We start from the raw sequence: 144,179 nt of genomic DNA on the forward strand, positions 1-144,179 counted from the left end.
GATGTCATCCGTCAGTCCCACCCGATGCGGATCCCACACCGCACCGCAATACTCAAGAATATGTCGGACAAGCGTAGTGTAAGCAGTCTCTTTGGTAGACCTGTTACACCTGCTAAGTGTTCTGCCAATGAATCGCAGTCTTCGGTTTGCTCTACCCACATTATTATCTATGTGATCGTTCCAGTTTAGGTTATTTGTAATTGTAATCCGTAAGTATTTAGTTGAATTTACAGCCCTCAGATTTGTGTGACTTATCGCGTAATCGAAATTTAGCTGATTTCTTTTAGTACTTATGTGAATAACTTCACAATTTTCTTTATTCAGGGTGAATTGCCACTTTCAGCACCATTCAGATATCTTATCTAAACCATTTTGCAAGTCGCTTTGATCATCTGATGACTTTACAAGACGGTAATTGACAGCATCATCTGCAAACAATCAAAGACGGCTACTCAGATTGTCTCCTATGTCGTTCATATAGATCAGGAACAATAGAGGGCCTATAACACTTCCCTGAGGAACGCCGGATATTACTTCTGTTTTACTCGATGACTTTCCGTCTATTACTATGAACTGTGACCTTTCTGAGAGGAAATCACGAATCCAGTCGCACAACTGAGGCGATACTCCGTGGGCACGCAGTTTGGTTAATGTGTGTGTGTGAAATCTTATGGGACTTAACTGCTAAGATCATCAGCCACTAAGCTTACACATTACTTAACCTAAATTATCCTAAGGACAAACACACACACACACATGCCCGAGGGAGGACTCGAACCTCCGCCGGGACCAGTCGAACAGTCCATGACTGCACAGTTTGGTTAGAAGACGCTTGTGAGGAACGGTGTCGAAAGCCTTCTGGAAATCTAAGAATATGGAGTCATCCCCTGTCGATAGCACTTATTACTTCATAAGTAGAAAGAGCTAGTTGTGTTTCACAAGAACGATATTTTCTGAATCCGTGCTGACTATATGTCAATAAATCGTTTTCTTCGAGGTACTTCATAATGTTCGAATACAGTATATGTTCTAAAACCTTACTGCAAATCGACGTTAGTGATATAGGCCTGTAATTCAGCTGATTACTCCTACTTCCCTTTTTGGGTAAAGGTGTGACTTGAGCAATTTTCCAATCTTTAGGTACGGATCTTTCTGTGAGCGAGTGGGTGTCTATAATTCCTAAATATGGAGCTATTTTATCACCATGCTCTGAGAGGAACCTGACTGGTATACAATCTGGACCGGAGGCCTTGCCTTTATTAAGTGATTTAAGCTACTTTGTTACACTAAGGGTATCTACTTCTGTGTTTCTCATCTTGGCAGTTGTTCTTGATTGGAATTCAGGAGTATTTACTTCATCTTCTTTGGTGAAGGTGTTTCGGAAAACTGTGTTTAATAACTCTGCTTTAGTGGCACTGTCATCAGAGACTTCACCGTTGTTATCACGCAGTGAAGGTATTGATTGCGTCTTGCCACTGGTATGCTTTATGTATGACCAGAATCTCTTTGGGTTTTCTGAATTAATTTATGATACAAATAATTAAATGTGAATTAACTAAATGTTACCCATATCTTAAATCAGCATTTAGAGTTACTCTGAAATATCATCGTTAAATAACCAGAGTCAAAATTACGCACACTTCGATGCATGATGTACTCGTAAACTTTGACTTGAGAGTTATACGATGCGATTTATACGTCGAAACGTCGTGGTGCCTTCACATGTATACGTGCTTATAGGACGATACGTAGTAAGATAATGTTTTCGACGATCGTTTTACCGACAAACGATACTTTCAATCCAAATTACTATTCTAAAAGGCAAACGGCTCACTGTGGTCTCACCGGTAGTAATGTTAAACTGATTCCTGTGCACTCCTTTGAAACTCCGCTGGAACTGATCCACAACATTGTTGGATTAACAGCCCACAAAACTGGAGGAACGAAATGCTTGAAGCGACCACAACTTCACAATTGATTCGCTATGTAATTACGAAAGATCGAGCTTGGGCATCTTATTAAGCAGGCAATGCTCTTCCAACAGAGCAAGCACAGCATATTTACTTTAAAGAATCCACTCATAGTACTGAAGAATGTCATCACTGCTCCTGTTGGCACAGGTAATAAACAAGACAGAAAAAAAAATAGCGTAACCTATTGTTAATGTGGTCTGAAGGTGACGATGCTATGAATTGCAATCTCTACATCGCATATATCGCTAGTTCTATTGTGAGCCATATAAACTGAGGCGTCAAAATTCATGGGGTAGCGATATACACATATGCAGATGGCGGTACACTAGGTATAAGGGGTACAACGTTTTCGGAGCTGTCATTTGTACTTGAGTGATTCATACGAAAAAGTGTCCGACGTGATTATGGCCTCATGGCGGGAATTAACAAACTCTGAACACGAAATAGTAGTTGTAACTGGACGCATGGGACATTCCATTTCGGAAATCGTTAGGGAAGCACAAATTCCGAGATCCACAGTGTAAGAAGTGTGCCGCGAATACCAAATGTAAAGCATTAACTTTCACCACAGACAACGCAGTGGCCGCCGGCCTCCACATAACTACCGAAAGCGGCGGTGTTTGCGTATAGTTGGCAGTGTCAACAGTCAAGCAGTACTGTAATAAATAGCCACAGAATTGAAGTAGGACACAAGACGAACATATCTGTTAGGTCAATGCGGCGAAATTTGACGTTAATGGGCTGTGGTAATAGACGACCTACGCTAGTGCCTTTGTTAACAGCACGGTTTCGTTTGCAGCGCCTCTCCTGGGCTCGTGACCATATCGGTTGGACCCTAGACGACTGGAAAGCCGTGGCCTGATCGGATGTCCCGATTTCAGTTGGAAAGAGCTGACAATAGGGTTCGAGTATTGCGCAGACCGCAGGAAGCCATGGATCCAAGTTGTCAACAAAGCACTGTGCAATCTGATGGCTCCATAATAGTGTTGAATATATTTACACGGAATCGACTGGTCCTATGGTATGTTCGGCTACTTGATCAGTTGCAGTCGTTCATGGACTTCATGTTCCAAAACAAAGATGGAGTTATTCGTGGATAACAATGCTCAGTGTCACTGGGCCACAGTTGTTCACGATTGGTTTGAAGAACATTCTGCAGATAGTCGTGGACCGGGAGTACTACAGCAGTTAACGGACGGCAATAAATGCAGCACAGCTCAATATTTCAGCAGAGTACCTCCACCGACTTGTTGAGCCTATGTCACTTAGAGTGACTGCAGTACGCTAGGAAAAATGAGGTCCGACGCGGTTTTGGGAGGCATCCTATGACTTTTGTCACCTGAGTTGATTTAAATCAAAACTGGCTCTAAACTGACACTGTGTGTAACAAAACTGCAAATAGGCCACACAAGAGTAGGTATAAATGTCATATTTTTATGGGGTATCATGTAAGGTGGTTGGTTCAAAAGCTGAAATGAGTATCCGTTATTGACATTTATGATTTGTAGCAGATTTTTCTTTTGCGGCGTCAAATATTGATGGCATCCATGCTTGCACTAACACTAAAATAGCATTCAGTGGGTGTCATGCACCCACTGTCAACTAATTGGAGCCCCCCGCCAACTGGGCCAAGTGTGATTTCATGTTATGAAATTTCTAAAATCTTCTACAAAAGTTTGGACATGCTCGTCGAACACAGATGATGCATTTTTAAGACGGCTGTGATACGCTGTATGTCTTCAAAAGTTTTGTATATTTCCCAATTTCTTTATTTACCCTTAGTCTGTATGTTTCTTCTGCAGTGTAATTCAGACCTTACATTTTCTTGATTCCTTAATATTCTATCTTTTTGATCTCTTCAATGTCCATTTTCTGTTTAAAATCAGTGTTTTAGCCCTAGAAAGACATTGTGGTATGATATCTCTGCTGCAGTTGTAGATATTTTTATTGAGTCATCTGTCTTCTGAGTTGTCTGATGAGGCCCGCCACGAATTCCTCTTCTGTGTCAACCTTTTCGTCTCATTGTGGCACTCTACATGCTCAATTATTTGATGGATATATTTCAATCTCTGTCTTCCTCTAAACTTTTTGCCCTCTACAGTTCTCACTAGTACCATGGAAGCCATCCTTGACGTTTTAACAGACGTCCTATCATCCTGCCCCTTCACTTTGTCAGTGTTTTCCACATATTCCTTTCCTTTCCTATTCTGTGCAGAACCTCCTCATTCCTTACATTATCAGTTCACCTAATTTTCAACACTCGTATGTCGCGCCACACCGATATGTTTCGATTTTCTTCTGTGCCGGTTTCCCCACATTCTATTTGTGTTTGTGCTGCTTGGGAGTCCAGCCAGATAAACATCAGATCGCCTGCCAAACTGTGCAGTCTATAACTTTGCAGTCTATCATAATATTGGTTCTACCTAACTTGATTCTTTCGTCAATTTTAGTTTATGTCAATCTTGTTTCACATTTACAGAGACACAGTTGGAACTAATGGAGAGAGTTCATCATATTGTCTCATTCCCGTTTTGATTTTCAAATGTTCTGAAATATCTTTCCTGAATTGTACCTTATTTATTGTATCATTTAGTTTTTCAGTAATAATTCCTGTATTTGGATGTACAGAACCTGTTCTTGTAGAATTTGGAAGCTCTTATAAAGTACGTAAAGGTACAAAATAATTCTTTATTATAAATGTTTTGGAGTCTGAGAACTAGTTTCAAGGCAAAAATTCGTTTTGGGCAAGATCTATTTGCTACGAAACCTTCTTTACATTGACAAATTTTGCGTTTAAGTTGTTGCTCTGCTCGGTCCTGAAGAGAGCGACAATGAGTCAGAATTTTGTTTTGCACAACAGGAAGAATAATCCTTCTATAATTTTGTGTTTCTTCAGTGGTTGCATCAATTCAGTTTTCTGCTGACCTGAAATTTCCTCGGTCTAGCAAGTCTTTTGCATGGTCAACGTGATTTCTTTTAAGGTTTTTGAGCCGGCTGATTTCGAGAGTTTTATGACGATGTTCTGTCATTAGGCGTTTAAATTTTCCAGCATTTCCTATTCATTGGGCGCATTTGAATCCGGATTGATTTTACGGGAATTTCTGGTGTGAATATTTCTGTGGAATTTGGTCAGTGCAGAAACTTTCTGAAATATTTGCAAAGTTTTTTGCAGTTTCCTTGGTTGTTAAGTATCAATTGTCCATTTTCCTTCTTGAAGCAACGACTTTAGGATTCGTTCTAATTTAGTTCCGCTTTAACTATTCTGTTAAAGGTCATAGTGTTGTTTTTATTGGGAGTGTATTCCTGTTTCACAGTTGATTGTTCTCATTTTGTCTCTCTCGGGAAATGACAGTAATATGGGCAGAAAAGGAAATTCTAAAACAAAACCCTGAAAATGCTCTACTTAATTTTTTATAAACTTGAGTGTATATAATACAAGTCCTAATTTTTTTATCCTTGAGAGGGTGAACACAGTATGAAACCGATATTTAAATAGCTTTTCTGCAATGAGTACATTTTTCTTAAGTGAGAAATATGTTGGTTTGTTTGTTTTTAAAACTAGCAATAATAAGAAGAGCAAACGTTGCTCAAGTTAGCCATTTGATTTCAGTAACATGCTTGTTACAGCAATCACGTGTTTCCTCGAATTCAACTTTTCATCAGCATGCACTAGCAAATATATTGAGCATTCTAGCCCATTCACAGACTCCATGTGCTGCCCTAACTCTTGGAGTTATTCCGTTTCCTGAACAGATCTGAATCTATATTTTTTCGAAATTAATGGAGAATCTATTTCGGAAAAGCAGTTACTAACTCTTTGGAAAACGTAAGAAACAGTTACTATATGTGTACAGAATGACCTACAGAGCATTCAAAATCTTTTCAGATTAATACTTATGTGTGTGTTCATCAGTAAAATACGTAAAAGTACAGGGTGTAAGGTACAAAGAGACACAGAAGGATAGTGATCACACACAAGCAAGAAACACATAAAGCCAATGGTCACACACACAGGTAAGGTGAACACAAATATATAATTAGGAAAATATGGATTAATGAGTAACCAACGTTCCCATCAAAGAATACATTATGCAATCAGTCAAACGACAGTCTGTATCATACCTAACATGGTCAGTAATTAGCATGCTACCTTGATCCTTTAGTTTGTTCACCTCTTAATCAGTTTACTCATAATTCCATCAAACTGCCAACAAATACAACTGTTTCCCTTATCTCTTTGCTTCTTTCTGTCATATATTTCATACATTCTTATAGTTTCATATTACTTAGCTCTACTGTCCTACCTAACCATTTGAAACCTTTCCCCTATCTAATCATTACTCATATTCGCCCTACCTAGCCAGAATCTTATCATATGCCATGACAAAAAGAATAAAACTGAGAAGTAGAAAAAAATCATTATTAGTATTGGAAATATTTCCTGTATCTCATTTCTCTTATTGCCTTTTTTCTTTTGTTCTAAATACATGTCTATCCGTGTTATAGCTCCCGAGTCATGACTTTCATTTTCACTTCGAAAATTTCGCAGACACAAGGCTGATGGACAATATTGTTGTGATATCGCTTCATATATATCTAATGTTTATGTGTTAGTTAAAGGAAAGGCAGATTAGTTCTACAGAATTCAGTAGCAGTTAAATTTTGAGTGGATGTAGCTATATACAGTACAGAAAAAATATCATCCATCGATATAAACAACTAAACAGACTATACCACAAACACAAGTGGCAAAAAGTTCACTGAGGTAACATATGCTAAAAGAGTGTGTCACAGTACAGAGTAGCAATCAGTGCTAAGCCAAATCTATGGAAAACATTTTCCTGCACAGATGGAGACGAAAACGTACACTTCTCGAACTACTGTAAAATTTGTGTAACTATTACATGTTGCGGTGTTGCGGTGAAAATAAGAAAAAAAATGATGCTGTATGTTTAGTGAAGAGAGATATAAGATCGACATCGCCGCCCTCAGTGAAACACATTAGTGACTGCGGAGAGCTGTGTGAACAGCTCGGAGTTTACACCTACTACTGAAGTGGAAACCATCTGCCGAAAGGGCGGAAAGTGGCGTAGGCTTTGTCATACGCAATGAACTGGCGTGTTCATTGACGGAATTTACAAAAGGCATCAGCGACAGAATCATAACGCTTAGACTTCAACTAACAATCTAAGAAATACATTCACCTGATGAGTGTCTCCGTACCTACACTGCCATCTCCCGATGAAGAGAAGTAAAAGTTCTACCAACATCTCCGATACGTACTTCAGGGCATTGCTTCTGCGGATAAAGTCCTGTTGCTCGGAGATTTCAATGCTCGGGTTGGCAGTGATTTCATTGTAATGGAGTCATTGATCGCCATGGAATTGGAAAATGCAGTTCAAATGGTCTTGCTCTTTTCACCTTATGTGTTGAATTTGAACTCTGTTTGAAAAATACATATTTTCGGATACCCAATAAATATAAATCGACGTGGATGCACCCAAGATCTAAACACCTTCTAGATGTGATCGTACTGAAAAAAGATCTTGGTGAGGTACTGATCACACGTGCTATGAGAGACACTAAGTGTTGGACAGGCCATCGACTTGTGAGGTCCAAATTAAACATAACTTTGAAAGCACCACGCCGAGCGCCACACAAAATACGAGTACTATCAAAATTATCTTGCAAAATCTTGGTCCACGATCAGACTATGAGGGGGAAACTGGACGATACACTCGGTTGTGATGGGCTTTTGATATCCGAGTCTGCCTCTGTAGATGAGCACTGGATTGTATAGCTACCAAACTGCGCAGATGTGCCAAAGAAGTCTTGGGAAAACTTCAGAAAAAGAACCAAGATTTGTTTGACGATTCAGATGCGGAGATCAAATAGCTTGTTAATGACTTCAGAGCAGTCCTGATCTTGACAAGCGTAAAGTAGCACATTACAACCTGAAAGTGAAGGTGCGCACCCTCGAAGACAAATGGTGGCTGAATAAAGCCAATGAAATGGAATCATATGCTCACACAAACCAAACAGGCAGATTCTTCGAGTGCCTGAGAACTATCTTTGGTCCAAAGTCAAGAAAGATAGCATCTGTTTATGAGAAAGATGAAACCTGTCGGTTGACGCAACAGAGTGATATACTTGCTCGGTGGGCAGAACATTTTGATGACTTTCTTAATCCCAAACTATCAGACGATTGATATTCCATACATGGAATCACTTGAAGGCCTGCCAGTCGACGAACAAGTTGCTGATTCCCCTTCGTTCAGTGAATTCATTTAGCATTGGCTACGCTGAAGAATAAAAAACCAGCAGGATTAGACAACTTACCATCACAACTTTATAAATATGGTGAACCAAACATTACGAACCCACTGTTTGTTCTAATTTCAAAGATTTGGTAGTGTGAAATAATTCCACAACATTGGAAAGATGCCTGCATTTGCAAGATTTACAAAGGGAAAGGTGACATTTCTGACTGCACTTCTCACATGGGAATCTCTCTTCCCTCAGCAGCAGGGAAAGTCCTGGCTCACATACTCAACAACCGGCTAACGCACCTTGCAGAAAAAGTGCTACCAGACACCCAGTGTGGCTTCCGCCCCAACAGAGGCACAGTGGACGCCATATTTGTTGTCAAATGCAAGAGAAAAGCTTAGAGCAACATCAGCCTCTGTTCACGTGCTTTGAAGACCTGGAAAAAGCATTCGACCGAGTCCCACGGGAAGCTCTTTGGATTATACTAAAGAAAACCGGCTGCCCTGACAAAATTATTAACTTGATTAGATAGTTCCATGACAACATGATGACAAAAATCCGCCATGAAAACGAGCTTTCAGACCAGTTTCCCGTGTGCGGTGTAAAACAAGGCTGTGTACTGCCTCCCACACCCTTCACACTTTATTTCGCAGCTGTTATGAGAGACACGACCAAAGCCTGCAGTGGTCAAATGTGTCTTGACTCGAGTCTTCAACATCTCTCGCATCAGAACAAAAAGTCAAGGAAATAAAATATCTATCTTAGAAATTCTGTACGCAGATGACGCATGTATGATGGCTAATTCTCCTGAATCCCTCCAAACATACATTAACCTGCTAAATGACTCCTGCAGAAGATTTGGTTTAGTCATAAGCATCACCAAGACGCAAGTCCTTCAACAACCACTTAGGGGTTCCAATACAGACAACTGCAGTATTAAGCTGGACAACAAACATTTAGGAAACGTGTCATACTTTAAATATCTAGGTAGCCAAATTAGAAGCGACAACAGCCTGACAACAGAAATTGCAGCTCGTATAGCCAATGAATCACCGAGTATGGAAATCACATGATCTCAGACTACAAACTACAATTGTGGTCTACAAAGCAATAATATTACCAACTTTACGCCTCTGAAACCTCGTGCTGTTATAAGGTTGACATTAGGAGGCTAGACACCTTTCATCTTCGCTGTCTGAGATCAATTCTCCGCATGAAATGGGAAGACCATGTTCCAAACACGGATGTTTTGCGTCGCGTTAAACTGCCTGGCATTGAAGTTCTCTTAATGAAACACCAACTGACATATAGTGGCCGTATCATATGCATGGGCGACTGTAGACTTCCCAAAGCGGTGTTCTACTCAGAGCTCTCGTGTGGAAAGCGGCGGAAAGGTGGCCAACACATGCGTCGTAAAGACACCATCAAACGCCACCTCACAGCCTGTGGCATTCCGAGCAAACGTTGGGAGGAGCTTGCATTGCACCGATGAGAGTGACGCTCAACTGTACACAAGTGTGTGGAACAATTCGAGCATATCCGCCAATAGAACCTGGACGATAAACGAAAGCTATACGTATAACTCCACTGGGCAAATATATTGCACTTCGATCTTCAAAGCAAAGATCGGTTTTGCAAGCCACATCCGAGCCCGCCACAATACGGACAAAACCAATGTTGCCGGACACGGCGAGGAAACATCATCAAAGAGGTTGAATAATTTCCATCAGATAGTCAGCAATTCCACATCAAAGAAATAACTGCGTTGCCTCATGCCACGTTACCTTCATTCACTATTATCACCTAGCCACATCTTTTCAAAAACTCACCTTTCAGGCTTATAAACACGAAATGCATCGGCATGGCATAAAATTAACTGTTAAAAGAAACAGTCTGTGTCCTAACCATTACTCACTTACACTTCCTCTACATTGATCAGCATAATCATTGCCTCATTCTATTACAGTATGCATCATAAATCTCATAATTATCATCTTGTGTACCTAACCAACATAAACCTCATTGTCGTATGACAACATTAACCATATTTGCTGTCTGCGCCTCAATATACACTTCAAATAACAATTCTCTGTTTTCGTCCACTTACTTCCACATAAATCTTACAGCTACGTTCGTACATATCTCACTTCAATAAACACAACTTCACTACCTCACAATAAATCCTGAAAAACGTGTATTCCAAATACACTGCTGGCCACCGTAAATGCAACACCAAGAAAGACAACAGGTAGCACAACAAAATTTATTTTGTAGATAACATGTTGACCAAGTATCAAATGATTACGTTTACAGACGTCTGTGACATGTGGTTCCTGCCAGAATCAGTAGCCAGAGTAGCCGCCATTGTTGGAGATCACCGCTGCCACACGTCTCGGCATTGAGTCAAAGAGACGTTGGATGTGTTCCTGGGGTACAGCAGCCCAAGCAGCTTCCACACGTTGCCAAAGATCATCTGGTATGGCAGCTGGGGATGTAATCTGGGTCACTCGTTGAGCAACCATGGACCACATGTTTTCTATCGGCGAAAGATCCGGAGAGCGAGCCGGCCAGGGAAGCAATTCAATCTGTTTATTGACGAAGAACCTTTGGACAATGCGTGCCACGTGTGGTCGCGCATTATCCTGTTGAAATATGGCTGTGGCCGAGCCCTGAAGGTAAGGAAGGACAACTGGCTCCAGCACCTCGGATATGTAGCGCCGGCTATTTAAAGTACCGGCAATGCGTACTAGAGGCGTGCGAGAGTAATATCCAATACCGCCCCATACCATAATACCCGGTGCAAGACCAGTGTGGCGGTGCATAATGCAGCTGTCCAGCATCCTCTCTCCACGGTGTCTCCACACTCGAATCCGACCATCGTGGTGCTGCAGACAGAAGCGTGCCTCGTCAGTAAAGACAACGTCATTCCATTCTGCCGTCCACATCCGTCTGTCATCACACCATTGGCGACGGAGACGTCTGTGCTTCTGCGTCAATGGTAGACGAAGCAATGGACGTCTTGCGGACAGACCACTCTGCTGTAAACGGCGTCGAATGGTACGCGCAGACACTGGATGATGCGTTACAGACGCAATGTGCTGTGCTATGGTTCGGGATGTCACTGAGCGATCCGTCACTGCCATGCGCACAATTTGCCTATCAGTACGTGCAGTGGTGCACCGAAGTGAATGCGATCGACCACGTCGGTCCGTCGTACCCTCCTGCATCCAACGGTCACATATCCGCATTACAATTGTTTGGTTTCGTCCAACACGACCAGCGATTTCTCTGTATGATAATCCACAATCTCGGTAAGCCACTATCCTTCCTCTGTCGAACTCGGATACTTGATCAAACGATGTTCGCTGTTGTCTACGAGGCATAACTGATCGTCTTGTGAAACAACCACAAGGTAAACACACGTGCCGAACGTACACTCGTCGAAATCGCCAAGCCTTAAATGGCGCTATGAGGTGGCGCCACAGGCGCGCGTGATGTGCGTCTGCGCTGAAATTCTAATCAGTTGCATATCTCATCGCTGCAAACCCATGATGTAAATTTCACTTGATTCGGATGCTTCCTTCAGGGTGTTGCATTTACGGTGGCCAGCAGTGTAACTATTACCCGTCTTTCGAGACAACAAAATTACTATCCTAACAGCATGTATATCTCATCAAAAGTGGTAAAAAATGTTTTATATCTCAGCATTGTCGCACTGTGTAGAGTCAAAATATTTCTCAAGTCAACAACACATTTCTGATAACTTGTTTATCCTCTTAGAACTGGTTTAAAAATACTGTCAATGTTCATTTTGTTAGAAATTATTTGTTTTTATTCGGATCCTAGGTGGAATTTCGAAGTTCGTAGAAGTTTATATAGCGTAAGCGTGGTGGCAGCAAATCGCTAGATTTGATGTGTGATAAACGAAATTTGTTGCGCGACGAAAGTAGTCCGATTCTTGTCAAAAGTTGCCTGCCGCAAGGCGTGAGTCGCTCTGGCATGCGGTGAAACAGCATTGTTTATCGCTAACCGTTGCTGTGCGCTGTGATACAAGAAATATTTTCGTAATAGGTTCAAATGGCTCTGAGCACTATGCGGCTTAATTTCTGAGGTCATCAGTCGCCTAGAACTTAGAACTAATTAAACCTAACTAACAGAAGGACATCACACACATCCATGCCCGAGGCAGGATTCGAACCTGCGACCGTAGCGGTCGCTTGGCTCCAGACTGTAGCGCCCAGAACCTCACGGCCACTCCGGCCGGTCAAAAGAAATATTTTCTTTATGGCTTGATATGTGAAGTGCAATGAAGTCTCTTGCTCTTGTGTGTCATAGCAGCTTCAATTGCGTCCTGTATTGCTTCATCGTCATTGATTATCTCTAGGATTTGGTGGTCTGACTTAAATTATTTCTATCCGTCACGCTGGGGTTGCCCTTCCAGAATTTTGCCACTGTGGATTATAACGTGGATTACTGTGGCCGTGTTGGTTGATATTTGGCTGTGCCATATAACTTCTGGATTTGATCTACCTGATTGTGCCTATGAGAATTTGCATGATTACTATCTGATTTACAGTGCTGTCTGTGATTATTTTGATTGTTATGATGTTACGGTTACACCCGTTGCCATTTCGCAACTTTAGTGATATGCGATTGTAAGAGGGTACTAAGTGCTCCAGAAATTACTTGTATCAGAAAAATCGTTACTCAACTGCGAGAATTGTACATCGTACAGACGATGTCCCTTAGCCAATTGTGAATGTTTTTATGGTTGTGTTTGTTATGCGACTTCCCACAGGTTTTCTTTTCACGCGGTACCAAAGCATCTTGCGTGTCATAGTGTCTGCTGCGACTGTTTTTGTGTTTTTCCGTTAAACTATTGTCACTCTCCGATTCCAATTCCTGAAGTAATGTTTGAAATGCTTCCCTGTCATCTTTACATCTTCCGGCCAAAATTACTTGTCTCAAATATGTAGATAACTTTGTTAAACAAATGCGAATTAGCTCTGACAGACTGTATGGGTTTGATAAGTACTGTTTCTGCGTTCCACGTCTCCAAGATATTTTGCTGGACTAGAGAAGTCGGGTTGTTCAAAGTTCCATAACATTATAATGCTATGTTTTATCCGATATTGTGTGGCCCGCGGCCAGCTGGCAAAAATGCTTGGTAGAAATCATTTACGTTTTGCCAATCTTTCACTATTGAGTGTATTCTTGCTGCAGGTTCATTTTATAAGTAACCGCAGAGAAATTCTGATTTATGCACAAGTGGACAATTTGGTGAATATAAGAATATAAGAACGATCAATTCATGCTTGGGGTTGAATTTAGTTATTGTAATTCCTGAAAACTTAGAATGTACGTACTGCGAAAACGTGTTTCTAATTGTGAACCAGATTGTTCTCTATTGCACCTCGTCGGCGATTCATTGTCGTATCAGGATGTATGGTATCGTTCTCGTGTAAAATCACGTAAAGGCCATAAATTTGTATGGTCACCAAAGTTTTCTTAGTGTGAATGCAAACGGTCAAATTCGTCCTTTTCCTCCTCGTTTCTTTAAATACGCCAGACCTTTTCATTCATAGTGTTCCTATAACACTTATTTTCCCGATTAATTTTCTCCTGGTTGTCTCTAAAATTTATTAATGACTGGTATTCTGGTGTGTCTGAAAACTGTACTGGCAGCATGCCCTGTCTGCAGTGGCAGACAAATTGCCATTTTCATTGTCAGGTCGTCAACTTTTTCTTTAACTGTGCTTAACTGTTCTTTTTGTTCTTTTTTAATGTCAAAGTTTCCTCTTGTTCGCAAATTTCTTTTGACCTTGTGTTAAGATGTTCGTTACGATTTTTTGGCAGTATAACAATCGCATTCGGAACTACAGAGCTAATTTTAGCTAACAGTTCGTCCTTCTCATTACGCTGGTTTGTTTTCAAATTTTCGTGTTCTCTTTCAAGATTACGTATTCTAGTTGCAAAACTTCCCGACAGATTAAGAATTTCTCATTGTGCAAGACGATTATTGTTTGAAGGTCATTTTCAATTTCTTCCCTAATCTCAACTGATAAATTTTGTGTTTTAAATTTCATTTCTTCTTGTGATTTTCTATTCTCTCCCTGTGATTTGTCGATTTTCTTAGTCATTTCATCTTGAGTTTCGTCTATTTTCTTACTAATTTCATCTTTTGTTTCTTTAAGTATCTGACGACTTGGTTCTAGAAAAATCATGCAGTGTGGTACTATAAAATTGTTCACTGGAGGCGATGTGGGTTGTGTTCGTTTAAAAGACATTGACGCAGAACCTGATTCTGATGTGTCTGTTATCAGTTGTAAAATTTCACACAATTTTTGTAAGCTTTCACTAGACTGTGGCGACTTATTGCCGACCGACCATCGTTTGCTCTGTTTCATTGTTTTTCTCTAAATTGGCTAATAATTATGGATCCGCAGCAACTTTCTGTAGCCGGCAGCGGTGGCCGAGCGGTTCTAAGCGCTTCAGTCCGGAACCGCGTGACTGCTACGGTCGCAGGTTCGAATCCTGCCTCGGGCATGGATGTGTGTGATGTCCTAGGGTTAGTTAGGTTTAAGTAGGTCTAAGTTCTAAGGGACTGATGACCTCAGAGGTTAAATCCCATAGTGCTCAGAGCCATTTGAACTTTCTGGAGTCTCATGTAAACTACTGATAGTAGAATTGCTGAACGTGGTCTATCTCACCCTGTACCGGCTAGTTATTTTGTAACACTCTCTGTTGAGCTTGTGCTACGACGGACTTCCATACTACTCTCTGTTGAGCAAACACGATGAAACACAATTTCTTGGAAAAACAGAATTGCTTCAATGACTAAACAAACAAAAACAAAAACAGTACTATCCTGCACGCAATTGCTAGCAATGAATGAAAGCGACACAGAATCTGTACTACTATGCCAACTGTTTAAGTGATAAAGTAAAACAATTATCTAGCCCTAATCAAAATTTTCACTTACTGTACCTCGCGTCTCGACAACGGTGTTGCAGAATTCTTGAAAGCACAACAGCAAACTGTAAGCAGTCAGCGGGTAATCTATATTTCTGTTTTTAAATAAAATTTCCAAACAGTATTCAAGCTGTTGCATACTGTATGGCGCACTGTGGTAATGTGTAATGATAAACCTTCTTTAAAGAGTGGGATGAGGAGAGTAACTATTCCTATGAAATGATAATCCAATACAACGGTTTTAGAATGAAGTATGTATTTCAAAGACAGAGTAAAATTTCGCGTGATCTTCGCACATAACATTGGTATGAACAATACTATGCTTAACAAAGTGAACAATGATTTTAAAAGGATACAGTGTTTACAACGAATTTATATAAAACCCAAACAGCTTAATTACTTGATATTTAAATGCATGGCTCAGGGTAGTGGGGTAATTTTTCTTTCAGCTCTTAGAAATTTAAGAAGCTGACAGTAATCAATCCGACAAACTAGATGTCTAGTTCTGCAGTCTTACCTCGAACTTCTTCCTTCAAAAATAATAATATTAAACAAAATTTATTCTTCTCCCGTTCCAAAATACAGACCATATCCAGCCTTGCTGTCCTTTACAACCGGACTTAGTGGCCGCGTGGTTTGAGGCGCCATGTCGCGGATTGCGCATCCCCTCCTGCAGGAGATTCGAGTCCTCCCTCGGGCATGAGTGTGTGTGTTGCTCTTAACATAAGTTATTTTAAGTAGTGTGCAAGTCCAGGGAACGATAAACTCAGGAGTATGAGCCCTTAGAAATTCACACACATTTGAACATTTGTCCTTTACAATAAACCTTTCTTCACCTAACAGGTACAACCACAAGCCACCACAGCAGTACTGAATACGTCCATCACCTAACACATTTCAACTAAGAGTGCATAAGACTGCTCAGAGGCGAAGATTGTGCCACAACAAGACCGAAGATTGTTTAAGAGTAACGTAACCTATTTCCTTGACGTGCACGTCGATAACTTACAAAAGTCACATAGATAACCCATAAAAATAAAAATTACATGCCTCTGCTACAAATGATTTCCTAAAACGACCTATTGTCTTCTGTTATGTATATACTTATTACAGAAACGGCAACATCAAATGAAGCTCGTCGGAAAAAAAATCTTGTAAGCCACTTTTCTATTGGAAATAAGTTTTAACTTCCATATGATTCTCTGTCGAAAGTACTACCTCTTAGATGTATGAAACAGAAATAGAAACGCCTTCGTCATGAGTCCCTTTGGAATAAAAGGTTTCGCATACGGAAAAAAAGCAGGTAAGTTAACTATTCTGACAAAGAAAACAAGTAAGTCGACTGCACTATAACAGATGGCAGTGCAGTAACCAGAAAAAAACAAAAACAAAAATCAAACCGTCATCTTTCACTGTGGAGAGAGTCTATTAGGAATTTTGTCTGTGATTGTAAAGAGTTTCCAAAACACAAATATGTACCGAAATGTCGATTTAAGGCCAAGCAGGTGAAGGAAATTGGGGTCTCACAAATTCGCTTTCGTCCACTGAACAGGATAGGCACTTAAATGTCGCCATGGCAACCAGCGTCATAAGAGAGACTCACATAGATGCTTCAATATGCTGGCCGTTGTGGCCGAGCGGTTCTACGTGCTTCAGTCCGGAACCGCGCGACTGCTACTGTCGCAGGTTCGAATCCTGCCTCGGGCATGGATGTGTGTGATGTCCTTAGGTTAGTTAGTTTTAAGTAGTTCTAAGTTCTAGGGGACTGATGACCTCAGATGTTAAGTCCCATAGTGCTTAGAGCCATTTGAACCACTCGAACCTTCAACATAGGATACAGGAGATTGGTTGGTTGGTTGGTTTGGGGAAGGAGACCAGACAGCGAGGTCATCGGTCTCATCGGATTAGGGAAGGAAGTCGGCCGTGCCCTTTGAAAGGAACCATCCCGGCATTTGCCTGGAGCGATTTAGGGAAATCACGGAAAACCTAAATCAGGATGGCCGGACGCGGGATTGAACCGTCGTCCTTCCGAATGCGAGTCCAGTGTCTAACCACTGCGCCACCTCGCTCGGTCGATACAGGAGAAGCTGAAATTTCTTCGCCCTGTTCAGTTAATTTTAAGCCGTTCTCTTCGAAATTTTCTCTTAAATTTGTTATGTCCAAAAATGTCACAAATCTATGTTGTCTTCAGCTCTACATATTTACAGAGCTAATCATCAGTAATTATGAGTCTCATGAAGTATTGCGATTAGTCAGCAGTAACGTTTCTCCATGCATTAGTAAATGACTGAAAGAGTAGCTTATGAGCCTGGTTCTCTTTCTCATTAAAGAGACTTACAAATTTTTTTCCTGGAAAAAGTTAGTGCTTGAGTAAAGTTTCTAGCTCTGCTTCATATTGTTCACATTACGCATATAAAGAACCTTTTCATTAGGTTGAGTACGTATAAACTTAAGTATTTCACGTTGTTGAAAAGAATTGCTCTTTGTGTGAAGCATATATTGTGCTACTGAAGTTAAAAAATTCTTTTTCAGTGCTTAATGACAAAAGTGACTTCCTGGTTTTTCCCTGGGCTCTTCGAATTTAAATAAACTGTAATAAATTTTACTGGTAATCGAGTACTTATCAGAGATCAGTTCAAACGCGCGTCACTATCCGAAAACAAATAAGTAGTTCTGGAGAAATCACACTGTTTACAAGATAGTATTTGTCTGTTGTTGACGTCAAACCAATTGATAAGGATAAAGAGAGAAAATGGAGTTGCACTGATATAAGTATAAAAGGCACAAAGGAAATATAGCTTTTTATTCTATCTGTGAATGTCAAACGATAGTTACTTCGGGAAAAAAAAACAAGAGAGATCAAGAGTTCGACTTGTTTACGGACAAAGTAGAGGGAGCGCCAAGATAGCAGCTGAGCTGTACGTACAAACATATCCTGAGAATGGAGACCTACAAACGACAATACAGCGAATATGCAACAAAACGTTCTGGTAGGGCAGCGGAATGTAACACGGAAGATGAAGAGCAGGCCTAGAAAGACGGCACCCACCTAATTAGATCTTCTTGCAGCCTTTGGTTATAATACTGTAGGACATATGTAAAGTTTATCTGTGATACATATTCTACTATCGATCGGAATTTCTTTTCTCTATTGTCTTAAAAAGATATGAAGACGATGACAACTTCTTCTTTTCTCTCTCTCTCTCTTCTTCGAGCTTCCACAGGAAGTGTTGCTGTGTATTTTCGTAGCGTAATTTTATGATAAAATAGTAATTAGATATTTAAAGTGCATTTTGTGTTAATTAATAGACTCCTACTCCACTATTATAAACTCTAATATAAACTATTTTACAGTCTGTTAAGTTGGTTGGACGTGGTCGGTTTGCTGATCCAACGATGGCTCCCATTAACACGCCATTGTATACGAATTCGTTGGAACCTGCAGCCCATATTTTTGAATTAAGTCCGATTATCATTGCTGTTTTCAGCTAAAGCTGACACTTTGCATTAATGGTAACAATTACACTGTTAGGCGTCACGAGGATTATTGTTTTCCAACCACGACTTTTGGCTATAAGAAATCACAAGATTTCTAAGAGAAACGATATTTTATGACACTAAAACATTTACATTTACATGAATACGGTGCATTTCACAATTAAGTGCCCGGCAGAGAGTTCATCGGACCACCTACAAGCTACTTCTCTACTGTTCCACTCTCGAACAGCGCATGGTAAAAACGAACACTTAAATCTTTCCGTGCCAGATCTTATTTTCTTATGATAATCATTTCTTCTTATATAGACAGGCGCCAACCAAATATTTTCACGCTCTAAGGAGGAAGAAGTAGCTATGTTTCGCAAGAACGATGTTTTTTGGATTCGTGTTGACTGTTTGTCAACAAACCGTTTTCTTCGAGATGATTCCAAACTCCTAGTGCAGATCGGCGTTAGAGATACAGGTCTGTAATTCAGCGGATTACTCCTACTTCATTTCTTGAGTACTGGTGTGACTTGTGCAACTTTCCAGTGTTCGGATACGGATCATTCTATGAGCGAGCGGTTGTACATGATTGCTAAGTATGGACTTACTGTAGCAGCGTACTCTGGAAGCAACCTGACTTGTATACAATCTGGCTTTGCCTGTTGTAAGTGTTTTATGCTGCTTCGCCACAGCGAGTATATCTACCTCTAAGTTACTCATGTAGGCAGCTGGTCTTGATTGGAATCTGGAGTATTTACTTCGTCTTCTTTTGTGAAGGAATTTTGGAAAACTGTACTTAGTCAGTCAGCTTTAGTGGCACTGTCATCAATAACATTACCATTGTTATTGTGCAGCGAAGGTGCTGACTGCTTCTTGCCGCTGGTGTACTTCACGTACTACCATAATCTTGTGCAACATCAATGGATTTATTGTTCTATTTTGTCGGCTATGTAACACGTTGTATATCAGAATAAGATTTTCACTCTGCAGCGGAGTGTGCGCTGATATGAAACTTCCTGGCAGATTAAAACTTTGTGCCGGACCGAGACTTGAACTCGGGACCTTTGCCTTTCGCGGGCAAGTGCTCTACCAACTGAGCTACCCAAGCACGACTCACGCCTCGTCCTCACAGCTTTACTTCTGCCAGTATCTCGTCTCCTACCTTCCAAACTCTACAGAAGCTCTCCTGCGACCCTTGCAGAACTAGCACTCCTAAAGGAAAGGATATTGCGGAGACATGGCTTAGCCACAGCCTGGGGGATGTTTCCAGAATGAGATTTTCACTCTGCAGCGGAGTGTGCGCTGATATGAAACTTCCTGGCAGATTAAAACTGTGTTCCGGACCGAGACTCGAACTCGGGACGGGGCGTGAGTCGTGCTTGGGTAGCTCAGTTGGTAGAGCACTTGCCCGCATAAGGCAAAGGTGCCGAGTTCGAGTCTCGGTCCGGCAGACAGTTTCAATCTGCCAGGAAGTTTCATATCAGTGCACACTCGGCTGCAGGGTGAAAATCTCATTCTGGAAACATCCCCCAGGTTGTTGCTAAGCCATGTCTCCGCAATATCCTTTCTTTCAGGAGTGACAGTTCAGCAAGGTTCGCAGGAGAGCTTCTGTAAAGTTTGGAAGGTAGGAGACGAGGTACTGGCAGAAGTAAAGCTGTAAGCACGGGGCGTGAGTCGTGCTTGGGTAGCTCAGATGCCGGCTCGGTAGCTCAGCGTGTTCGGTCAGAGGTTTAGCTGCCCTCTGTAATAAAAAAACTGAGTAAAAGAATCAACGATCAACTTGAACGTATGTCTTGTGACGTCCGCGCAGACCAAACGCAACGATCAATATCGAAAAAAAAAAAAAAAAGATGGTGTAGCACTTGCCCGCGAAGGTAAAAGTCCCGAGTTCGAGTCTCGGTCCGGCAGACAGTTTTAATCTGCCAGGAAGATTCACGTTGTACAGGATGTTACAAAAAGGTACGGCCAAACTCTAAGGAAACATTCCTCACACACAAAGAAAGAAAATATTTTATGTGGACATGTGTCCGGAAAGTTCTCGCTTCCCACGCCCGGGTTCCCGGGTTCGATTCCCGGCGGGGTCGGGGATTTTCTCTGCCTCGTGATGGCTGGGTGTTTTGTGCTGTCCTTAGGTTAGTTAGGTTTAAGTAGTTCTAAGTTCTAGGGGATTTATGACCACAGTAGTTGAGTCCCATAGTGCTCAGAGCCATTTTTGTGTCCGGAAACGCTTACTTTCCATGTTAGAGATCATTTTATTACTTCTCTTCAAATCACATTAATCAGGTGGGAATTTAAGGAGATGGGACCTGGATAAACTGAAAGAACCAGAGGTTGTACAGAGTTTCAAGGAGAGCATAAGGGAACAATTGACAGGAATGGGGGAACGAAATAAATGGTTCAAATGGCTCTGAGCACTATGGGACTTAACATCTGTGGTCATCAGTCTCCTAGAACTTAGAACTACTTAAACCTAACTAACCTAAGGACATCACATACATCGATGCCCGAGGCAGGATTCGAACCTGCGACCGTAGCAGTCGCGCGGTTCCGGTCTGAGCGCCTAGAACCGCGAGACCACCCCGGCCGGCGGGGGGAACGAAATACAGTAGAAGAAGAATGGGTAGCTTTGAGGGATGAAGTAGTGAAGGCAGCAGAGGATAAAGTAGGTAAAAAGACGAGGGCTGCTAGAAATCCTTGGGTAACAGAAGATATATTGAACTTAATTGATGAAAGGAGAAAATATAAAAATGCAGTAAATGAAGCAGGCAAAAAGGAATACAAACGTCTCAAAAATGTGATCGACAGGAAGTGCAAAATGGCTAAGCAGGGATGGCTAGAGGGCAAATGTAAGAATGTAGAGGCTTATCTCACTAGCGGTAAGATAGATACTGCCTACAGGAAAATTAAAGAGAACCACTTGTATGAATATCAAGAGCTCAGATGCAAACCCATTTCTAAGCAAAGAAGAGAAAGCAGAGAGGTGGAAGGAGAATATAGAGGGTCTATACAAGGGCGATGTACTTGAGGACAATATTATGGAAATGGAAGAGGATGTAGATGAAGATGAAATGGGAAATATGATACTGCGTGAAGAGTTTGACAGAGCACTGAAAGACCTGAGTCGAAACAAGGCCCCGGGAGTAGACAACATTCCATTAGAACTACTGACAGCCTTGGGAGAGCCAGTCCTGACAAAACCCTACCATCTGGTGAGCAAGATGTACGAGACAGGCGAAATACCCTCAGACTTCAAGAAGAATATTATAATTCCAATACCAAAGAAAACAGGTGTTGACAGATGTGAAAATTACCGAACTATCAGTTTAATAAGTCACGGCTGCAAAATACTAACGCGAATTCTTTACAGACGAATGGAAAAACTATTAGAAGCCGACCTTGGGGAAGATCAGTTTGGATTCCGTAGAAATATTGGAACACGTAAGGCAATACTGACCCTACGACTTATCTTAGAAGCTAGATTAAGGAAAAGCAAACCTACGTTTCTAGCATTTGTAGACTTAGAGACTGCTTTTGACAATGTTGACTGGAATACTCTCTTTCAAATTCTGAAGGTGGCAGGGGTAAAATACAGGGAGCGAAAGGCTATTTACAATTTGTACAGTAACCAGATGGCAGTTATAAGAGTCGAGGGACACGAAAGGAATGCAGTGGTTGGGAAGGGAGTGAGACAGGGTTGCAGCCTCTCCCCAATGTTATTCAATCTGTATATTGAGCAAGCAGTGGAGGAAACAAAAGAAAAATTCGGAGTAGGTATTAAAATCCATGGAGAAGAAATAAAAACTTTGAGGTTTGCCGATGACATTGAATTCTGTCATAGACAGCAAAGGACTTGGAAGAGCAGTTCAACGGAATGGATAGTGTCTTGAAAGGAGGATATAAGATGAACATCAACAAACGGAAAACGAGGATAATGGAGTGTAGTATAATTAAGTCGGGTGATGCTGAGGGAATTATATTAGGAAATGAGACACTTAAAGTAGTAAAGGAGTTTTGCTATTTGGGGAGCAAAATAACTGATGATGGTCGAAGTAGAGAGGATATAAAATGTAGACCGGCAATGGCAAGGAAAGCGTTGCTGAAGAAGAGAAATTTGTTAACATCGAGTATAGATTTAAGTGTCAGGAAGTCGTTTCTGAAAGTATTTGTATGGAGTGTAGCCATGTATGGAAGTGAAACATGGACGACGAATAGTTTGGACAAGAAGATAATAGAAGCTTTTGAAATGTGGTGCTACAGAAGAATGCTGAAGATTAGATGGGTAGATCACATAACTAATGAGGAAGTATTGAATAGGATTGGGGAGAAGAGAAATTTGTGGCACAACTTGACTAGAAGAAGGGATCGGTTGGTAGGACATGTTCTGAGGCATCAAGGGATCACCAATTTAGTATCGGAGGGCAGCGTGGAGGGTAAAAATCAGAGAGGGAGACCAAGAGATGAATACACTAAGCAGATTCAGAAGGATGTAGGTTGCAATAGTTACTGGGAGTTGAAGAAGTTTGCACACGATAGAGTAGCATGGAGAGCTGCATCAAACCAGTCTCAGGACTGAAGACCACAAGAAGAAGAATGGAATGGAAACACACTGCAACAGAACGTACCAGTGTGACTTCAAACACTTTGTTACAGGAAATGTTCAAAATGTCCTCCGTTAGCGAGGATACATGCATCCACCCTCCGTCGCATGGAATCCCTGATGCGCTGATGCAGCCCTGGAGAATGGCGTATTGTATCAAAGCCGTCCACAACACGAGCACGAAGTGTCGGTATATTTGAGACCGTGGTTGCGTGGACAAGAGCTTTCAAATGCCCCCATAAATGAAAGTCAAGAGGATTGAGGTCAGGAGAGCGTGGAGGCCATGGAATTGTTCCGCCTCTACCAATCCATCGGTCACCGAATCTGTTGTTGAGAAGCGTACGAACACTTCGACTGAAATGTGCAGGAGCTTCATCGTGCATAAACCACATGTTGTGTTGTTATTGTAAAGGCACATGTTCTAGCAGCACAGGTAGAGTATCCCGTATGAAATCATGATAACGTGCTCCATTGAGCGTAGGTGGAAGAACACGGGGCCCAATCAAGACATCACCGACAATGCCTGCCCAAACGTTCACAGAAAATCTGTGTTGATGACGTGATTGCACAATTGCGTGCGGATTCTCGTCAGCGCACACATGTTGATTGTGAAAATTTACAATTTGATCACGTTGGAATGAAGCCTCATCCGTAAAGAGAACATTTGCACTGAAATGAGGATTGACACATTGTTGGATGAACCATTCGCAGAAGTGTACCCGTGGAGGCCAATCAGCTGCTGATAGTGCCTGCACACGCTGTACATGGTACGGAAACAACTGGTTCTCCCGTAGCACTCTCCATACAGTGACGTGGTCAACGTTACCTTGTACAGTAGCAACTTCTCTGACGCTGACATTAGGGTTATCGTCAACTGCACGAAGAATTGCCTCGTCCATTGCAGGTGTCCTCGTCGTTCTAGGTCTTCCCCTGTAGCGAGTCATAGGATGGAATGTTCCGTGCTCCATAAGACGCCGATCTATTGCTTCGAACGTCTTCCTGTCGGGACACCTTCGTTCTGGAAATCTGTCTCGATACAAGCGTACCGCGCCACGGCTATTGCCCCGTGCTAATCCATACATCAAATGGGCATCTGCCAACTCCGCATTTGTAAACATTGCACTGACTGCATAACCACGTTCGTGATGAACACTAACCTGTTGATGCTACGTACTGATGTGCGTGATGCTAGTACTGTAGAGCAATGAGTCGCATGTCAACACAAGCACCGAAGTCAACATTACCTTCCTCTAATTGGGCCAACTGGCGGTGAATCGAGGAAGTACAGTACATACTGACGAAACTAAAATGAGCTCTAACATGGAAATTAAGCGTTTCCGGACACATAACCACATAACATCTTTTCTTTATTCGTGTGTGAGGAATGTTTCCTGAAAGTTTGGCCGTACCTTTTTGTAACACCCTATGTATCGTTACAATACACATGCTAGCTTCAGAGATATCATGAGAGACTCTGGAATACGTTAGTCCATTGCTGTTTCCCTTCTGCGGGCAAACAGCATCCAAACGTACTATCTGTCGCTACATGTTCCACCCTATCACTGTCCAATGTTCAGTTAATCCAGCTCCCTGATGACGTGCAAATTATGCAATCATTACACGGTTCCTTATTATAAACTCAACGTTTACACTTGTATTTGTGATAACATGACACATGTCATTAGTAGGCGCATAATCATCAACTATACTCGTGACTTGCATCGAGTACACATATTCATCTCCAGTTTCACAGGGATAAAGAGTGTTACACACTGCTCCGGCTGTTCACATTGGATACATAAGTAGAAGGGAGCATTAACAAAATCTTTTCTATTTTATAGCAATATTTATTGCTCCAACTCCACTTTTCATACAAACAGATCCGCAGTGCAGCTAAACAATTTTAGTATGTCTGTCTAAGGAATGTGAACAAGAAATAAGAACATTGTCCTGCAAAAATATAGTCAGGTCCTGCAGAAAGTGTCATCACTTCTGTCTCTATGCTGTTAATTTTTGGAACACACCCTACGATCAGCTTAGAGACGAAAGTGATGACACTTTCTGCAGGACCTGACCATCATTTTGCACGACAATGCCTATACAGTGCAAGCTATTACTGATTTGTTTGACTGATGGGGCTGCTATGTGCTATACCACCTACTGCACTCCCCTGACTTAAGCCCTCGTGAGTTCAACTCGATTTCTAAACTGAAGGAAACACTTCAGAGCATTCGCTTCACAATGGCCACAAATTCGTCTGGCAATAGACTGCGCCGCTCGAACCGTCAACACAACTGGCACTGCTAAGAGTATCCTACGACTTTCACATCGCTGGCAACGGGCTATACACAATGCTGGTGACTACTTTGAAGGCCAGTAAAACTTTGATACAAGCATCACTTTGTACGAGGTGCAAATAAATAGTTGCCACTATTAAAGTTCCAACTCTCGTAACTGATGACTAGTTCCGGTAAACTACTGAAAATTCTTCCAAGTTGAGTCATGTGTGTCCAAATTTAGAGATCCACACTAGCTAAGGAGTAAACACCGCAAGTCCAAAACGCGAAAATGTTTCAGAGTTAGATATTTTCCAATTCACATGAACTACAACAAGTCTGCAGTCTTGCTAAATCGCTGAGACCTTCCTAAGAGCACACGGCTCTATATCCGTACATTTTCTAAGTGGCTGGCTCTGAGCACCATGGGACTTAACATCTGAAGTCAGTCCCCTAGAACTTAGAACTACTTAAACCTAACTAACCTAAGGACATCACACACATCCATGCCGAGGCAAGTTTCGAACCTGCGACCGTAGCAGTCGCGCGCTCCCAGGCTGAAGCGCTTGGAACCGCTCGGCTGCCGCGGCCGGCATTTTCTAAGTATTCGCCACGTGAGTATCATGACTAGTACAAAATTTCTAAACATACAGAAATGCAACATAATTCCCACTTCTACGTATGTTCTCACTACTCTAGCTTAGACAAACGAATGACCCTAGAGAAGATGATGACCGCCCTTTTAAGTACATCTTCAAAGAGACACTACAAAAAATTGCTTACGTAAAAGTGTTTTCCATAGACACTTTAAACTATTAATCTTACTCTAAACATATGAGTGATGAATCGAATAAAATGAATATTTCCTCAGCTTTTCGTTGCTACCGTTAATTTTATGCTCAGTTCACTAGTTTGCTCAATAACCGAAGTTTTGTAAATATAAATGCTACTTTAGGTTTCTTGCTGTTAACAAATCAGAAACGAAGTACATTTATACTCCTACATAAATAACTAATTCTAAATTGATATGTTACTACTGCTTTCAGTACATTATTAATTTTCGTAAAATTGGCGTTTTCCCGCTCGGAGTGCATATTCTGGCATGTGCTTTCAAATATATAATATTTATAAAATTCTACTAGTATGTTCTGACAGAGCTCCACGAGCTCTGACCATGGACACATAGTTTACAGCAATCGCACAAGGTAACTGAGAAATATTAATTTTAAAGTTCATTTTAGCTGTAAAATATTTGATACCGAATAACTAAAAGAACGACTTGCTTCATCGGCAGTTCCTTTTGACGTACGTACTTGTCTCGTTTTTCTCTTTCTAGAGGAGTTACTCCTTATTTTGGTATGTGTGTATGACGAGATTTTATTCATTTTATGTCTATTTGATCGTCAGGATAGTTGCTCATTTCGTCCATGGTGGGGCATCCCTTCCCTACACCTGGCCAACGGCTAAGGGCATCGGGTTTTTCCAGCCAGTGAAGTGGCACGAGTTTACCTGCTGCTCTCTTTCAGACGTGGAATTTTTCATGATGTTAGTAACCGCTGATCACTGTCCAAATACTACAGTCGTCTGCCGAGCCTCGCCGGCACCTCTTGACGAACGTCACAGCCCTGGCATGTCTCGCAACTGGGTGCAGCTCAGTGTAGCCGACACGATCACTCTGCTGTCAAATTCACGCGCGCTGTCGCCTCTCTCTCTCCTACCACAGCAAGACGCTCTGGCACAGCCGCATCTGCTGTTTGAAGTTTTGGCATTCATTCTAATAGGGCTGTAACCTAATAGTGGGCGTGTTTCAGTTACGGAATGGCGAAGCTCAGGACGAAATGGAAAGGCATAGGACTTCAATATTATAAACGTAGGCTTCCGAGGCTGTTGTCAAAGTCAGTAAAGTTTTTCTGGGTTTGTGATCACAATGTCAATATATAAAGCTACCGACTTTCGGTCGCTGTTGCAAGTGACATTCTTCAGCGGCGACCCACCAGCACACGGATATCTTAACACGAAAGATATGTCCGACTATGACAACATACCAAGTCAGCGTGGCAGAACACCAGGATTAGTGCGGCAAACAGATAGATTTTTGGTGAAGCTCGCGTACTGGCGAAACGGCGTCTTACTTTCAGAAGGAAGATTAAAGAAGCAATAGAAGTAGCCAAGCGATCCGCCAACATGAACAGAGAAGACAGGTACCAATTTCCGACGTCTTGCCTGCCATCAATAGCAGCGTTACGGGACGACAGCAATAGACACAGACGTGCGGGAGACCTCAGCGGCAGCAGGTACATAGGGTACCTGAAGCCTCAGCTGGAGCTAGAAGGCAGGAAAACAACGCCACGTCACAACTGCCGCCTGGTTTTCCATTCGCCAGTTTCCACCAGCCAGAAGCAGTAATGCAAACACTAATCAAAACATCGGGTGTCCACCAATGAAAAGAAATAATACAAACACCAATAAAGAACTTCTAATATCTCTCCTCTTCATCCTTAACAGTCTATCAGAATTAGATAAAAGCCACGTCTGCAGGTATATAAGAAATAAAGTTTTCTCATTCATCAGTAAACGAAAACATCCTGAAGAAGGTCACTTGCAACAGTGACCGAAACGTCGGTAGTTTTACATATTGGCAATTCGGTCACAAAACCAGAAAAAAATTATTGACAACTTTAGTATTGTCCAACACCTCTACTTCTGAGTATTAATCTTGCCATAAGGCCAGGCTCAAGTTCAGTGCGAGGACCAATATTCTGACGAAGCTCACAGCCACCAACAGAAGCGCTAGTCCTCACATCCTGAGATCGTCTTGGTTTGTGTGTTTCAGCTGCATAGTACACCTCACCTGTTTGAAGTCTATTTACTCACACTAAGCAGGTTGGCACTGCTGTCAGACTGTCCGAATCTTGTCTGAATGTATGAAAGCAGCTCCTGGCGAGAAACTTTACACGGCAGTTGGAATAGCTCCGTCCACTATGAGAAGAATCGTTGTTCCCAATGCGACGAAGGCGAAGTAGATCAGTGATCCACGTCATCATCTACATGTTGAAATGAAGTGATAGTATGGCATTATGATAAGCGTCGTTGCGTCACAACCAGTGGTGGGAACTCCTAACTGTGTCACAAAATGCCATTGGACATTCTTGCAATGGAAGATCTATCCCCGGATACAATCTGCCCTACCCTATTTGGATGGGCGTTCCCCGTTGCAAGATCAATATGCAAAAACTGGGCAGCCTTCCAGCTGAGCGAGATGTGTCCTGCAGGTGCAGAACAACTCAATATGAGGTCAAATTACTCTAATGGAACAACCTTGCTCAATATAGGATTTGATCGAGGCAAATAACTAGGTAATTGGAGTTGCTGCGTTTTGGAGATACTAATTAGACACGTAGTTGAACGGTAGCTGCACATCATAATTACGTAGTACATAAAATTAAAACTACTTCCTTTCGAGAATAAATCTCTTCTTGTAGTGAATGTGTATTTATGTCATAAAATGCTACTAAAAGTTCTGAAAGACGTTCGATTCTTCACGTTACTAATAGGCTGGTTGATATGTTCGTACCGTTTTGGTTTTGGATGTTGGTACTCCGGATTCTCTGGATTTATATATCGATTGTCATTTTTATGCGTTGTTGAGTTTACATATTGTCATTTTGTCATTTGGAGATAGTGAGTGGGGCTGTGGATGCTATAAAATCGGAAGATTTCGCACATATAATTCTTCTGTTTAAGCTCAGTAAAAGGGTGACAGCAGCGGAGGTAGTTAGAAACATTTGCGTCATGTGGCTAGATAATGCATTGCTCAGACCAGGGCAAGGAAATGGTTTTCTCGTTTTAAGAAGCATTGGTTTGACATTAGTGACTTCCCACGTTGAGGAACGGCTTCGGGGTTTAGTGAAGATAATTTAAACACATTGCACCACCATGATTCACCTCAATGTACTCGATAACTGGCAAATGTGAAGAACTACGATCAATCCACCATCGTACGACATTTGCATGCAATGGGGAAGGTTCAAAAGTCGTGTGTGTGGGTACCGCATGCTCTGAGCCAAAATCACAAGAATCGGTGGATGGTCATATGTGTATCTCTGCTTGCTCTTCATAAATTGCCTAGTGAACAAGACCGACCATTCCTACCCTATATCGATACTGGTGACGGAAAATGGTGTCTTTGTGCTGATATAAGGAAAGGAAAGTAATGGCTGAGCCCAAACAAAGCAGCATCTGCCCGTACAAAGACCTGCGCGCATCCACAAAAGATAATGTTACGCATCTGGTGGAACAGCAACGGCATGCTGTACTAAGAATTGCTGCCCCGGGGTGCAGCCATCACTGCTGACAATTCTGGTCGACTGCTGAGACTCATTGCAGACGCAGTCCATGAACAACGTCCAGGAAGACTGCGTGAAGTGGTGCAGCTCCACACAACTTCCACCGCATTGAGCTACACTGATGAGAAACACTAGCCATGAGTTGGGTTGAGAAGTTATTCTATACTCACCTTATTCATCTGATCTTACAACCTTAGATTTTCACGTTTTCCTCTTCCTCTAGAACAATCTTCAAAGAACTTCATTTCCGGATGAAAATGCGCTCCGAGCATGGCTCGACGAGTTATTCGCCTCAAAACCACGTGATTTTTACAACCGCGGAATCAAAAAGTTACTCAGCGTTGGCAGACTGTTATAAATAGTGAAGGATCACTCAAGTCTCCGTTATGTGTATCTGTTGTGTAAACTTACGGAAAATCGCTACGAACGTATGCACGAAGCCAATATTTCAGCTATAAAGCGCCCTACTGAGATAGAAGATACTAAGCAACAAATTGTTTCCCCTATAATAAACTTCAAGAAATTTTTATCATAAGAGAAATAAGATGGTGAAGAGTCTACATGTGTCAATTAGCTTTCCGAAATTGAAGAATCAATATGACGTTTCTGTTTCTCCTGGGCTGCTTAACATGAGAGACTTCAGTTAGACGTGTTTAGCATTACTTGAAACTGGAGATACGATCAGAGCTAGCATTCTAGTGTACGAACCGCGACTGTGTGCATTCAGAGAGATTTAAGAGAAATCACATTACCAGAATCAGAAGTGGCCACAGCTAGTTTGAGTGCCATAACACTAACGTGCGAATATGGGAAGAGGAGGGTTAAATGTCCCGTCGACGACAAGTTTGTTAGAGACGCACAGAAGGAAATCGACCGTCTCCTTCTGAAACAAACTATCCTGGCGTTTGAAAACCAGAATCTGAGTAATCAGACGTGGGTCTAAACAGCTGTCCTCCCTAATGCGAAACCATGGCTGCATTACCTCGCTCACTAGTAGCTTACGTTAATGGCGCGGAGATCGTGAATTAGACATTGTACTTACTTACCTGTTGCTGAAGATGGTGAAAGTGTCGTTTCCAATATTTTCTTGCATGAAATAGATATTATACGAGTAGAGCTGTGATTAGTATAAAAACGAATTTCTGGAGTACTTCCTTTATAAATCTCGGATGCTAATTAACATTACACCATTTTTTTCATTTTAGTTGTGGATTCACCAATGCCTTTGCGGCTTACGTATTGTTTTATGAAGTGAAGTAGGATCACGAACATAGCTATCTCCCTCACGAAGTTAAACAATTTGCTTGGAGGGCGCTCGTCGGGGAAAGCACAAGCTTTAGAAAATGAAATACAGTTGGTTTCTTTTTTTTTTTTTACAGAACTTAGATACTTGTTTTGGGAAAAACCATCAGTCCCTGTTTTCTGCTTCCTCGCACCGCTATAGAACTGGTATTCCGTCTACCAAGTCCAAAATAGGCATTAACATCCACCAGGGTGTCATGAGCTGCCGATTTCGGTACATAAAGAGATATGTTAAATGCAGAAAGAATTTCTAGATATGGTCTCCGAAGACAGAGGTATCAATGGTTTTTACTTGGTTCTTTGCAGCGGATATGTGAGAGTTGTGTCGTACGTGTGTTTGCGGTGTGTAGCTGGGTGTAATAGATGCGTGTGTAGTGTAGTCGTGCTTGTGTCGTGCGACGGTGAAGCTTGAAGAGCGAGGGAGAAAGCATGTGCCAGCACTTAGCCTACTCGTCTCGAATAGCACCAACGGGCCGCCAAGCTTAACGTCCCCATCCGACGGACACATCACCATCAAATATTACATGCCCTCACTTAATTAGATACTGCGGGAAGGTTTGGAATTTAATGCAGCACATTTGCACAGAGACTGGCGATCAGGATCTCTACGCTGCCACTTCTCCTCCTCTTGCAGAAAAAATTCATTCACTACCAGGATTCCAACCAGGTACTTCCGAGTCTAGCGCCACAGCCTAGGGCTACAGAGGCGGGTATTCTGCGATAATGTAAGGGTTAGACGAATTTAGATTTCTCTTTCGCATTTTGTAATCTTCATCCGCTTTCACAACTTTTTCTCCTCTCCTACTTTTTTCAGTTTCGGTATGTACCCATCGACAATTTTCCGTGAAGCTCCCAGAGGCCTGTATCTGGGGATTTTTGTGCATGGTGAATATCTAACAATAGGAGGCATGATACTGACACTGCAGTGTTTACTGATTCATTTGATAACCTTCAGAAGCTGTAGACAGAATAACAGAGTTTAGCGAATCTTATGGTTAATAAACAAATACAAGGAAAACGACATCTGTCACGATATTGATTGGAGACTGCTTCTCAACAGAGTTCTGAGTTCACAAAATGACGTCTCTGAGGACGACAATGAATTGAAAAAGACAACGATCAATCAAAAGTCTGTACTAGTACGTGCAGTATCTGTAAAATTCTGTTTTGGGCTAAAAGAAAAGAATAAATCAACAAAATAATGCAACACAAACAATCAGAACAGCTTCTTTAATACTGTGTTTTTACAACTCTACTCCTTTTGGTAATAAGTCTGAAAAGGAGTGCCAAATGCCACGAAGAAACAGAAATTTGAGTATCTTCATAGTGAGATGAATATTTTTGAAGGTACAGTCATCTACAGTTAACAGTTCATTCTAAAATAGTTTTCAGATATAAACGAGGAAAAAGAATATTTTCGTCGTTCACGAAAGGAAGAACCTTATATCAGGCTTTATTGAAATACCTTTTACTCACAACTATGGGGAAAGTGAAAAATGAAAAATGGATCGCAAAAAATCCGTAAACGGATCGACCCTTCATGAAGAAGAAGTGGAATTTTTTCCAGTGCTAATTTAGCTGTTTCTGTTTGTCACTACTATTTCATCTAACAGATGTACATAGCTTTCTTTCGTCGTCTATTTGTTCCAGTATCTCTTTATCGTTTTGTATCGCTACCAGTTCTTTTTCTCTGATTTGACATCATAAAATCTGTTTGCTCCGGGAGTAGCATCTTTCTGATTTTTATGATATAATTTGGTATCACTAAACCTTTTCTGATGCTGACCGAGATTTTCTTCGCTAACACCAGTTTTCTGCCGATATCGCCCCTTGCATCAGTCATCTTCTGGACCATACATCTTAACTATTTTGGATTCTTCCACTTCTTGTACATATACTTTCCTGACTCTTATAAGTAAATCGTTAGCGCTCTCCATCGCTCTGTCACTTTCATCTTTTACTCTCTTCTTCCCTAGTGCAGATCATCAATTATGCCCATTACACTTAATTGTTATTTTATACCTAATCCGATCTTGTGTGTGAAACTTAAGCACTGATACGTACGAGTATTTCCCGCGTAGTTCTTATTCCTTGTCACGACTTGCCGTCACAGCTTCATTTTGGGCTGTCTGATGAAATAAAGGCAACAGGTTGCAGAGATCTATACGCGCAAAAGTAACTTCAATTTCGATGGCGGCTGTATTAGTGGTGCCAGAAATTCCTTAAAGCCTTTGTTGATGGTTCTGTCAACATTTGCAGTATTTATTAGGTGATTAGTTTCAATACCTTACCGGTTCATGTTCAATCCTGGCCTACTGAGGCTGCACCGACAGTGCCTGATGTTAATAATAAACATTCAGTGGCAAGACATGCTCTATAAATGTTTGCAGGATGAATGCAACAATGTACTCATGCCTGCTGAGTTATGGCATTCATCTTGCAGACATTTATTTAACATATGTCGCCACTGAATATTTATCATTAAGATGATACACTGTCAGTGCAGTTTCAGTAGGCCAGGTTTGAAAAATAATTTACAAAGGTTCGAAACTAGTCGCCTAATAAATATTGCAACTGTTGACAGAACCATCAATAACCGCTTTAAGGAATTTAAATAAAGTTGCTATTCCATATCAACGAAATGTTGAAACTTAAGAATGGTGCCTGGACGTTGGCTCTAGACGTTGTGAGACTAGAGAAATACGCATGCGGTTTACATTCCCAGAGTAAGTTGGGGTCACCATCGTCCTTCGACAGTAGAAGTCGTCACAATCGCCGCAAGCATCATCACTTCGCTGTAATATAAATCTGCCAAACATAGACCAGTTATTCATTATGAAAGACCACCTCAGCAGCCGTTACCCCAGAAGCAGGTGTGTACTTTGACATTCAAGTACCGAAGCTAATCATCTGCCAAACATAGACCAGTTATTCATTATGAAAGACCACCTCAGCAGCCGTTACCCCAGAAGCAGGTGTGTACTTTGACATTCAAGTACCGAAGCTAATCAGATTCGAATGGACGATGAAAATCTCCCGGTCCGCATAATAGGTCTATGGTAGCTCCATACCACTTCCCAAATCCCAGCAACACCACTGCTGTGCTCGGCCCAGTCTTCACGTTCGTCTCGCTAGTGTGAAGTTTGTAACAATCATGCAGAAATCCAACTATTGCTGATTCTTCTTTGCCACACTAGATATCACCGAAGGCGCTACGTTAGTCATTGTTTTACCGGCGTTCCCGAGCGGTTCTAGGCGTTCCAGTCCGGAACCGCACTGCTGCTACGGCCGCAGGTTCGAATCCTGCCTCTGACATGGATGTGTGTGATGTCCTTAGGATTGTTAGGTTTATGTAGTTCTAAGTCCAGGGGACTGATGACCTCAGATGTTAAGTCCCACAGTGCTCAGATCCATTTGAACCATTTCAACCGTCTGGAAGCGGATTCCTCCACCATGTGCGAGCTGACTGGGCTATTTTTGGGACAATCAAACCATCTATGTGGCAGATGAGGTCCTATAAACAGCAATATGCAGTGATTGGACAAACACACAACCTACAATACTTTTGGCTCTATCATATCGAAGGGTCGGCTGTGTACTGAATGAAGTCTTTTGGTCCAAATACTGTATGTTTATAAATTAGTTATATAAAGTAACTTTTAATTGTGAAAAGGATAAATAATTTACAGAAACGTTTGATACATTACTGAATGTAGTATATATTTTATGTTTTATTCTAGCCTAACACTGTTAGTTCCCCACGTTTCCACTAAATGGTATGCGCAAATGAGTTATTACAACATCGTATAATGGTGCAGAGCGTTCACAATGTTTTTTTGTGGTTTCATGAACCCAAATCCGCTGCTATAGTTCAGAGACGATTTGGGATGAATATCGCAATCCAAGACAACCCCAAAGACAAACTTTGATAAATTATATGTAGATTGAAAGGGGATCACTGCTATCAGCTGCAGTGGGACATTAAAGGGAATCAGTGGTGACGAACGAAAATGTGTGCCGGGCAGAGATTCGAACCCGGGATCTCCTGCGTACCAGGCAGTTGCGATAACGCTGCATCACGGATAGCAGAGTGGTTATGGCACGTGCCTCGTAAGTAGGCCCAGCCCGGTGCACATTTTCGTTCGTCGCCACTGACTCCGTTTAATGTCCCACTGCTGCTGAGAGCAGTGATTCTCCTTCAATTTCCATATAGGGTTGCACAGCTGCTGGATCTGCGTGGTGTCTGCTCTTTCGAAGGAACAGACACTATGCATTCAAATAATTTTATTAATTGCTAGAATCATTTCACCGAAACTGGCTGTGTATAATAGGACGCCGGGTCAGAGTCGGCCAGTGTCTGATGCGCCAATTGAACGAGTTCGGCAGTATTACAATCGTAGTCCGAGATGTGCCAGCTTGGAACTGAATATGCCTCGTTGAATTGCCGGACATCTCCCCTATTCCCGCAAGAGTTCAAGCTCCGCACTGACGGGATCATCGCCGTAATTATATGTATGTGCTGTCTGTTCATTCTGGCAAGGTCGTTTTTTTTTTTTTTTTACAGGGAGCGGCGAGGTGACGCGAGTAATGAGGCTAATGAGCAGGGGCACTGCATCAGTAGTGTGTGGTCACGTTGCGGTATTATGTGATCCGATTTACGTCTCTTAATTCGCACGACCGTAACAAATGCTGTTTATATAAATAATTACATCATAGTCGCTACAGCATTGTCAACATTTAGAAGGTAAGTCATAGTATGCATGTGCCGAATTCTTTCTTTTTATCACTGCTGAATTAAATATTATAAATAGTTTGCTTAGTTTCGTACAGAAGGCAAAGCCAACCTTGCCAATCATGTAGCTGCAGTCATGACCCTTTCGTTTATGTGTCCATATATTAATAACATTCCAACAAATGATAAATTTGAAAAATTTGTAAACCAGAAATGATGACAATTTTATTGAGTTCTGCGGCTTCTGCTGATACCAAATATATCTACACTCTGTAGTTCAACCGTAGCCATTTTTGACTTTGTGGATATTCATTGCTTTTAATTTAAGGCTGTTAGTTGCCAAGCCCCACCACCTTCTCCTGCCTCACACAGAAACAAGGCGGCCCTCTGCTGCTGACCTCTGCACAGCACTAAGCACACCGGCTGAGACACTTGTTTTGTCACCCATGCAACCCGCCATAGCCTATTAAAACATCAAGGCGAGGATAACACTTTCAGTGTCGCTACCCACGAGACGAGACCGGTACTGACGGCCATAACCATCGTCTCCTAGACACCTCTTACTACTTCATCGATAACATGAGCAGCTATAAAACTTCAGTCGTATGTCAGAGCAATAAAAGTTTATTACTACAGCCCACTTCTTTCACACGCTATTTCCTTTGTATATGTCTTACGATTTGCAGTTTATTACAGTTATTACAGAATACTTTCTAAACAATTTGCAAATATTTTGAACAATTTGATATAATGATGTATATAAAAAAGTAATTTAAGAAATGATGCACAAGATTTTATAAGATGCTGCTGGAAATTCTAGTACCATTTAATCCACTAATACACGTTTGATGCAGACCAAATGTTTTCCTGTTTTGAGTTATATGTTGGCTCAGATGCTGGACTTATCTACTTCTACACATTAGATGTATTAACGAGAATCAAATTATTACATCTTTAATTTTAATTTTTAGAATATTTTTCCTAGCCAAAATTTTTATTTATCTATAATTCAGCTGATTACCTGATAAAGTTTAGGTACTAGATACGTAGAGACGACTGCAGTCAACAGACAAAATATTTGTGCAATTCTTTATAACTAAACTGTGAAACGTACAACCTTCTGAAAATTGCGAATTACGATTTGACTCATATTAAAATTTGTCTCAGAATATTACTGAAACATAATCTTCGTCCAACTGCATTTATTCATATTCAGGCTTCCTTTTGGCATCCCTCTTCAGTATTTATTGGTTCACTGGTGAATGTAAAGTACATTATTTTATATTTACATATGGTCGAAAAGTAAATATTAAATTCTCTTTGTTGTTGAGTTTACTAGAGAAATATATACATTTTCCATAAATGAAAATACAGTTGCTGAAAAGAAATTGTATCTGCCTAGTAATAGAATTCTTTATTTATTGTATCATTGTGTGTAAAATTCTGGGGCTACTATGATATAATTTCATATCAGTTATTAATAATGGAAGCACCTTGTTTGATAAAGGACGCGGCGAAATATAAACAATGTGACAGATTAGTTGAAAGTAACTGAATAACAAACTAAGCGGAAGGGTTTGGGATCCACAACAAACAGCGTAACTGTAAACATAAAAATTTGAATAATTACTAATTAACTTATACTTAGGTTCTTTGCAATAATATGGACTGCTCTGTAAACTAGTTACCCTTAAATTTTCTTTTATAGAATTTCTTAATGCGTGTCACTGTTAGTATTTATTACACTCTAATGAACTTCTAGACTCACAAATATCTGTAGCACATAGGCATCAAACTTACCGGTATCCTGCTTCATGTTACGGGTAACCTGAATGAATGGCCCAAGTCACGGTGCAAGAAACACTAGCACAGAATCATCTCGGCCTCGACTACGGCCTCCACAAATGCATTCTCGTTTCTGAATGAAACCATATTTCAGACCTTTCGGGGTCAACTGACACGGACAGTTGTTGCTGGACTGTAGTCCCAGTGAAAAAAAAAGTAAATTGCTATTTATAAGAGGCCATCAAAAAGTTTCCATTGGAAGGCCATAGAGTTCAGAATCCGAATGCCAGTCAGGTAAAATCACCGTGAACATTGAGGCAATCATCCCACCGTCACACCAGGTTCAAGGTACTCATGTCTGATAAAACAGCGCGCCCTGATGTGTGAAGAAGTCCGTAACTACCTGCTGCACACCCTCATCAGACAGCAGTCGTCGACACATCAAGGCCTTTTTAAGGTACCGGAGGCGTGATAATCGCATGAGTGCTCTTTCCGGTCATGGAGACAGCAGGTTCCTTGAAATCAATAAGCAATTGGCCACGGTAATCAAAGAACACGGTGAGCACCACTTTTCAAGCAGATTCTTGCAACGAAGGGACGATAACTGACAAGACTGCCCCATACACATTCCTCATTCTCCGATGGATGACTACCGGTGTTTGTCCTTCGGCAGGCAAGAAAAGAATGAGCACTTTGATCCTGCTTGAATGCATTTGGTAATAACGTTGCCATAGTTCACGTTTTCTCATTTACGACACGCACGTCGGAAAGACACGATCGCCACAATAATCCCTTGCCTACATGTAGGTGCTTACATACCCGAGTCGGATTTGCGCGACTTTGGATATACGCTACAGCACGGCCCTCAAACTGGAACTATTTGATCGATCCTTTTAATTTCAGGTGGATACTTACTTTATGAAACGTCAGTTATTGTGATGAACTTGATTTTACAAGCGTTGTAGACTGCCTTCGCTCCAACGAAATGTTCCTGTTATTTGTAGTATCGTAGTATTATATTTACAAATTGATTGATCATAATACAGAGCAGAGTTCTCTACTGCTCTCTTGAGGTAACCATTTAAGTCACCGAAAAGTGATTAGATGACCTGGAAGAAAGTTATGTTATGTCGGCTGCAGGCAAATAAATCACATCGGTCGCACACTATACGATGACCCCTTTCCGATCGGTGAAAATCGACTAATTTTGGGCCACTATGGAATGTTTACGATCGTTGGCAAACTCAGCTACGTAACAGTGTTGTTCGGCATTGCAATAATTAGTGACTGTGAAAATTGTGTGCGATGTTGTGCGTGGTGATTATTATTATTATTATTATTACTGAGAAAAGTGGCCGAAGACACTGTACCTTGTGCTCTACCAGTTCGCTATCAACTGTGGTGTCATTTCTGCGACGCATCAATTAGTTATTTGTCTGTTTCTTTTGTACGCTGTAAGCTGGCTGCCCCGGAAGAAGTAGGCGTCAGGTCTTGTATCAGCAACCAGTATCTTCCATTATTCCGTTGCAAGCCTTCCTGAGAGTCTGTCCTATCTCCCCTCCTATATTCCCTACGTTCCTAAACCACATCCCCTTGCCCACCTCCTCCAGTAAACCTACTGTACCACGTCTCTAACATCTACTCCACCCTCCATAAATTCCAAAAATCCCCAGAAGTCCGTTTAGGCAATTTACCTCGTCGTACAACCAGGTAAACTGAAGATCAACTATTCCATGAACCAAGCAACAATTTTAGCACGAACCATTCCAACAATTCTACGGAACCTACAGCCGCTCTGTCAATTTGATGAACAAACTGAAATACCTCACACTAACCCTCACCGTAAACTAACGTGGAAACCGCACTTAATAACCGTGCAAGAAAATATTCCGCAATGGATTAAACTACTATTAACTGGCCGTTATGTGGTTTGCAACTTTTCTCTACACTCCACACCTATAGTGCCATAATTCGACCTATCCTTTAGCATATCACTGTCGACATTATTTACACTGTTGCAAAATTCTGTCACTCCTTCCACAAATTGAAACTCCACGCACTCCTCCTTGCCTTCAATGTCAGTTTACTCTCCCCCCCCCCCCCCTCTCCTCTCCTGTTCTACACTGAACATCTTCGGATTATCTATACTTTCTCCAAATTGACACCAACCACCAGTCCTTAATAATGAAACCTCAGAATGTACTGCGCTCATATCAATATGCACTTTCTCCATGCCCCTTCCCAACCTCAGCACATTATCGCGACACCTGACATCCACCAAATACACTCTGAGATCTGTCCGTTCTTTCCAAAGTTTGGTTGAAGGTCCTTCTTCGTGTTTTCAGTTCCACATCATTCTCAAAACAGTCTGCCAATATAATGCTCTCCACCTACTCTTCTTTTCCTACAACTTATTGCAATGAAGTTGTTATAAGGACAGATAGAAATTTTTGCATTTGCAATAAAAATAGGGCTTGAAAGTCTTCAATGTGCAACTTTCTATATTAATTATTTGAAGATTTGCCTGCAGGATGGTTATAATTAAACTTACACTACTTGAGCCAGAGTGGACGGAAAATTATTTACCGTATAGGTAACAAACTATTTTGGAATGATGTTCAGAATGTGCGCTGCAGGTCTTACGTTGTTAGAAGTGTTAGTTCCATGTATTGCTCTTAGGTGCAGGTGCTGGTACAGCGACTTACTATTGAAACAAAAGCATCAGCATGCATTACATCTGGGACAGTCAACACAAGAGTGGATGAGGGGAGCACAGATTCTTTCGTAAAGCTGTTTTATCAGAACTTCTGAAATAGTGCTGTTGCTCTTCGCCAGTATCGACTCTGCGGCTGAAGAACGAGTTTAGAATTCTTGAGATTTGGCAATTTCTCAAAAAAATGTTGAATAAATTAGTTTCCACGACTGAGAATGTGTCAACTTGATGCAGTGCATAAACTACGCCATAACAGTTGAACATTCCGTCGTCAAACTGTGCTGCAAACAACTGTGAAATGGTCTCTCTAGTGCTGTTCCGGGATGTCGTGGATGCAGATGGTCGTCACATCGAGCGACGTTTTGGGAAGTGGTCCGGAGCCAGAGGGGGCAGGGGGAGCCACGCAAGGCCAGACAAACAATCTTAAGTTCCAAAATAACTTCTTTACGGCTTCTTGCAGTGGTTCACCACAGAGCAAACCTTTCATCGAGTGTAACTGTGGACTACGAACAGCACTCCGGATGACGCCGCGACCGTCACACGACTGTAGTTGTAGAGCTGCGATACTAATACAAGTGATTTTAGTACAAAACAGCTAAGTATTTATACGCTTTCGGGCTGCGCGTACTTGGGGTTTTCTGTGCCTTGCGACACGTATCCTGAACACTTCCGCGGCGGCTGATGTGGAACGGCTTCGGCCCTCTTTCGCTTAGGTAATGGCTGTGTCAGCTGTTTTCACACCTCACATTGCCGGCTCGCCTCGTAACGTTACTGTGTTGTATTTAGTAAGGGGTAACATCCGCGCTTGTCTCCTGTGTTTTTGAGACTTTTGTTGTTTGCGTATGTGAATGTTTTCTGTAAACATACATCCAGCCACCCAACAGTGCGTAAATATGCCAGTTTCACACACATGCTCCACAGGATAAACAGAACACATCTTAAGCCAGAAAACTACACACGGGAACTAAGTATAATCAAAGAAATTGCTGTTGGAAACAACTACAAAACAGACATCTTAAACAAACTCAACAACAAGATAAAAATGAAAAATAAAAATAGCGGCAGCCATTCAAGAGCACAACTAAAGGATCGGAAAATCCAGAGGCAATACACAGAGACAACACAGTAGACCACACCACAGACAGAGACAGATGGTACACACTATCATACAATAACAAAATATCACATAGAATTGGAAACATCTTAAAAAAGCAACGGATCCCAATAACATTCAGAACAAACAACATAGTTCGGAGAAGGCTAAGACCAGTCAGAAAAACCTCAGACAAATTCAGCAACGCTGGAATATATCAACTCACTTGCAACTCCTGTCAGGCCCAATACATAGGACAACCAAGCAGAAACTTCCGAACGAGGTACACACAGCACATGAGAGCTCTAAAGAGTGACAGCACACATTCAAGTTTTGCAGGATATCAAATGAACAAAAATCAAAAGCCCACTAATATCGAAAACGATTTACACATTCTGAAAAACAGCAAGTCTATACCGACAGATAACAACAGAAGAAAATTACTACATACAAAAGGCCATAGTGAAAGGGAACAATCTAATAAAACAAAAACACAACACTTTGCATCAACACACTCTTTACCGGTCTGAGAGTACTGACCAAGGACACAGAACAGAAAGCAGACACAAGCAAAGGAACCACTTCCCCATCGCACACACCGAGCGAGGTGGCGCAGTGGCTATCTCACTGGACTCGCATTCGGGAGGATGACGGTTCAATCCCGCGTCCGGCCATCCTCATTTAGGTTTTCCGTTGTTTCCCCAAATCTCTCCAGGCAGATGCTGGGATGGTTCCTTTGAAAGGTCACGGCTGACTTCCTTCCCAGTCTTTCCCCAATCCGATGAGACCGAGGACCTCGCTGTCTGGTCACTTCTCCAAACAACCCAACCCCATCACACACAGAGACATAAATAAGGAACAGAGGTCGTCGTAATTCCCGCTACAGCTTTCATAGCCTTCTCGCAACAAGAGATGCTCCTCTCGCGACACACGCGAACAGCAACTTGGCGTAATGTTTCTTGATTATAAACAAAGTGCGAAAGTTTGGTTTTCTGTGTACAGCTACATGCCATCCAAAGAATGTGAGTACACGAATAACTAATTAATAGCCCAGTACACACCGAAACTGGATTCCACAACACTACCCCAACTCAAGTGTATAATGACGAAATACTAAGTCCTTATTTTGGTATTTGTTTACTAATAGCCGCTCACCCAGTTGCAGATGACATGATGTACGCTGAGAAAAAACGGCAACAGAAAGAAGCACAAAAAACATGCGGCAAACAGCGAGAATAATTCGTAAAATCATGACATAACTTACAATAAATAAGATAATATGAAAGTATCCATAGAAAACTATATTTCAAAAAACGAACAGTAAAAATGTAATAATGTGTTACTGTGTTTGTATAGCTATGCTATGATGATAGTGATATTTGTCGCCGAAACTAGTTTGGGAAAATAAATAACTAGGTGTTTTGCATCAAGGCGGACTCAGTTTCAGATATTGTTGTTCTAACAATGATGAGTATCAATGATCAAAGTTCAAGAGCAACGTACAATATGCTTTTGACAGATATATGCCGAGCTAAGTTATGAGGTATGGAAACCGTCGTTCGAAAGTAGTGTCAGAAAGCTACTTTGAGTGCAAAGAGAACTTCAAAACTAATTTGAACGAAGCCAAAGCCTCATAGACAAACAAATAGTAAAGGCAGCCAAAATTAGCGTAAAGATGGTCATGTGTGGCGCTTTCAACGAATTCTAACTTAAAACTCGGTCCCCCGATGACAGAAAAAATTGAGAAGTTAAATCAGTGAAAGGATGAAAGCCATCTGTCCAGACACTCTGTGATCATAATGGCATTGAAACAACGGATGACAAAAACCAATCCGGAAATATGAAAAGTCTTTTCCCAAAACCGTTTCACAGCGAAAAATCGCACTAAGTATCTCTTTGATGTAGGCACCAACGGCTTAACGCTGGTCATCGGGCCTCAGTTCGAAGCGGGAATCATCACTCAAGACAATTCTACTAATACTACTAATGAGAGTCCAGATCTAAGACGTGTCTGGAGACGCCCTGAACAATTGTGCGGTACCAACGTCACCGTGGCGCGCCACAGGTTCAAAATGGTTCAAATGGCTCTGAGCGCTATGGGACTTAACTTCTGAGGTCATCAGTCCCCTAGAACTTAGAACTACTTAAACCTAACTAACCTAAGGACATCATACAAATCCATGCCCGAGGCAGGATTCGAGCCTGCGACCGTAGCAGTCGCGCGGTTCCAGACTGTAGTGCCTAGAACCGCTCGGCCACCCAGGCCGGCCGCGCCACAGGGCCCGGAAAGCAACAGTGATGGTCTGGAGTGCCATTTCTTTTCACAACAAGACCCATTGGTTATATCGACGGCACCCTAGCAACACAGCGGTACGTCGACGACATTTTAGGTCGCACCTTGTTACCGTTCAAAAGTGGTTCAAATGGCTCGGAGCGCTATTGGACCTAACATCTGTGGTCATAAGTCCCCTAGAACTTAGAACTGCTTAAACCTAACTAACCTAAGGACATCACACACATCCACGCCCGAGGCAGGATTCGCACCTGCGACCGTATAGGTCACGCGGTTCCAGACTGAAGCGCCTAGAACCGCACGGCCACAACGGTCGGCTGTTACCGTTCATCTCAAGTCATCCTCCGCTAACTTTTGAGGGACGTAATGCTCACCTACAGACGACGACAGTTTCTATTGCTTGTTTTCGTGCTTGTCATACCCTACTTTGGTCAACGATGGCGCCACATCTCTCCCCAGTGGAGAAGGTTTGGAGGAGTTTGGGCAGGAGCCTCAAACCAGCTCGAAATTATGACGATCTGAAGCACCTGTTGCTCAGAATTTAGCACTGTATCCCAAGGGACGATATCCAACAACTGTGTCAACCAATTCCATGCAGAATAATTCCATGCGCAAAGGCCAGAGTTGGACCATCACGTTACTGAGTTACCCAATTTGTGAAGGTCTTTCCCTTGAATTAATCATCTAACTTTTCTTAAATTTTAATCATTTGTTTGTCTGCACACGTACATCACATTTACCGATTTCTGCCCCAATCTAATAATTCCTTCGTCGTATGTCTATTTATTGTCTTAGAGTGTATTACCGTGAAGCCAAATGCCATAAATTCTTTCGACCCGTTACAAGCTCATACATCAGTCGATGTGAAACCTGTTTCCAATCATGCTGCACGTTGAATTGGTGTCTCCCACGCCGCTGCTTGAGGCTACAGTTATTCAGAAATCACTAACACCTCGCATTAAAATGATCACTTGAATGCTTGACGTCTCGAATAGTTGGTGGTTTCAGACGAACCCTGTTCTGTCAGATCTACTACAACGGGCTCATACATGTCATAAGTCACTATATTAATCGCAGTCCGACAGCAGAATAGCGTACAAATTCTGCGGTGGTATGGAGTACCATTTGGTTGCTATGTAGTGAGGAAATCATAACAGAATGGAGATTTCAGCGTCCAGGTTCCTCCTTAAAAAAAGCGTCAAATGGCATATTTCAGTAGGATGGAGCTTCATCAATGTGCAGCAGTATTTCCCATGAGCATATCCTTCATGATCTCGTGTCTGCCACAACGATTGAGGGTCGTGGTTACAGCACGTGGCGACTTCACAACACAGTGAGAGGTCAACCTTAGAGATCGTATACAGGGCGTCAAAAACCTAGAAGATCGAAATTATACAGACGGTAAATCAGCTTAAGCCGACGCTACTTTAAGACATTATCAGTATCTTGAATAAGCCATACTTGTTTGGAAATTGGAAAGCTGCGGAACACATAACGTAATTGACATCTGCAAAGTACTACACAAAGAGGGACACATGGAAAGGTTGAGCATAAGATTCAGAGATTTGTGGTGGAATGTTCGTGCATCTTCATTAGCGATGGATTCGCTGAATAACACTTTGACAGCGTTCGTACTGAACCTTCTACGTCGCGTGTTATAGAAAATTCTCCCCCCTCTTGTAATAAATATGGGATAGTAGTTTTACAATAATCTGCATAGTTCTGGCGCAGTTAATGCTATTAAATATTGATTGTATTATTTCCGAGTTCAGTATAACCACAGACGTTCTAATGATAGTATAAAATATGTGGAATTATTCCGGGTTCATAATACTACTACTATGTATGACTTCCAAACAAAAAACAAAATCGAGTTGAATGTGCACTGTGAAGGTAGTATTGGTTCATATTTAGCTCCTTAATTGTATATTCTGAACTGTAATGTTAAAGCCCATATATTTAGAATTATGAATGAATAATTCTTGCGAAGTAGTGAATACTGACCGTCCTGTAGACAATAATTAATTCAAATAAATCACCACTACTCATAAATGCTCTTTTCAGTAACGCGCGCACGCGATCAGGCGACATTTTACTATATATTAAACTGAGGAAAAATGACAAATTCCAACGCTACTTTAGTTCTCTCTCAGATCTCTGAAAGTGACACTCAAGATATTCTTCCAACATACATTTTATGAGGCGGAATAAGCCCTTTCAACGGCTGGTGGTATTTAATCATCTGTTTTGATAACAACAGATTAGATAAATTTGTTATCATTCGAACTTAGCAGAAATGTATGCATTATTTTGGGTATTTACACGGGACATTGTCGCAAAAGAAGGCCCCGTTCCTAGCATTCACTATGATTTTTGTGTTTGGGTCCGTGTTATTGCTGCTTTCAGCCAATCTGTGTTACAGTATGTACTGTGCAGTGTGCCAACTCTTATTACATAACACACTAGCGTAACAGCTATTAGACAATGGCGTGTATTTTTAAAATACTTGAGCTTATCTGTCCATAGCAACTGCCTGACTAATGTTTCAACAGTGAAATGCTCAAATCATTGGCTGCAAAGCAATACATTTGTGCATACAAGCTATTTAACAAATATCTAAAGTTTTCAGCTTTCCATATTTATTAATGCTGATAGTGCGTCTGTAACATTCATAATTTCTTTTATGTTTCTGTGATCCAGTATAATCCCTTAAGCACACAACATATTTAGAATTCACATTCTAATTAACCAGTTTTTATTATGATTCTCACTTCTACTACTCATGTTTCGCTATCACGTGACGTTCATGGGCTCAAACTGCTTCTACAATTACTGTTTGATCCTAGGTTCTGAAGACTGAATATTTCCACTATTGATGCTGCTTTAAGTAGTTTCTTTTATGAAAAAGGAGATACTATTTCCTCTGCAGTTCCCACATTGCTGGCGTAAACTGAATGGAAGATGTCGTCTGTAGACTACCATGTATTCTTGCTGTCAAGCAATCTTATTTGGATGAAAGTTTCAAACACCAGGACTTTAATCATAGTTGAATCTGAGTATTTAGGAAATATTAGTTTAATAGATGTAAGTCAAAGAATCAGTGACAGATGCTAACAGGCAGTATGCCAACAAGTATCCACAAAAGTCTCAAATGTTTTGTAAATATTAGTATGCCGCCACGGGTTCCACATTAGGGTAATCCAGGATTTGTTTACAACTGGCGAGTAAAATTACATGGCAAAGAACTTGCGGTGATAAAACCTTTTTAACATGGCAGATGGTGTTTATTTGGTGACTCTTTGTATTTTGTTAAATTCAAGCCATAGTACTCATGTACAGAGAATTATTTATGCATATGTAACATGTTATAGAGATATTGTTGTTGTTGTGGTCTTCAGTCCTGAGACTGGTTTGATGCAGCTCTCCATGCTACTCTATCCTGTGCAAGCTTTTTCATCTCCCAGTACCTACTGCAACCTACATCCTTCTGAATCTGCTTAGTGTATTCATCTCTTGGTCTCCCTCTACGATTTTTACCCTCCACGCTGCCCTCCAATACTAAATTGGTGATCCCTTGATGCCTCAGAACATGTCCTACCAACCGATGGCTTTACGAGATATATCTGCTTAAAACCGAGTTCCTTTGACATTGTGAAGGCTAGAAATTTGAGGAAAGTCCATAATTTCATAAGCCAAACACCTGTTGGAAGCTTTTAACCAGAATAACATTTTCAGTCTTTCATTTGTGTGGCCATAGTGTCCGTAGTTGCCCTACAATTCTTGAGGGTATTTTTGTTCTGTTATTGCAACTACAAAAATGCGTCATTTTTTTCACCAGACGCGTTTCACTTTATTGAGGTAAGGCATCAACAGTGGTCTGTAATTGAATTATTTACATTTTGATTTGCTTTTAGATTGAAAAACAGTTCGTTAAGAATATCTTGATTTGTACTTTTTGTACTTACGGTGATTTTCACTTGATTTCTTGCTTACATCGGGAAATGTACTAGCAGAAGTCATTTCCCGATATAAGCGAGAAATCAAGCGAAAATCGCCGTAAATACAAATCAACATATTCTTAACGACAGTCTTATTCGACGAAAAATGGTTCAAATGACTCTGAGCACTATGGGACTCAACTTCTGTGGTCATTAGTCCCCTAGAACTTAGAACTAGTTAAACCTAACTAACCTAAGGACATCACATACATCCATGCCCGAGGCAGGATTCGAACCTGCGACCGTAGCAGTCGCGCGGTTCCGGACTGAGCGCCTAGAACCGCTAGACCACCGCGGCCGGCTCTTGATCGACAAAGCGTTATACTTCTGTGCGGATCATAAATGCAAATGTACATGTTGTTGTGTTTGTAAATCGATGTGAAACACGTGTCATCACTGATATCGTTGTTTGTGCTGCCTCTACAAACGTGCCAAACGTAATAGAGATTACCACGAATTTTTACCTCACTGCGACAACAATAACTTTATAATAAAACTAACGTGCCCTATGCTAATAAAGATTGACGGTTTCAGATGGGCAGATACTGTAACACATTAAAAGGTGCAAATAACTATTTTACGAAACTTATCGCCTGTACAACAGGTGTTGTTCTTCTTTTAATAATGAAATACAAGAAATCTAGTTTCGGCACACACTCACAAACACACACACACACACACACACACACACACACACAGACACACACAACCACGTATGTGTGTGTGTGTGTGTGTGTGTGTGTGTGTGTGTGTGTGTGTGAAGGTATGAGCGATGGAGATGGCTTTAGCAGTTAATTTTATCGACATATTTTATCAGATGAGCCACAGTAGCGTCAGAGGTAGCAATTTAATGAGTAGGAGCTTTCGTGTGCATCTGGTGCCAAGAATGAAATTGTTGACGCTGTCACTACAAGTTTGTGCGCGAAAAGTAATTTTACTGAAGGGCAAGGCACTTGCAACAAAACATCATTCAGATACTTCACTACGAAGAAGAAGATCAAATATACACCTTCACTGTATTGTACTAAGCCCTGAAGTCTACATTTTGTTTCCTACCTTTACGTTAAGTGACCAGCAATAAAAGAAAAGGTACAAAATCCACAAAGGAATTTCCTTTTTCTTACATATAAATGTCGCTGATACTGTGATTGATCCGTCCAAAAATGTTCTTAAACGCATAATTTTTTTTATCTAAACGTACAATGGGAGCATCAGGATAGAACAAACTAATGCACTCACTGTTCCATGAGCATCCAAGCGAGACTTAGATTTCATTCTTTTGTAAGAAACTGTCAAAAATAGATTTTATAGCTTTCACAATCACTTACATTATGCGTGTTCGCACTGCTTCTTTATGTTGAAACGAGAACGGGTCGTATCAGTTTGAGCGAGTTGTTCAGGATGCTGCAGTCACCACTTTGACACAACGTACAGAAAGCTCTTCTTTACTGTTTGTAGGGCTGTTGCCACAGTGCATGCTCTTAAAGCGGCAGGGTGTTTCAGAGACCCACTGAGCACAGCTATGTTGAGATGAACATACGAGTAGTTCATCTACGGTAGCTCTATTATGAACCTTTGTAGAAAGGATAGAGAGATGTATTAACGCTGATCAGCAGACCTGTGTTACGGCGCTACCCCTAAGTGGTAATGCAAAGAAGGTTCTACCTAACATAAATCATTGGCTTCATAGATGATAAATAACACCTAATTAATGTTGACAAGTTACATTAAAACTTATATGGAAAATGTGTTTATTATTGGCTAGTCAATGAAATGGGTACTAGACGACTGTATTGCAAATTCGGTGTTTTCTTGTTCTGCATTCCAAGTATGACACTGTATTCTCTAATTTCCCACTTATATCCGTCTTTAACATTCTTATTTCCTATTGGATGGTACAGCATGGCATGTTTATGTAATCTGACGGCTTCCCTTTCTTCCAAACAGCTTCTCCATGTTTGTCGACCTTGTTGCATCCTTTTCACTGAAATAATATGTGCACAGCACTTTTTACATTTATTAATTTCACTGTTAAGTAGAATACATTTTACCTCCACATGGTTTCATTTCAAGCGCCCAACCTCTAGATGAGATTTTTTCCTTGAGAATGGGTATCTAGTTTTCACTTTAATACAATCTTGTAGACACTGCCACTGGCTTAAAGAATTCCAGTATTGTGTCATGTTTGACGTTATTGGTTCAAATGGCTCTGAGCACTATGGGACATAACTTCTGAGGTCATCAGTCCCCTAGTACTTAGAACTACTTAAGCCTAAGGACATCACACACAGCCATGCCCGAGGCAGGATTCGAACCTGCGAGCGTAACGGTCGCGCGGTTCCAGACTGTAGCGCCTATGACCGCTCGGCCACTCCGGCCAGCTTTGACGTTATTCTTCAGTGTCTGATTTACAGTACTCCACATATTGCGAAACTAGCATACTTTAATTTTTGATGTACGAGTGTTATTTTGTCCAAGGTCCAATTGGTTGCGAAATTAAAACCACGGACGAAATCCGATAAAGCTTTGCGCAGATACTTTGCGCAGTGTCTCGAGTTTGCTCGTCGATTGCGTCAGTAGCACTTTTCAGATCAGAGCAGATCAGAGCGAACACTGAGCACGTAAAGATGCCCAGAATAATAGTCTTCCACCAAGTGCGAAGTGCGTGCTGTCATTAGATTTCTTGATGTTGACGGTTCCACGTGATTTAATGGAGACCAAATAACGGAACTGTCACGCGTGTCAGTAAAGTTCGCTGGAAGCTGGATGTACAGGAATTCACGATGTATGTAGTCATGTAAGGAAGCAAATGCCAACCAGTGATCTTGTTCTGCGGGTCAATCAGGCGCTTCGAGAAAATAGTCTACTTCTCTATATAGTCGCTGCTCCGACATTTGTCGTAGCTTTGTACCAATTTTCCAATACTCTCGTTCACCTGCTTTCTGCCAGTTTTCTACGCTGATCTGCTGCTCGTATTCTCTGTAAAATTGCTGTCTTCATAGCCAGCGGTTTTGAATGTGTACATAGTCACGTTCAAGCCGGAGGGGAGTGTGTGATGTCTTTTGTTTTTTTGGGAGGGGGTTCTTCTCATGAATTAGGCCAGCTCACTGACGTAACATTAACCAGCATGTTTTTTTAAGCGTTCTGAATGAGCAGGTATTGTGTTGGAGTCAACATCTGCAATTGATAACCTACTTTTCAAGACAACAACAGCAGAGTTCATTGGTCTGGAAGAATATGTGACTGGTTTTCAGAAAAACTCGCCCATCATATTACATATCTACTGGTCTGCAATATCACGTAACTTGAACGCCACAGAAAATCTGTGGGACTCGCCGGAAAAGCGGATGAAACTCCGACTTCAGCATCCCCACAATTTGGTGGAACTGCGATATCAAAACCTCAGGAAATGGCTTAACCTGAATGCGACTTAACCGCTTAACTTTGAAGACTGACTTCCTAACCGAATCCAGGACGTCATCAAGGGCCCTGGACGAAATTACACGTATTAATTGATACTTGTAATGATTTCTCTGGGGGTGACTAATTTTTTATCCAGTAAGCTTACAGCTACACGCGAGCAGACACTCGCACAGTATATTCTAATTTTTATCTGGAACCAACAACTTGCCAGAATCAATTTAAGAATTGGGTCTATACCCGTCTCTGTGGCCGAGTTACATCTGGCTTACGCAGACATGCAGTGCGGACTTCCTGTTGTTTCCGCCTGTGGAGCGCTCGTTCGCGTTGTTTACTTTCAGCGGCCGTCACTTACATCTACTTGGGCCATGGCCAGCCGTTTTCGAAAATACACTTTGTGATTCACCTTCTGTAATGAGTACATCCGTCCAGCATCCTTGGAAGCGGAACGCCTCCTAAGTGACGTAGCTAAGATCACAGCTTCCGATATTTTCGTCATCCCTTTGTCCATCTTAAGCAAACGGTGTAGGTCAAAGTCATCTTTGACACGGTGCGTGTGTGACATCAAACATGGCCTACGGTTTTGCCACGCCGAAGGCAATGTCGGCGCTGTCACTGTAGGTCACACAAGTTTGAGCAAGCGCACCAACGAGTTTTCGAACTACCATTCGAGCTCTCTGTGGAAGACGTTATAGCGACTTTCCGCCCCTGTGGCGCTGTACATGGTCACACTGCTAAACGCCGGGCGCAATTCCAAGCGTACCCCTTTCTTAACTGTGTACAACAGATCACCATCGATCTCCGTTGCCGCGTGCCATATTACGGCACGGTGTCGGAACGACACAACTCAGCATCGACGACGCCTCGGAGAACCTGCACGACAACAAGAATGACAACAATGCGACGCCGGCTCGACTGTGCCTGTACCTACTCTGCTGACTCGTCTAGGTGCACCTGAACCAATGGACTCCACCGTTATGACTGTCACCGAGACGCCCTTCGCTTCTACGGACGACGTGGGGAACATGTTAACGCCACAACGACAGCGCCCTTGATGGCGTGGAGTGACGACATCGACGATTGCTGGAACCACATCCTGGAGACAGAATTATCCCAGACACAGTCCTAGTTAAGCCGATGATAAGGCCGTCAGATGGTGTGGGACACGGCTCGCCACTGGCTCGTTCCTCTTCAGCTCCCATTGATGGAGTTCCCCTCAATGGCGGGCCTCGACTTCAAACGTACCGAATAGCAACGATCAAAGTTAGCAACATTAGCTCACAATCGAAAATTCAACTGCTGCGCGAAATGATGTGGGCATCAGACGTCGAAATCGAAGTACTACAGGAAGCACACTTGGCCATACTTTTGGAAGTCGTCAGGTACAACACTTATCTCTCTCCTGGTGACCACCAGGGGTATGGCGTATCGATCTGCGCACGCGAGGGCATTACGGTAGCTGGTATCAAGTACCTTCCGTCCGCCAGAGGCATGGCAATGGTCGTCATGGGGACACGCATTGCCAACCTTTACGCTCCGTCAGGCTCCACCCGAGAAGTGACAGAGCACACTTCTGTTCAGAAGAAATCGCCCCTTTATATCTTGGGCGCTGTGACCATTAATTGCTTGGGGAAGATTTCAGCTGTGTCCTGCACCCTACGGATCAAATGCCCCTACGACACCTTTCAAGAACTGTTTGTTGTCGTCGATGATCTGTTGGGAAGTTCGGCACGGTGATGCACCTGGACATAGGTTCCAGACGGGTCACTCGGCGAGCCACCTTGATAGAATTTTGGTATTTCGGAACTCACACCTGCATTCGATGCAGAACTTTGGCCATTGGCCTTTTCGGGCCACTGCTCCTACATCCGCAATATTCTCCTCCTGCTAGAAGGGTCTGGAGCAGCCATGCACCGTGAAAGCCAAACACCTCCCACCCCTATGATCCTAACTGTCTCCAACGCGTTTCTGAGACACAGGCCACCTGTGAACGTCGCTTACCTAAGTATTGCACAAACTTGACTTAGTGGCTGGAAAGACCCAAACCTGCCATTCGACGTACCTTGTTTCAGTATGGCAAGGAAGTAGCTGCGTGGCGCCAGCATACTACCGACTATTTCTAAGCTGTTTTCCGCGACCTGGACGCCAATCCACCCACCCCTGAAACCAAGAGGTAACGTTGCAGGAGTAAGGCACACGTCGTAACGCTGACACGCCGTAGACTGCAGGGGACGATGGCGGGAATCCGACGTCAAGATTCGGCGAAACAGGAACACCTCAACATACATCATATAGCCTCCGATATCAAACACCGACGACAACGACTCATGACCGAGATCTACACCTGTCGCGCCCGGCAAATCACTTGGCACGCCGAAATTGTCAATGCCTTTGTAGACCACTACCGCACCATATACCAGGAGGAAATTACCAACACCCATGCTGAGGAGTTTGTGTTACCAGACGTCAGTTGGTCGATCGCTGTGGCCGAACGGTTCTAGGTGCTTCACAGGTTCTAATCCTGCCTCGGGCATGGCTATGTGTGATGTCCTTACTTTAGATAGGTTTAAGTAGTTCTAAGTTCTATGGGACTGATGACTTCAGATGTTAAGTCCCATAGTGCTCAGAACCATTTTTTTGACTTTTATCCATCCTGAGGATACTTATTTCTCCACCATCGAAAATCATGCGATTGTGTGGGTCAAGGGATGGACAATCACTTACCTGTATAATGATGGTGATAAATCACGCCTTGACTTCTGGCAGTACTTACAAACCGTCCACAGTGAAATCTAGCAAGGGATGGACAATCACTTACCTGTATAATGATGGTGATAAATCACGCCTTGACTTCTGGCAGTACTTACAAACCGTCCACAGTGAAATCTAGCACCGACTGCGCTACCGCACCTTCTTAGCCAATTACATTCGCGCGATTTTTACGTAGCTCGCGCTTAGCTGGATGGCGCAAAACGCGTATGACATTCCCCTTTCCCCTCCCCACCCCACTCTTCTGACATCTGAGAATCGGGGCATTACACTTCTATATCGTACCTCAGAGCGCGGTAGATACATGGTCACGCGTCCCTTTTTCTTATGCACTATACCAGAGCGTGCAATATTTTCCTCCCTCCACGGCCCCTGCCTTCCTTACGAGTGCTTCTTCCCGGCTGTGGTGCCGAAGACACCGTGGTCAGCCCTCTCATGTTGAATGCGGCCCACTCTGCAAGCACGCACAATCTGTCGAGCAGGTGCAAGCATGCAAGTTCTACCGTGCCTCCGCCCCATCTTTCCTCTTTGTCTACGGCCTCACACCTCTTAGTTTTGTTTCAGTTTTATTATTATTATTTTTCCCCAGACCTTGTTAATAAACTTCTGCACGCCTTGTTCATGTATAATGTCTCAGGATGGTTCCACCGAAAGGATGGCATTTATGTTGTATTTATGCTTGTACAAGTAAAAATGTTTTGTTTTCTTAACCCGTTCCCTATCAAAAAGAACTGGAGGGGAGCGGTTCAGAGACGATAATGGGGAGGCATCATGGCCACGCCTTGGATTTCGACCCCTGCGCACTCTGTGTCGACCATTCGAAGCTGACTACTATACTTACTGAAAAAAAAAAAGAGCAAGTAACTGGAAAAACGTCGCTAACTCACGCGTATGGGGGGGGGGGGGGGGTGTCGGTCGACCTGGGGGTAAGCCGGTTCTAATCCTGGTGGTGGAAAAGTTTTCACTGCCAGTGTTTGAGCGGAAAGAGGAGTGATATTACTTAAGTACAGGGTGACCAAAAAGTCTTGCCCTGATTATAACAATTTATTCCAGAATAACCGTTTGACATAATAATTTGCATTTGATGCCGTTACATAGGTTAGTGATACTAATTTTTTAAGAACGTTTACTTTTGTAAACCTCAACGTGTGCTCCCTTGGTAGCTCGGAGAATGTCGAGGCGGTATTCGAGTTCCCGCCCGGTTTTTCGTAACATGTGCTCTGTCACAGTACCCACAGCAGCTTGTATCCTAGCCTTCAGTCCGTCGACATCAGCAACTGGTGAGACGAAGACTCTGTCGTTGATATAGCCTCAGAAAAAAAAGTCAAGGGACGTAATGTCTGGAGAGGGGAGTGATGTCCGGATCGGTGGATTGGAAGAAATGGTCCAACATCAAGACCACCCCGCTCTCCAGACATTAGGCAGCTTGACTTTTTTTTCTGAGGCTATATCAAGGACAGAGTCTTCGTCTCACCAGTTGCTGACGTCGACGATCTGAAGGCTAGGATACAAGCTGCTGTGGGTACTGTGACAGAACACATGTTATGAAACACCTGGCAGGAACTGGAATACCTCCTCGCCATTCTTAGAGCTACCAAGGGAGCACACGTTGAGGTTTACCCAAATGGTTCAAATGGCTCTGAACACTACGGGACTTAACATCTGTCATCAGTCCCCTAGACTTAGAACTACTTAAACCCAACTAACCTAAGGACATCACACACATCCATACTCAAGGCAGGATGCGAACCTGCGACCGTAGCAGTCGCGCGGTTCCGGACTGTAGCCCCTAGAACCGCTTGTCCACCGCGGCCGGCTTGAGGTTTATTAAAGTAAGTGGGCTTATAAAGAAACTAGTAACACTAATCTATGTAACGGTATCAAATGTAACTTATTATGTCAAACGGTTATTCTGTTACAAATTTTTATAATCAGGACAAGACTTTGTGCTCAACCTGTACTATTAAGAGACAGCCGTTTAGGATGCCAATAGAAAATAGTAATTCCATTACAGTCTCTTGTTTTCTTCCTGGTACCGAACAGGATCCGGCAGGGTCACTCAGACTTCTTTTTATCCCGGAGCAGCCAACACGCAGGGTCCGTGCCTGTCACAGAGGGTCACGTGGAGAATCGCCGGTCGCTGGCGGTTAGGTAACAGGTCATCATGTAAGGCTGTCGCTTCTCACTGCTACCGTTTCTCCCTCTTGGTCGTCTCAAACTTAAAGGGACTTCACTGAACACAACTTTATAACCTTTATATTAATGTTGGTTGATAACGTGTGATTTTTACTCTGAAAGCTAGTGCACATTTTCATTCTGATTTCTGTGCTTAACATTCTTTTCTGTAGCCTTGTAAATCCTGATTGCAGAACACATTACAATTAAGGAGTCGAATTAGGAACCTTCCCATAGTTATATCTGTTATACTGCCCTTTATGTTCACCGACATCCCCGTGATTAATGCCTGATCAGAGTGACTGCTGGAACCATACCTGCAAGTAGGATAGGGTCAGATGCACACAGCATGATCTCACCTTCGTTGCGTGTCATCTGTCATCAGAAACGGTGGGCAGACGAGGTGTGACACCACCATCCAAAATGCCTGACAACTGTACGATGCGCCACTAATGACACTTCATTTTCAATTGAACACATTCAATAGGTATAAAAGGGTATAGGAACAGTCGACGCAGAGAGCAATGTTGACTTCAGACAACTGTCTTAGAATCAGATGAAAACAAAAAACGGCAAACGGCTCTGAGCACTATGGGACTTAACATCTGAGGTCATCAGTCCCCTAGAACTTAGAACTACTTAAACCTAACTAACCTAAGGACAACACATACATCTATGCCCGAGGCAGGATTCGAACCTGCAACCGTAGCGGTCGCGCGGTTCCCGACTGAAGCACCTAGAACAGCTCGGATACACCGGCCGGCTCAGATGAAAACAGATGAAAGGAATAAACCCATTAAATCACTCAATTCATGTCAATCGTTACGTACTTCATTCAAACACACGATCACTTATACCTTGCAAACGGTAAAGTGATGCATAATATGCAAAAAGTACAGCGGATTACTTTTATTCTTGTAATCTCGCATACACACTGTTTCAAAAAATTGTAAGCAAACTAGAACTGGAGATGCTGTGAGCCACGTTTCAGTTATGGCGAGACTCAGCAAGGCAATGAGTTTCTTGCACTACCACTAAATACCGTTAAGTACCGTGAAAATAATTTGAAGCTCATCACCCCAGTGCAATTCAGCCTACAGTAAATGAACAGTATGTGAATAGTAACTGGATTTAAATACTAGAAGTTATAATTATCAAGATACAAGTAATTGTTTTATGCTGCCATGTGGCGACAACGACGCGGAACAATTAGGGTCAGTTTCATGAAAAGGTTTATGGTTTTCCAGCACACGTTTAGATGATTTAGTTACGAAGACATTATATTGTAAAACTACCACTTCCTTTTGCAGAACAGTCAGGCTTTTAGGCTTGCGGAACATAGGGTGATGAACTGGAGCATGGTCACCTCGGGGCTGCTTGATGGATTGTGCAGGCCCGTCGCTCAGTTTACTGTTCAGCGGTGGAGCTCAAGCAAAATAACTTAGCCCCTGCGAACAAACGCCTTCTCAATATTAGCGCTAGTCGACCCTTTTCTCCGTAGGAGCAGCTACCTTACATTACAGTCTTTTGCTAAGGTGAGAACTTCCTCAGTTACATGCGGCTGTCTCAGCTGATTATGCACTGATTTTCTTTTTGGTACCCTAGACAGAGATCACTGCCTTATCGAAGCGCTGACTGTCCTGACACAATCTACTGATATAATTTCTTGCAAACCCACCAGCTGCAGCTGAAAGTTCTACTTCTGAGTAGGACTGAGATATCGATTGTGCTTTCCCCTCTGCGCGGTGGGCGTGCGCAGTGGAATCCCCACTGATAAGCCTGATCCCTCTAGCACGTCCCTCCCTCCTTCACATCCATTTCATGAGTACATTGGTTGGCAGTGCACTGTAAGTGCCTTGCGCAGATCCGCTCTCGATGTGCTTAACGGTTGCTGAGTCGAGACAGTGGTAGAAAAATACTGCATAGTTCTCTCTTTTCATGTCACTGAGATACAATATCACCTAGCACATTTTTCAATACCAAAAATGAGCCACATTAGTAGCTACACATTGATCATCAGAAGAAGTTTACAGCGAATACATCTGATCTCTTGCAAGAAGCTCGTAAACTATCACTTATACCTTACAGACGGTAAAGCGATGCAAAATATGGAAAAAAGTACAACGGATTACTTTTATTCTTAGAATCTCGCATACACACTGTTTCAAAAAATTCCAGCACTTTAAATAAAAGTCAACTATTAAGCACTGATTATAACTGTAGTTACAGTAATGTAACCTTGTGACAGGCTGAAGTTGTGGGGAATAGTGAAGCCAGCTTGCAGCCAGCTCTTCTTGTGCCTACAAAACAGGAAACAGAACGAGCACATGGCGCTCGGGAATGAATTATGATTTCCTGGAGTTTGCTATGTGCCGATAGACTCACTCAAAATCAGTCGCAGGGTAGTTTGAAAAGAAAAAGAAAGTCCTCTTTGTGAGGAACACCTCTGGATTCAGTTTTCTCAAACATGGTGGCGCTGGTTCACACAAAATAACGTGACTAGATGCAACAAGAACTTGTCACGTAAGACAATTCAGGCAGCACTTACTGCAAGTGAAGTCTGTCTTGTCAGACGGACTTTCAGATACCATTTTATAATATGTGAGTGTGCATGGAACATAATATGCTTAAGTGCAACAATTATGAAACATGTGGGACATTCAATACACGTTTCTTTTTATTTTGCAGGTGCACCTCCAGGCCAGAGTGACTCAAGAGTTGTAAACGGCACAGAAGCGGGAGATAACGAGTTTCCTTTCATGGTAAAATGCCAGCGTTAATTGGCCATTTATTGTTTTCATTAGAAATTCAGATTCAAATCCGAAGCAGAAATGCTTCGTGGAGCTAATGATAAGTCATCCTGGAAATATTAGCATTCTGGGTAATTTAAACATGAAACATAATGGTAGAGTAATACTGTCTCCAGGACAGGGACTCAAACTTGGGACCTTTCCTATGGTCTTAGGTTCGAATACGGGTCCGGCAAACAGTTTTAATCTGCCAAGAAGCACACTCCAGTGCAAAATTTTTTTCTCCAAATAATTTAAACCTTACTGTCTGGTCACATGACATTCGTGTTGAGACTCACAGCGCAAAGTCAGAAGGCCATCAGTCAACAGAGAGGCTATCAACCTCTCAACTCCGCAAACGAAGACGCTGTAGGAGATACCGCAGTTACGTTGCCCAGGAACTGGTACGAATATGGGGAAGACATGCTGTTCGTGCAATAATGATACAAACATCAAAGTTGATCCAAGAGAGGAACATGCTACAATGAGTCATTACCGTGATCCTGTGATCCTTATAGCTATATTTTCTCTTTCTATGTACCACTAATGAACTGTTCACTCTTTACAAGGATGTTCTGTTGATCACACATGATGACCCTGTTCCCGTAACAATTTTAGAAAGTGTTTCCCTAATTTCCTAACTTTTTTTACCAACATCGAAGTCTAGTATTATTAGACAATAAATTAAAATTGAGTATCCACTACACCGATCTGATACCGATGCAGTTACTTCCTGAGTCCAGTAATCATCCATTATAAAGTAACATTCGCTATGGTCGACCACACAGATACGCCTACATGTAAGGTATTTCAAATAACGATAAATAGCTTTATGTTTCTAGTGCATAACTAAGAAATCAGCGGGGTAACAAGATCTGCTGATGTGGTTGAAGCGTATGGCGTGTAATCAGCGAATGCAACACAGGTAAATTGAAAACGTAGACCAATTTTATTTGTTACAGGCTCAATACGTTCGCTACGGTGTACCAGAATGCAGTGCTACGATCATCAACGAATACTGGGTCATGACCGCTGGCCACTGTGTGGATGGGTAAGGAAAACCAGAATACCTCACCGTGACGACAAAAACATACACGTCTGACCATATTTCTTTAGCTATCTATAGATGAGATCGCTGTATTTCAGTGTGCTAAAAACCAGAAACTAAATTGTAATTTTGTTTGCAGATTTTATGTCCAACTGGTAAATTATGGTGTTACGAATAAATTTCAGTGTATTTACGCCTATAGCTTCACATTCAATGGGGCTCTGAATTACTGCTACCTTTCAATTACATGAGCTCACTTACGACACGAAGAAAAGTAGAAGTTTACAGTTTAACCTCTTATCCACAGTGAGGTCATTCCATCTGGAATAATAGTTCAGGAGACCAACCATTGGTGTAGGAGATTGGGGATGGTGGGCTAAACGGCCGTTGTCTATTGCAGGAATCTTCTCAGTATAACTAAAGGATGGCACGACGTTCCTGAATCTCACTCCCTCAAAACATGAATTTGAGCTCCGTTTACGACGAGGCCATTAGAATTCGAGCTCTGATGACCCAGGAATGAGGCAGAAATCCGACAATGGCTTTCTCAAACGAACCATCCGAAAATTTACCATAATCCATTTGAAGAAACGACAGGAAACTCACGAGTACATCCCGATGGCAAGATGGGGTTTTATGCTCTGCTTTTTTCCAAATATGATTCTAATGGCGAAACCAGTGTGCCACGTAGCTTTGACCCAGAAGACACATGTGTCACTGATCTGAGTGCAGCCTGTTGTCCACGTGAAGGTTTTTGTACCTCTGCAGATTCACCGAGACATTGTGCTTAACGATTGACAGAAGAAAACACAGCGAATCTCGCATTTTAGAAGAAAGTGTGAACGACAAGTTCGTCTTGAGCTGTTGTAAACAGTCCAGTAACATATAATGCGGAATCTAAGTACACAAGGAGCGTGGATATCTGCAGACATTTATGGCGTGAACAACGAGACTTCATAAATGGCAGCGAGCTGTTCCAACCGTTTTGGTGTTTGGGTGCTGACTGGGACTGGATCTAACCATTTCATATGCCTTTTGCGCGTCCTAGCATGTCGAACGAGCGCCACGTGCACGAGTCGATACATTTGAAATATTTACGCAGGCTACAGTACGCATGCCGATGGTGGTTTTCGACTGGGGTATAAGAAAAATGTCTCTTGAAATTGCGAAATTCAGTAAACTGCAAGCAGACAAAGGGTTCATTCCCTTGACTAAGGGGAGTAGCCTGTGGGTAACGACATTCTGATCACAAGCTAATGAGTTCGTACTCAACAAATGCTAAGGGTAAATGCACTCAAAAATTCAGTATTGCTCTTAATCACACAAATACTCTTATGCATCCTCCTGCGTACACTTGTGTCGTAGACAAATGAGTTGAGTTTGTCCTGGCTGCTGTCGCATTCAGGTAAATATATATCCTTATCAATAGTGAAGGATGAACCACGTTCGACTGCACACAGTTCATTGCACCCTGTAGTATATTATGTTTACAAAAGTTCACTGCGATGTAAACTTTGGCAACACCTACCTACAGGTACTGACGGGATTAACTCAGTGTTTTACGTACACCTGTCCTATCTTCCCTTTTTCACTATCAGTTAGGCAAATGAAATTTTTCCTTACGTTTCTCCTACATGGCAGTTTACAATGCATATAGATACATATGTGTTTTAATGGGGTACGCCTTTAGCAAAACACAGTTTTGTTTTTTGTCACAAACATGTTTCACCGCTGTTGTAGCATCATCAGTGGGTGTTTTATTTTATCGCTCCTTATCACATGGTGTGGTTTTCCTGCTGTATTACGTTTTTACAGTGCCTGTTTTTCTTTACAGTTTGTCATGTTTTCTTTTTTCCCCATCGTCTTCACTGTCAATTTCTGTATATTGAGCTGTCACTGTCTCTGTTTACCAGCTGTAAAAACAAGTTCACTTTCCACACAAATATCATTCGAATATGCAGTACAAAAAGGGGTGTAACTGACCGTAAGCGTTGACTCACTGAAGAATGCAAATATCTGGCGTGAAATAGATTATCACATATGTGAAGTAAACAGCAGTACGCCTTCAGCCGTAAATTTTGAAGTATATTAAGTTACCAGTTTCCATGTTGCATTACATCGTCATCAGGTCCCTTGACAGAAATAAATCAGCTAGAATCGAGTTGCATGTAGTCATTCTAGGAGCCACAATAAGATATCCAGTCTCCGCAGATCTCTGATACAAAGGACGTGATCACTTTGTGCTGAATAGTGAACACGTCTCTCTTTGTTTTTGTTGGCCGGCTTAAACTTTCCAACAATGGCTCAAGTACGTATTTATTTCAATTTTCTATTAGTCCATCCCCTCCTGCTAACATGAGTAATGTAGAAGTGAATATCCTCGGAGTAGTGAAGCAACTTAAATCACTTAATAAAAGCAAATCTTCTGGTCCAGACTGTACACGAATTACGTTCCTTACGGAGTATGCTGATGCATTAGCTCCATACTTAACAATCATATACTACCGTTCGTTCGACGAAAGATACGTACCCAAAGACTGGAAAGTTGCACAGGTCACACCAACATTCAGGAAAGGTAGTAGGAGTAATCCACTAAATTACAGGCCCATATGGTTGACGTCGATATGCAGCAGGATTTTAGAACATATATTGTGTTCGAACATTATGAATTACCTCGAAGAAAACGGTCAACATGGGTTTAGAAAACATCGTTTCTGTGAAACACAACTGGCTCTTTATTCACATGAAGTATTGAGTGCTATTGACAAGGGATTTCAGATCGATTCCGTATTTCTGGATTACCGGAAGGCTTTTGACACTGTACCACACAAGCGGTTCGTAGTGAAATTGAGTGCTTATGGAATGTCGTCTCAGTTATGTGACTGGATTTGTGATTTCCTGTCAGAATGGTCACAGATCGTAGTAATAGACGGAAAGTCATCGAGTAAAACAGAAGTGATTTCTGGCGTTCCCAAAGGTAGTGTTATAGGCTCTTTGCTGTTCCTTATCTATATAAACGATTTGGGAGACAATCTGAACAGCCGTCTTCGGGTGACGCTGTTGTTTATCGACTAATAAAGTCATCAGAAGAGCAAAACAAACTGCAAAACGATTTAGAAAAGATGTCTGAATGGTGCGAAAAGTGGCAGTTGACCCTAAATAACGACGTGTGAGGTCATCCACATGAGTGCTAAAAGGAACTCGTTAAACTTTGTTTACACGATAAATCAGTCTAATCTAAAAGCCGTAAATTCAACTAAATATCTAGGTATTACAATTACGAACAACTTAAATTGGAAGGAACACATAGAAAATGTCGTGGAGAAGGCTAACCAAAGACTGCGTTTTATTGGCAGGATGTAACAGACCTACTAAGGAGAGTGCCTACACTACCCTTGTCCGTCCTCTTTTAGAATACTGCTGCGCGGTGTGGGATTCTTACCAGATAGGACTGACGGAGTACATCGATAAACTTCAAAGAAAGACAGCACGGTCGTATTATCGCGAAATATGGGAGGGAGTGTCACAGAAATGATACAGGATTTGGGCTGGACATCATTAAAAGAAAGGCGTTTTTCGTTGCGACGGAATCTTCTCACGAAATTCCAATCACCAGCTTTCTCCTCCGAATGCGAAAATATTTTGTTGACACCGACCTACACGATCACCGCGATAAAATAAGAGAAATCAGAGCTCGTACGGAGAGATATAGGTGTTCATTCTTTCCGCGCGCTATACGAGATAGGAATATTAGAGAATGGTGAAGGTGGTTCGATAAACCCTCTGCCAGGCACTTAAATGTGATTTGCAGAGTATCCATGCAGCTCTAGATGTAGATGTGTAAGTCCTTTCCATGTTTGGAATGTCTCATTCATCTTTCTCCCTACTTTCACGGCTGTGTTCGGTTATTGGTATATTCTTTGAATTATTTGTTGTGCTTTTACACCTATATACTCCATCGCCTCTAGTGCGTTAACGAGTACAGATTCATACGCTTTTTCTAAATCCCCAAATTTTAGGTATACTTCCTGATCCTTAGAATACATCTTATCACTTATTTGTCTTCGGGTAAAAATATTATCCCTACAAGATCATCCAAGCTTAAAACATGCCTGTTCCTCTCGCATCTTTCCCTCAGTCTTATTCCCCAGCCTGTCTTCCAGTATAATGCTAAAATGTCTCGTGATACATGCCATAACACTAATTAACCCTATAGTTATTTGGTTGTTTCTTGTTTTCTTTTTTTCTAGATAGTAGATATGTATGATACACACCATTCTCTTCGTATTTCGTTTCCCTCTACAATCAGATCGAGCAATTTATATTATAAGTCTCATCGTCTGAAGGGGGCACATATTTACTCGTACACAGTTCAGTAACAACTCCCCCCAGTAAACTTGCCTTCCCATTTCTTGCGTTTTTCAGAATCTGTTTCACTTCTTGCTCTAGTATAAGTTCTGAACTATGTAGTGTATTGCTTTTGTTGTAGACTTGTGTCACGTGATCTCTTCTTTTTTGTACCAGAAGTTCTTCAAACTGCTTTTTCCACTTTCCAGTAGATGTAGATTGTATTATGGATGCGGAATTGCTAGTTATTTTTATCTTTCTTATCATCCTCTATGCCTGCTGTGCTGGGGGGTTTCCAGGTACGTCTTCGACTTGGAATCTCATTGAATGGAGAAGAATTATCTTAAGTGATGAGTCCCGCTACGACTGAGCCCCTATGACCAACGTAAATGTGTGTGGACACGCCCCATCCAGCTGTGGGATACCAGTCTGTGTGTCGACCTACAAGTGGCTCGACAGCCAGGAATGATGATCTGGAGTACCATTTCATTTCATTGCAGGCCCCCTTTTGTTATCACATGCGGCTCACTTGCAGCACAACGATATCTCGATGATATTGTAGGCCACTTTTTGTTTCCTTTCATGGCAAGCCATCCTGGGCTTATATTCAACAAGATAATGCTTCACCTACAGGCAGAGAGAGTTCCTACTAGTGTGTTCGTGCTTGTCAAACTTTACCTTGGCCAGCTAACTCGCCGGATCTCTCTGCATTTGAGAATATTTGTAGCATTGTAGCATTCTGGGCAGGGCCCTAAAACCAAATACTGATTTTGATGATCTAATGCGGCAAGTTTGACAGAATTTGGCCCAAAGTCACTCAGGAGGACATCCAAAAAGTCTAAGAAGCAAAGGAAGCCGAATAATTGCTTGCATAAGACCGTAGTTCACTTTATCAATTGGTGGAGCTCGTCCTCTTGAATAAATCACCAAATGTTTCTGTAATTGAAAATTCGTTTGTTCGTCTGTACATATACATCACATCTACCGATATCTGTCCAATTCAGATAACTCCTTCGTGGTGCGTTGTTCCTCTTTTTTGTCTTAGATCGCTACACTGTACTACGAACGTACAGAAGACAACTGAACGATGCAGGAAACGAAACGAACAAAAATGACACTTTCGGTCACAGACAATAGTTACATTTTAGTACTGCGATTTACGATGGTTCCCTGGACAATAAAAAAGGTGATCCAACATCCTTAATAGAATGTGTGATCACCACACAGTGCATGGTATGCAACGTGCTCCCATTTTGCCACCAGCTTGTTAAGGGCGCTCCATTCCTCCACCAAGGTTTTTGACGACGGAAGGATGTTCGTTGGTGCATGTGGATGTGCTGTGATAGTCGCCACTAACATATCCCACACGTGGACACTATGATTTAAGACAGTGGAAGGGGAAGGCCAGTCCATTAGCCGAATATCCGCTCGTTCGAAGAGAGCTCTTCCACCAGCGCAGTTCCAAGTTGCCACGTAGTGTCTTCACATCGATAACTTTTAAGTGAGCCAGAGCAGCAGCAGAGCACCACTTAGCTGAATGGGTGTCGAAGTCTCTACAAGTACATTTTTAACGTGCTCAACAAAGGTGCGAGCTGTTGTTGATAATTCTTCCGGGTTATATGGCCGTGGTCCATGGAATTATCAACAACAGTACCATCCGGTCGTGAAAGCCTTCATTGTATGATTAAAGGTGCGAGCGTAGCACAACGGGTGTTGCTGAACTGTGGGTGGGGTATGTCAATGCGCTCGTGATCACGCCAAGGAGGGAGCAAAACAGGAGGGCCGAAAGAGGATTAACACCCTTTGCTGCCTCGCACCACCTTTAGAAGGTTTTGAATCGCCCCTAGTAGTCCTGTCCTTGATACTCGAGCAAATATTGTGGGCGCGCTACACTGCAAAAGGGTCAGATCACGTTCAATGGGATGGCAGACCGACGGTGTCCTTAGAGTAGGACTTAATCACCAGAGGGTGTCATCAGTGTCGAACCTGGTCAAGAACGTCGTCCCGTTGCTCATCACACTGTGACCTGTCGTTTTCGGTAGCGAAATGTGTGGCAATCAACGCCCCGAGGTCAATGGTGGTTTCATGGAGCACCTTTACGCCATCTCCTGAGGGCTTTTCGTATCGGTTCTCAGCGAGCGGCTGTTTGACTGAAACGCTTTCCTCGACCACCCGTAAAAAACCGCGTGATATTAATGCTGTGTGTCGTGGCTCTGACCTCGACCGCAGAACCGTTAAAAGAAGGGGGTGAAATGTAGGTAATAGAAGATGTGACAACTTTCCTGTCACGTGATACGTCCACGATAGCGTTGAACACAATTATAGTGAAATTTGGTGTCAATGTGAAACAATTACAACTCATATAAGCAGCTGAGATGAGACCACTTTTTCGCATGCGTCGACACCTTGCTGTTTGACGTGTCGCTGAGTCATAGGGTGAGGTCGCAGGGCGCCAAGCTTTCTCACTGTTGCAGGGGAAGATTGTAGTCAACTTTGAGCCAAATCGCAAAGGCAAGCGTCACAATGGAAGGCAGTTATGGCGTTTCGAAGAAGTGGTAGACATTCTGGGCTCATATGTAATTTCCTCATGTTTTTCGTCGATCCTCTCTCAAGACGATATTCACGATAACCTGAAATATTTAGTCTGTTGCAGGCGATGGCCATCTACTTCTTGGATTGTCCTCAGTGCTCGTCCAATCTTCATGGAAAGGAGTAGACCGCCGTGACACTGGGCTTTTACCATACACCTCTCTCAAAGCGTTGTAAATTACCGCTGGGTTCTTTCCACGTAGGGAATCGATTTTGCTATAGGGACGCTGGTCACTAAGTGTAATCTGGCATGACTCGGTTTCAGCTTCCATTTTAAAAAACGGAATACTCACGACACAGCAAATACGTATACGACCATCAAGCCTAAAGTCTCGCTCAGAACTGACTAGCAAAGATGGCGACCAGTGAACACAAAGCTTTTTTTGTTTTACAGTTTGCAAGGACTGAATCCGTTGTTACATGCAACGAGCCTTCCGTTTTAAGTTCCATTGTGATCTTCAAAAATGGTTGAAATGGCTCTGACCACTACGGGACTTAACATCTGAGGTCATCAGTCCCGTAGAACGTAGAACTACTTAAACCTAAGTAACCTAACGACATCACACACATCCATGCCCGAGGCAGGATTCGAACCTGCGACCGTAGCGGTCGCGCCGTTCCAGACTGAAGCGCCTAGTACCGCTCGGTCACACCGGTCAGCTGTGATCTTCCAAATGATAACAACCGTAGTTGGTTTCATAAGTTTGAGGACACCGGCTGTCTTTGCAAAGCTGGTCCATCAAGAGTGACTGGAGAACGTGTTGAACGAGTGAGAGAGTCTTTCACGCTCAGCCTCAAGAAATTAGTTCGGAAGGCTAGTCGTGAATTAGTAATTGCAGTGACGTCTGCATTCAGGCTTTTATGGAGACCCTTACAACTACACTCTTATCGTTTGCAGTTGTTACAAACTCTACAAGCTTACAGACTATGTTTTAGGTGCCAGCTTTACAAAAGAATGTTTCTGCATGGCGATGACGTTTTTCTGTATCGCGACGTCTTCAGTGATGGATAGACATTTCACCTAAGTGGATATGTGAACACACATAATGTGCGCATCTTGTATAGGCAAACCCTTTCAAGAAAGTACGACTCCCCTAAACTGAATGTTTTTTAAAAACAATCCTGTCGGAGGAACACCCACAACTGAGCATTATACCAGAGGTTGAAAATACCGCTACAGTTGTAAGGTTCTTTCATTTAACGCACGACTGGTTTGGGGCTCTTATACGCCCATCTTTAGGTGTCGTAACTTGGTGCTGTGACCCCGAGCGCCGTGGTGGACGTGTACAAGACGCGGTGTGCTACCAACGAGCGCAGAGCATGGAGTTAGGACACCTGAAGTTAGGCGTATAAGAGCCCGAAACCGATGAAAGAACCTTACAACTGTATTTTAAAGCTGTGGTGAATATTTTTGTATCATATCCCGGCGGGTAGTTTGTGAGCCTTTCTTTTTCGCTGAAGCAAATGTAACTAGTGTTTCTTATCTTGGTGCGCTAGAACTACAGCCCTTTCCTCAATTGGAAGAAGCTGAACCTAAGAACTTTATTTGGCAGCAAGATGGTGCGCCACATCACATGGACACAACTCAGTACGCGATTGGTTAAATCAAGTTGTACCCGATCGCTGGAATGGCCTCAACGGCCAGATGATAGAGCTTGTTTCGCATGCCCTTCATCCGATCTGATTTCATGCGACCTTCAATTTTGGGGGTTTATAAGGGGCCATGTGTATGTGCCTCCGCTACCAGCTGATCTACCAGCCTTAAGGACCAGGACTGAAGCAGTTGTTGCAACATTACCTCCAGACACACTGATCAAGATTTGGGAAAGACTAGCCTGTCTACTCGTTGTGTGCCGCTTGAAGAATGCTACTGCCACTGAACACGCGAAGAAAAAACCTGTTTGAGTTGCTCTTTGATGTACTGTGTGGTGAATGCAATAAATGCTACAAGCTTTAAACCCCGATATTCATTTTGAAACACCGGGCACACATGAGACATAACATTTATATAAACTTAAGAGAGGCAATTACTATTAAATATATTCTAGCAGCAGTGTTGTGTAACTAAATATACAGCGTAACTCAAAATCAAGCGAGCTCTTACTTAAATCAAATTGTGGCACAGATTTTTCCTAGGTTCACCCATCCAATCTTCAGCATCCTCCTGTAGCACCGTATTTCAAAATCTTCTATTTTCTACTTTGCTGACCAGAGTCCACACTCTTAAAGAAAGATTAATTTTTAAATTTTCATCGAATGGAAAAAAAACTCTTTTTCAGAGATGCTTTTCTTGTTGTTGAAACTTTATTTTTTGTACCCTCCTTACTTCGGCCATCAAGAGTTATTTTGCTAACCGAATAACAAAATTCATCTGGCCCTTTTAGTATCTCGTTTCATATTTCATTCCCTCAGCATCACATATCTTAATTCCACTACACACAATTACTGCTGTTTTACTTCTTCTGAAAATCTTATACCTTCTATTCATGACACAATAAAATACTTTCAGCTGATCTTCCGAATATTTTGCAGCGTCTGAGAGAGTTGCAATATCATCTGGAAACGTCAATGTTTCAATTTCATCTCCCTTTAATGTTCATTCTAAATTTTTCCTTGGTTTCCTTCACAGTTTGCTTAAACTATGGACTGGGGTAGAAAGTCAATTTGGTTTTTCCTGATAACAATATCCTCCTTGATTGTTCTCGCCCAGACATCTGAATGGGGGACTGTTTTATCTGCAGATTATTTTATCCGAGAGAATGGTATCACCATTAAGCCACACAGGTATACTGCTCATCTTGAATTCATGCATTCACAGTAACAACGTAGCATGGCCATATTGTATAATATTAATATTATATATCTTAATATTAATAATACATATCCTAACTGTTACTCCCGTACCCAGTGAAAAGGCTGCTATCTGTCTTCTGATATCATACACTATGTATCCGGACACCTGGCTGAAAATGACTTACAAGTTCGTGGCACTCTCCAGCGGCTTCCACTCTCGCAGGCATACGTTCAATCAGGTACTGGAACGTTTCTTGGGGAATGGCAGTCCATTCTTCACGGAGTGCTGCAGTGAGAAGAGGTATCGATGTCGGTCGGTGAGGCCTGGCACGAAATTGGCGTTCCAAAACATCGCAATGGTGTTCTATAGGATTCAAGTCAGGACTCTGTGTAGGCCAGGGATGTTATTGTTGTATAACCACTCCGCCACAGACCGTGCGTTATGAACAGATGCTCGATCGTGTTGAAAGACGCATTCGCCATTCCGGAATTGCTTTTCAACAGTGGGAAGCAAGAAAGTGCTGAAAACATCAATGTAGGCCTGTGCTGTGATAGTACAACGCAAAACAGCAAGGGGTACGAGCCCCTTCCATGAAAAACACTAGCACACCTTAACACCGCCGCCTCCGAATTATACTGTTGGCACTACACACGCTGTCAGATGAAGTTCACCACGCATTCGCCATACCCACACCCTGCCATCGGATCGCCACCTTGTGTACTGTGATTCGTAACTCCACACAACACTTTTCCACTGTTCAATGGTCCAATGTTTACGCTCCTTACACCAAGCGAGGCGTCGTTTGGTATTTACAGGCGTGATGTGTGGCTTATGGTCCTGATGCAGTTTGGAATTCCTGTATGATGCTATGTATAGATGTCTGCCTATTACACATCACGACCCTCTTCAACAGTCGACGGCCTCTGTCAGTCAACAGGCGAGGTCGGCCTGTAAGCTTTTGTGTTGTACGTGTTCCCTCACTTTTGATTCAAATGGCTCTGAGCACTATGGGACTTAACATCTGAGGTTATCAGTCCCCTAGAACTTAGAACTACTTAAACCTAACGAACCTAAGGACATCACACATCCATGCCCGAGGCAGGATTCGTACCTGCGACCGTAGCGGTCGCACGGTTCCAGACTGAAGCGCCTAGAAACGCTCGGCCACAACGACGGGCCCTTCACTTTTCCACTTCACTATCACATCGGAAACAGTGGACCTAGGGATGTTAAGGAGCGTAGAAATTTCGCGTAAAGAGGTAGGACACAAGTAACACCCAATCACCTGACCACGTTAGAAAGTCCGTGAGTTCCGCGGAGCGACCCGTTCTGCTCTCTCACGATGTCTAATGACTACTGAGGTCGCTGATGCGCAGTACCTGGCAGTAGGTGGCAGCGCAATGCATCTTATATGAAAATCGCACTTTTGGGGAGGTGTCCGGGTACTTCTGATCACATAGTGTGTGTTATTCCTTCACTTACGGTCTTACCATCTATACCGTTGAGGCACACAATTTAACCCACCATGTACGGTCTATGGTTCTTGGTATGTGAGTGGCGGAGGGGGGAGGGGCGAGAGGTGGAACGATTTGACTCATTTCAAATGCCCACCCTTGACTGTAGGAAGCACGAGTGTGGCCCCAATGGTACTGTGGCCTGCTTGCTTCACACGTCTGCACCACAGCGAGCCTTCTGGATTTGAGTATTCCGTAGTAGATGGTATATACAGATGGCGCTCTGGCAGCTATACCGCTACGATGAAACCATTATCAACACACCTACTACTCCCATGTGCCACATGGCATCATCGAATCAAAATCGACGTCGTCTTTCCCGGTGTACTAATTTTTTCTGGCAGTAGGTTTATGAACTTTGATTTTTGTGTAACTCTAAGCTCAGTCTTCCTTTATACAAGCTTTTTTTTTCTTTTTTTCCAATAACGTTTACCGCTTCACTCCGTTCAAAGCCTTTTATAAGGTAAAGATGCTCTTGTTCTTTTCAGTCACTCTTTCCAATATAATTCGTACTGCTATTACAGCTTCTCTTGTTCTTCGTTTCAATTTTGGAGAGTCTGCCCTTTTTTAAGCTGAGTTTTTGATGCATGTGATGGAAATGTCAGGATTATGTAATTTGAATATTCATTGGCATTTCCTTTCTTAAGCGTGGTAACGTTTTTTATTGTTGTAAATTCCCCTAATAGAATTTCGTCCCCCTGCATACTTCATACTGCTTCCTTTTGTTAATCTCCAGCATATTTTATTAAGTGAGTGGAAATATTGTCTGTCCTTGTCACTTGGTTGTTGTTCAACTTCTTCTAAGCAGTTTCGATTTCTGGTGTGTCAGTTTGTAAGGGGTCCACAGCACATTACGAAAAAGTAGATGTACGTTTGCCTCACACAGTTCGAGGTGTGCTTCGACATCGATAGTCGGGCGCCGCCAGCGCGAGTAAGATACAGCAATTGTTAGTAAGCGAAGTGCAGGCAGTATGCAGGAAAGTGTCGCTAACAGAGTTCTAAGAGAGCAGGACGTGGTGTAATGGATGAAGGTCGCCCGTAATGCCTATTGTCGACTGAGCGAGTTGACCCTCAGCAATTTACCGATCGTGACAAAAGAGTTTATTTTGAAGTGTTTTATTATCTGTACTGTACCGTGATTATACGTTCTGCGTCACCCGCACCGACAACCTATTGTACTGAAACTATGATGTGTTTGTGCTAATTAATACTATAACGTGTAAAGGTGCCAAAGAGTGACCTTGTGATGAGTGTAACCACCATTAAATTGCCTCAAATTAGTGTAAAATCAAGAACATAGTAATTAATTACAGCTGTACACTGTAGTGATTATTGTTACGACACAACCTTATTGATTGTGTTAATACAATACTCAGCGGCTGATACACTGATACAAAACAGGTCTCACAACAGTATTAGCCGATCAGCGCCTTATCCTTAGGACACTGTCAATATAACTCATTTATTAGGCTCCTACTTGATGATTACTAACATCCAAGCCAATCGGTAGTGTTTCAAATTGGTGTTTTTATGCATTAGTTATTACACTCTGTATCTGCTTTTGTTAGGCCTTGTTCTGTATCAATGCTTATCTGTCTCGCCGAGTTGCTTTTTTACGACAGTTATTAATTATTTAGCGTTCGGTTTTTGTGTATCTGTCAAAGTGGCATTTTCCAAATTAATCTCTCTTCATGGCAGACTAATACTGATACTAAGTGGTAAAGTACAACAACACTGAAGAAGCAGAACACATGTTGTTAGGCAGAATTTCATGGACCATTAAATTACGGTAATTTCCCTGAGACGACGTGGCATTTCTATTTCAGAAAGCCGCGTGTCCGATGTTCGAGCCGGTACCAACAGTGTGAGAAATGATACTGGAGTACTCATCCACGTCAGCGAATTCGTCTTCCACGATAATTACCATTACGACTACATAAACGACGTAGCTCTGATTAAGGTAAATTCCAGACTCCTGTATGCAGATTAAGTGATTATATATATATATATATATATATATATATATATATATATATATATATATATATATATATATATATATATATATATATATATGTCTATGACAGAGCATCAGTAGGTGGTAGAAGTTATTGGTTCAGCGTTGCATGATTTCTCAGAGGATAAGACGTGTAGGTATGGTCCTTGATAGTACATATTACTTTAATAGAGAGTATTTACTTGAAAGGAGATGAAATAAATGCTAATATTTGAGTTCTCTTTTAAATTTTATGTAGTCTTGCCCTCCTTCCATAATAACTTCTCAGATATATTGCCAATAGAGACACACTAGCACTGACTGTCTCAGTACCAGCTTTAAAAATTAATGTCACGCTCCTGTGTCTGTATTTGGGTGTAACAGGAACCGAGGGTCATATGTTTTTCACACGCTAACGCCATCATTAATGCATAACTTTTAATTACCACTTTGGAAATATAAAGTTAAATTTTTTTCCAGTTACATGTGTTGTGACCACATGAAACTACTCTCATGTAGTCACAACTGTGGGTTCTCTGATTGCTTTGAGAGAAGGCTCATCAAACTAGAACTTTTTAGATATTAGTTCACTTTGTAGATGTACTTCACTTTCTTTCACGTTTTTGCCACAGGAGTACTGGATAATTTACAACTGTAATGAACCAGCGAAGCATCACTTGATGCTTTAATTAACACGCTGTTCTCTTGCAGTACAATGTTCAACCTTATGGTGTACATTTTATCAGAAACTTTAACTAACTGTTGGTCTTAGACGATGATGGTGACTGGTGTAATTGAGGTCTCGAAATGGGCTGAGCTCATGCATGGTCAACGCTGTACTGATCTGTGTCAGGGCGCTACTGTTGCGGATAGGGGAGGCGTGGCCCTCACGAGCCCATCCCATATACCGTTGCGGACTGCAGCGAGTCGTCACTAGTGTCTGTGCTATCGATTCACGTTGCCAACTTTTGTGTGGCAACATGATCTCTGTTCTATACCATAACATGTGTGTAGTCCTTGTAAACATCGAAGTTTACACGTCAAAGCGCTGCAGTGAGCTGCTGGAAAACCAAAACAATATGCATCAGTCTACTGATGGCAAGGAGACGGGCTGCACCATTTCATTTTGTCCTGTCTCCCCTAGTGGCATGCTACGGTACGGCAGCGCAGGGATTTCAGAGTGTACATGGACTGCAGATATGTACCTGCAACTATACAAAAACAGTTTCAAAATTAATTTTGTCAAGATAGTAAGTAAAACCTTATGCCCATTTCTTATAATGTTAATGAATATGCTAGCCTACGTTAACTGAGAAAACTTTGCAGCTGAACAGAAACCAGTTGGAGAAAGAGGTGTTTCAATGCACACAGTTAAGCGGAAATTGTTGGAAATGTAGATAGTTTTATGGCGTAAGATCATTGAACCACTGATATCACAAGTTAGAGGAACTGTATGAACTGTGAAAAACTGAAGCGAGTTCACTTACATCATATTTGTATTTACCTCAAGATAGCAGTCGCGAAATAATGCTGGTAACATTGTCAAGATGGTTGTCATTCACTTGGTCCTCAATGCTCTCTAAGACACTATTAACGTGTGCCAATGTATGTGCGCCTTTTCTCGTGTGCATGCACGTACACAATGGAAAAAAGCACATGCAGGGAGGTATTCTAGACACACATAATGAATGCATATACATTATAGTATACATGTGTTGCATTAGTGTTCTTGCAATGTCTATCAATGCTATATTACCAGATGTAGCAATATAAGTCAACATAACCGTCTGTTAACTTACATACTATACCCCACAGAACATGACAACGAAATTATTACGTGGGTACTATCCACTTTCACGTAAAAGGTTGATTTAAAATCAAAGTTTGTTATTTTGAGGGTTATCAAAATGCCTGTTCTCATATTTTTGTTAAGACTGGACTCAACTCATGGAATACACCTCCAGTCTTCTATGGACTCTAGTCGACTTTCTTAACAATCAGTTGACATCATGGACAGAAACACACAGCACTTCACAGCACAGCACATAAACAGTTTGTTCACTCTGGATGTTCTCAGGTCAAATAACGAACGATATTCCCATCAAGGGCTATCTGCTGTCACACTTGTATTTTTTTAAATATATGAATACTAGCTATTTCGTCAATCAGTTGAACGATTTTCTAAGGGAAATGATTTGGAACTAGTCAATTGCCAGTATATGTCTGTACGATTAGTTTTCATATTAATGAATGTATATACTTTTCAGTTCTTCTCATGCGACTACCCTTGTATACTAATTGTTTTTTACTGGCTGTATTGTCAGTGGAACGAAAGGAGCCGTCCACATGAAATGATTTTAGGTTAGATTTAAAACTTACATTGCTACCTGTCATAAATTTTATGTTTTTGGGAAAATGATCAAAAGTTTCTTGTTTCATGCTGAACTCCTTTCTGAGCCACTGGGACCTTCAGTGATGGGTAATAAAGGTTATGTTGTAGGTATGTACACCACTGTTATTCTCAAATTGTGATGGATTATTTATGGCGAATTTCATTTGCGAATATATGAGTTGTGACACCGCAGTTGAAGTGCCTACTTCCTTGAAGAGGTATCTACATGAAGTCTGTGGGTTAACACATATTATTCTTACTGCTCACTTTTGTGCGATCAATACTTGCTTTGTAAGTGATGAGTTACTTCAGAAATTTATTATGTACGACATTATTGGGTGGAACTATGCGTAATATGCTAGGACGTTGATAAGTTTGATTCCAAGATTATCAATTGTACGAAGAGTAAAGTAGCTGAAATTAATTGTTTGAGAAGCTTGGTAATATGCTTCTTCAAGTTTGCATAAATGTTTACACACGAAACTTTGGAGCATTCTACCTTGCTTATTGACGTCAATTGCTATGTCAATTGTTTGTATCACTCTATTTGTTGTACAGAACTAAATGTAGTATGTTTTTCTTCAAAATTTAGGGAGAGTCAATTTTCAGAGAATCACTAAATAATTCGTTGGAAAATATCATTTACCAACTCTTTTGTTGCTTTTTCTGTAATGGGATTTATTATAATAATAGTATTGTCTGCAAAAGGTACCAGGTTTTGCTTGTTGAATGTTAAGTGGAAGGAGATTCACATTATATGGAATAGGAGAGAACCGATAATTGAATCCTGTGAGACTCACTTCTTGATTTTTTCCCCAGTCTCTAAAATTTTCATCTTTCCGGCATTGTCTGAATTATTCAGCATAAATATTTGCACTCTGTTTGTTAAGTATGGTTCAAACCAGCTATGTGTAAAGCCATCAAGTCCATAAAACTGGAGTTTTAATGAGAGAGTGTCCTGATCTACAAAATGAAACATTTAGAAAGATCACAAATAATTCCAACTTGCGATATGCTATTATATTCGGCTTGTACTGTTTGATAAGTGAATGTATAAATAGCACTCTGTCAAGCAAACTTTTGGGAATCGAAACTGTGCTATGCTAAGTAAATTGTTTCCACTGAAGTGTGCAAGTACTCTTAAGAACATTACTTTTTCGATTATTTGGGAAAAAGCTGTCGGTAAGGAAATTAGATTATAATTTTTAAGTCCGTCCTATCACATTCTTATCATACAATTGTATATTTTAATCTCCATGGAAAAATTTCCTGTGGCAGTGATGTATTGTATGTATCATTAAGGACATTATTGATTAACTTGGAATAACTATTCACAATTATGTTTGAAATTCCATCATTCCTACATGGGCTTTCGTTTTTTAGAATTTTTATAATTATAGTAATTTCACTGAAGGATGTTGGTGGTATTTTTAGTTCTTAATGTTTTCTGCAATGATACTTTTAATACATTCTCTTGCTTCTTTAACTGAACTATTTAATCCTGTAGTTGCTACTGCATTTAGAAAGTGATTGTTAAAAGTACTTGCAACCTGGGAATTATCAGTCACAACATTGTTAATTTAGGTTGTTAGGGAGTCTTGTTTACAAACTGGCTGTTCTGTTTGTCGTTTGACACAGTTCCATATAGTTTTAATGATTTTCATAGATTATTTATGAAGAATTTCAATAGCGAATATAGATATTGTGATGGTGCAAATAAAATGCCTAACTCCTGGAAGAGGTGCCTACATATTATTCTCATTGCTCACTTTTGCGTAATCAGTATTCTATAAAGTTGATGTATAAAATTATTGCATAATGCATTATTATGAGGAAATTTGCTAAACATGTCATGGGACTGATTCGCTTGTTTTAGAGACTGAAATTATACGAAGAGCATTATTTTTTCTATTAGGACATGCGAACTTTGGGAAATTTTAATGAATTTCCTTACATTACTACAGTATCTTTTGTAGTTGGCAAATTAATGTCAGATCTCGACTTACTTCGGCCCTGTGTTGTTAACAGTTGATCATTCACTTGGTCGTCGATGCACTATGTGACACTATGTGCAGCACTTGACATACATTTGGATGTAGACAATGAAAACATGTACACTATATATACATTGTAGCGTATATGTGTTGCATTAGTATTCTTGCAATGTGTTTCAATGCCGTGTTTTTAGATGCAACATAATTAGAGAATATAATCGTCTGTTAACTTACGTGGTACTGTTCTGAAACTGTAAAAGCTCTACCTTTCGTAGAGAACTGGCTCTTGTTTCTTTATCGCTATACGCCTCCGTGTAAACGATTGTACTTCAAATCTAACTTCAGTTACACTTTTTCAACTAATTAGTTTTTAAATCTGTTATTTTGGGTATCATAAAATTGCCTGCTCTCATGTTTATCCTAAGACTGAACTGGACTCCTACAATACGTCAGTGGTCTTCTCTGAACTCTTTTCCGTTTTCTTAACTATCAAGTGACATCATGCATAGAAACGCACAACACTTGACAACACATACACCTCATAAACAGCCTATTCACGCCGTATATTGTCATGTCAAATAACGAACGAGATACCCATCAAGGGCTATCCGCTTTCAGGCCAGTATTTTATTTTTGAAAACATATGCATACTAGGTACTTAGCTATGTAGTTACAAATGCCATTGATTGTTTGAACGATTTGTTAATGAAAGTGGTGTAGGTCCAGTCAGTCGACGGTATGTGTGTACGTGATTAGTTCTAACAGTAACGAGCGTATATATTTCTCACTTCTTCTGTTTCAACTACCCTTGTAAACCAGCTGTTTCTTTATTGGTTGTTAGTTCTTAAATAAAAATTTGTCACTAGAACAGAAGGAACAGCCCAGTTGAAATTATTTTAGATTACATTAAAACTTGTGTTGCTACCTGCAAGACATTTTATCTTATTGGAAATAATTATCAAAAATTTTGTTGATTCTTGTTACACTACATTCTCAGCCACTGACAGCTTTGATAATGAGTAATAAATGCCATTTTTTCTTTTAGCGTTGTAGGTATGGACATCACTATTCTTCTCAAATTTTCGTAGATTATTTATGATGAATTTCATTAGCGAATATAAATATTGTGATGGCGCAGATAAAGTGCCTAACTCCTGGAAGAGGTTCCTACATATTATTCTCATTGCTCACTTTTGCGTAATCAGTACTCTATAAAGTTACCGTATAAAATTTTTGCATAATGCATTATTATGTGGAAATTTGCAAAACATGTCATGGGTCTGATTCGCTTCGAGACTGAAATTATACGAAGAGCAAAAGGAGCTAAATTTAATTCTGTGAGTAGCTCCATAATATGCTTTTCCCTGTTCAAGTTTACGTCACTATGTACTTCCAAAATTTTGGAATATTCTATCCTGTTTAGTGACTCCTGTTCAAATGCTGTTTGAGTTATTGGTATGGATATTTGTTGTAAAGAACTCAATACCATACTGTGTCTCTTAAAAACTGAGGGCGGGGGACCCATTTTCAAACAACCGAGTTTCTAAGTCAAAAACGGGAATAATTATGAAAAATGTCTCCCTGGTATTTCGGGAGGTGATCTTATTTCGCCACTTGATTTATACGAGGTTACTGAGGTGCTCTTGTGCAGTGGCGCTCGAGTCAGATGTAGCCTGTTCGAATCTTGTTGAAGAGCATTACGCTGATCAACAGACTTTGGGTCAAATTCTGAGCTAATTTCCAAATCTCTGATAAGTGTGTCATGGTATGGGGGTATGTAACAATATTGTTGGTGACCAGTCCTCCTTCTAGGGACTTAAACCTTTGTGGTTCCCAAAGTGCTCTTCAGGATGTGTAGGCTGCCTGCCGTTGTGTCAGCGTCATCACCAATGCAAACACAAATACCCAGACGTCACATTTGCCTACATTAGTGTTCTGTTCTAAAGGGACTTGAGATTCATGCCACGCAAATTGAGTCCACCACATAAAGGTTTGCACTAACCTATGAGCCACGCGAGTGTATACTCCATGTACTCAGTTCCTCTTTATAATGCGCGCGCATCATCACCATACTAATAATAGAATTGAAAGTGTGCTAACGGTGTTCTTTTGACTGCTTTCAGCTGGTGCAGCCTCTCACCTTAGGCCCCACAATACAGCCCATCCCTCTGCCGGAACAGGGACAGCAGACTCCAGGCGGGACCATAGCCACTGTGGTCGGATGGGGAGCTACAGAGGTGAGCAAGTGTCAAGTCACAAGAATGACTGAAATGAAGTGTTAGTCAAATGCTGTACGCAGGATTTCTATGACCTTTACTGTTGCACCGCATCTCACTGTGTTACCATCTCACAGCGTTATCACAAAAGCTGTATTATACACATTTTTCTGGATATTGTTTACCGGTACAGTGATAGTTAACGACGATGACAATTATCCTGTTAAAGGAACTAAACATCTCAGTTTTCAGTCTCCCGTTCCACTGGAAACTCACGTAAAATGATGTGATACAGGGGAAGAAGAATGATTAGCTCCAGCGTCTTTGACCTTATCATCAAGGTAGAATTTCTCGTGACAGTAACTTCAGTCAGATGGTTACAACTGAGTTATTACCCCGGCATCTAGAAAAAAGTGGCCAGTTATGGGGAACGTAAGCCGGTGCGGAAGTGGCCGCAACTGGAGACTCCCCACGGCTGGTATCTGTGGCAATAAGCGCACCATCTGCATCCGTCCCACACCAAAATCACGGAGGATACACCAAGGAGGATCATCACATTTAATATGACTAAACTGAGGTGAGCCTAACAGGTGAAACAGTAAAATAAATAAAATGTGCACATACAAGTCCGTAAATGCATTGCAATGCAGGTGGAGAAATTAGCTGGAGGCCACATAGGACAGACGCAATATTGAGAATCACAATGTGTAAAAAACGTATACTGGTATAAAAATAGCATATAAACCTTAAGTCAACTGTTTGACACGGAAAATGGGTCAACAGTATCTCCCGACATAGCCATCTACCAACAAGCACAGAATCATATCAGAATTTAGTAGGCCAGTTTGAGCACGAGTTCCGAAGAAATTGGTGATTTTTAGTAAGAAGGATGCATCTGGATAACAGCAAAGACAGATCATCCTGCGATTTTATTTTCCCAGATGAAAGTGCTATGCTCTGAGGTGGCAAAAATCATGGCATAGCGATATGCACCTACACAGATGGCGGTAGTAGCGCGTACACATGGTATGAAAGGTCAATGCATTGTGGAGCTGTCATTTGTACTCAGGTGATTCATGTGAATAGGTTTCCGACGTTATTATGGTCACGCGACAGGAACTAACAGACTTTGAACGCGGAATGATAGTTCTAGCTAGATACATGCGATATTGCATTTCGGAAATGGTTAACGAATTCAGTATCCCGAGATCCACAGTGTAAAGAGTGTGGCGAGAATACTACATATCACGGAATACCTCTCACGACGGACAATACTATGTCTACGGCCTTTACTGAACGACCGAGAGCAGCGGCGTTGCGTAGAGTTGTCAGAGCTAACAGACAAGCAACACTGCGTGGAACAACCGCATAAATCAATGTGAGACAAGACAAACATATCCGTTAGAACAGTGGAGCGAAATTTGACGTTAACGGGCTATGGCAGCAGACGACCAACGTGAGTGCCTTTGCTAACAGCATAACATTGCTTGGCGCGCCTCTCCTGAGCCTGTGACCATACAAGTTGGACCACAGACGACCGGAAAACCGTGCCCTCGTCACACGAGTAGCGATTACAGTTGGTAAGAGCTGATTGTAGGGTTCGAGACCCCACGAAGCAATGGACTCAAGTTGTCAAGAAGGCAATGGGCAATCTGGTGGTGACTTCATTGTGTTTATATGGAATGGACTGGATCCTCTGATCCAGCTGAACTGATTATTGACTGGAAACGGTTGTGTTCGGCTACTAAGAGACCATTTTCAACCACTCCCAAACACCGATGGAACTTTTATGGATGAGAATGCGCCATGTTACCAAGACACTGTTGTTCGAGATTGGCTTGAAGAACATTCTGAACAATTAGAGGGAATGATTTGGCCAGACAGATCGCTCTCCATGAATACCATCGACAATTTTTGGGACATAATCGAGTGGTCAGTTTGTGCACATAATTCTGCACAGGCAACACTTTCGCAAATATGGACGGCTATACAGGCAGCAGGGCTCAGTATTTCTGCAAGGGACTTCCAGCGACTTTTCGAGTCGGTGCCATGTCGAGTTGCTGGACTACGCAGGGCAGAAGGAGGCCCGACGTGTTATTTTGTGATATCCCAGGACTTTTGTCACTTCAGTCTAATTAATCGAACTAAGGAGAGACTAAAAGAAGGAATTCTCAATAATATTTAGCAACGAGTTTTTAAATATTTTCATGTTGTTCTACTCATTGTTAATTTTGTAAGTTCATAGTACATTCAGCTCTTTCCAAATACTGAAAAACCACTAACGATAAATTCAGTATCCGAAAAACATTTCAGTGAACAACTTGGAATAATCTGCATTTTGTTGTGCGTGGAAACTATAAACAGAGGGCGCATATCTTGCCGGAAAAGTATTAGTAAACTCTTTGACTGATTGATTGACTGAGGGGGTTATGGGACTAAACGGAGAGGTCGTCAGTCCCGCACACAGACGCCTCCTTAAAGAGCACACTGGTTGCTATGTAGCTCTATAGATGGCGTAGAAGTACCAGTCGGTTATGTGACAGTCTATCGCTAACTAAGTCACCAAAGTCAAGTAGTGTTTATGCGTCAGTCACTCGTATGGAGTTAGTGCACGAAGAGGGATCGACGTGGTGACATGACAGAATGGCAGAAAGGAGGTACTGTATTTAGAGCTGCCCATGAAATAAGACTTAAGAGCAGCGCGTCCCGTTACAGGTTTATTTAGTAAGCGCGAAAGTGTTACACAGATGCTGCGCGCTGTCGTCTTCTTTTGAAATTCCGAGGGCGTATGTGTCTAGAATAGTCAACCAATATGTTACTTCCTGCTACATATATCTTGCGAAAATGTCATGATCGTAAAACTAGAGAGTCCAGCTCACACGGAGGCCTACTGAAAATAGTTCTTCCTGGGCGTCATTCACGATGGAACCGGAGAGGAGGGAAGTGAGAGTGGTGCACAAACTACTTTCCACCACACGCTGTAAAGTGGCTTGGGAAGTATAGTTGTAGATGTAGATGGCCAAACCCTGAATGAATTTGTCCGATTCGTTGGTGTATCGACGCGCACTGTCTGTAATCTCTAGAAGGAATGATGTGTCGCTCGCAGCCATGTAACATGATGCAGGAACAGTCCCAGTCTTGCCCAGCAGGGATCAGACATGAGTATCATACCGTATCAAAGACAATTGGTTTCAAGCGCGACAGGAACTTTTGCGGTGAGTGGCCAGTTCCATCACAACTCATTTCCTCGCAAATGTTACTCGGGAACTACATGCAATTGGCATTTGGGGTAGTTTAGATCGCAAAAGACTATTGCTGACAGGAATCCTGGTGACTGCCTCTTTATAATGTTTTTTCAAGAGTGTGTAGCGTCATTTATATCCTGCACATAAAATGCTTATGCTGAAAATTTCGATTACTCCCTCTGTAGAAATACAGAACATCCTGTAATCCTATTTCGGATACAGATTTTCGTCATATTCGTTATTTTCTCATACTTTTCCTATATATTCAAAATTTTCGATATTTTATTTATATTTTTCACATCTTTTATCCATTTGTGTATAAGTACAAGAATATTCATGCTCTTGTTTCATACCATACCAAGGTTCTTTAGCATCCATTAGTGATTTGCATCTCTAAACCAAGCCAGATAGAGTCTCCAAGATCACTTACTCCTCCCCTTCCTGCAAATGGTAATCCAGAAATAGAATCTTCGTCTACACATAAGGCTAACTTAAGCAGCTACTCATCATGTAAGCTACAACACATACACAAAATGCATTTAAGACTTTAGATATCTTAAATACAGCTTTATACCTACTGATTATTACAAAAACATCACTCCGTGACAACCTAACAACGTTGAAATCCATTTATCCTTTCTTGTGTGTTAATAGCACAATATATTCCGTCTACAGCTCGCCAAGCTTCATACATATACTGAAAGCTTGCAATATATATGTGATAGAAGGGAACAATAATAATGAAAACTTCCTGGCAGATTAACTCGAACTCGGGACCTTTGCCTTTCGCGGGCAAGTGCTCTACCATCTGAGCTACCGAAGCATGACTCACGGCCGGCCCTCACAGCTTTACTTCTGCCAGTACCTCGTCTCCTACCTTCCAAACTTTACAGAAGCTCTTCTGCGTACCTTGCAGAACTAGCACTCCTGAAAGAAAGGATATTGCGGAGACATGGCTTAGCCACAGCCTGGGGGATGTTTCCAGAATGAGATTTTCACTCTGCAGCGGAGTGTTCGCTGCAGAGTGAAAATCTCATTCTGGAAACAATAATAATGTTCATAGAGCTAACGTTATCCTATTGTAAGCAAACATAGCTCAATTATACCGTTTTACGTGTTGGCCCCAAGCCCCCACCCCCACAGATCTACTGTGGCTAGATCCACTTAAGGATACTGCTTCAGATGTAATGCTGGTGGATTCAGTTGTGGACGTTACGCTGGATGTAACTTTGGTGGATCCAACTCAAACAAAGTCTTAGGCATTACACTGGGGGACCAACCGCAAACAGTATCCTTGGCATAACACTGGCGGATACACCCTGAATATTATCCCGGCCTTAATGCTGGATGATCCACTCCAAATTTTATCCTGGGCCTAAATTAGTTGGATCCATCTTCAAACACCACCCTGTACTTACCACAGGTAGATGTACTTCCGAGCCGCATCCCGAATGTATGCCAGACAGTGAAGAGAATTCTCTGAGAAACCGACACACAAAATAGAGTAATTCACCTATGTTTTTTTACAATAGGAAAAGTAAGTTAAGCTTTTCCAGCCGTAGGTGGACTGTATTCTGTTTTATTAAGATATGAGAAAGTGAACACGGATGTCATCATTGTTGGGTGGTCAAAATGGTTGGAATGGCTCTAAGCACTATCGGACTTCACATCTGCGGTCATCAGTCCCCTAGACTTAGAACTACTTAAACCTAACTAACCTAAGGACCTCACACACATCCATGCCCGAGGCAGGATTCGAACCTGCGACCGTAGCAGCAGCGCGGTTCCGGACTGAAGCGCCTAGAACCGCTCAGCCACAGCGGCCGGCTTGGGTGGTCATGGAGACTTTTTTTTTAAGAATCAGTAGGTGTAAAACTGTATCTCCTAAAGTCAGCAGTTCACGTAATTTTGTGTGTGTGCTTTAGCGCATATAAGTTTTGGGTTTGATAGTTGGCATTATATGGTGATGGAAGGTTTCCTTTTGGGTTATCATTTGGAGCAAAAAGTGGAACAAGTGATTTGGCAGTCACGTTATAGAATCTCTCTGTCATGTTCAATGGATCCAAACAATTAATGAATGCTAAAGAAACATGGTGGCATATGCAATAAGAGCATAAATATTCTTGTGCATATTTGAATAAAATATGGATAAAAATATGGGAAAAATATGGAAAATAATGAAAAATATGGGAAAAATGGAAAAATAAGGAAAATGATAAAAATATAAAAAAATTACCAGGGAAATACCGGAAACCAATTAGAGGGAATATAAGTAACCTACGACTGCATCATACAAACCAGAGTTGGCTGACATTAAAATTCATGTTGTAATGGAACAAGTGCGTAGCTATTGCATCCGCTTCAAGGGTATAATACAAGACACTGCTGCGAGGTGCAAAAGCCATGGGATACTTCCTAACATTGTGTCGGGCCTTCTTTTGTCTCGACGAGTCGTTGAAAGTCCCCTGCAAAAATATTGAGCGATGCTGCCTCTATAGCAGTCCCTTATTTGCGAAAGTATTGCTGCTGCAGGATTTTTTGCACTAACTGATCTCACGACTATCTTCCATAAATGTTCCAAGGGTGGCCAAATCATTGCTTGAATTGTCCAGAATGGTCTTCAAACCAATCGCAAACAATTGCGCCCCGGCAACACAGCACAGTGTCATCCATAAAGATTCCATCGTTGTCTGGGAACATGAAGTCCACGAATGGCTACTGAGGGTCCCCAAGTAGCCGAAAAATAACCTTTTCCAGTCAATGTTCGGTTTAATTGAATCAGAGGACCGAGTTCATTCCACGTAAACACAGCCCACACCATTATGGAGCCACCATGAGCTGGGAAAGTACGCTGTTGACAACTTGGGTCCATGACTTCGTAGGGTCTAGCGCTACGATCGGCTCTAACCAACTGAGATACTCATCTTTCCAGGTCATGGTTTTCCAGCATCCATTCGATATGGTCACGAGCCCAGGACAGGCGCTGAAGGCGTTGGCGTGCTGCTAGAAAAGGCTCTCGCATCGGTCATCTGCTGCCATAGCCGATTAATGCCAAATTTCACTACACTGTCCCGGCGAATACGTTCGTCGTACGCACCTCATTGACTTCTGCAGTTATTTCACGCCGTGTTGCTTGTCTGTTAGCACTAACAAGTGTACGCAGACGCTGCTGCTCTCAGTCGTTAAGTGAAGTCCGTCAGCCATTGCGTTTTCCGTGGCGCTTTAGTGAGCGGTAATACCTGAAATTTGGTATTTTTGGCTCACTCTTGACACTGTGGATCTCGAAATACTGAATTTCCTAAAGACTGACGAAATGGAAAGTCTCACTGTCATTCCGCATACAAAGCCTAGTAATTCCCGTCGCGCGGCCACACCCACGTCCGAAACCTTTCACATGAATCACCTGAGTACAAATGACAGCTCCACCAGTGCACTGTCATTTTTTTGTATTTCATGTTCTATAGGACCAAACTGAGGAGCAAGTTTCCACGGTCGCGGAACGAGTCATAACATGAATTTATAACAGAAAAATTATAATAGATGTAATGAAACGTATTGAATCCTATGCAGACGACTAGCCATAGGCGTATACCATGTCTACTCGATACCACCGCCATCTGTGTATGCACATATCACTAATATCACTATCCCATGACTTCTGGCACGTCAGTGTATGTATTACCAATCATCATATAGCTAGACGTAATGTAATGCGCGATAATTTGAGAAAACGAATAGTGACACACACATGGATCACATATTTTCACTACTACCGATAAAATCACGAGAATCTCACTGATAAAGGTGGAAAGCGCTCAGTGTTATTTACGTTCTCCATGATTAGAGAGACATGTAATATAAGTTATTATGAGAGCAGTTAATAAGATTGCTTTCTCTCCTGCTGGGTGTTTCAACAGATGGCTTCGTGCCTGTCTTATCGATCCTCTGCTTCTGGCGGTTATCGTCTGATTAAATGCCAGCACGTAGGCATTCTGTACATTCTCCAGTTGCTGTCTTGTTTTCTAACGGCCATGTTGCCCGTATTTCTCTCTTATATATTGCCTGCGTGATGTACGGGGCTGGTGCGTGGCGAGTGTTACAGTTCTCCTAGCTATGGCGAGGTGATTGCTAGCGAACAGTGGCGGCAGTATGGTTTCAGCCAGTTACTAGGTATATTGTGCTGGAGACGGTTACACATAGGGACCTGGCAGAGTGGTTCAGATAGATTCAGTCTCTCCTCAGCTGTACAAAATAGCAGTAAATAGTAATAGATGGATGTCATCATTTGTCAGTGTGCTTCCAAAGGCACAAGCAGTAAAGTATTTGTTATTAAGTAATGCACTGTAGAAACTGTTTAACATTTGAAAATACTGAATTTACATGTATCTTAAAATAGAAATGTGTTGTCGTTAGTGAAAACCAGACAAAATTATAAACAGCAGTGGGAGGTGGAGGATTTACAGGAAATGCCCAATACTTTTTTAGCTTACTATAATATTTCTGCCAGTAGAACGATACACCCGTTTTAAAATATACACTAAGGCGTCACAAAGTAGTGATGTAACGGTTACGTAGAAGTTTATTTGTTTAAATATCGTTTGTGGTATCTGATCATCATTTGAAGTCTCAGGAATAGCGAATTTGTTGTAAGTAATTCACTGCGGAAACAAATTTTTGCACAATATCAGCGTATTTAAAAAAAAAATAAACTGTAGTAACCAACATCTGTCCATCTCTTCCCGCCCCTTCTCTCTCAACGTTGTCACACCCACCCCAATTGGTGGTCACCCCTTCAAACCGCGACAGAATTTCTGTTGAGATTGTATACAATACATACATAAAAGTTTGGTGGAAATCAATCCAGGAGTTTAGAAGGAATTTTTTACACGTGGTCTTGCCCCTATACTCGCATGTCACGTATATGTAACATATATTTGATATATTTAACACGTATTTCCACATATATTTCACCTGTATCTCTAGCGAATTTCTCCCTGCTGTTTCCTTTCAACAGCTCAATATTTATGACGTCATTCTCCTGAGCTATGTGCCTCTTAGGTACAGTCAGCGGCATATGTGGATACTGCACCTTCCTGGCAGCTTAAATCTGTGTGTTGGGCCGAGACTCGAACTCGAGACCATCGCCGCCTGTGGGCAAGTGTCCTACCAACTGAGCTACCCGAACACGACTCACGACCCGTCCTCACAACTGAATTTCCGTCATTAACTTATCTCCTTCCTTCCATCCTGTCCACGAAGAACAAAGGTCCCTAGTCGGAGTATCCGTCCGGCACACAGTTTTAATCTACGTGGAAGTTTCGTATCAGCGCACTCTCCACTGCAGAATATAAATTTCTTACTGGACGTGTGGATAAAATTCTGCTAAATCTGTTGCCAACAGAATTAATGGCATGGAAATAGTAAATTAAAACGTCATACGTGATGCACCAATTTTCCCACGCAGTTCAGTGACCAGGACGTCATCGTACTGTGTTTCACACAGTGATATAATTTTGCAGGTACATTATGTAATGTGCGTGATGCGCCTTTTTTACTGCATGAACATAGAAAAACTATTTCACTTTCATCATTTTGTGGAGGTGTCAGCAGAAAATAAAGTTTCGTAAGAATTTCAAATTACGTGTGAAGTTTTTTGCAAGTCATAAGCGCTCTCATGTCAAATACTGGAAGAATAAAATCTGGACACTCACACGTAGTAGACTACAATACTGTTTCACCCTCACCCCATCGCTTTTGTAGATGGATTGTATTTGCCCTCACAGCGATTCTCTCCAGACGGTAAGTGTTTTGTGTACCCGTTTAGTTGAAATTGGTTCATGTAGGGTAACACGATGTCACGCACAGTTCGTCTAGAGGACCAATATTTTACTGGCATTTTGCAAAACATGCAACGATCTCATAAAATTATAGAGTTTTAGCCACACTCAGTAATGTCCAAGAATCTAACACCGTAAGCTGTGCCAATGTTTGCCGAAATTTTGTAAGTGTGATAACTCTGCTGCAGCCGCTCGATGATTCTTTCTTCCTCTCACTACAACATACAGAACCAGAATGTCAAGGCCCACACATTTTCTCTACTAATAAAAGGAAGAGGATGAGTAGGAGGATCCTGATTCATATTGGTATAAACTTCGAAGAGAAGTCGTATGGTCAGTATTGCCTCGCGTGTTCCTACATTCCTCCGAAATCCAAACTGACATTCTCCGCGGTCGGAGTTTACCAGTTTTCCTATTTTTCTGTAATAAATTTGTGCTACGATATTGTAACCATCGCATTAATTCGATAGCTCTGCAATATTCACATCTGACAGCATTTGCTTTCTTTGGAATTTTGATTATTATATTCTTCTTGAAGTCTGAAGGTAATTCGCCTGTCTCACACATCTTTCACACCAGATGCAAAAATTTTGTCTTGGCTGGCTCTCTGAAGGCCATCAGTAATTCTGATGGAATATTATGTACACCCGGGCGTTGTTTCGACTTAGGTCTTCTCGCAGTATAATATCTTCCATATTATCTTCAACTACGTCTTCTTCTATTTCTATAATACTGACTTCATCTGTCTTGCATGGACCCTCTGTACACTCCTTCCACCTTCCAGCTTTCCCTTGTTTGTTTAGGACTGGTTTTCCACCTGAGCTCTTGATATTCATTCACTTACTTCATATCTAACTGCTTATAGAACAGTCTCTATCGTGTGTCCTTTCAGTTTTCTGCCCACTAGTGGTAGTGCTCTGTCTGGAAAATTTGCCCCCCCCCCCCACTTTATAAATTTAGCTTAGACCTTGTTATAAGACTCAGTATTAATTATTTTATTTTACACTATATATTATAACCTAGATTGGCAACATTGCTCCACCCAGTCGACTGTCAGGTGTCACTCCACGTGTCCTACCCATTACTATACTCTTCAGCTTGCAGAATTCCGACGAAAAGGTTGAAGAACTTCCTAATTGTTTCTCTTGACACTCTCATGTACGCAATTTTCAGTTCTTCCCACGCATACATCACCAAGCTTGTGCCAGCGCAGCCTCTGTTTGCGTCATCTAGATATAACTGTGTGTGCTGCTCCCCGAAATGGGACAAAAAAGAAAGTAGTTCCCACATGACACCTTATAGTATGGCACTTTCAAAACTGAAGTAATTTCCAGTCAGTCTAGATGCTGCATTTATCAAAAATTTGTGTTCATACTAAACATAGAAAAGCCATCGTCTGATTTCAGATGTCATGGAGAGAAGATTTGTCGTTCATTTAAGTTATTTCATTATTTAATGGGGAACAGAATATAGGCACGCAAATGCCACACAGAGAAATAATAAAGCTATCATTCTTCAATGAGTCCACACAGAATGGAAGAATTAATGACAAAAATTGCAATGAAAGAAAGATATCGATGTTCATCCACATTCACCTTGTAGCCATTTCTTGAGGGCTATAGCAATTCACAGAAGATAAATTCGTCCACATTCTTCAGGTTAAGTGTAAATAATAATTAGTTTTACCTTTATTTTTAAATATATGATTATTCTGCTAGTAGCATGAGCAGTGTGACGGACTGAAATCTTGTTTTCTGCAGTAACACTTGAGCAAAGTGGGTGCTTTATAAAGTGTAAATGGCTAACATTTCGCAATTCTCACAGCCAAATTCTGTGCAGATAACGTGTAATCCGACACATTCCACATCACTGAGATGTGAATTGGATTAATATCCCACGTAATATGGAATTAACTGACTAACGTATTGGTAATGGACAAATGATACGTCAAAATCATTTCGTGGATATAAAATTTTATTTTTAGTTCTACGATAGCTTGCGTAATGTTTTCGAGTTATGAAGTTTACGAATGTCATTCGTTTCGATAAACTGTTGTGAAACTGGAATGTGTTATTGTCCCAGTCCGAATCTTCAGCTGAAACACTGCGGAAGGCTGACATCCCGGTGTGGACTGACGAGGACTGCCAGGAGGCGTATGCAGGCTACGAGTACCAGGTTCTGGAGGAGGACATCTGCGCCCGGATGCCTGAAGGAGGCAGGGGGCAATGTAGCGTAAGTTTCATTCTTCTGTTTACCCTTCTACTCTTTCAAGAACCTGACGTTTCGACAACTCTGCTGGTACATTCTTCAGGACTTCTCTGATGTCCATGCATGTCTTAACACCACAAAACTCCTAAATATGGTTACAGCAGAAGCGTGGTAACATCGAGCCGTAAAAGGAATATGAGAGAAAATGAAATAACAGAATCAGTCAGAAGAGTTTACTTTCTTCACTGCTTTACAATTATCAACAGCCTATATGGATTTCGAATTTTAGTTGTACCAACATTACAAGTTGAAGCGGTCGTGAAAAATCGATTTATATACAGAGCGGTATGAGACAGTGTTTAACACGATACTTGCATTGCAGAGGAACGGGAAATTGTCTTCTTTCGCTGTACTAGGTAGTTTTGTCAGTGAAATTCATGTAATATGAGTCACGAAACATATTTTTGAAATGAATGAAAGAATTCTATATCCGTTATAAGCTGCATAATGCTTTGTTAAAGGCGTGCTATTATCTAATTTCAGCCGTGAGCCATTATCAAGCACATTTGCTGTGTCATGTATTACAAATCGGGCTCATCACATTATTTTGTAAAGGAATGTGATAAACACGATATGTAATACATGAAATAGCAAACGAGATTGATAATGATTCATGGCCGAAATTAGCTAATAACACAGTTTTCATAAAGTAAACACATAGAAGCTGTGGATCCCGATGGAAGCAAAATATTTTTGAAAGGTGGTGCTACACAGTTACAATTTGTTGCATGTATATGTAGCTACACCATCAGCGGCTGCCAAAAACTTCATTAAGTCGTTACTAGTTATGGTCTACGCATGCACCACCTTCGGGCACTGGTCAAAATATTTTTTATAGCATTTTACTTTCTGTTGCATTACATATAGCTGCCTCAGCATTAAAATAAATAGACCAGCATCAGTACTGGTACTAGCGAAATATATCACTGAAGCTTGCATATTGTCTTAATATTAAGGCAGTGGTACGTGATGCGTCAGAAAACAGTTCCTGAAAATGGTCCATGCGTAGAACGAAACTACTATCAGCTTGTCGAAGTTTTTGACAGCAGTTGATTGTATAGCAAAATAAACATGTTTTTCATGAGTCACCTAATGTCACGTAGTTACTGTTATCAAAATTATCTACACGAAACAATTAATCTCAGCGCACAACACCTATAAGTAAAATAAAAAAAATGCCAATAAATGTGAAAGGGGAATGGTAACTGAGTAATCGTGGGGATTTTCTATTCACCTCCAACCTTATAGTATCTACAGTATTCAGTTTAGGTCATTTCCAGATACGAAAAAGGAGTGCTGTGTGGCTGCCAAAAATGAAATAAAGGTTGTAAAGTTTCTAAAAATGCAGTTGTGCATGACTGCCAAAAAAGAAATAAAGATTGTAAAGTTCCGTAAAGTGCACCTATCGCAAATCTGCAAACATGATTAATTTCTTCATATGAACAGACGTTATAGAACTATCCAATTCTATTCCAGAGTGTATCGAATAAAAAACTGTAATCATAGTTCCAGCTAAGTGTCTTCTTGACATGTACTTGTAAATGTGCAGGTGAAGTGGGAGTTGTTTTCATTCCACGTTAATTTCTCTGACTTCTTTCATCTCGCTGTAGACTATCACTTGCTCTGAACAGAGGAGGCACATTCGCTTGTAGAGTGTTCATTGACGGCCACATTGCTAGTCAGGAGGTAAGAGTGTCGGATCACTGGTTCTGGTTCCTGGTAGTCATGCCAAGTTTCTTTATGCTGCAGCGGCCTCCCAATTACTCAGTCTTAAAGAAGCTAAATCGTAAGTTGGTTGAAGTAGTTTATTACATGTGGTTCTACAGCCACAAATTTTTGAAAGGAATAATAACTTCCCGCTACTGATTTATACACAAGCAAAAAATTGCTTTTATTCAATCACTATTGACCATTTTTTGCTTTAATCTATTTTAGAATGTGTCTACACCAAGCTATTTTTGCCTCATGCACACAGAAGTATCAAAAGTAGCATTCGATGTTTGTGTTAAAAAAAAACATTAGGACCTGAGAAAAACATTTTGTGCACATTTCAAAATAAGCAGCTTTTACCGTACAATGAGTGCAAGTTGCCTAAGATGTAATAACAGCCAACTGTTCATTATGTGATTCCCGCAGAGGGCTAATCTAAAACGCGCCAGTATTGACCCACAAGCCACTAAAGTGGTATAAAGGATAAATCCTCGTAACTACACCAGGATAGTGTTGATGAGGTAAACTGTTCACTGACATTCGAAACTGACTTGTCCAAAACCGCATCAGATTTGTCGTCGCTAAATTTCCACCACTGTATCCCCACTTTCGCTACTTTTCGTTTCTTTACGAGTACGTTCCTACGCAGTTCATACTATTTTCTTCGATTTCGTACTTGTAGTATTTGATTCTTATACTTAGACTGAAATATTTATTTATTTGTATGTCTCTTCCTCCTGTGGCTTACACAATTCGTGTCTGTTGACATAATTAAAATAAATGACAAAATTTCTTACTCTTTTTCCCATACAATTCGCTAAATCTATTTTCGTTCCTTTCTTTTAGACCTATTTCCAATTAATTTCAAACATTCATCTCATATAACACATTAGTTCTTATTATATACCATGTTTTCGATTATCACTTTTACTCGAGCATTGTAGAATGTAAACCTGACCCATGTTCGCTGTAAGTGCTATGTTTAAATTCTGTATTAATGGGTTCTGGAAACTCAGCTGGCCACTTACTGCTTGATCGTATTGATTCCATCACTTATTAACCAAATGCGCTTGTGGTATACCACTATCCTATTGTTTTCTGGAAAAAAAGTTTTTTCTTCATGCCTATTACTTATCTAAATCCTATTACTTCTCTAAACCTATTACTTCTAGAACAAGATGTTTCATTTTCCGGATTTTTTTAGTTTTCCTAGGATGTTAAAATTGCGGGTACTCTTAGTCAACAAGTGGAGATGTACCTACGACATATTAACAATTTTAATAATACATATTGCCTCATAAAGTTTTGAACTTACAAGCTGTAGTTTGCCGCATTTATAGTATAACCTGTGGTCTATAATGATACCAGCTCATCGATAGCTTGTTAGGAGTGTGCAGCTGTGTGTGTTGCAGAAAGTATTAATAGCTGTCAACACAACATCGGGTAATGAGCGAATAAACGAGGCAGAAATCAATAACTTTTACTTTATTTAGAAACCACCGCGAGCGTAAAATACAATATTAAGACACACACAGACACAACCACACACACACACACACACACACACACACACATACACACACGCACATATCCACACACTCACACACACAACCAATGCAGATACAAATAAATTAGTCATTTTTAATACCGGCAACTTGTTTCGATCTGTATGGCCATCTTCTGACCAGAGGCTCAGGTGGCGAAATGAGCCGATACACGCAGCTGTTGTACTGTGAATTCCAGCTTGTACCTGGAATCTGTGAGTTGGCGTCAGGCACTAGCTGGTACTCACAGAAGCTCTGTGTACTGGCTCATCTCGCCATCTGAGCCTCATTTCTGAAGATAACCATACACACCGAAACCGATTGCCAAAGTAAAAAATTAATAATTTATTAGGACCTGAACTGGGTCTTTTGTTAACAAGAAGCAAAAATTGTTGAGTACGCTTCACGACGTACTGGAGTCACGGCCGGATTTAAGGGGTTTTAAATGCTGGTACTACTGCTCCGATTCGGTTTTCCTCTGGCATTCAAAGTTCGTCATAAAGTCGATTTTCTTTGAAGATCTATCGCAGGCTATGCTGCCCCGTGGTCAGTAACAACGATGTCAAGTAAGGATAAAAATAAACTTCACGGTTACTTCTTCAAGTGTTCAAAAATTTTTTGTTCAGTGGATATTTTCTATCCTGAAATAATACATTTAAGTCAATAATATTTCTCTTTAATCATGTTCTAGTTTCTGTGACATGTACTCGGTTGGAAGTATCCTGCAAGGTAACTAGAATTACGAATTCCTCCGTATTTTGTGGATGCTCTGTGTGTGCGAGACATGAAATCGTTGAAATGGATCCTCTGAATTATGTCTAATGTAGCATTTCACTTGTAGCATGTTTGATTAACTCATATTTCTCCTTTTTCAGGGAGATGGAGGAGGACCCTTGTTAGTGAACGGAACTCAGATCGGTATAGTCTCGTGGTCCAGGAAACCCTGCGTTACCAAAGGATCTCCTGGCGTGTACGTTGAAGTTTCGTACTACGTCGACTGCATCAAAGAGAAGACAGGGAGAGCTTAAAGAATTCCCACCACTAAATAAATCATGGAACACCGTGAGTGTGGTTAAAATTTGATATACACTCTGTAGTTTCCTAATGCAGCACATATTTTGCAATCACATGATGAAATCGGAGAGTTGCACACTCACACACACACACACATTTCATTATGTGATTATCAAATATATGTGCATTACGAAGCTATGAAAGTATTTCACTAAATGACAGTGGATAGTTCTGTACATAAACTGAGACTGCGTAGAGCGTAGCTCTTCAATGGAACGTATTTTTTTTTCTTTTTTATTCAGCCTTAAGTACAAGCTGTATATGAAATCTGGCGATATATGTGATGCGTAATAGTTCATTTTTCTCTGATTTCTTATCACGCCAATCAACGTTATCTTCATGCCAGTAACGAGTGCTATCTGACTGCAGTGCTGTGTACCATTTAAATACCGCTGTTCGACGGGTAAAAGAGGTTAAAATTTCAAGGGCCTAATTTAGTTCAATAACAAGATTCTAAAATTTATTGTAGTTAATATTTAGAAGTTATTCTTATTATATTTCACAGTTTGCATACTTGTGCTTTTAGAATGGCATTGTGAACTTAGTAAGGCAAATACGTCGATTGTAGTTGAGTGAAAGCGTCTTCAGATGATGTTAGTTTAACAATATCTGCACATATGTAACACCATAGAAATTTCAGATCTCTTTATTGTGAACATCTTATGCTTTCACGAATATAAACTCTTAACTATGAGAAGAAGTATTTTGCTTGGATGTGTGGTACGAAATGGCACTGTCCATAGTGTGAAGAACTAATAAGGGCTGAAATATAAACCGCTGATGACACTATCTGTACAAAACAAACATGGTGATTCTTTACACATACATTTCGTGTAACGCTTATGACAGAAAATTGACAGTTGTTATTTATCCAGATATCATTTTGCAGTGGTATTAGAAACGTCAGGAAAAACAACAACAACAACAACAGGAAACACAGCTGCTTGCTCTTATCTTCGTGATTGACATAAAAGAAATACAACTTAAAATCATACATGCATTGATATAACTACTACCTATAGATCTAGTTTCAGATGTATTTGAGTATTCAATGCTCCTTCGGAAATTAGTTAATAACACTAAAACTGCGTTACACTAGCATCAATCTCTCTCTTTGCAGCGGGATGCACTGTTTTCCAACTTTCTCACAGACTGAAACTCTCCCCTGGACCATGGTATGAACCAAAATCTTGCCTTTAAGGCACAACGCCATCGCCTACCAAGCTACTTTTTCCTTTGTCTCTAGTTTTTGGACATGCTGCCTCTTCTTGATCCCTTCCCTTAGGTCACCATTTATCGCTGCCATACTCTTTTACAGGGTGTTCTCCACATTACTGATTTAGCACGTAGTCCTTGATATGCATCGTGTTTTGCCTTACGTCCCAAGAATGTTTGATAGATTAAACCTAAACGAGATATTTAATCACTGTGAAACTTCCTGGCAGATTAATACTGTGTGCCGGACGGATAGTCGAACTCGGGACCTTTGCCTTTCGTGGGCAAGTGCTCTACCAACTGAGCTACCCAAGCACGACTCACGCTCCGTCCTCACAGCCTTAATTCTGCCAGTACCTCGTCTCCTACCTTCCAAACTTAACAGAAGCTCTCCTTATCCTCGCAGGAGAGCTTCTGTTAAGTTTGGAAGGTAGGAACCGAGGTACCGGTAGAATTAAAGCTGTGAGGATGGGTCATGAGTCATGCTTGGGTGGCTCAGTTGGTAGAGCACTTGCCCGCGGAAGGCAAAAGGTCCCGAGTTCGAGTCTTGGTCCGGCACACAGTTTTAGTCTGCCAAGAAGTTTCATATCAGCGCACACTCCGCTGCAGAGTGAAAATCTCATCCTGTATTTAATGACTGTGGTAGGTAAATAACATTTGTTTCATGGCTATCTCTCCTTGGAGCCTCTTCTTTATGGAAGGAAGTAAATGGAGAGAGCAACTACGCCTAACTGCTTAAAATGATGTTTACAGCAGTAACACCCGTTTATAAAGGTGTTAATAATGATCTAATCTATAATTAAAAACCATCCCCTCCCTATGTTCCAAAAAATATTTGAAAAAATAGGTTAAAAATATTGGCTGTTTTTGTGGAAATAATCTTATAACAACAACTCGTTTTAATTTCTGTAAAACATTCTGTACTGAGCAAGCAATATACAAGCTCAAGAACTCAGTTATAATAAAGCTAAACAAGAAAAATTACCCTTTGATAGTTTCTATGATCTTGCCAAGGCCTTTGATTGTGTAGATTAAGAAAATGTGTAAGGGAAGCTAAATGGGACGTCATTACACGCTATCCCCTTGAATGGGTGAACTCTTATTCTAACACTACAAAATACTGGGTAACATTAGCAGACTACAAGACCGGGAAAAGATTAAATCTACAGTGATGTCGCATTAAATATGATGTGTAGCGAGGTTAAGTGCTGGTCCTGCTGTAGACATGTACACATGACTTACTATACCCTTCCCAAGGCGCTGTTGGGCTGTATACGTTGGCCACTTGGGTTTCCCTTTACTGCTATGAAGACCTGCATGCGTCCTGAGACACTGACCTCTCACAGTTGTGGACAAGTTACTTCCATATCTCGGTGGATTACAAAGTTAGAGTATTTGTCTCAAAACATAGGCGCCTGATTGCGTGCTATCATTTGCAGGAAACTTCCTTTGGATATCTTGAATCGATTATGAGATTTGACGATTTTTATGACTACATGATTCACGATGTGCAACGGTTCTCAAAACCGAATGATAAGTATTTCATAGCAGTCGACAAGTCTACATGGATATAACTGGCAGTGTCGCACGCGATCGTCCGTCTGATATAAAACCCAACACATCGAGAACGAAATGAGGTATTGTTCTGATTTCGAATGGTTCAAATGGCTCTGAACACTATGGGACTTAACAGCTATGGTCATCAGTCCCCTAGAACTTAGAACTAACCTAAGGACATCACACAACACCCAGCCATCACGAGGCAGAGAAAATCCCTGACCCCGCCGAGAATCGAACCCGGGAACCCGGGCGTGGGAAGCGAGAACGCTACCGCACGACCACGAGATGCGGGCTCTGATTTCGACTTTACGTAAAATTTAGATATCTTATCTACATCTACATCGACATCTACATCACGCTCTACAGTGTATCAACTAAAATCGACCATACCTAAAGCTTATGCAATGGATATTCACCTCTTTAAACTCTTTAAAATTTCGTGCAATGTTCGACTTCCTTTGATACAGCGCCGTTTGTATGAAGAATAAAGGAAATAAATTTAGTTTGTTGAGTGAAGGCATCAGACTATAATATGTGCAAAAATAAAGTTTTTCACCTGATAGTTTTCGAAAAACCGGGTGATAAATCTTTCATGTCCGCCAGAATGAGATTTGGCAAGAGGTATAGCCCTAACAAAAGCCGCCCTCGACACGGATTGGAGAGAGCACATTTGTAGCAGCGAAAGGGGTTAATTGACCGAAACACACCCATACCAATCTCAGCCATGAGAATAATATGAATACAAATGATTCACAGCCAACAGTTTAATCACTGATTTTACAAAGCATCCTATTATGCTATTTCAGACGATTAAAAATGTCTTTCAGGTACAAGTAGTAGAAATCTATGAGTAGTGAATAGATGATGCTTCGTGTGTGACTTTCTTGTGGATTCATATGAATAATAAACTGAGATGGTACCGGAATAAGCATGAGTTAACTAGAAAGTTCAGTTCTGCATGCCTTACATTTACAAATACCTCTCATTATATTGCCCTGCATACAAGATTCCTAGTGTATTCTGCATACTCACTGCTACAGTACGGGATACTCTTCTGTCAAAAGTTAATTTGGGATAAGTTGTGCAATACACTACCCTAAAACTAGAAGTAAAAGTAATTTTCATGTGGTCTGTACATCCCTTTCGCGATTCAGATTAGAATTTCATAATATGTTGCAACAGCCTACAACAGGTTTCAGGTAATCATCAAGCAAGAAATTAAAAATTTCCCAATATTGAAAAAGTAAGTAAAGGGATACCACATTAACCACAACTTCCACAATTTATTGGAATATTTCGACTCAGGCATGTAAGTTCTGCTTAACTAACTTTTTATTAAATAGATCTTGACGTAGTCCGTTTATAGCAGCTGATAATTGTGTGTGGTTACATAAACGCTTTGTACAAAGTATTATATAAAATAACAGTTGAGTAATGTGACTGAAAATGGTGCAAATGGCTCTGAGCACTATGAGACTTAACATCTGATGTCATCAGTCCCCTAGAACTTAGAACTACTTAAACCTAACTAACCTAAGGACATCGCACACATCCACGACCGAGGCAGGCTTCGAACCTGCGATCATAGAAGTGGCGTGGTTCCGGACGGAAGTGGCTAGAACCGCTCAGCCACCGTGGCCGGCATAATGTGACTGAACTATTGAAGTTGCCAATAACATGAAGCGCTTCCAAGAGTGAGACTGCTTATTAGCTCTGTACAAGTCATCCACTCTGGGTAGGAAACCACTACTATTTTGATAGGATAGATGGCCTGCCGATCTGTGGGGCGTTATTAGTTATTGTTAGTTTTATTGCTCACTATACATCTTGTAGCTGTGGCCTCAGCAACAACCAGTTTCTGCATAGGCTGTAATGAAATCCGCTGTCATCAGTGGAAGCCTGAAGGCTGCCTGGAGGTTTCTGCGCCAGTCCATAGCATAGGCTGGCTACTCATGGTCAGTCATAATTAGTACACATTTATTCATCACTAAACTTCTATTAAATATTCCTAATATGCCAATTCCTACCATCTGAAATGGTATATCTGATTCTAGAAACCTATGGAGCTGTATTTGTGGTGACTGAACCGTAAACATTGAGTACGTGGGATGCTGTTTCTGATACGCTTTTCCACATCACCATGTGCTTTTCACCGAAATATTTCTGTAATTCATCTATCAGTCGCTGTTTTACTTTCATGTCCCAACAGCACATGGTCAAATGGCTTTCATAACATTTTGGTTTGGAGTGCTGCAGAAATGAAGACATGTGTTCTAAATTTTATTGACTTACACAGTAAACCTTCATGCATTAGAAAGTGTGGCTGCTCCCTGTAGAACTGGCATTTTTCGTCAGTTGCTTGTGCCTTCCTTCACTCTGTCAGACCAACCTACGTACTTGTAACACTATGATTTTTCTACTAAGTGTTTCCACTTTTGTTTGCTTTATTTCAAGTTTGTAAATTACTTCGTATCAAAAATCACCTCAGTGCCGATCCTGTCTGTTAACATGAAGGGTCTGCAGTCCCAGTAACCACTTCAAGAATTCATGATAGAAAACTACTTTAAATTTATGACCATGTAGCTAACAGCAGAAACACAAATTCCTGTATATTGAAACACCTCTCTTTTCGCTGTAGAACAGTTGTGCTCAGTCCTATTCAGCTGACATCGTGCATATGTTGCTGGATAATCCTTTCCATATATGTTTTGGCTGGAAATGGTACCTAAGGCATTGTTACTTGCATCACATGATAGTACAAATGCTTTCGTAAAATCAAGGAAAAGCAATACAGGATCTGATTTCTGTGTCTCCTTTATATTTTGAAATGTTGTTTGACATTCTGATGTAACACCTTTCTTCAGTAATCTAATCAATGGCTGTGCAAATTTATTGGCACCGCAACCTGACCATTTATGTTCCTTACAAGTGCTATAATCCTTTGTATAAAAGAATACCTCTTGTTCAGAATGTCATTATTTGATAGTGGTTTTGCCAGACATAAAACTTGCTACAGTACATTGACATCTGATCTAACCCAAATTAACTTACATGAGCTTGTCTGTACTCTGTTATGTGAAACAAGCTTTAATAGCCTTGTATACAGTTTGTTTGGCATTACCTTAGAAATGGGTGTACCTTTCACATAGAAACATCAGAAACTGATGTACCCATTGATAACAAATGCTTTTGTGTTCAACTGTTTATTGCAAAGATCGATTTTAGTATGATACGTAACCAGAAAGTCTAATCAAACTACTGCAGAAAATACTTGTCCCACAGTTGGAAACACTTCCATTTGCTCACGAAAATTTGTATTTCCTGCCTTATTCGAGCTGTGTAGTGCCTACAGAATTTATATTATTATCTTGTAGTGCATGCAGTCTGTATCTTGGAGTGTTCAGTCTCCTCTTGCTCACAAAGTCCACGCTCACAACCGATTACATGCATCTCTGTTTCCACTTGAAATCTACACTTTTTGTTATTTACCCAAGCTATCAAGCAACAATCCATCTTTGTGTGAGCTCTCACAATGCTGTTTTCACAGGGAATGCTGTCTCATAGATGGGACATTCCTTCTGGTGCTTAACGCCTTATTTTCTTGGTGTGCTTGATCCGTTTCCTGATGTACATTCCTGAGTCTTATGCTCGATTGTAGTATTATGGCTGGCGACATTGTGCCTTCAAACAGTGTAAACATTCTTTACCAGACAAATATAATCTCTGGTCATAGCGATTTTTTGTTGTATAGTGTACTGATTGCAAATGGATCCTGCAGCTAAATCACCAGGGTATCCCATACGCATTGGCCGTGAAAGAGTTGGGGGAATTTCTGTTAAGAAAATGCCCAATGCTCCGTTCTCTGCTTCCCTGAACATGACCCTATCCGCATCTGGATTTTACGTGACCTGTCAAACCACAAATTCTAGAATGTGTGGGAAGGAGATACCTCTCATGACTATTTCTCTTACACTGAAACAAATATACTGATTCACTTGGCGGTCTAAAAGTTACTTTCCAGTCCTATTCTGGATATGGCAAAAATATAATTTTCTATGAACAAGTGACAGTGCTTTTTTCTGATTCATCCTATGGGACTAATGCAACGGCTGGTTGCTGACAAGCCTCTGTCGCCTCTGTTGGTGTGTTGGGTCATAACAACTTTCAGGGTTGAAGTCCTTCTTAGGCTTGTCCAACACTTATTTCCACCAAGTGTACAGTGATGTTGGGGTCGACTGCTTCTGGTATCCAGTTTGTAACAGTCAACCTATATCCGAACTGTAAAGTAGTACTGTTGTTCAGGATATGTGGCCTGAAGACCTGTAAAACGTCGTTTGATGCAAATAAAACCAGATTAGTGGATACTCATTTTATTGTTCAATATACATCTCTGGAGCTGTGGCTTCAGCGACAGCCAGTTTTTGTGCCAGTCATAGTGGAATCTGCTGTCATTAGTGGCAGACTACAGGCTCTCAATTGGTCGCTGCGTCGACCTGTAACATAGGCGTGCGACTCTTCGCCTGGCAGGTTGCTCCCACGCCGATCCGTAGGCGCTACCTGGGTGGCAGATCCACTGCAAAGTTGACAGGGAGAGCTCAGTCCCTCTTTGGTCCCTCCTTGTATTGCCCCGTCAGGTGGACCATAGTTTCGGGTGACGTGAAGTCTGATGTCTTGATGTTCGCTGATTCTGGATGACCAGTTTGGTGGGCCCTCTAGTCTGTATGATGCCAGAGTATCACAGCGGCTTATGTCAGGAACTGGAATGGTGTTAGTTGATCCATGGACTACCCATCAGTGACAGTTTCTAATCCTGGAATCCAGCTTCATGCTCACAGATCTGCTGTAGTTATGACAGGCAGTGAGAGTATGACTGGCAAGTGTGATAATACTCGAACAATTTAACGCAAGATGTTACAATACAGTAATCAGACAACCCAATTCAAACAACACGTAGGGCGTTGATCCTACAGATAGAGTGCTGCTAGTGTAGCTGGTCAGGTAATTTACTGAAAGGAGGAGAGGCTTTGCCATATGACGTCATTCGTAATGAGTGAATCAGTCCAATTTATTACGAATGGCCAGCGGTCTCTAGTTCTGCTACATTTAATTCAGGGATTTGCTTCAGTACCATAACTGAACCATCAGGTCCCTGACAGGAGCTATTGCGTCCTATCTAGTGCACCTTCTGTATGTTTGTTCGGTGTGCTCTTGCCTTGCGCTTTTATGCTGAGCTCATTCTCTCTCACAAACAGAAGCGTCGATGTCACTCTTTCGTTGACTGACTAACCGTGTCGAATCGTTTACGCCTTGCAGATGGCTTTATTGACACCTCCATGCCGAGCTGTGGGGCTTACAATCTTTTTTCCTCCCATTCCCGTACTATCTCGATATATAACCGATCATTATAAGAGTCCTCTGTCAGGGCTGGAACACAACTTTCACTAATCTGTTGCCTACGAGAAACATCATAGTAAATTCGTCTCTTAGTAAGGTAGTCTGTCCCGTAAATCCACAAGCTATTCTCTGTGGCTACCGATGTAATCAGAAACATTGATGACATGAAAATATTGAAATCTATTAAGGGTTGTTTTGATGCAGTCCTATGGTACGGTCGTCATCAACATGTAATAGCAGATAGAGGATTACTAGTAGAAGAGCTGACAATTTGCGACACTAAATATTTTATTCTATTCTCTAACAAAATCAACTGTCACGGAAATTTCCAAGAGATCGCTGGAACAATAAATGTCTACTATTAACATCTGTGGCACCATGAATATTGACGAATGATCATTTAATAATTGTGTGTCCGCGTATGACAGTCATACTGTTGCAAATTTGTACACTTCTCATTAAAAATCTTGTTCATAAGAACACATGATTCTTTTTAGTCGGTGCGTCTTTCTACTGACTGATAGTAGAATCTCATGAACGGTACACACAAAAAACTGCCTGTAGCAGTCTGCGCCATTTTCTAATTTTTGTTGTTGTTAGACATGAGGCTGTGTTTTGCACTACATACTGTGCAACAAATCTAAGATATGACGTTTTCGAAACCCTATAACTTCCTCCCATAAGTATGAACTTTAACTTACAGATGCCTACAGCGCCCTGCAATTTTACCCTCGGGCTAGGCGATGCTTCGAACTACAAGGCATCAACACAAGGGAAAAAATGGCTACAGCTCACAAGGAAAACTCCCCATCGCACTTCCCCCCCCCCCCCCCCCTCCGCCCCTCTCCCTTTAAATTTAGTGGTAAGAGGCCCAGTGGACAGCACGTTAAAAACTTAACACATATAAATCATGAAAACAGGAAGAAGGTGTACTGAACTGTACAAAAAAGCAAAATAGAAACAGTCAAAGAACAAAAAGTGCAACATTGAGGGAACAAAAGAACCGACGGTGTCGGGGTAAAGTGGTCACGGTTGGACTGCAAATCGGGAGAATCGTCTTCACAGCTCCCTCGTACCTTTTTTTGTGCACTGTTTGCTGTATTCAAATTATTTTGTGTCGTGGTGTGACGTCAGTTTACAACAGCGATATGTAAGGAAGGGATTTATAATGAACATTGATTTTGCAGAAATACTCTGTTAGTAGCCGAAGGAAATGGGCTTTCGAATGGGAAGCGCAAACCTCTGATGTCAAGGCGACAAATCAAGCGAATCCTCCACCGGCATTAGGGATAGTATATAGTACCTAATTTGTACGCCTCGTGAGTGAGTGAGATATGACTCTTTGTTCTTTTGAGGTGTTTGTGCAAATGTGGATGTCATCACTCCCAAGGAAATAATGAAAACATAATAGTTTGTCACATAACCTGCAACAAATGAATGCAACAATTTCAAAATCATACAGTTTCTCTGTGCTCTACCAAAACATAGGTTTTTAACGTTTTTGAAGTAGCGGTCCGTTTCGTAAGTTTTGATTCTTGAATTCCTTTGTTGTAACGTAGTTCACATCCGTTTATTCGTTGTTTTCATTTCTGTGACACGTTTATATGGTATCTAGCCTTCTCTCACTATATATCACATTTACTTGCGACGGTAATGTATTCATACCACATGACTCGTATTTTATAACCAATGTGTAGTATGACAGCTTCCAAGGCTACAGAAAGAGAAGAAACATTTCAATGATCGAATGGATAGTTCATAAAATTGTGAAAACAGTGGCACGAAGGGATATTTCGAAACCGGCTCTCCGCTGTCGCATTTGAATACGATGACCACGACGCCCTGTCTGTTACACTGTCCTAAATTTTACACTTGGTAAGCTTGGATCATTCACTCTTTTTATTTTGCTTTTTTCTCGTAATTCAGTACGCCTTCTTTCCGTTTTCATGCTTGATCTGTATTCAGTTTTTGACGGGCTATCCTCTGGGCCATCTTACCACAAAATCTGAAGGGGTGCAATGGGGTGGGTTCCTCGTCAGGATAGCATTGAGGAGTAAGATGGGTTAATCACGTCACATTGACATCAAATTTCACTACCCTTTGCTCAAAACCACTGTCGGCGAGCCACAATGTACTTAGGTCGCCACAGCACCTCCTATTCAAATTTCATCTTTTCTTTTAATGCCTCTGTGACTGGTCATAATGGCGACACCCAGTGTTGAAATCACGCGGTTGTCTTATAGGCGTTCGAGTAAATCATTTCAGACACACCGCCACTCAGAATCGACGTTGAAAGGGCTCAGGTGGTGATACAAAAGGGCATCATTGAAACTACTCCTTTCTCACACATTTCGCGGTCGAAGACGAAAGTACGATGAGCAACAGAAAGAAGCTCTTGACAACTTTTGACACACCTTTGTTACCCTCGGAGGTTTCAACCCTTCTCTAAGGACACTGTGAAGCTGCATCACGATTGAATGTGATCAATACCCTTAGTGACACCCACTCACCTTTGCTGAGCGCATTGGAAATGTAGCTCCAGAAATTTTGACACCAATTCAGCCTGACAGATGCTGTAGGGCCTGAGGATTAGGCAACCCCGTTGCTTGGATGGGGCTTGCCTACCACTGTGGTCTTTTTTCGCACACGTCGACACTTTGATGTCTGAAGTGTCACCGAGCCCAAGAGTGGCATCACAGATCGCCATGCTTTTGCACCATTACACAGGAAAGTTGTAGGCACCTTTGAGACAAATTTCGAACTTATGCTTCGCAATGGGAGGAAATAATGAGGCTTCGAAAAAGTTATCCTTTAATTCTGTTGTTCAGGGTATATTATTGAGCGACTCTCTCAGGTATTGGAACCTTTAAGCTAGTATTGGTTGCAGGTGGCCTATCTAATGGCTCCCAGGAACAACAAAAAACGGATTGAGAGATATAACGCTACATTAAAAGTTTAACACAAAAGACATACATTATAGTTCGAAACTGCTTGTTTTTCTTCAGACAGGGTGAAATTCGCTAGAGATACTGGTGGAATAGAGGGTAATTTTTCCACTCTGTACAGATTCTAGGAATTGATCGATGAGAGAATACGGAACAAAAAACGATTAATGAACTAATTTCCGCAAATGAATGGTTTCCACGGTAGAGGCTGTTTATTCAGTTATACATTATTATTGAGACTGCGGTCTAATACGCACTGTACCATGCAGCCACAGTTACAGCATGCGCTGAAAGTGCCTGAACGTATGTGCTTCCGCGCATTAGCATGTTCCGTCTCTCACGTTCACATCGGATAGGCTGCATCCGAAAGTGTCAATGTCAGCATGAATATGCTGCTCCAGTCGGACGTTAACGCCGAAGTGCGATGGACCAACATCAAATGTAGCCGCCACATAACCGTTCGAATTATCAATGGCACCTAATCCAGCAGGGGAGCAAAGTCACCCGCAAGAAACGCCGATAGTTCCGGCCTGTTAAGTAACGTGTAAGGAACACTGGCTCCAAAATACGATCGCCAATTATCCCGGCCCGCACATTCCGGCTGCACAGATGCTGATGATTCGCTGTCACCATACCATGGCTGTTCTGCCTGTTATCCCACAGAAGACTACTACGAAAGTTGAAGATATCACTCCGCTTGAAGGTGGCTTCATCTGTGAACAGGATGCCTGACACAAACCCGGAATCGTGATTTCCTGGAGAAGAAACCAGTGATAATGCTACTCCCGATGTGGAAAATCTGTACTAGTAAGCCTTGAACACGCTGTAAATGGTAAGGGTGGTAACATTTGTCATGGAGAGTGTTTCACACGACCGTCTGGCGTACCCCTGTACTGGCGGGTCAACTGCCTGGTACTGACAGTGGTCATTCCCACAGTGTTTAACGGATGATCCTCCAACTCTGGTGTCCGAGTATTTCTCGTACATCTTTCATGATTTCCTGCTTCCTGAAACAACCCTGTCTCAGACAAACGGCGAAACACTGTAGCAAATTATGAATGCTGTAGTTGTTGCAGGCGGGGATATGTTTCCTGATACAACCTTGCTGCCTACCACCCGTTGCCGCTTGACTTTTCGTACGTAAACACCGTGTCAGCAAGATCTCGATTAGAATACGGAACGATTGTGTGCAAGGCTGTATTCCATCCTCTGCAATGTGAGTCAGCAAGACAAGTTAATCGCATACAACCCACTTAACAATTATTATGGAAGAAGAGGGTGCTAGGGCATGACTTATGAGGAACAATACCACCCTCTAAAAGGAAATGCTACATACTGTACCTGTGGCTGGATGGTGCAGAGCGTATTAGACCGCAGTCTCTGTAACAAAGTATGGTTGAATAAATTGTCTCTGCCATGGAAACCTTACAGTTCTGGACATAAGTATATTAGACCATCTTTTGTTCCGTATCCTCGCATCGATCAGTCCCTACAGTTTGTATTTGGTGGAAAAAATCAACCCGTAAATGTAGATATTGGGATGAAAAGCATGAAGCATATGCGAAATATTTATCACATGTGCGTATGCTGGCAAAGCCATTGGTAAAAAGTTCCTTCTAAACCCGTGGATAGATTTCAAGCAAACTTGGTACACATATTACTATGTGTAAAGAAATAATGTGGGGATAAGAACCAACAGTCTCCCGTTAGGGTAGGTGTGAGAACGTGGAGAGAGAAAGGGAAGGAAAAGATCAACAGACAGAGAGGGGAAAGGAGAAGATGGACGCAGCTATGAGGGAAGAGGAGGTGTACAGACCCAAGAGGAGGGGAAATGAACAGAGAAAGTGGAGAGGAGGAGGGGAAATGAACAGAGAAAGAGGAGAGGAGGTGAAAGACTGAGAAAGGAAGGGAGAAGAGATGGATGGGGAGAGGAGATGGACTGAAAGAGAGATAAAGAGGAGATGTACAGAGAAATGGGGAAGGGGAAATGGACAGAAAGAGGAAGAGGAGGAAATGGAGGAAGGAGAAGAGGAGGAGAAGGACAGAGAGAGGGGGGCAGATGGACAGAGGGAGAAGGAGATAGAGAAGGTGAGAAGGAAATAGATGGGGCAGAAAGAGATGGAATTAGAAGGGGAAGACGGATATAAGGGGATGGAAGAGATGGACAGAGTGGGAAGTGGACAGAGAGACAGGCAGCAGCAGATGGACAGAGAGAGTGGGGTAGTAGCATGTGGATAGAGAGAGGGGAAGGAAGAGACGTGCAGAAAGTGGGGGTAGGAGGAGACTGTTTTTTTCTGTCATCAGCCTTCTTACTGGTTTGAAGCAGCCTGCCACGAATTACTCTCGTGTGCCACATTTTTCATTCCAGAGCAGCAATTGCAACCTACGTTGTCAATTATTTGCTGGCTTATTCCAATCTCTGTTTTCCGCTATAGCTTTACTCTCTACATTTCCCTCCAGTACTATGAGGGTTATTCTCTGATGGCTTAACAAATGCCCTATCATCCTGTCTCTTCTTCCGGTAATTGTTTTCCATGTATTCCTTTCCTTGCCTGTTCGGCAGAGAAACTCCTTCGACATTTTCAACATTCGTCTGCACTACCAAATCTCAAATGCTTCTATTCTGTTCCTGTTTCCCACAGTTCATATTTCAATACCATACAACTCTGTGCTACACATTCTCAAAAATGTTTTACTCAAATTAATCCTATACTTGATACTAGTAGACTTCTCATGGCCAGGAGTGCCCTTTCTGTCAGTACTAGTTTGTTTTTTATATCCTCCTTCCTCCTTGTGTCCTGGTTTATTTTGCTGCCTGTGTGGCAGAATTTCATGATCCCCTTTCTGATGTTAAGTATCTCACTGTCGTCATTTCTGCAACTTCTCATTACTTACCTGTTCCTTCGATTTACTCTCAGTCCATATTCTGTGTTCATTGGACTGTTCATTCCGTTCAACCGATCCTGTAACTCTTCTTCACTTTCGCCCAGGATGGAAATGTCACTAGCAAATCTTACCATTGAATTTGAATCCCACTCTTGATCCTCTCTTTTATTTCCGTCATTGTATAGACTGAACACTGGGCGCGAAGTCCAGGTCGCCATACCCTATGACTGTGTTTTGATTTTTCTTCAATCTCGCCTCCGCTATCAAGTCCAACGTAAGGACTGCCTCTCCGGTGCCTTTATCTTTCATAAAGTCAAACTGGAAATCTCCCAAATCTTCAGTTTTCTTTTCCATTCTTCTGTGTATGATTCTTGTCAGCAATTTGGATGCTTGAGCTGTTAAGCTGATTACGCGATAATTCTTGTAATTGTCGGCTCTTAGTGTTTTCGAAATTGCGTGGATGATGTTTCTCCGAACGTCTGATGGTATGTCGCCGTCTCATACTTTCTACACACTAACGTGAATAGTCGTTTTGTCGCCACTTCATCGAAACGTTTTAGAAATTTCGATGGAATGTCATGTACCCCTACCGCATTACTTGATCTGTAACTCGTCCAAAGCTCTTTTAAATTCTGATTTAATAGTGGATTCCCTATCTCTTCTCTGTCGACTCCTGTTTCTTCTTCCGTCGCATCACCAAACAAGTCCTCTAGACTAATAGAAATGCAATAAATAAATACCCTGGCAACTCCAGGTACTCAGCTAGAACGTTAATATACAAATCCCTGAGGGTAGCATGTTATAACGAGTGCTGTTCTTGAGACACATCAATTAACTTCCGAATAGCGTTAGTCATGAGGAAAGAATTCTCTTTGCAGATAACTGCAATATTCTTGTCACTGATAAAATAAGAGAACTCCTTGCCGAGAAAAGAAATGAAACCGTCAGGGAAGTTAACATCTCGTTAATATCCAATAAAGTGACATTTCTAAGAATTTATTGATCCTAAGTTGAGCAGTACAGATGCATTGAGAGTCTTGCAAAAAGAAAATAACTGACATAGGATTTCCAACAGTGTATAACACCTAGAGTGTTCTAGGCACGCCGGCAGCGGTGGCCGAGCGGTTCTAGGAGCTCAGTTTGGAACCGCGTGTCTGCTACGGTCGCAGGTTCGAATCCTGCCTCGGGCATGGATATGTGTGATGTCCTTAGGTGAGTTAGGTTTAAGTAGTTCTAAGTTATAGGGGACTGATGAGCACAGCTGTTAAGTCCCACAGTGCTCAAAGCCATTTGAACCATTTTTTCTTCTAGGCACATAATATTAATATACACTCAGTTCTTAGCTGTGCAATTCTTTCCTGGTAGGCATCGGAGTTTTTAACTACACCGTGTCAGTAGTTTTACCAATAAGCTGTGAATTTTTTGGCAAGAAGTGAAACATTTACTTGAAACAAAATCTCTTAACATGGGGATGTGCAATTGTGAAATCTGAACGAATTGGAGCAGTTTGAAGATGTGGATACTGTGACGACTGTGGCTTTTCACATTGTACTGCTGCGTTGCGGCACAACCGTATGTGTCCCTTGTCTAGAGTGCACAGTGTTCCATGTTGATGAGTTTCAGTCGCCTCACTGAAGCAGCCCAAGATAGTTTATAAAGGATGGCAACATAGCAACTTATAATTTGAAACTCCCTGGCACGTTAAAGCCGTGTGCTGGACCGAGATTCGAACTCGGGACCTTGGCCTTTCGCGGGAAAGTGCTCTACCATCTGAGCTACCCAAGAATTCCCGACCCGTCCCCACAGCTTCAATTCTGTCAGTTCATAGTCTCCCCGACTAGTTCTGCAAGGTCCTCAGATGGGCTTTTGTTAAGTTTGGAAGGTGGGAGACGAGGTACTGACAGAATTGAAGCTATGCGGACGGGTCGTTAGTCGTGCTTGGGTAGCTCAGACGGTAGAGCACCTGCCCGCGAAAGGCAAAGGTCCCGATTTAGAGTCTCGGTCCGGCACCCAGTTTTAATCTGCCAGGAAGTTTCATATCAGCGCACACTCCACTGCAGAGTGAAAATCTCATTCTGGAAACTTATAGTTTGGTTCGTTTTACTGTTGTGAGTATGTTGGAAGCACTTGTCTTGTAACACCTCCACTCACGTACTACACTTTGTAATGACACGTATTCCTAAGGACTCGTACACTATGGAATAGTGCACATCTGATATTATTACCCATTTTTCTACTAATGACGATAAACAAAATCTCGGTTAATTGGAATATTATTCAATGGTCGATTCGAAATTTCAGTTCTTAGTTGTTCTGATTTCCTGTTCATTAATATGTATAGTTAACTGAAAGAAACTTACGGTCGCCAGCTCGCTGCACGAGCAATTCTATTATACCAAAATATTGAAATAATGACAATAGTAGCGTAATTCAACTCATTTCGTTATTAGCAGGCGACACTTCTCAACTTCTCACAATACATTGACACTGCTACGAAATGGAATTGCTACAGCAAAAGGATGGTTTCATTCCTGACTATTGAACGGAGTAGCTGCTCAAACTACTGGCACTGCCCATTAAATTCTCTTTAGCAAAAGGATCACATCCAACAGAATATTACAACTTTACTCACCTTAACGCTTAATGTTGGCTGCCATCAATATACCTGTAGTGGAATATGTTTGTATTTGCTCTTGTATATTAGTTTCGAGAATGGAGCAATAAATTAATATACTTTCAGGCGCAGTTATCTTATCGATAACTGTAGCATGATGATCACTGCAATGCATAAGACGTTAATTTCGTCAATCAGTAAGAAATAATGTAAAATCGAAAATTCATATTCATGTTAAATGCTCTTTCTATCTAAGAAGCAATATTTAATAAAAAAAAGACTGAAAGCTGTTACTGTAAACGTGATAGTACTGACGACTGTTACAATCATTTAATGTGAGTATGACCAGTCACTTCTGTAAAATACTTTTTGAATAGTTCTCTCAAGAAAGTTTGGTTATTTCCTTTTGGTTTCAGAAAACGCACATCAGAATGTCACTAGTATACTGTTGCTCAATTGTGAGCAGTTAACATAAAGCATTGTCAAAGTTTCGACTGTTTAAAACCGATCACAAAAAAAGAAGTTATTAGATTACTGTTCACTCATTTAAATAAATTTCTCTCTCTTAATACAGCTCGGAATTTCACTTAAGGAAAGCAAGTATCCTATCATGGAAAATTTTCAGGTTGGAACGTAACAATTACTGTCACAACGAATAACTATAATTTAAACACTATCTGTTCTAAACGCTGGAATGTCTCTATAAACTCGTACGATAAAGTGGTTAGACATTACTTTGTGCTGAATCCTCTTAGGTGCCTTGATGGATAACGTTACGTAGCAATAAATGGTACAGGATCTTCATTGTGTCGATTTAGAATAAACAGCACTGAGCTCACAGTACGTTTTGTTGCCAGTTAAGCTCTTGAAGTTTCGTACTGTGCCCACATAATTCTAAATACTGCCTGCCCATAGAAAATTTTCTCATTGCAGATTGTAACGACGAACATTTCAGCACCATCATAAACACACACAAATCTCAGCACACTTTGACTGTAATATATTTTACGTCTAAACCAGAAACAGTCCAGTAAAGCAATGCAGTGCAACTCCAACAGCTATTACGCGCACAGGTGCTTCAGAAGACATTAATGAAGCCTATCGATCGATACTCTTACAGGTAATGTTACGCCCATGACTAATCCATCGTGTCTACGTACAATACTTTAAACATTTATCATTAACGTATTGACATACAGCTTACTGAATTCAATAACATTAATAAATATGTTCACAGCATGAAAATTACAGAAAATATACACAATTCTAACCATATATTAAAGCAAAAATATGGTGTCAGTCTTTTACAGAGTATTCTGTCTTCAGTGGTTTGTGCTTCTGTTTCTTTTATATTCGTTAACTTTCAGATGTAGAGCTTAGGAGACACGTGATCTTAGTGGGTGATACAACAAACTGAGGACCGTATTTTAAAATAATTTTTATTCAGTTTCAACGTTCAAGTTTTCCGCTGTAAATATAGAAGTCACACCTCTCAGAAATATATAAGTCCTTACACTTAACAATCAGTATTCACGTGAATTTCAACCAACATGTGGTGATTTATTACTGCACAAACCCACTCAGTTTTCTCCCTCTAATTGCCTATTTGAACGTGCTGTGGCCGCACACTTCGGACATCATAGCGCCTACTGTATCGGCAACCCACTTTACGTTGAACCATCAAGGGATGCCTGCATCACAGGGTGTATACTCACCTGCAAAACCAACGTCGTCTGCGTCGCCAAAACAAAGACGTACCAGCGGCCACAACACAACACACCACCAGGTCTCCATCAAGGGCCGCCGTTCGTGGAGGCTGCAGAAAAGTTTCACCAGAGGTCGGAGCTAGCCTAGGAACTACACTGCTACGCCAGGCATGTGATCGAAAATAGTTCCGGCAGATACATCCGCCAACGGGCTTTATATGGCAGTGCACTGCCAGCAAAAGGGGTGTCAGGAACTGGATCACATAACCGCTCATTGCCATGACCGTGCGCTGCGGAAAATGCGCCTAATCCCATGACACCAGGACTTGCAACATGAAACACATGAACCTGCAGATAAAGTGCGCTGTGTGTGGGAGAAACCACAAGGCAGGGTACCAAGGCTGTGAGGTCCACAAAAAACACACACAGAAGGCAAAGAGTGCGAAGGCCGCCCCCCACACACGAAAAAAGACACCACCACCACATCTAACCACACAGAGAGACAAAACAGGACAACACACACAGACAAAACTTGGGTAAAACCAAGGCCCGACACACTAAGGCAACATACGTGGAAGTGGTTTCTCCACCAAAAAGCCACGGAAACGTCGAGAAATCGACGCAAGATCTTTCACCACAACACCAGATACACACGCAAGAGCATCACCGGGAAAAGCACAACAACGACCAGGTCCACCAAAGCAGAGGAAGTTCTAGCGAAGCCCACACTCAGTCCACCCCCTCGGATCAGTTGTTAGGCATTATGTTCAAGACCATGAACCTCGTCATGGAAATGATGAAGGAATTCATGGAGGCCCAGAGGCAGAACACTCAGATCCTCGTTGCCCTTGAGGCAACAGTCCGGCAGTCGCTCCCCTCTGCAACTTCCTAAGTAGTTTCAAAACCACATCATGGATAGACAACCAAATATCGAAGGCCTGACAATGTTCGTCTTTAACGCAGACGTAATTGTTAATCAAGTGGTCGAGTTCAGAGAACTCATGAAGAAGTTCTCCATCGACACATGCATGATGGGGGAAACCCACCTAAAACCGGGAATAAAAGCGACATTTCCCAACTACGTTAGCTACCGTAAAGACAGACCAACCCAAGGTGGAAGGGTGGCCATATACATAAAAAGAGGGATGTCTCACCACCAGGTATACTTACCAGCTACCAATAAAATCGAATCAGTGGCGGTGGAAGTAACCACTGCCACCGGACCCCTAACAATTGTGGCAATCTATCGACCCCCACAATACGCGATAGACGAGGGAGACATAGCTGTTCTAGGGCAAATTGAAGGCAAACTCATAACAGGAGGCGACTTCAGTGCCAAATACTCCGACTGGAACTCTAGCGTAACCTCCAGAGCAGGCGCCAAACTGCAACAAGTAGAGCGCGACCACCACTTCGAAACATGGGGTCCGGTCGAGCCCACACATTTTCCAAAAAATGGAGGTAGGCCTGACGTGTTGGACATAGCCCTCACTAGGAGGATCACTGGGTTTGTGGCCGCAAGGACAATCTACAGAATGTCCTCCGACCACAACCCAGTGGTTTCAGAGGTCGATGTGGGGGAATGGGTAGCACTCCCACTGTACCAGACGTCTTACAAACGTACAGACTGGGAGTGATACCGAGAAACTGTCGCCTCTGTTATCGCTCGCACTCCGCCACCTACTGCCGAAAGAGTAGAACAAGCGCTGCAGGTACCATCTTGCAGACAGCAGAAGATACCACTCCGCCACAAAGGGGCGACCCGGCCCCGCAAGTACAACTCCCGGAACATTTGCTATCCCAAATCCGACACAAGAACAAAGTGGCAAAAGAGTGGGAGATCACCACAAATCAGGCCGCCAGGAGGCTGCTCAATCGTCTGCAAAGAGGGCTGAAGGTAACGCTCAAGGAACACAGAAACCAGCAATGGCAGAACAGCCTCACATTTCTCAAAGTATTTCTCACACCATGTCAAGCAACCAAACAATTCACCAAAAGACGCACTAGGATGCCGCCACTGCATGGCGAGCGTGGTCTGGCCTACAGCCATGCTGAAAAGGAAAACCCCCTCGCTGACTCCTTCGAGAAGCAGTTTCAACCCCAGGATGACTAAAATGAAGAGGTAGTCCGTCGTCAACTGGCTGTCTTCCTCAATGCTGAGGAGGACCCATAGGACGAACCCCCACTTTTCGCCCCCGAAGACGTGGCAAAAGTAATTAGGTCCCTCCCTACAAAAAATCCGCCAGGATGCGACAGTGTCACAAACCAGATAGTCAAAAATCTTCCGTCCTCGGCTATCGAACATCTCACGAACGTCTTCAACGAGATTACTCGCACCCGGGAGTTCCCAGCTTACTGGAAACACGCGGATGTGGTCGCGATACACAAACCAGGGAAAGACCTTTTATTCCCGCAGCAATACAGGCCCATTAGCCTCTTACCAACTCTTAGCAAGAACTATAAGCGCCTCGTGCTAATACCCATACGTGATCACAACGAGCGACTTCTGCCGGATTTCCAATTCGGATTGCGACAGAAACACTCCGCCCCACAGCAGATCATGCGAGCAGTGGAAGCAGCTACAGAGGGCTTCAACCACAGAGGCTACTGCGGGATAGTGCTACTTGATGTAGCCAAAGGCATCGACTCATTATGGCATAAAGGGCTATTATACAAGTTATACACACAAGAGTTTCCCAGGAGCATAGTCAGGTTAATCCAAAGCTATCTCACGAAGAGAACTTTTCCTGTCAAGGTAGAAACAGCCACCTCGACCAAAAGGCGAACTCGTACCGGGATGCCCTGGGGATCGGTCCTGTGGCCCATATTGTACAGTCTGTATACTGCGGACACCCCACAGCTCCCCTGGTGCACACCACACAGTATGCTGACGACACAGCCTTTTACACTCGTAATGCGAATATGGAGTTGGTCATTTGTAGGCTACAAAGGCTTTTAGATGACACAGAAACCTGGGCCCATCGCTGACGCATCACCATCAAACCTGAAAAGAAACAGGCTGTGATAATTACATCACCCGGAGGCTCGGGAGACGCGGGACCCCCACAAGCCCCCCCCCCCCCCCCTCTCTCCACCTACACCTACATGGATCCTGACTCCCCTGGCGCAGATCCGCCAAGTATCACGGCGTAACCTTGGAAACTCGGAAGCCCCACATAGACGAGGTCCACAGAAAGGTCTGTGCCAGAATGTCCATCCTGTACCCAGTCTTCAACACAACCAGCTCTCATCCCTGCTCTGTAGGAGTAAATGTATATCAGGCCCTTACACGACCAGTAATGGAGTATGCAATCCCTGTCTGGGGATACGCGGTGAAGCAGCATCTGGACAGACTCAAGAGGCTGCTGAAACGTGTCCTCTGAAGGGCACTGCACCTACCCATGGGATTCCGCACCGACGATCTGCACGTCGCTGTCGAAATCCCCCTCCTCAAAGAAAGATTCCAAGATCTGGCAAGGGCTTTCTATGAGAGCTCTTTCATATCTGGAAATAATCTCGTTCACTCCCTAGGTCGGTATGACATGTCCTGTGATAAGCACAAACGCCCTATGACGATCTTCGACGACTACGTCTAAGAGAAAAATCCCAATAATATCCAAGTCCCAATACCAACCCACAACCCTTAAAATACGCAACATCTCACCAACATCAGGCAAGTACAAGACACAACCAGAACACCATCACAGTACACAGCCAATAAAAACAATCCAAGATAATCACACACACAGACACACAACGTACAGTGTGGAATAAAAGCCAACAGCCTACATACTCCTCCATACACTTACACAAGGAGGGGAAAGTAAAAGGTGAGAGGGCGGCAAAAGGCAGTTCGAAGCACCGCTCGGAACCAAACAGAGCTGCCGCCCCGGCAGCCACGGCCAGACGCCTCTTCTAGCTGGCCGATCTCTTAGTATAGTCGACGAACTTCTTGACGTTGTAAAACTGTTTGTGTTCGTTCCCCGTGAAGAGTAAGGTCTTTCATTATTATTATTTATTTTGTATTTGTGTAGATCCGCAGTTGGGATCGAGTCGGTTGTTCTTTTGCATATTGTATTATTGTTTCGTTTTGGTGAGCCCAATAAATTGTTTTCAAACTTGTGTTTTCCTCATTTCTATTCTGCTAGCGCAGATACTTCACAACGTTCGTCTTAGCACAGAAGAAGATTCCCCGGAGTTCCTCAGACTGAATAAACTCGCTACCCCAACTTTGATGTCCCATGCTGCACGAAACCGAAAACAATCCTATATCCATACATGAAAGCGCAAGTGGTGTTACACGAATATTGGCTATAGAAGCGGAAAATTTGGTGAAAGAAGACAAACGTAAATATGAAACATTTGGGAATTAGAATAAGATTTTGACAATGTTTACTAAATTACAATATTTGAAATTCTGAAGGCAGCGAGGATAAAATTTAGAGACGTAGGACATGAAAGCAGCAATTGTAGTCTGCCACCAGTATTATTTTTTAAACATACGAAAAACGGCCAAGGAAACGAGGAAAAAATTTGAAAAATGAATTGTATTACACCATTAAGAAAAAAGGAAACTTTAAGATTTGCCAGTTGCAATGTCACTCTGTTAGAGAGGCTAAATTTATTGGCAGATCAGTTGATGAGAATGGAGAGTATCTTGAGAACAAGTTATAAGATCATCAACAAAATTAAAACAGTGACAATGGAGTACATTGAAATTAGGGCATACGACACACACACACACACACACACACAGACACACACACACACACACACACACACACACACATATTATATGTGATGTGTATATAATGTAAGCGCAGTTTGCCATGCTTGCCGCTATAACTACTCCATAGTCCACTCTCTCATCCCCATGGGAGTTGTATGGTATGGTAGCCCTACATTCTCATTCGTAAAGAAGGTTTGGGTTAGAAGATATGAGTGTCATCTCACCAAAGGACTTCTCATGGGAAGTCGATGAAATAGCTAGGAATCGAGTGCCGAAGTAGCTGAGACTGTTAAAAAACGTTATAGAAAGTTCCAAAATGTTGCAGGATTTTCCATAGGGCTCTAGAACGTTCCAGAACACTAAAGGATGTTTTCAGCTGCTCTACTTTCCTGTTTTGGTGAGGCTACATTCCAGGTCAGAACGATATTGTCGAATACGTAAGTGGATTGAAGACCACTTAAGACCGTTTTTGAACATTGCAGATAATTTTTACGAGTGAAATACAAAGACTTTTACGATTTTTAAATATTCTATTTTACGATCGTGACTAGTGAAGCAAAATGTTCTCAGGCAAAAAAACGAAAATAAATTCCAAGCAAAGCAGGTCTTTTTCAGCTAGTGAGATACTAAAAGTGCTAGAGGACCGCTGGTATTTTTGCAAGAAAATAGCTGACGATGGTGGAAGTGAAGAAGAAGATATAAAATGAAGACTTGATATAGCAAAAAAAGCTTTCTTCTTGAGAAAGTTCCGAACTATTTTTTGGAAGAATTTAACTGGAGCGAAGGTTCAATTGACTGCAGTGTCTGAACAGAGATAGACCTATAAACGATAAATAAGTGTGAAGTGCTGCATTAAACTAGATTTCGGACTGAAGACTAAACCAACAAAACACTAAAACTGACGTGGGTTTTAATTTACTTATACAAGGGGCGATCAAACAGTTTCCGTCTGAAGGCTGTACAGTCCAGAATCGGTATGCCTATGAGGCAAAATCGTCGTCAGCACTCAGGCAATCACTCCACGGACGCACAAACTGGAAGACAGTTATTTGCTAAAACGCCGTGTCCTGCTGCGTGAAAAATTCCGTAACCGCCTGCTGCACATCCTAGTCCGACCATAATCGTCGACTCTCCAAGACCTTTTTTAAGTGATCGAAAGTGTGGTATTCACATGGGGAGAGGTAGGAACTATAGGACGGTTGCTCGGGTGTCACCCAGTTGAGACTGCGTAACCTCTGCGTTACGACATTTGCGATATGTGGACTTGCTTTATCGTGAAGCAACAGCACCCCTGTCACACCATTCTACAACAGCAGTTTGCTACAAACATGCTGCCCCATACACATTTTTCATTCTCTGAAGTATGCCTACCGGTGTTTGTCCTTCGGCAGCCAAAGAAAGAACAACAACACGTTTGGTACTGTTTGGACTTATTTGGTAATAACGTCGCCGCAGATCACATTTCCGCATTCACCGTACGCACATCGGAGAGCCTACGTGTCTATACTCACAGAACCGCATGTGATCTAATCTACGTTGCATTTACGCTGCACCGACGCCCTCAAACGGAAACTTTTTGATTGCCCTTGTAACTAGGCGACGGAATAACCAAGAAGCGCAAAGCCACTAAAATAAAAAAAGAATCACGATTAAAATAATCCGAATTTGCTGTTTCGCCGATATTATATCGATGTAAGTTATAAATTTAATATATGAAACTTGAAGACGTGTGAAGAAGTGTAAGGAGAGCTACGAAACTTTTAAGAGCTACTGAGGGGGTTAAATGGATAGATTCGATGAAAGTAAAAAGAGTACCCATAATGAAACTCAGAAGGAAACAGCAAAAGATAGAATGAAGATAAGCTGTGAATCTCCTCACGTAGAATGCCCAGCTGTAAGACAAATATTTCTCACTGCCGCTTTGGTCAACATATTATCAGAATATAGCAAATAGCTTTTCCAACGCCAAGTTCATTCAATCTGAACGCTGTCTGCATACTTACCGCAAGCGGTAGCTAACAGTGATGACAAAAAGAAAAGAAACAAAGGAGCCATGCTACGTCTTTCGGTGGCCGGTCGCTTCTCTGAAACTAACATACCCAAAATTATTGCGTGCTTTAATATAGGAGCTTTATCTTATCCATATTGTTAAACAGAAGCCACGAAATGATGAACACAAACACAAAATTTCATTAATGAAGGTGGCAAGCGTAGCCGTGTTCTTGAGTCATCATCAATTAATGACGCACTCACGGACGTCTTTTTGTTAGTTGCATGGGGGCTTAATTAAAATAAAATGCAAATAATTTTTTTTTTTTTTGATTTAGTAGCTGTCTGTTCGATTACGCTATGTCTCGTAAACGGTTGGCCCTGACTAGCATTATTACGCTATCTGACTGCATAGAACAATAACAAAGAATGAAATGGAAATTTTCATTAACACAATTAATTAATTAAGTCCCCAGCAACTATAAAACCTACGAAACCAAGGCACAAGTGTAACTGTTCTGTGTGTGGAAGTATGACTCAACGTACGCATCTGGCACGGTTCTTCTTCAACAACACAAGAAATTTTAAATATCATTATACTGAATTAATTAAAGGAAATAGAAATACCATAATTACTCTAGAAAACCAGAATTGCACTCTAATCCAAGAACACAAGCCAGATGTTTGTTGACTGAACCTGTAATGACGCATTATTCAGGACATTGAAATAATGAGAAAGAAAAGAAAAGTAGTTTGTTACCTTAATTTATATTGATGAAAAGCACTCTAGACATTACAATTTCTCCACACCGACTCGCTACTATCACATCTCAACAAGAACTTTTCAGTATCACATCTCAGCAAGCACTGCCTACTAGCTCATCTCAACAAACACTCCTCACTACGACATCTCAGCACTGACTACCACGAGTTCTCCCAAAGCACTGCCCACTACGAGTTCTCAATAATCACTGCCAGTGGAGGCGGCGGAACAATACTCTCTAGCGCGATCTCTGGCGCTGTGGCTCAGTGTAGCCACCTTTCATAGTGTGAGAGTTTTATCTTGTTAATAGCCCTCATGCATTACAAACATATCAGAGAATGCTTATTATTATCATATACTTGAGTATACCAAGCCATCTGGTCCCGAGGTTCACGAAGATCTTCAATCAAAGATGACAAACCAACCTCACAGAAGAGGTTGGTATGTATTTGTATCACAGTTATTTCGAGAGAGTTCTTTTGGGTTATTTAAACTGCGCTATTGTTGTGGAACAAATGTTAACTGTACTTTCTCATATAGTTTCACTTGTGAATCGACGTAGTTTGTGCAGCATTAATAAATTGTTTCGCTAGTTGTCTTCTGCTTATTGGTGAGCAATTTGTGTCTGCACTAATAACCTGTTGATATCTTGAAAACTGAATATTGCAGAAATATTATTGTTCATTCATTGAACTGTAGGCGTGGGTCGTTACCTCGCCTATTAATTGAATTATATTGTACAGTGTCATTTCAATGAAGGGATCGGATTTTACTATGTGTCAGCATCGTAATACTGAATTTTCTTAAGAGAAATGCCATTTGATCTGCTCGGTACTCCTTTATTTTTTGAAAATTGTTTGATTTATTATCATATTGAGTTGCATCATGTATTTGTATTTGGTATATGCGTGATAAGATACCTCGTGTGTGTGTTTTACAAGTTCCCGGTGCTTGCGTTACCCAACCAGTGTGTGCTGCGGCACGTTCAGACTAGCGGGCGTCGCTGGGGTTCGAATCCTGTCTCTCAGTGTTTTACCAGGGAGCGGACCTTTTGTTTTGCAGAAGCAACCGAAGTTTGTAATTGTACTGCTACTTTGTTCGTCAGTTCATCGCACCACTGGGAGGTTCAAATGGTTCAAATGGCTCTGAGCACTACGGGACTCAACTGCTGTGGTCATAAGTCCCCTAGAACTTAGAACTACTTAAACCTAACTAACCTAAGGACAGCACACACATCCATGCCCGAGGCAGGATTCGAACCTGCGACCGTAGCGGTCGTGCGGTTCCAGACTGTAGCGCCTTTAACCGCTCGGCCACTCCCGCCGGCGACACTGGGAGGTCAAATTAACTATACTATAACCTTGAATGATGTTCAGTTTCCCATTTCCCGGGCCTTCCAATTCACAAACAACAAATGATGATTGGCGACGTACTTTTCTGCTAGCAGAAGATGGTTGGTTTGGGAGTAGGGTTAGTTAGCTATTTAACTGTTGTCAGCTGAGAACAAGAGTGATGCAATTAATCAATATTTCTTTTGTGTTCAGCGGAGAGATTTTGATCGAATATATACGTGAAATACACACAGCTACCTTAGCCTTTGATGATCAGCTTTCAAAGCTGAAGTAGTTGCCAACATCTTTTGAGGTACTAAAACCACCGCACAGCTGTTGGCTTTGTTTTCTGAGAGGCCTGTTAGATACAGTGATCTGAACCGTCTAGTTACCGGTGGTCCAGGGGTGCTGGCACGATGGCTCAGCGTGTGCGGTCAGAGGGTTACCTGCTCTCTGTAATTAAAAAAAAAAAAAAAAAAAAACTGAGTATATGGATCAATGATGAACTTGAACTGGTGTCTTAGGACGTCAACCCCTAACAAATGCAACGAACAATAGCGAACAAAACGAGATCAACAAATAAAGTGAGGAAAGAAGGGGTAGCGTCTTTTACTAGCAATCAAAACGTCCTAGGTCTCAGGTTCGAGCCTCGACACTCTTTAAATTTTGAATAAAATGATCAGGAATGGGGCTCGAAGACTTCCAGTACAACAGTTCATCTCGTTCTACCAACAGCTTTATCAGAGTGGACGGAGGAGCGAAGAAAGGTTGAGAGCACACTCTTGCCCTTGGGGTGGGAAAGAGCCTTAATAAGCTGAAGAATCAGCCTTGATAAACACCTGCGGATGCAGAAGACAATGGAAAACACTGCATTACACACACATAATGTGTAATCACGGGACACGTGGTATGTAATTGAAGAAGTGTGACGATAATCTCTCCATTGGCAAAAGATTTATTACTAGTCTCTTATTCGTATGCCGGGGAGGAGACTGCTAAGGGGGAGGTGGCCATGAGAAAAAGATTGAATAACCAAGGAAAGGGTAATGTTCTACTAGCGGGGATGTGGAATTTCCGAAGTTGAACGTGGTAGTGATGCCAGAAAATCTGAAAAGGGAAATCTAGATGTAGTGGGGGTCGGTGAAGTGAAATGGAAAGAAGACAAGGATTTCCGGTATGCCGAATACAGAGTAATATCAACAGCAGCAGAAAAAGGTATGACGGGAATAGGATTAGTTATGAATATGAAAGTAGAGCAGAGATTCAGTTGCCGTGAATAGTTTAGCGATACAGTTGGTCTCATGAGAATCGCCAGCAACCAACACCGCCAGCAATAGTTCAGGTATACATTCCGACGTCGCAAACGGAGGCTGAAGAGAAAGAAAAGCCTTTAAGGATGTTGAGCGGACAGTTCAGTATGTAAAGCAAGCTAAAAATCTAACTGTCAAGAGTAACTGTAACATGGTTGTAGGTGATGATGTAGAAGAAAGTGTTATGGGAGACCATGAGATCGGTTGAAGGATTGAAAGAGGACAAATACTAATTGAGTTCCGCAATAAATTTCACATATCAACAGCGAATACTCTGTTGAAGAACCACGACAGGTGGTTGAATGCTTAGGAAAGGTCAGATAGAGATCAGATATTGGACTGTAAGGCGTACCCAGACTCAGATCATAATTCAGCAATGATGAATAGTAAGTTGAAATTTAAGAGACTAATCAGGTAGAATCATAGCGCAAAGAAGTGGGCATAGAAATTCCAAGGACTGGAGAGAAACACTTGAAGTATTTTAATTACTGCGATGACGGACAGTAGGCAGTTTAATTGAAGAGGATGGATATCTCTAAAAAAGGCAATCACGGAATGTGGAAAGAAAAACATAGGTTTGGGAAGGTGACTGTGATGATACCCTGGGTAACAGAAGAAATACTTCTACTAATAGAAGAAAGGAAGAAGATCAATAATGTTCAGGGAAATTCATAAATACAAAAACACAAATCAGTTAGGAGAGAAATAAATAAGAAGGGTAGGGAAGCTAAGGAAAAATGGATGCATAAATATTTTAAGAAATCGAAAAAGAAATGATTGTCAAAGGACTGACTCAACATACAACAACAGACATTGGGTGTGGTAGACGTTTTGATAACGAAGTAGTAGAGGTAACAGCAGAGGTGATCATGGAAACATAAAGATTTAGGTCTGCTCACTTTGGAGGCACAGCCAGCTGATCTGTTGAGTAACCATACTTGTGAAGAGACCACCACCATGTAAAACTTCCTGGCAGATTAAAACTGTGTGCCCGACCGAGACTCGAACTCGAGTCTCGGTCGGGCACACAGTTTTAATCTGCCAGGAAGTTTCATATCAGCGCACACTCCGCTGCAGAGTGAAAATCTCATTCTGTCACCACCATGTAGTTGACAACTGCAGTCTGTAGTTGAATCAGGTGCTGCATATATAATGAACAACAGCTATGAACGGGAAACGTATTGAATTTCGAATATGTAAGGGAGATTTTGGCTGCTGAGAGAAAGGAACAGGTAAATGTTCCGATGAATCCAATACTTCAGACGGATGTTCATGGAATTATTTTACCTTGTGTTTCAGATATGAGTAGTTGGGTGTCTGTCTTGAATGAGGTGGCACTTCAGAGCTGTGACAGTGGTTCTTAGCTTATGCTTCCATTGCAGCGAACTAAAGTAGCTAATCCTTGGAGAAAGCGTTGAGGTAAAGAGGCAGATGTATGTTGATTTTCAGTGCCGGGTTAGGAAGTCTTTTGCGAATTTCGTTGATGTACTGACGTTGGCAACTGATGCTGTCTTAGGAACTGTGGTGAAGTGTTGTTGGAGTGAAATGGGTCAGTGTTGAAGTAATGTTTTGACGAATGTGCATTAGGGAGAAGAGTTCAAACCATGATCTTAACTTTATCACAAGGACTAAGTGGTCTGTTGAGATTAAGAGTATGGCAAATATAATTCTAATAGTAATAGAGTATGTAGTGAACAAAATATATGGGATCAAGTTGACTGTGTTGAGTAGGCAGCGAGTTAGTGAAAGGAAATTTTGTAGGTTGTACCGACTTTTGGGGCTGTAACAACGGTCTTAAGGCCAAATGTATTTCGCATTATTCCAAACCATCTTCATTAGTCACTTTAACAGCAGGGGTTTCCTTGTTCTCATTCTTTCACTTATTACTATAAACAGCATTAAATTATCATTGTTACTCACGTTCTTTTTTTCTCACGTCCTCCTTGATGTTCTCTTACACATATTTGGTAGAACTTAGCACACTGCACTTTCACTAACACGAAACATATTCATAGATTTTTTTTGTGAAGTTCCACTGACGTCTTACGTTTCGAGTACTTTAGTTTTGTATTGAAGGAATTGTCCGTCTTTCCTTTTGTATTGGTGGTAGCAGGAGTGTCCGCTGCTGCTCTGTGTGTATTTGTATTTCTGGACTGGTGTATGTGTGTGTGTGTGTATGTATGTGTGTGGGAGGGTGAGTGGGTGGGTGTGTGCGCGCGTGCGTGTCTGCGTTTGTGGTGAGTTTTGTGGATATCTCGATATGTGTAGTGTTTTTTATTCTTTTGTTGTTTTTCTGGTTATTCTTATACAGTTTTGTTACTAGAGATTCTGAGTATCCATTATGTTTTGGTATCTAAATTATTACTTGCAGCTCTTTATTATATTTGTGATATCAGTGATACTGTCTTCATTTTGTGGAAAATACGTCTCAGTGCTGCTTGGTTTCGGAATTAAGAATTGATAGATTGATTGGTACAGTACTGTTTGTGATCAATGCGTTCGTCCCTTCGTTAAGCCTAACTGTGCCTATAATTCCGTATGTGAACACATATCTGCAAGACTATGATTTTAAGTAAAAGCGATTCACTTTGTTATTTTTGGTGGTATTGTATCAATTTTAACTACGAAAAGACATAAGCCTACGCGCCTGTGCGCTTATAGGCACATGCTTATCTCGGATTGTATTACGCTAGGAAATAGTTTTTTTTTTTTTTTTTTTTTTTTTTTTTTTTTTTTTTTACGAAGGTTTATTGACTCTGCTGCCTTGCAATTTCTCGTTTTTCGTATCCCGCGTGGGTAGGAACGGGAAAAGGTAAGAGAAGTCGGTACTGCAAGAAAATGGTTTACTGGTGCAAACACAAAACAAGGTGATAAACGATTACTTAACTTTGTACGTAGGTGCGATGCTGAAGCGAAGTGCCCTGACTGGCCGCACCTGATGAAATGGGCTGAAGCACTCGCGGAGCTCGTAGGCCTCGACAACACCTGCTAGAGGGTGCTGGCGTCTGTGTCTCTTCTGGTTCCAACCTAGCAGAGTGGACCTACGTTGTGGCATCGTAGCTATTGATACCACATCTTTGGTTGCTGTGTGAGCCTGTCTTTAGCCGCTACCGCCAGCCACGCGACTGCGGCAGAATCTTCAGCTACCTCCCCGGTCTCGCGTGTGTCACTGCCTTGTAACTTACTCCGTTATTCTTCCATTAAAGCCTGTACTTATTTCTTCACTGAACGATGCAAATCTTTCTTGCCCTTTTGGCTACAACATATTTAGTAAACTTTTGATGAACGGCCCTAAGGTGTTTTCCTAATCTGATATCGCCCTTCATACTGTCGAATTTTGTCACCAATCTGCACAGCTAATTAGATGGTTCATTCTGCGATAGAGCACTGTCTTATTCACCACACGAAATAGCCTACTTCTTACTTTAAGCACTACCTCTGCGCTTCGTGTTGCCAACCAGCCTCTACGACAATAAACAGGCTCAGTGAGGCTCGACGAGAGCGACGGTAACTTAACGCAAGAAATCCCCTGAAAATCAAAATAAAACTACGAAAATTTGTCGCCAGCTATGAAGAAGGAAACGTTATTCAACGTTTCTGAAGGAAACGTGAAAGTAATTAAATTTTTATTTGAGTTCTTTACTTTAAAGAAAGTATTAATACTTTTACTGAAATGTTTACGTATTCTTTCGTTATCTCTCTGCAAAATCAAACACAAGACGGGTAAGTTGACGAAACTTGTTTGCCTATTCGCTACTAATGGAAAAATCTGCTGTGCAATGTGGTCATACAAGTTACTATGTTAGCAGTCACTTTAATATTAATCTGTCGTAAAATTGCTTTATTAGAAATACTTAATCGACCATTGAATCAATTCATTGTTCTTTAACTACGACGGAGGGTTCATTGTCGTATTAATAAGATGTTTATGAGGGCAAGTAATTGTCATAATTGCAAACTTTAAAAAAGCACATTTATGCACTCAAATTATTAAGTAAAATTACTTGAATTGTGGAAACAGAAACTTGTTTGGATAAATAGACATTTAAACCATTAGTTTTAATTAATCCATTGTTAAAATCTGTGTAACATAATTAAGTCGGGCAGAGTGGGCGCTCGGTTAGAGGCGCCATGTCACGAATTGCGCTGCCATTCCCGCCGGAGGTTCGAGTCTTCCATCGGGCGCGCGCGTGTGTGTGTGTGTGTGTGTGTGTTGTCCTTAGCGTAAGTTAGTTGAAGTAGTGTGCGAGTCTAGGGACCGATGACCTTAACAGTTTGGTCCCTTAGGAATTCACACACATTTGACCATAATTATATGACAATAACGACTTAGCTCTCTACATTTGTTATACTGTAAAGTAGCGTTAACATCCTTCTTGCCTTAAAAATGTATTTGGTGAGTTGCTGCTGTTGACTTGGTGTGTTAGATGAAAGATACCTTCACATCTCATTATGGGTCCACGGTACTGAAATAAGCCATTGTGCTTGTAGTCGGCATTAAGCCCTTGGTAGCCGCACCAAGCTCAGCCTTTCGCACCTTAAAAGATAGAGACAAATGTTTCACAGCATACTCCGCTACCACTTCCGAATATTAGCACCGCGCACTCTAATTCACCATTCTCAACATCACTGAAAGTACGAAACACGACTGGCATCTTTACCTCGGCCTGTCTGTCAGAAACTGTCTTTTCCCTCGCTTTCCACACGGCTCGTCCACGCAGGGTCACCTTGTCTGCCGAAAGGAAACCCAAAGTGGGTCCCCTTTCTAACTTGGATCCCCATCCTCACTGCATTTACTTTGTTCTGTTGATAGAAAACTATTTAATCTGAGATAGTATCAGTCAGTTTCTTTTATAAAATGACAATTCAAAATCAAAAATACTAACTGCTATTGTAGGGTACAAGTGCATTTAAATATCTCGCATGACGTCACTCTGTGACTGTCATGGCTATCCCCATGACAAGCGTATCGTTGGTATGAGCAATTTCTCTCACAAAGTAAGAAAAATGATATGAAAAGTACTGCATATACATTACTGGCCATTAAAATTGCTGCACCACGAAGATGACGTGCTACAGACGCAAAATTTAACCGACAGGAAGAAGATGCTGTAATATGCAAATGATTATCTTTACAGAGTATTCACACAAGGTTGTCGCCGGTGGCGACACCTACAGCGTGCTGACATGAGGAAAATTTCCAACCGATTTCTCATACACAAACAGCAGATGACCGGCGTTGCCTGGTGAAACGTTGTTGTGATGCCTCGTGGAAGGAGGAGAAATGCGTACCATCACGTTTCCGACTTTGATAAAGGTCGGATTGTAGCCTATCGCGATTGCGGTTTATCGTATCGCGACACTGCTGCTCGCGTTGGTCGAGATCCAATGACTGTCAGCAGAATATGGAACCTGTGGGTTTAGGAGGGTAATACGGAACGCCGTGCTGGATCCCAACGGCCTCGTATCACTAGCAGTCGAGATGACAGGCATCTTATCTGCATGGCTGTAATGGATCGTGCAGCCACGTCTCGATCCCTGAGTCAACAGATGGGGACGTGTGCAAGACAACAACCATCTGCACGAACAGTTCGACGACGTTTGCAACAGTATGGACTATCAGCTCGGAGACCATGGCTGCGGTTACCCTTGACGCTGCATCACAGACAGGAGCGCCGGCGATGGTGTACTCAACGAGGAACCTGGGTGCACGAATGGCAAAACGTTATTTTTTCGGATGAATCCAGGTTCTGTTTACAGCATCATGATGGTCCCATCCGGGTTTGGCGACATCGCGGTGAACGCACATTGGAAGCGTGTATTCGTCATCGCCATACTGACGTATCACCCGGCGTGATGGTGTGGGGTGCCATTGGTTAAACGTCTCGCTCACCTCTTGTTCGCATTGACGGCACTTTGAACAGTGGACGTTACATTTCAGATGTGTTACGACCCGTGGCTCTACACTTCATTCGATCCGTGTGAAACCCTACATTTCAGTAGGATATTGCATGACCGCATATTGCAGGTCCTGTAGGGGCCTTTGTGGATACAGTAAATGTTCTACTGCTGCCCTGGCCAGCACATTCTCCAGATCTCTCACCAATTGAAAACGCCTCGTCAATGGTGGTCGAGCAATTGGCTCGTCACAATACGCCAGTCACTACTCTTGATGAACTGTGGTATCGTGTTGAAGCTGCATGGGCAGCTGTACCTGTACACGCCATCCAAGCTCTGTTTGACTCAATGCCCAGGCGTATCAAGGCCGTTATTACGGCCAGAGGTGGTTGTTCTGGGCACTGATTTCTCAGCATCTATGCATCCAAATTGCGTGAAAATGTAATCACATGTCAGTTCTAGTATAATATATTTGTCCAATGAATACCCGTTTATAATCTGCATTTCTTCTTAGTGCAGCAATTTTAATGGCCAGTAGTGTACATTCAATTTACGTCACATATTCCCCACATTTTGATGAAGTATCTTTTTGAGATAGTTCAGCAGTCTGCATAACAAACTCGACACTTACAAGTTGATGTTCGCACAAGATAAGTTACACCAAAAACTTTTTCTCATAATTATATACAAAGATCCTTATTATCTTATTCCATACATTTCTAGGCATGTATCTGCTGTACAAATTTTTACTAAAACTTTGTAAACGTTTATCTTTCAGTCGATTAGTGGTATGCTTGTATCAAAGACAAACTATCAAAATAATCCTTTACTAAATCATAAATCATTTATAAAATAAAGTGCTTCATAATTTAATTCTTTAAACTCATCGGTGAACTTCCTTAGGTGGGTAATTAACCTTTATGCCAGTCTTTTTCTTTTCACACCATTACCTCGGCTTTGTAGTAAGTCTTCTCCTCACTTTTCTTTCATTGCGTATTTCACTCGGTATTGACACAAGGTTTATCATGGAGCACAGTTCCTCACAGCGATACACGCAGATTTGGTTTCACAACATAACTTAGAAAAGTCTTATAACCCTTATAACTTAGGAAACTCTTTTAGTATGAGATGCTTACATGAATGTTACTTTCAAACAAACGTAAACTAAATGCTTACACACATTATACTCTGAAGAGCCAAAGAAACTGGTGCACCTGCCTAACATCGTGCAAGGCTCCCACGAGCACTCGGAAGTGCAGCGATACGACGTAGCATGGACTCGACGAATGTCTAAAGTAGTGCTGGAGGGAATTGACACCATGAATCCTGCAGGGCTGTTCATAAATCCCTAAGAGTACGAGTGGGTGGAGATCTCTCCTGAGCAACATGTTACAAGGTATTCCAGATACGGTAAATAATTTTCACGTCTGGGGATTGGCCACCGGAAGTATTTAATCTCAGAAGAGTCTAATTGTGGACTTGCTGAGTGTCACACCGTCCATCTGGAATTGCCCAAGTCCGTCGGAATGCACAATGGACATGAAAGGATGGAGGTGATCAGACAGGATGCTTACGTATGTTTCACGTGTCAGAGTCGTATCTAGACGTATCAGGGGTCCCATACCACTCCATCTGCACATACTCCACACCATTACAGAGCCTGCAGCAGCTTCACCAGTCCGCTGCTGACATACAGGGTCCATGGATTCATGACAATGTCTCCGTACCCGTACACGTCCATCCACTCGGTACAGTTTGAAACGAAACTCGTCCGACCAGGCAACATGTTTCCAGTTATCAACAGTCTAACGTCAGTGTTGACGTGTCCAGGCGAAGCGTAAAACTTTGTTTCGTGCAGTCATCAAGGGTCACGAGCGAGCCTTCAGCTACGAAAGCCAATATGGATGATATTGCGTTGAATGGTTCGCACTCTGACAATTGTTGATGGCCCAGCATTGTAATCTGCAGCAATTTGCGGAAGGATTGCACTTCTGTCACGTTGAAGGATTCTCATCAGTCGTCGTTGCTCCCGTTCTTGCAGGATCTTTTTCCGGCCCTAGCGATGTCGGTGATTTGATGTTTTACCAGGTTCCTGATATTCACGGTACACTCGTGAAATGGTGTTACGTGAAAATCCCCAATTCGTTGCTACCTCGGAGATGCTGAGTCACATCGCTCGTGCGCCGACTATAAAATCACGTTCAAACTCACTTAAACCTTGATAACATGCCGTTGTAGCAGCAGCAACCGATCTAAAAAGTGCGCCAGACACTTGTCTTATATAGGTGTTGCCGACCGCAGTGCCGTATTTTGCCTGGTTACATATCTCTGTATTTGAATACGCATGCCCATACCAGTTTTTTTAGCGCTTCAGTGTGTATTATCCCTATTTCCTGTTAAATCTCAATATTCAGTTACACAAATAATTATTTTCTCAGTACTTTATTAAATCTGAGTTGGGTTTGTTTGAAACCTAGGTTCATACCTTTTCAAGCAGCTGTATTTGTAACACCCAAGCATTTATGTTTGGAACATCTGCTATATTAAATGGTCTATCGGAAATTACTTTAAATTTGCTGATTTCGTTGTTTATCTCACTCGACGTCCCATGTGTTTTCATGAGTATGAGATAGTCTTTCAAAAATTTGGGGTCCGAATTCACCACGCTAGCAGTCTGAGCCTATGGAGGAAACTGTAGTTGCTCCTCTACTGAACTGGTTGGTTTTTTGGGGAAGGAGACCAGACAGCGTGGTCATCGGTCTCATCGGATTAGGGAAGGAAGTCGGCCGTGCCCTTTCAGAGGAACCATCCCGGCATTTGCCTGGAATGATTTAGGGAAATCACGGAAAACCTAAATCAGGATGGCCGGACGCGGGATTGAACCGTCGTCCTCCCGAATGCGAGTCCAGTGTCTAACCTCTACTGAACTCTTAGATTATTTTTGTTTTAGGATCTCTTCTGTAATGAACCCAGAGCACCCATTCATCAAAGAATTCGTGATTTCTTCAAGATCATTTACAAACGTCCACAATTTCGTGTGGCCATATCACTCGAAAGATGGTTTGCACAGATGTGAAACACTTCCACCTGCTGTTCAGCCGTTTCTTCTCTTCTCCTGGTACAAAACTGAACAACATTGTCCGACAATATTGTCTTCAGTTTCTCTCGTCCCTGAAATAGTCTCTAACCATCTGTTCACGCACTGCCTTTGATGTTGCCTTTGTTATACGGTATACTTTAATAGATTTAGAGAGTAGTTCTACCGGAACTGAAATATACACAAAACCACCCTTTGTTTTTGGTAAAGGACAGAAAATGTGTAAAGCCACAATCTCCAGTACCTTTCCTTGGTTTATGGATTGCACTGGTTCTCGATTGGTTATGTGAGATACTTCTGCGGTCTGGCAAAGACTTCATGATTTTGTTCTTTGCACGACTCTTTGAATCACATTATTAAATGTCACACACTCAAATATCTTTTCAGCAAGTTTCCTTGTCCCACAATATCTGTAGGCTAAGTGAAAATAACCTGTAATTACTTCTATGTGCTACAAACGCCAACACACACTTCATGCTCCTGAACTACCCAAATATTTTTTTTAAATACAATAGCTGTTTCTATTTTACATATGAAGCTTTTATATTTCCAGTATCTGCATCATCCAATTTGATCTTGAGAGATTAGAATACTTTGTCATTTTAAAGCCTTCTCATCTTACGTCATATTTCTCGTATTTTATGTTTACACTCTAGTGTCTTGCAATAATTGAATTATATTTTATTTTTTCTGAAGTTTCACTGTTCTCTTGTCAAACTCGGTACGGCATCTCGTACTGCATATTCATTACCCTTGACGCACCTAATTTTCATGTCGAATCGCTGTAAAAACAAGACCCATTGGGTTACCCTATTACGTAGCAATATGCAGTCCTTAAGGGACGTTGGAGTCATATGATCAGTGGGAATGATCATTTTGTTTCTCCATACGAATCCGTTAAACTTACGGAAGTCCCATATTATGGAAAGAGGCTCCTTTCCTGATACCATGTAATATCTCTCATACTTGGTTAGGATGTGGCTTGCAAAAGTAATTTGTTTATGGGTGTCTTCTTCTTATGAATCTATTTCTTGAAAAATCTATACCCCTAATCCATAATCTGAACTAGCTGTAGTGTAATACCCATTTCTAAGAACTATTTTGTTTTTGTAAAATTTTATGTAATGATTCCAGATCAAACAATCGATATGTTAACATTTAAATTGTGAACAAGTAAAGTAAGGCAAGGCCTTTAGCTTTTTTTGATGGCAGCTAGGAGATGCCTGTTTGTTAATTTTTGTCTTTTGCCATCCTGGTCTCGTCATGTAGACATTGAGCTCTACATAAATTATGATACATTAAGTTAATTCTTAGATAAAATGTGTCTGAACATTTTCTTGCCATGTCAGTCCACGTATTTATGCTAACTAACAATGTATTAAGAGTTTTATTTTTCAGCCTTTTGTGGAAAGGGGCAACATTGCCACGTGGCACTAAGCCGTCATCGACATGACTTTGGTGCAGATTTTCAATATTTTTTTCCATTTATTGCACGACCTGAATAGAAGAAGTCTGAGAATTTTAACCAATCACAGAACATAGAGCGATTACTAGGTTGTGAAATGCAATAGACGTTTCGAGATTTCCTCGGTCTCCATCTTTAGTTCTACAGCTCCAAACACGAATCTGGGGCAGTTGTATCACGCAGATTCGGCAAATATTTACTGATTGGCGGAGGACGCCAACTGCTGTAGCCACATGAAGAGGCTCATTTGATTTAGGATGGCACAATTTAATGTTCTTGACTAAGCTTTCCTCAAGTCATTTAACAGAACATTGCAATCGTCAGTGCACACAAATGTACTGTTTTTCTTCAATAAGTTGTCTAAATATGGAGTATTAAATAACTGGTCATCCACATATTTGCGATAAAACGAGCATCATTGAATAAATGACTTATATTACTTTTCGGTTTACAGCAATGAACAATTTTGAATTTATCTGATCCTTCTGGGGACTTTCTCTATTCATTATACCGTCATAATGTCCCCAGAATTTTATTTCTGTCTTAACAAATTCTCACTTTATAGCCTCATGGTCATACCTTCACTATTTAGAGCTTTGAACGCCATCTCGAGAAATGTCAGATGGTCTTGCCCAGTTTTTGTAGCAGTCATTAGCTCATCTATGTGTACCAATACCTTGAACTGCTTTTGCTACCTAAGATCTTATCTAATAAATGTATGAACGAAGAAACGAAGGTCTTCAGTCGAAAAGGGACCACAGCGTATTAATAACGTCTACCAGCAAACAGAAATGCTGCACACTTCCATGATTCTGCCTCTAAGGGTACTTGCAAGTATGCTACCGTGGGCTCGATAAATACAGTACTTTACACCAGTAAATTTCTGTAATGAATTGTCCATATTCTCTGGACGATCTGTCTATCTTTTAAAAGTTTTATTTAACGTATGCGTATCAGTAACAATCTGTATGGTGCCATAATAGGGTATTTGACTGTTTTCTGGAAACTGACTTAAATAATCACTTTATGCTCCTAACATGCTTGTCTTCCTCTTGAATTTCAGTATTTCTTTTATAAAAATGGAAATGAAATTCGAATAATTAGAACGCTCGCTGAATCGCTACATTGGAGTCCTGTGATGGCTGTGACGTCACTAGCTAGCTCGCTGCTCCAACTGTTGTAATACTAATTCACAGTGATGTCTTGTTTCGGAAGTTAGTGATGTTTAGTACGTTACTCTACAAATACATCTAGAAAAACTCCTGAAATGTTGCTTTGAGTGACCAGAGAATGAGAAGGTGCGTAAAATGTGGTTGCAGTGTAAAGGCAAATTGCCACCACGTCGTCGCAAGAGTTCACTAACTTAACTAAAAATGTATTGCAATGTGAAGTTAACATTAACTTATTTCCGTGGTATGGACTCCTACTATTACAACGAAGCATAGCGCCATTCAGAGAAAATAAATTCCCAGGAAAACAGTCGTTTTTTTAACTGCATATCAGTTATTCAGAAGCTCAGTTGTTACAGAGGTACAGAGGTTATAGCTCGATGCCCATAGATCGCTGGTTCGAATCTAATCCGAAAGAACATTTTAACTTATTCATGAAACCACTCGACAGTCTTCTCATATGCAAACCAAATTACAATCACAAAACTTCACCACGCCGACCACAAATAGAATATTATTGTGTTTTCCTTGCTGTTTACATGCTCTTACATCTGCAATATCTGTTCACACAACTCATGTTGAAATAGATATTTTGTAGTTAAACTGACCACACACTTTTTGCTTTATTAGAAACAATGTTTTTATCATTGTACTGTCTATCTAGAATCCTTACTGTTTAAACTTTTGCAGTTTCATGATCTTACATTAAGATTAAGTAAGTCTGCTTTACACTCACAGACGTCAAACCCCTTAGTTTGTGTCACTTGCATGCTGTACACGCTTTATATCTCACAGTATAACCTCATCGTCCTGCACTTCCTTGCACTCTGGGCGTATCTTTCTGTATCCCCCTCACTCGAGCATGTGATATATTTCTTTTTGCATGACACTCTTCCTTTCAGACAGACCTTCGTGTGGTGGTTTGAAGAATGGTTCATGCTTGACAACTGCCAAGAGGTGTTGACACACTATCACCTTCCCTAGCCTGTTTGAAACACTTACTTGTTACCGTCTGATACCTGTAACAATTTTCCTTTTGTGTTATTGACAAACTCTCAGTCTTATCTACCACGTGTTGGAAATCTGATTCCTTCCCTTCTCCTTCTAGAATATTATTTACACTTAGATCATAAATCTAAATTCACTCTTTTATATTCCAATTATTTTAACTGGGTTTCTTCCATAGCACCTGCTACTTCTAATGGAATTTTCAATAATTTCCGTTCTGTGTGACACAAGACAGTTTTTCCATCAAAGTCTATTACAACTCCCTGTCATATTATGAATTCCTAAAATAATCCCTGCACTTAATTCTGGAACTACAAGAAACATTTAACTAAAAATCTCTCCTTGATATTATAGTTTCCACGCCCGGGTTCGATTCCCGGCGGGGTCAGGGATTTTCTCTGCCTCGTGATGACTGGGTGTTGTGTGATGTCCTTAGGTTAGTTAGGTTTAAGTAGTTCTAAGTTCTAGGGGACTGATGACCATAGATGTTAAGTCCCATAGTGCTCAGAGGCATTTGAACCATTTTTATTACAGTTCAAAACACTTGAAATATTATGGCCTTACTACTCTTACCCATAGCACCTATTACATCAATGTCCTTTATGAACATTACATCCATCCCAGTTTTGTACTTAATTTGGTTGAAAAATGCATTCAAAGTAGCACGTATTTGCACTCCTACGTCTAAAAGTACAAGCAGCTCATGTCCTTATATTGCAGTGGGAATGATTGTTGACATTCTATTGTCCTACTATCAGTTTTATTTATGTTCCCACAGGACAGCCTTTTCGACTGCCAGGTCTTTCCATGTTATCCATCTCGTCTGTACACTGAGCATATTATATCGAGCTTTCTTCCTGTTCTTCAGTTGGACGTCTTACCCCACTTTTTCCTGTTGCCTGGTGTCTACATTTTCTACTGCTGCATCCTCTTCTGCATCTGGTCACAGTTCTCAGTAATAGTGTCAGACTTCTTCCTCTTCTAACTCTGCATAGGTGTTCTTTGAAGTAATGATGATCGATGATTTACTAATTCTTCTTACGCCACCCTGCCTCTGCTTCAAAAACTTACTCTTGCTAAAATCAATTTGGTTTATTTCTTTACCCAGAAAAATGAACTCGTCATCTCTACTGCTTTCAACTTGGTGCAAATTCCATAATTTACATAAAACGTTTGAAAATATACTTTGGTGCTTATAAGTTTCTATAATGTCACGTACTTCGTCTTCTTTTTTACTAATTGATGAGCTTCTGCGGATATCGACGAGTGCTGTCACAAGGTACTTATAAAAACTGTGATGGCTCTCTGTTAGCTTCATGTTCTGGTGAGAATTACACTCCTGGAAATGGAAAAAAGAACACATTGACACCGGTGTGTCAGACCCACCATACTTGCTCCGGACACTGCGAGAGGGCTGTACAAGCAATGATCACACGCACGGCACAGCGGACACACCAGGAACCGCGGTGTTGGCCGTCGAATGGCGCTAGCTGCGCAGCATTTGTGCACCACCGCCGTCAGTGTCAGCCAGTTTGCCGTGGCATACGGAGCTCCATCGCAGTCTTTAACACTGGTAGCATGCCGCGACAGCGTGGACGTGAACCGTATGTGCAATTGACGGACTTTGAGCGAGGGCGTATAGTGGGCATGCGGGAGGCCGGGTGGACGTACCGCCGAATTGCTCAACACGTGGGGCGTGAGGTCTCCACAGTACATCGATGTTGTCGCCAGTGGTCGGCGGAAGGTGCACGTGCCCGTAGACCTGGGACCGGACCGCAGCGACGCACGGATGCACGCCAAGGCCGTAGGATCCTACGCAGTGCCGTAGGGGACCGCACCGCCACTTCCCAGCAAATTAGGGACACTGTTGTTCCTGGGGTATCGGCGAGGACCATTCGCAACCGTCTCCATGAAGCTGGGCTACGGTCCCGCACACCGTTAGGCCGTCTTCCGCTCACGCTCCAACATCGTGCAGCCCGCCTCCAGTGGTGTCGCGACAGGCGTGAATGGAGGGACGAATGGAGACGTGTCGTCTTCAGCGATGAGAGTCGCTTCTGCCTTGGCGCCAATGATGGTCGTATGCGTGTTTGTCGCCGTGCAGGTGAGCGCCACAATCAGGACTGCATACGACCGAGGCACACAGGGCCAACACCCGGCATCATGGTGTGGGGAGCGATCTCCTACACTGGCCGTACACCACTGGTGATCGTCGAGGGGACACTGAATAGTGCACGGTACATCCAAACCGTCATCGAACCCATCGTTCTACCATTCCTAGACCGGCAAGGGAACTTGCTGTTCCAACAGGACAATGCACGTCCGCATGTATCCCGTGCCACCCAACGTGCTCTAGAAGGTGTAAGTCAACTACCCTGGCCAGCAAGATCTCCGGATCTGTCCCCCATTGAGCATGTTTGGGACTGGATGAAGCGTCGTCTCACGCGGTCTGCACGTCCAGCACGAACGCTGGTCCAACAGAGGCGCCATTTGGAAATGGCATGGCAAGCCGTTCCACAGGACTACATCCAGCATCTCTACGATCGTCTCCATGGGAGAATAGCAGCCTGCATTGCTGCGAAAGGTGGATATACACTGTACTAGTGCCGACATTGTGCATGCTCTGTTGCCTGTGTCTATGTGCCTGTGGTTCTGTCAGTGTTATCATGTGATGTATCTGACCCCAGGAATGTGTCAATAAAGTTTCCCCTTCCTGGGACAATGAATTCACGGTGTTCTTACGGCAGGCCAGTTTTCGAGCTGATGAACATATTGCGCAAACAGTGTAATCTCTGAGCATGCATGCATCTGTGTGCTATGTTTCTTTTCATTAACTCTCTTCTCTTCTGTGATTCCGCCTTGTCGCATTTCTTAGACTTTCAGATTGAATTCTATATTCTCTTAAACATCACTCGCTGCCTACTCCTGGATGCATTCTTAGTTGACGTCTTCTACGGCAACATGCTCCAAAATTGGCATTTACTCCTCTAATTCCGCTTGCTGATCCCAAATCCTCTCAGTTACACTATTTCTACCCTGTGATTCTGCTCGATGTACTTCTAGCTCCTTCTTCCGCTATCGACTGTTTCTTCTATTCTTCCACTTTCTTTATACTGACTTCAATCCCTTCGTAGTTCTGGTTTTGGAACTGCTCTGCGTGCGAACAATGCTTGATATTTTCGCCATTGTTACTTCTTCTGCAGTAATTCGCATAAGGCTATTATTATTTTTCCATGATCGGGCATTCTAGTGGTGATAGATTCTTGACACATACTGACCTGCTTCTGGATAGACCAAAACTCTTGCAGAAATGTACTCTTAAATTCCGAAAATTTCCGCATCCAGTATCAGTCCCCACGTCTTAACACTTTCTGCTAATGAATCGATTATCACATTGATTTTTTCCTTTAATTTATGGGGATGCTGATCCCGACTGCCTGCATAAAGAAATAAAATTAAGAAATCGAAGTGGTACTAAGGAATAACATACGTCTTTCAATCAGAACAACATTCATGTGGGGAAACGCTACGTCAGTATAACAACCGACAAAATTGGCATTATCTTATTTCAGAAAACGACGTCATAGGCACCAAAGGTAGAGTTTTAATAATAATGTGATATATATATATATATATATATATATATATATATATATATATATATATATATATATACTGGCTGGTAGAATCTTCTACAATAAAAACAAGAGGTGTTTGCATGTGAGTACCATAGCTTTATCTGCCTCAGCATAAGACACTTGATATTCATTGCAATATGAGTCACCAGAAGATGAGAATCTGGACAGAAAATATTTACAGAAATAAATTAATAATTAAATTATACTGTAGTTTACACAAAAAAAGACATGAAGTGCTTCAGTTGTTTTTCCGATTATACAGTCATCGTTTAAACTATGTAAAGTACGTGATTTTTCACTTAACTAGATCCTACACTTGTTAATTATTTTTTATAAGGCTTTTTTGGTACTGTTACTTTAAGAAATAATAATTATTTTTCAAACCACAAGTGAACAGCATTATTACACATGACTAAGTTGATAAAATTACTTAATTTGGAAATAACACAGCCACAGTATTTGTTAATCATATATCGTTCTTGGAAAAGGTGTCTTTCTGATATTCATAGAGAAAAAGTGCGGACCTCTCTCCCACCTGGGTTCTTCTCGGTACAATCCAGCAACGGCTCATTTAGTGACAGAAGAAGTTAAGTAAGGGTGGACAAATTCACCGTTCCCTTGCGAATAACGGACTTAAAGCAACTTTCCAGAATTGGTTAATAATCACTAGTCGTTTTCAAACTCGGAAGTGCTGAGTTCTGTAATAGCATTGCTGTTGGTTCATTTTCTCTATAAAATGAACTTGCCTAAAGTGCACTAAAGACTTTTACTCATGAAGCTATCATATTCTGTCACGGAAATTACACCATTTTGCGTTCTGAACGTCATCGTCAAAAGAAAAGTTCATGTCGAGACTCCTTACAACCTTTTGGAACATTGTCAGACGTGTTATTAAATAAGATTATAAATCACTCCTTGTCAGTTTATGGATTTTTATCTTGCGGCGTGAAAGAGAATGGGTCTTGTAAATAACCATGCAGTAATCGTACTTCAGTTCTTACCTCTGGGTTTCATGTGTCGTAGGATCACTAAAATACTACAACAGTATTTATCTTCGTCAAGTATGTTTGGTCTGATTGCCATGAGACAATTAACAGCCAATGGTGATTACCATAAGAACAAAAACAGTAATCAAGCAACATTATTACTGATTAAATTCGGCAACTTGTAGGTTGTTTTGACTCATCACGCTGAATTATGACGCGCGCTCATTCACGCAACTAGACTTTCACAAAACACACACACACACACACATCTTCATAAATATGAGACATTCCTGTTATCTATAGTCGTAAATATCCAGAAGCCTATCGGAAAGCGTTTGTTATTTTTTTTATCATATTTATTTTAGATCATCTGGCGCCAAAGTCCCTGTAGTTCCGCCATCAGAAAAAATAAAATTAACGTCACTCAAATGACTGCGTCGTATTTATATTAATAGCATGTTGCCTAGACAGATACCGCAGAATATGCCACAACCGTAGGATGGTCGATTTTTTTTCTTCCGACTCGTATTGCGTACATATTACTGGCATGTATCTGTCTAACATTAGTGAAACTGCAGATAACTGTTCATTAGTCTCAACGCTAAATCTATACTCTCAGGCAAAAAGAAAAGTAGATATACGTCAGTGCAAAAGACAAATGATGTAAAACTAGTTCTGATCTGTTTGTCTATGTAGTCTCATGGGTCATATGGCCAAATTTATAGCCGAACTCAGACGGAAACCTCAAAAGGCCAGAAGCTACGGTTTTCACCCTTTTACTTAAATTTAAGTTGCTGACGTTTTATACCTGCAGCGCAGACTTTTCAGCCCAGTTTAATCTTACATAAGTCAAAGAACACGCCGGGTAATATACAAAAGGTATTAAACACTCTTGAGGTATAAAACGTTCTCTTTTTTGTTAACACTTGTTTCATCTTTATTCATTATACAACACTGGTTCTACTTCTTATTAAAAGTTCTCTTCCTTTAAACACACTACTAAACTTGTCCCAACCCTCTGCGAATCTGAGTATATGGGAACTAGAGTAGGAATAATAACGCAGGAGAATAAAAAAATCAATTCATTCTTTTATTTGCCTGTTCATAGTTGTGTCTTAATGTTACACAAATGACTACGAATGTCTTGCCAGTATGGGTGCCAACCCAAGACTGTATGCCCAACTTTAGAACTGGCCATATTTCTAATTTTAGTTTGTACTACCAGGTTTTATTTTATATGAAACTAATTTCATATATTAAACTCTAGTAATTTTTCTAACTTAAATCTTCGGCACTTGCTAATTATGAATTTTGAAGCCAAGCTTCACCTTCCCTCTTCCTTAACTTTTGTGTAATTGATTACAATTTTGTCGAGTAGAATTTGCTTCATTACCTAAGTACCTAAAAGATCTGTGTACATCTGGACCGCAGGCATCGAACCGACTATTGTACCTGCAGTGGACATTTTCGCGACCGTTGGTGCTTATTTACAAGTTAGCTCTGTCCACTTGGATGGGGGAAAGAGTGAGCTTGCGGCTATGCAGGGTGAACATTAATAAAACCGACACACCGAAGGGACTGGTTTCTGACTGTAAATGGTGTCCGGTAATGCATATTTTACACGGTAAATGGCGCTGGAAAATGATGGTTCCTCTGAACAAGTGGCATGTGTTCCTTGTGTGCTGCAGGCTGTGTGTTTGACGCCAAGTGCTGTAACAGTGACGTGTACTGTGAGACATTCAGTGGCCTGCGCAAGTCCATGCGGAGGAAACGGCCTGGGCTGCTCACGGAGGGAGTGATTCTTCTCCACAATAAGGCGCGTGCACATGTCTGCGTGGTCACACGAAATGTAATGGCCAAGTTCAAGTGGGAGCAGCTTGAGCGATCGCCGTACAGGCCGGACATGTCACCCTGAGACTTCCATGTGTTTGGTCCGCTAAAACACCATTCCAGAGGGAAGTGCTTCAACTCGGACCACGAACTGGCTCCTGTCGCAACCACAGGAATTCTGGGAACAGGGAATCCTTCGCCTCGTGAAACAGTGGGATACTCGTTCTCAAACCTCTGGTGATTAATTTTGGATAAAGACTTCCGTTAGACCCACAGAATTGTTTCGCGTCTTTTCTTTTCAGCACACCCCTTTAGAAGACCCACTATTTTCGGCCTTTGAATTTTGTCAGCAGCTATTTCTGTGTGCTTGTGGTTGTCTTGATTCTCGATCGCATCCCTCTATTCAGTGAAAGCAGTATTAATAAAACTTCCGTAACTATAATGTTTCAGGTATATCACGTTGCACCACCTTCTAAGGTTTTTTGAAACATGGAAACTTACCATTTCGGACATTCCTGAAGCAGTATTTTCCTTCCCATTCTACCCATTGTATTTGCAATCGCAACGAAGGACATGTTCAATATTAACAATGATCTGCCATAGGCTGAAACATGAGCCCCAAAACTACCACTCTGAGGAGGCTCACAGTGCTGAGGGCTACTGCCTGCTGGGTGTTAGACTTGTTCCGGATGCATGGCTACTGCTGCCTGGTTACGGGAGGCGTGCGTCCTGCTCCTGTTCACACGTGGACCGCGGTAAGAGTGGTTGCTTAAACGGCTGTGACTAGTCTAATCTTGTTTTCGCAGTCCCTCAGGGAGCAATACATAGGAAGTAGTATATTCCTAGATTTCTCTCTTAAACTTGGACCTTGGAACCTTGTACGCTCGCCTTCATAATTAGCGTGTATCTTGAAGCATCTACCAGTGCAATTACTCCAGCGTCTCCGTGACGCTCTCTCAGGCGTCAAACAAACCTGTTACATTTCATGCAGCCCTTCTTTGTACACGTTCGTTAATATATGTTAACACATGCAATACTAGCAGAATAAACATATTTTCCAAAAGACAAGTTACTCTGTTCCCGTATATTCTTCCCTTA

At 41.7% G+C, this 144,179-nt stretch overlaps 1 protein-coding gene across 1 annotated transcript; it reads left to right on the top strand.

The window, feature by feature from the left end:
* Positions 1-16,469: 16,469 nt before the first annotated feature.
* Positions 16,470-95,623, top strand: LOC126260449 (trypsin-1-like). The gene is made up of 5 exons (XM_049957777.1): positions 16,470-16,515; positions 73,102-73,235; positions 79,781-79,894; positions 91,038-91,187; positions 95,353-95,623. Exons 1-5 carry the CDS (start codon positions 16,470-16,472, stop codon positions 95,503-95,505), a joined length of 597 nt encoding a protein of 198 aa, XP_049813734.1. The 3' UTR covers positions 95,506-95,623.
* The last annotated feature ends 48,556 nt before the right edge of the window (positions 95,624-144,179 follow it).

Source organism: Schistocerca nitens, chromosome 5 (genome assembly GCF_023898315.1).
Source record: "Schistocerca nitens isolate TAMUIC-IGC-003100 chromosome 5, iqSchNite1.1, whole genome shotgun sequence".
Lineage (NCBI taxonomy): Eukaryota > Metazoa > Arthropoda > Insecta > Orthoptera > Acrididae > Schistocerca > Schistocerca nitens.

What these genes read in the sequence shown, in the direction of transcription:
- LOC126260449 (XM_049957777.1), top strand. Translation starts at nt 16,470, where the DNA reads ATGAGTCCCTTTGGAATAAAAGGTTTCGCATACGGAAAAAAAGCAG. An exon ending in CGCATACGGAAAAAAAGCAG is followed by an intron (nt 16,516 to 73,101) that starts GTAAGTTAACTA and finishes TTTCTATTTCAG; the next exon opens with AAAGCCGCGTGTCCGATGTT. An exon ending in GAGGCAGGGGGCAATGTAGC is followed by an intron (nt 91,188 to 95,352) that starts GTAAGTTTCATT and finishes CTCCTTTTTCAG; the next exon opens with GGAGATGGAGGAGGACCCTT.